Source organism: Monodelphis domestica, chromosome 2, assembly GCF_027887165.1.
Source record: "Monodelphis domestica isolate mMonDom1 chromosome 2, mMonDom1.pri, whole genome shotgun sequence".
Classification (NCBI taxonomy): Eukaryota; Metazoa; Chordata; class Mammalia; order Didelphimorphia; family Didelphidae; genus Monodelphis; species Monodelphis domestica.
Window position 1 is genome coordinate 507704260 of NC_077228.1, and position 144179 is coordinate 507848438.

The following is a 144179-nucleotide window of genomic DNA, read 5'->3' on the forward strand; positions in this document are numbered from 1 at the left end:
CCTTGGAACCAATACACAGAATTGATTCCAAGATGGAAGGTGAGGGTTTGAAAAAAAGAAGGAAGAAAGGAGGAGGAGGAGGAGGAGGAGGAGGAGGAGGAGGAGGAGGAGGAGGAGGAGGAGGAGGAGGAGGAGGAGGAGAGAAGAAGAAGAAGAAGAAGAAGAAGAAGAAGAAGAAGAAGAAGAAGAAGAAGAAGAAGAAGAGGAAGAGGAAGAGGAAGAGGAAGAGGAAGAGGAAGAGGAAGAGGAAGAAGAAGAAGAAGAAGAAGAAGAAGAAGAGGAAGGAGGAAGGAGGAGGAGGAAAAAGGAGGAAGAAGGAGGAGGAAAAAGGAGGAAGAAGGAGGAGGAAAAAGGAGGAAGTAGGAGGAAAAAGAAGGAGGAAGAGGAGAACAAGGAGAACTGATTCCAAGATGAAAGGTGAAGGATTTAAAAACAGAAGGAAGAAAGGAAGAAGAAGAAGGAAAACGAAGGAAGAAGAAGGAGGTGGAAAAAGAAGGAGAAAGAGGAGGATGAGGAGAATTGATTCCAAGATGGAAGGTGAGGGATTTTAAAAAAAGAAGGAAAAAAGGAAGAAGAAGGGAAAAGAAGGAAGAAGGAGGAGGAAAAAGAAAGAGGAAGAAGAGGAGGAGGAAGAGGAGAAGGATGACGACAAAGAGAATTGATACTAGGATAGAAGGTAAGGGTTTAAAAAAAAAAGGAAAAATCCCTGGCCCCTAGGTTCCTCATTTGTAAACTGAGGGGGGTGGGATGAAAAGACCTTCAAGGTTCCACCCAGCTCTAAGTTTCTGACCCTCCATCACTTGATCTTCCTGGAACTCTCAGTTTTCTCATCTGCAAAATAAGAGGTTTAGACCAGATGCCTCGAAGGCCCCTCCAGATCTATGAAGCTGATCTCCAAAGGAATGAATGAAATATCAGCTTCTGTTCTTGCCTTTAGGGTGTCACAAGTTATAGGACTTGGGTATCTAGAGAAGAATCTGAAGAAATATGTCCTCCTCTTAGGGACACCAATTCATCGCCATAACCCCTACACAGAGGGATAGGAAAAGATATAAAAGGATCTTGCTTGACTTCTTTCCAGCAACCAAAAGAAAAAACCAGCAACAGTCTATTAGGCTCTTTCCCAAATATGCATGTGTGTCTGTCTGTGCCTATATCTGTGTGTGTGTTTGTTTTGGGGTTCTGGTGCTTCCTTTCCCCCTTCCCAGCCAAAGCTCTCTACCCCTCCAGGAGCATCTGGCCCCCTCTCACTGCCTTTATCCCACAATAGAGGCCTGAGATCCTGAGAAGAAGGAAAGAGAAGAAGAAAGGCAAGTTCCCACAGCTGAAAGAAACAGCAAACAGCTGGGGGTAGGAGGCAGTGTGGTGGGAAGGGTCGCGTCCTCCATAAACAGGATCCTGGAAAACTCACATCCTTTTCCCTCTTCCCCATGACCAGCACCTAAATATATATTTCAGGAGCAAAGAAGTCATCGGGGGCCAGAATGGGGCTCCCACCAGCTTGAGGGAGAAGAAAGGGGAGAGGAGGGAAGGGAGAGAAGCCCAAAGATGGGGAAAGCCCAGGGGTGACTATTTCCCTCTTTCTACCTAGAAGGCAATGAGAAACAGGTCACATTGCTCCACTAGAAATCAAATTGCAGTTCTTTTCTCTCCCTCCCCATCAATGCCATCCCTGAGGTACTATAAACCACCCACGTGATTGCTTGAGCCTTGGAGACCTTCCCCTTCATCCCTTGAGGCAGACCAAGAGAAACAGCCATCCAGGGATCCAGCTTTCAGACTGGCTGTGCCAGGGCGCTCGTCTATACTTGGTTGAGGTCCCTTTTCTCACCATCTGTCTCCCACTCTACCCTATAACGGGGACCATTGGAGCTAATTTCATCCTCTAGGGGAGTCAGGAGGTCAATGCCAGTTGTGGAGTCCTGGGGTGGATGGCCCTCCTTCCTCTATCCTCATCATTTCTCCCTGGGGTTTCCTCACCTATTACAAGTCTGTTGCCCTTTCTTCATCATCACCATCCCCCTGAATTTCAGCCAGTTACAAAAAAGTCAATCATTTCGTCCCCCTGTAAATTAGTTCCCTGAGCACAAAACATAAAAATATGTAAGGGAGGTAGCTAGGTGGCTCAGTGGACTGGAAGCCAGGCTCAGAGACAAGAGATTCTAGATTTCAATCTGGCCTCAGATGCTTCCTAGCTGTGTGATCCTGGACAAGTCACTTAACTCCCATTGCCTAGCCCTTACTGCTCTTCTGCCTTGGAACCAATACATGGTATTGATTCTAAAAATGGAAGGTATTTAAATTTTTAATTTTGAAATAATTTAAAATTAGAATTAAAATTTTTTAATTGAAAAAAAATTTTAATGACAAGATAGCAACTTGTCCTAGGACCATACCCAACTGAGTTCCAGCCAACACAGAGACAAGAATAAAACGGCAAAAAAGATTAAGGAGACAAGTGATAACAATAATATCTGCCCTTTGTAGAGTGCTTCAAGGTTTGCAAAGCCCTTTCCATCCACCATCAAATTCAACTCTCATATCAACCCTGTAAGATGGGTGCTACCAATAGCCCCAATTTACAGATGAGGAAACTGAGTCAGGAGGAGTAATCCAGCTAGTAAGCCGCAGAGGTGGCGTCCACTGCATTCCAAGTCCAACAGTCTCTACCTTCTCAGGGACCAAGGAGAAGGTGGAAAGGTCTGTCAGTTCAGAAACTCTAGAAATTCAGATCAGGATCCTTGAGTACATTCCTGAGGAATAGCTCCCTGGGTTATATTGGGATGTTGGCTAAATCCTTGCCCTTGACCTCCAGCTTCCCTTCCTTCCTGGTGCTGTCCAAAGCCTTGAACCTTTGATAGAGCGAGAACACTAATCTGGGAGTCAAAAGACCTGGGTTCAAAATCTACTGGGTAGCCTTGGGCAAAGTCCCTTAATCTCAGTGTCCAAGACATTCATCCCCATCATTATAGTCTGTAAAGCCACATTCTCTTGAGCCAAGCCTGGTTCAGATGCCAGGCAAGTATCTCAGACCTCCCTCTCCCACAACAACAAAAAATAATGACTAGAGGACTGGAGGGAGCCCTGTGAGTTCCTTCATCCTCCCGTCCCCTGGAAGCACTAATGACTGCCCCAACTTCCAAGATAGTTTACTGCATTCCAAAGGGTTTTTTCTTGAGTGGAAAGAGCAGCAGAAGGTGTGGACTCTTGCCCTGGAAACACCACTGGCTGAGTAATCTTGGGAGAGTCCCTCTGCCTCAATTTCCTTTTCTGTCAAAGGATGGGGTTGGACAAGATGATCTCTAAGGGCCCTTCCAGCTCCAAAATCCCATGTTTCCTAGTTTCCTTTGAACAGAAAAAGGGCACTTACTCACCCATTTGTCACCAAAGGCGCCACCCTCAGATCTCATGCCATTTGCTAAGCCTGGGAGAGCTGGGAGAAGTCTAATTCTGTTTCCACAACCCAGAGCCAACACCTCTTTTCCAGGATGTCTTAAGACCTCATCCACACCCATATCTGTTCTTCAGCCACCTCCCTGGTTTAAACCTTGGGATCTCTCTGATCTAGGTGCTAAAGCAACAACCACCACCACAGAGCCTCAGCTTTTGTTGGCCCAGGAAACTCCCAGCGTGGAGCACCCACAGAGGACCACCCATCTACCACTCGGGAGATGGTCTGAGGATGCAGAGAGGACAGAAGTCAAACTTCCTTCCCAAGTCCTGGCTGCCCTGATCTGTTAGAATGTAGATTCCCCAAGGATGGGGACTGCCTCACTTCTGTGTGTGGAACCCTGGTGCCTGGGGAAGGGGAAAGGAGAGAGAATAAGCATTTCTACAGTGCCTACTAGGTCCCAGGCACTGTGCTAATGAAGTGCTTTAAAATAGGATCTTGTAAAAAATAAAATAAAATAAAAAACAAAAACAAAAACATCAATAAAACTTTTTTAAAGTTTAAAAAATAAAGAATGCTAAGCCAAAAAAAAAAAAATAGGATCTTGTAATACGGGTATAACCCAGTGGAATTGCTCGTCAACTCCAGGAGCAGGGAGGGAGACAACACGAATCATATAACTTTGGAAAACTTATGTGGAAATTTGTTATTGGAATGAAATGAAGATAAAAAATTTTTTAAATAAATAAAATAAAAATACAATCTCGTTCAGTTCTTGCAATGGGCAGATCCTGTTACTACCTTCATTTTACAGTTGAGGAAACTGAGTCAGGTTTAAACAAGGTTTAAAAACTTGTCCAGGGTCCCTTAGGAAGTCTCTGAGGCTGGAATTAAATTCTAGCTTTTCCAACTCTAGGCATAGTGCAGCAGAGTCTGGTACACAGTAGGTGCCTAATAAATGCATTTTCATTCACTCATTTATGATGCTGACTCGCATCTCAGAGCTGGTACAGATCTTAGCAGCCACCTAGATTCCATACCCCAAAACCATCTCTACCACAAGCCATCTGTTGATAAGGCTGGAGTAAGGAAGAGGACTCATCCCCTTTATTTTTTTTCTGCCTTAGAATTGATACTAAATATTGATTCTAAGGCAGAAGAGCAGTAAGGGTTAGGCAGTTGGGTTAAGTGGCTTGCCCAGGGTCACCCAGTGAGGAAGTATCTGGGGCCAGATTTGAGCCCAGGACCTCCTAACTCCAAACCTGGCACTCCATCCACTGTGCTACCTTGCTGCCCCTCTCATCGCCTCTTAAGGCAACTATATTCCACTTTTGGACCCGTCTAATTAGTCAAGTTTTTCCTGACCTCAAGCCTAAAGTATCTACTTTGCTGTTTCCACCCATCCTTCCTGTTTCTGTTCTCTTCAGCCAAATGGAACAAGTTGAAGCCTCCTTCCACACAGAGGCCCCTCAGGTATCCCGTCTCTCCTGGCCCCTCCAGTCTTCTCTTCTCCAGGATAAAAAGAGCCTCATTCCTTCCACTCATCCTCTTATTGGGGAACAGCCACCAGGCCCCTGGCCATCTGGCCGAGACTCTGCCCTGCTGACCCACTCGTTTCCCAGAGTCTCCCCAGCACCATGGTGGGGAAAGGCCGTGGAGCTGGGGAGGAGGGGGCCGGCTTGGGAATTCCCTTCCTTTTTGGACATAAAGAAGAGTTCCATCTCGTCTCCTTTGCTCTGTGATCTCCTTCAAACTTTCCCAGCCTCTCAGGGCTAACGAATCACAGAATCCTAGCCCACAGCAGCTGGAAAGAAGCTCAGGGCTCCTCTGGACCAAGAAGCTGACTCTTCAGCAACAAGAAGCCCACCCTGAGGGAGGCCCACTACTAAATGAATGTCACACGGAAGCGGGGCTCCCAAGAGTCCAGGGAGAGAGTTTCCATAATGAGAGGAATCTGGGAAGAAGGAAAAGAAAGAAGAGTAACCCAGAGAGCCAGCAGAGGAAACCCAAAGTGGATGGGGAAAAGGCTGAGGAAGCCATCATCATCCCATCCACATCTGCATCATCCCATCCACATCTGCATTATCCTATCCACATCTGCATCATCCCATCCACATCTGCATCATCCCATCCACATCTGCATTATCCTATCCACATCTGCATCATCCCATCCACATCTGCATTATCCTATCCACATCTGCATTATCCTATCCACATCTGCATCATCCTATCCACATCTGCATCATCCCATCCACATCTGCATCATCCCATCCACATCTGCATTATCCTATCCACATCTGCATCATCCCATCCACATCTGCATCATCCCATCCACATCTGCATCATCCCATCCACATCTGCATTATCCCATCCACATCTGCATCATCCCATCCATATCTGCATCATCCCATCCACATCTGCATTATCCTATCCACATCTGCATCATCCCATCCACATCTGCATTATCCTATCCACATCTGCATTATCCTATCCACATCTGCATCATCCTATCCACATCTGCATCATCCCATCCACATCTGCATCATCCCATCCACATCTGCATCATCCCATCCACATCTGCATCATCCCATCCACATCTGCATTATCCTATTCACATCTGCATCATCCCATCCACATCTGCATCATCCCATCCACATCTGCATCATCCCATCCACATCTGCATTATCCTATCCACATCTGCATCATCCCATCCACATCTGCATCATCCCATCCACATCTGCATTATCCTATCCACATCTGCATCATCCCATCCACATCTGCATCATCCCATCCACATCTGCATTATCCTATTCACATCTGCATCATCCCATCCACATCTGCATCATCCCATCCACATCTGCATCATCCCATTCAGTAAGGCTTTCTGTAGGTCTCCAAGAGGAGAGCTTACAGTCCAATAGCCTCATTTTTCTGCTCAGTGGAGAGAGAGAGTCAGGCCTGGAGACAGGAGGTCCTGGGTTCTAATCTGACCTCAGGCACTTCCTAGCAGTGTGACCCTGGGCAAGTCACTTGACCCCCATTGCCCAGCTCTTGCTGCAATTCTGTCTCAGAATTGATACTGAGACAGCCAAATTCCAAATCCAGCGTCCCATCCTCTGTAACAGGCTGCCTACTTGTGCTATGTTAAATGGGGACAGATTTAAATGGGTCACCCTACTTTTGGGGTTTGGGACACTCCAGGGACAGATGAGGAGCACCTGAAAGCTCCCAAGAGGAATGGAGAATGCGAGAACCATCCTTGGCGTCCCCTCCCCTCTCCATCTCTGTCCAGGCCTGACTCATAAATAAAAACAAAGGAAATGCTTTGCTCTGGGAGGACAAGCCTTCCTTCCCCGGCCTCTGACCCCTCAGAGAGGCCATTTCCTCCAGCTCGGGGGCCTTTTATCCCACACAAGGACCCCTCCACCAAGCTGCAGACAGAGAGGAGTCCCGGCCCATCGCCCAGCCTAGCTCAGGGAGTGGGGTGAGAAGGGGCCCAACACCCTTCCTGGGCCTGTTCTGCTGAGCTCGCAGCCTGCCCGCCCGCCTTCTCTGACTCACCACCCAGTCACAGGGTGCTTATCCGGCTCCAGGTGTAGCCCAAGCCTACTGCACACATCTGGCGTGACATCGGGGGCACCGCTGCCCCACGGGGCGCCCCGTGCCGGGGCAGCCACTCCCAGGAACCCGCCAGCCCTGTGGACACTCCCCAGGGAGAGTCTCCCATAAAATGCCAGGATCTCACCAGTTAACCCTTTGGGCGTCTTTGCTGTCTCTTTGCCCAAATGGCCTAACCAGGAGGAAATCGCTCCTAGCAGAAGCTCTGCCTAAACCCAGGAACTCTGACCACGTCCATTGCAGTCCCAGGCCCTCCTCTGTTTCCTCTCTGTAAAATAGGAAGAGCTGAGAAAAATAGATGGTAGAGGGAGGCAGGGAGAGACAGCAAAGGAGAGGGACTGGCCCAAGGTGCTACGACCCCAAAATGGCCTGATTCCACTCTTTCTGGACTTAATTATCTCTAAGCTCCATCCAGCTCTTTGACCTACGGCCTCTGGAAGGTTCGACTCTACCAGGAACTGTTTTCCGAGGCTTAAAGCAGCTTTATCTAAAAGAATTCTCTTTGATTATTAACCAGGACACACGGAGCACCTCCCTAGAAAGCTCAGATTTGGGCTAGAGTCGTCGTGTGAACCTCAGAGCTGGAAAAGACTGCAGGATTCGAATGGAGGTCCTCTGACACCTGGGCCCTCGGAAGTCATCTTGTCTCACCCTCTTCTTTGACAGATGAAGAACGTAAGGCCCAGGGAAGACAAGTGACTTGTCCAAGGTCACACAGACAAGAAGTATCAGAAAAAAGGATCTGAACTCGGGTCCTCTAAAGTCCAGGTCTCAAATGAGGGCATCCCCATTTGCCTCTTCCTCTCTCAATTTGCTGCATGACCTTGATCAGGCTCTAAATACCAGGTAGCTCATAAAGAATCTTGTTTTTAAAGTCTGCACAATCCGCGGCAGAGAAAAAGTCCTTGAAAACCTTCACCACTGACTGAATAGGGGCTGTAGGAAGTGTCCGGGGAACATGGATAATTTACAAGGCTCCCGATGCCTACCTCTATTTTATTTTCGGGTCCTTTTTCAGTTTATTTATTTAATTAATTAATTTAGAGTATTTTTCCATGGTAACATGAATTGATTCCTACCTCTAGACACAGAACAGTCCAAAAAGAGGGGGGCTGCGAAGGAGAGGAAAGGGCCCTAGTCCAGTCTAGGCTCCCTCTGAACCCCAATATGGTCTGTTGGCCCCCCAGCGATGTTCTAGCCCCCCCCCTAAAAAAAACTGCCCACCCGCCCTAGCCTAAGTTTTCTCCTCATACTGTCTAGAAACAGGGGAATAGGAGGATAAATTCAGATCTGGAAGACAACTCAGGGCTGGAACTGAGAAGCTCCACCAAGACCCCCATCCCAGACCCTCCCTATGGACAGCCCCCGTCTAAGCCAGGAAAAAGGGGTCTGAGCAGCTCTGCTGCCTCAGACTCGTCCAGCAGACAAGTCTCCTTCTCCTTACTCACCACGCCTACGTGATCACTCCCTCCCCTGGGGGGACCAAGGCACCCCAAGAGTCCAGGGAGCCCCTAGGGCCCCAGGACCCAACTGCCAGCCGCTTGGAATCTGGCCAGCAGGTCAGGCAAGCAGATCAGTTGGAGGCCTCCATCGGTTTCTGCCACTGAGCTCTCCGGTCTCCAGATGGACTGTGTCTGGCTGCAGACAGCCCTCCACTCTGGGAAGGAGCAAAGAAATCACCACCCCCAGGCCAGAGAGCCCACCCCGACACGGCCAGGACGCAGTCAGTCTTCCCGAGCCTGGGCAAATAGAGTTGGCACTCCACCCCCAGCAGGGTGGCTCTCTGGGCCAGGCCCCGGCCTCCTGGCTGCTCTGCTCCACCCAGAACTCCCCTGGAGGGACCTGTGGGCCTTCTGTGGGAAGAGCCTGGCCCAGACCCCCGGGGGAGGCCCCTGATGCTGCCCGCCAGAGCAAAGGACGAGGTGCCACCCGAAGACTAAAACGGAGTCTCTGGAGGTGAGGAGGTGGCGTCCGGAGGAGGCACCACCCCAAGGTCAGGGAGCCAGGACTTCAAAGGGGAGGAAACAAGGGGCGGCGGCGCCTGGCACACAGTGGGCACTTAGGAAATGTGTATTGATCCACGGGGATGGAGGAGGACCAGAATCCACGCATGACATCTCCAGCTTCCTCCATGGCACCCTTTAGCCCCATCTCACCCTTTCCTGATCCTCTCCATCAATCCGAATGTATTAAATACCTACTATGCGCCGGGGCAATTGTCAGTGCTTGGGAAGAGGGCGTGAAGGGGCAGCCGGGCCCTTTGCCCTAAGCTGGGGGGTCATGATGGGCCAGAGTAAACAAACCATTGGGCAAGAAGGTAACTTAGCCAGGGGACCAGGCCGCCAACAGTTCAAAGTTCAGTCCTTCCACGAGGAAGTTTACACGCCAGAACACCCACACTGCTCCTGGCACTGAGGCACCACCAAACCATCTTCTCTCAATTCCACAGGCTCTACCTCCTGAGGCACTCTCCACTGTCCCGGTCAGTGGTCAGTCCTAGAACCTCTACTTCCACCCAAAACGGAGACGTCAATAGACGGCAAACCTCCACCCAGTGCTATATTTAACTGGTGATGACCTGAATGGGGAGGATGTTTCCTGGAAAGCCTGAGATTGGGAACAAAGGAGCCAGAGGGGAAGCTCAGGAGGCAGACACTAGGGAGGAAGCCCTGGCCACTGGAGAAGCCAGCCAAGGGCTGGCCGGAAGCCCCACACTCCCAAACAGGGCCAAAATTATCCTTTTTTTTTCTTCCTTAAACCCTTACCTTCTGTCTCAGTATCTTGAGAGAAGAGTGGCAAGGACAAGACAATCAGGATAAAGTGACTTGCCCAGGGTCACACAGCTAGGAAGTATCTGAGGCCAGATTTGAACCCATATTCTCCCAATTCCAAGGCTGATACTCTATCTGCTATGCCACCCAGCTGTCCCTCAGCATTGTTATTTTCAACACCCCCAAAGAGAAATTGGTCCCCAACCCAACAAAAATGGTGGAAGCACCGAGGCAAAGCCCACTAACATGGCGACGGGTCTGTTCACTGCTTGGTCCAGAGGAAAGAGTGAACTTAGAGAATCCAGAAAGAGAAAACCTAGAGGGTTTGAGTTCAAGTCTGCTGTGATTTTGGACAAGTCACTTCACTTGTCATGTCTCTGGTAAAATGATTGGGTTAACCCCTGAGGTCCCTTTAGTTCTAAAACTAAAATATGATGTGACTCTGCCCAATAAAATGCCCAGAGGATGGAGCCCCAAAGAGATGTCAGCCAGTAACGTGGGCCTTGGGACCCTGTCTCGGGATCTCTTATTGGGTCTTGTTTCATCCTCTGGCCCCTCTTCTCCAACTCCCCCAATCTCCATATTCCAGGCAGTCACCTGGGCAGCAAATTGGCCTCAGGGTCCTGGATCTGGTGTCCACAGGAATAGGAAGGGGCAGCTCAATTCCCATTCCTTGGAGAATGGGTTAGGAGCAGGGTCCTGAGTAGACGGGATCCCACAGAAGGCCCCCCCCCATACCCCTCCAAGAAGCAGTGTCAGGACCTTTCCGCCAGCCCCACACGCTCCCCTAAGGGTTTCTGCCTTCCTGAATCATCGGCAGGGAGCACATGCCCATGGGGCCCCGCCCCCTTCTCCCCATCCCACTCCAACAAAGCAGCCCTATCTCCTTCTGCCCAAGAACATGACCACTCCTCGCCGGGCTCAGGACGGCAGAGAACCGCCCCAGGGAACCCCGGGAGGGGCACAGAACCCCCACGCCTGTCACCCAACTAACTGGCACGACAGGTTAGGGGGGTGGGACAGTCCAGGCCTGTCTCTCACTCCTGCCTCGGGCTAGCTGGCTTCCCTTCCTCGCTCCCCCTCCTCCCTACCCGCTTTGAAAAGGTGAATAGAGAAAGAGGATCCAGAATCCCCAAAGGCCCGAGGATTCCCCCAGACTAGTTCAATTAGTCCCCAGCCATCTTTGGCTCCGGCGGGAGCAGGAGGAAGGGGGGCAGCGGGCATCGGGGAACCAGGGTCGCCTTTACTCCATTGTTTTGCCAGCTGTCTGGCAGCTGCTCCGGGGAGGGAGAGAGGGAGGGAGCAAGGGCTGCGGCACCGTTTTGGCAGTGAAAGGGTGAGGGCCGCGGAAGAGGATAATGGACTCCAATCTTGATCGCTTTCCCCCTCCCCTTAAGGCTGTCAGGAGAGCTTGGGCCTAAGGCAGCGGTGCAGCCCCCTACTCCCAAGTCCCAGGCTCCCACCCCCCCCCCCCCCGCCAGCCCAGCAGGGGCCACAGAGGGGAGGAGGCAAAGCCACCCACCGCCAGCCCACTCCCACGCACAGACCATCCTGCCACTACAATGCAAGCCCCCCGGGCTCCCTCCGGAATAAAGGGCACCCCCCAGCGGAGGAGGAAGGGGGCTGGAGGCCCTGGCCCCAGACCTCCCTGCAGGACAGCGCCAGCCTCCTCCCTGCACCCCCTGGGTCCGAGGGCGTCCGCAACCCGGTCCATGCTCGGGCCCGGGCAAGGACGGGCCGGTGTCTTCTCTCGCACCCCCAGCGCCCGAGCAAGGCTGGGGGGAAAGCCGGAGCCCGGGGGCTTCCCGGGAGGAGGAGGAGAAGGAGGAGGAGGAGGAGGAAGAGGGGAAGGAGGGGAAGGAGGAGGAGGAGCAGCAGTCTGCCCCTCCCGGACCAGCCCGGAGCCCGCCCCGCCACCCGGGCCACCCCTGGCTCTGGCTCTCCGGCTCCCCTCCCGCCTCGGGCCCGGCCCGCACTCACCGGCCGCCGGAGACCGCCGGACTGGCGGCCAGGCAGGAGACACAGGGACGCGGCATGCACCGGCTCGGGCTCGGGCCCGGCCCCGGCCCGGCCCCGCTCCAGCGCCGGCTCCCAGTCCCAACTGCAGCACACCCCAGCGGAAGCCAGCAGAGGCGCGCCGAACCGAGAGAGCGAGCGAGCGAGCGAGCTAGCGAGGTAGCGCAACCTAGCCGAGCCCCCGAGCCGCGCGGCGCCGCCCCCAGACCGCCCGAGCCCAGCCCAGCCCAGCCCAGCCCTGCCCAGCCCCGGCAGCCTAGCCCGACCCCGCGCGGCGCAGCGCAGCGCTGTCGGGCCCAGCGAGGCGCAGCGAAGCCGGGCCAGCCCAGCCCAGCCCAACCCAGCCCAGCCCCGAGCAGGGCAGCGCAGCCCAGTCACCCAGCCAAGCCCAGCGAGGAGGAGAGAGCGCCCTGCTGGCGGCGCCTGGGATAGACAGCCCAGCCGGCCCCCAGCTCCGCGCGTCCCGATGGGCACCAGGACCCTGCTGGCCACCCCCGAGATGGCAGGGTCCGAGGCCGCCCCGACCCTGCCCCCAAGGAGCCACTAGACATTCGCTGCTGCCCCGGGCCGGCCGGCACCGTATCCCTGCCAGCGCTGCCTGAAACGGGCATGGACTCCGCGGGACCGAGGGAGGGGCGTCAGCCTCCTGCCACCGCGACCCTTTCAGTGGATCTCCCTGCTGAGGGATCGACTGATCAAAGCACTCCTGTTGGGGGCGCGGGGGGGGGGGGGCGCCTTCAGGCCCTCCTTTGTGTACTTCTGTCCGGGAAAGGGGGAAGGAAGCCCACTCGCTCCCCCAGGCAGGTGAAGGGCTGAGCCCCGAGGCTGACGCGTTTGCCTTCGTAGCCAGAAGGAAAGAACCTGGAGCTCCTGCGGGGTGAGCCAGTGCTGCAGGCCAGGGCTGGGTAGCGCCTCTTGGAGCTGGACCAGGGGGTTTTCCAGGCTGGACTAGCCCCATCTTGACGAAGAGGGACTATTAGTGAAAAGAGACCGGGGAAGGGAGGAGAGAGCCTTCCAGCTGCTTTTGTTAGTTTGGTAAATGGCCTTTTTTTTCCAAACCTCAACCTACTTTTAGGCCGTTTGTCCTGCGTTCCCTCCAATCATGTCATTCTCTTCTAGTACTCCAGTGGGTTAGCCGAGACAGTCCCTCTGCTTGCACCCTGGGTCCTGCCTCCTCCTTCTTGAATCAGACCCTCCTGACATAATCTTCACTTTCTCCATATCTGCTGTCTCCTCTGCTGCCTACAAACATGCCCAAGTCTTCCCTCATCCTTCACGTGACCCTCATGTCCCCTGGAGCTCTCACCCTTTATCTCTCTTCTCCTTCCCTGCCAAAAAACAAAACAAAACAAAACCTGGCCGCACTCTGCCCTTCTCCCTTCTCAGTCCCTTGCAATCTGGCTCCCCGTCTCATGGCGGGACTGAAACTGCCCTCTACAAAGTTTCCAAGAGCTCTTTAATCACCAAATCTGATGACCTTTTTTCTCAGACTTCATCCTTCTTGATTTCACCGCAGCATTCGACACCATTGATCACCCTCTCCTGATACTCCCTCATCTCTGGGCTTTCATGACCCTGTTCTCCTTTGCTTGGCCTTCTTCCTGCCCAGCCACTCTTCTGTCTCCTTTGCTGGATCACCCATCCTCCATGTCCCACCTGTCCCTAGTGCATCCCAAGGCTCTGTCCTCCCTCTGCTCTTCATTCTCTAGACTCTCTCTTTGATCTCATTGGCTCCCAGAGGTTGGAGAGGATTCCCAGATCCATGTAGCTCTTCCTTACCTCCTCCCTGACCTCCAGTCTTGCATCCTTTATCACCCAGAAACCTTTTGGACATTTCCAATTGGATGCCATTTAGACATCTTAAATCCAGCAGGTCCAAAACAGGACTCATTAGCTTTCCTTCAAAACCCCATCTCTTCCCAACTCCTCTATTTCTGTCAAGGGCATCACCATTTTTCCAGCCAGTCAGCTATCAAGTCTTGACTACAGTCTCTACCAAGGCAACTGCCTCTTGCATTTAATTCCCTCCTCTCCACTCAGACACTGGCCATCATAGTTCATGCTCTTATTGTTTCTCATCTAGACATAATAGCCTTCCCAATAGTCTCTCTCTTTCTCTCTTTCTCTCTCTCTCTCTGTCTCTCTCTCCCCCATCTCTCTATTTCTCTCCCCCACCTCTCTCTTTCCCTCTCTATTTCTCTCTCTGTGTCTCCCTCCCTCTGTCTCCCTCCCTCCCTCTCTCTGTCCCTCTCTGTCTCTGTCTCTCTCTTTCTCTCTCCCCCATCTCTCTATTTCTCTCTCCCTCTCTCTCTTTCTCTATTTCTCTCTCTGTCTCCTTCCCTCTCTCTCTGTCTCTCTCTCTCCCTCTCTCCTTCTCTCCCTCTCTATTTCTCTCTCCCTCCCTCCCTTTCTCTCTCTTTTTCTCTCTCTCTGTCTCTCTCCCTCTCTGTCTCCCTCCCTCTCTCTCTGTCTCTCTCCCTCTCTCTCTGTCTCTCTCCCTCTCTCTCTGTCTCTCTCTCCCCATCTCTCTATTTATCTCTCTCCCTCTCTCTCTCTTTCTCTCTCTCTGTCTCCCTCCCTCTCTGTCTCCCTCCCTCTCTCTGTTTCTCTCTCCCTCTTCCCTCTCTCTTTCTCTCTCTCTTTCCCTCTCTATCTATTTCTCTCTGTCTCCCTCCCTCCCTCCCTTCCTCTCTTTCTCTCTCTCTCTCTCTCTCTCTCTCTCTCTCTCTCTCTCTCTCTCTCTCTCTCTCTCTCTCTCTCTCTCTCTCTCTCTCCTTTACCTTCTTTCTGTCTTTGAATTAATACTGCAAATTGGTTTCAAGGCAGAAGAGCAGTAAGGGCTAGGCAATGGAGGTAAGATGACTTTACTTTAGGATCACACAGCTAGGAAGCATCTGAGTTCAGAATTGAACTCAGAACCTCCAGTCTTCAGCCCTGGTTCTCTAGCTGTCCTCACGTTAATATTCTTAAAGCACAGGTTTGACTGCATCACTGCCCTACTCAAGAAGTTCCAGTGACTCCCGATTCCACCTAGAATGAAATTTAAAGCTCTTCCAGCCTGGCTCCATCCTACCTCTCCTTCATGCTCTCTAATTCTAGCCAAATTTGCCTGCTGGCCATGCTCTTCATCACATACCATCTGCTGCCATTCCCTTGCACAATCTGTCCCCTGAGCCTGGAATGTACTCCCTCCTTGCCTCTACCTCTTAGGATTCCTATCTCCTTCAGCTCCAGTGCCATGCCCTGTAGGGCCCCCTCCCCCTAGCTTTTAGTGCCCTCTTCTTCCAGAGATTATTCTGTCTACACAGGATGTCCCCAAAGTCTTAGTGCAGTTTAAAGTTTTTGTTTGTTTTGCTTTTTAAACCCTTTCCTTCCACCTTAGAAGCAATAACGAAGTATTAGTTCTGAGGCAGAAGAACAGTAAGGGCTAGGCTGGAGTCAAGGGACCAGTGTCAAGTTTTAATAGCTTAAGATCTGCCAAGATTTTTGGAAAACCCTGAATTTTATAGTTGTTATATGAGGATGTGTGGTTTCCCCTTTCCTTCTCTTCTGCTCCATCAGTATATAAGCTCTCTGACGTCAGGAACGGTTTGGTTTTTGTCTTCGTATCTCTAATGCTTAGCAGAGTGTCCGGTATATCTTCGGTGCTTAATAAAAGCCTGTTGATGGGTTTGCTTATTTTATTTTATTTTATTTTTTCCACTGTCTTTTGTTTTTTCTTTTCCCATGGTTACATGATTCTTGTGGTCTTCCTCCCTCTTCCTGCTCCCCCTCCCAGAGTTGACAGTTTGCTCATTTTAGCCACAGATTGGCCATTTGGGGGCAGCATACACTTTCCCCAAAGCCCCCTCTTGCCGGGGTCCCAGGACCCATTTAAGGTTCCTCCAGAACTCCTGAGAATGGTATTAGAAAACAAGTCAGGGGCAGCTAGGTGACTTAGTAGAGCAAGTAAGCATCAACAAGCAGTCCCTACTTCAGAAAAATCCCATGGAACACTGGAGACATAGTTAATTAGATGATTGTTCACAGACAAACCTTTTTCCTGCTGCCCCCATTAAAGAAATGTAAAGTATATAAAGACATTTACAGATATTTGATATAATAAAGGGGGCCTTAGTCCACTATCTAATCCAGAGCCTGACCCTACTGGACAGATGGGGAAACTGAGGCAAGGAGCAGGTAAGTAACCTAGAAAAGCCTACATGTACTCACTGCCTTTACCTTCTCTCCTCCATCTAACCTCTGAAGCCCTCAGAACCTGGCCTTCAACAGCATCACTGCTGAAACCTGCTCTTTACAAATCACCAGCATCTCTTATTTGCCAAATGTGCTAGTCTTTCCTCAGGCTTATTCTTTCCAGCCTTACTGCCAGGAGGCAGAACTAGTACAGTCAAAAATGTACTGGATTTAGAGTCCAAGGTCCTGGGTTCAAATCCTTTGTCCTGCTAATTACTACCTGTGCAACCTCAGGCAAGTCATTTATTATTCTTTGGGTCTCTGTTTCCTCAACTGGAAAATGAGGCAGGGGATGGATTAATGACCTCCAAGATCCTTCCAGCTCTAAGGGATCCAGCTCTAAATCAATGGATCTATCATCACCAACAACCTATTAAACAAGGTCTTCGGATAGCCTATGGTCATCTTTTTTTTTTGTCAATTTCAAACATTATTCCTTGGTTACAATTGGTCGTCTTTTTTTAAATTGTGGTTCGATGGGCATATGATCAGGGATGTGGACTCTAAATGATCACTCTAGTGCAAATAATCAATATATGGAAATAGGTCTTGATCAATGGTACATGTAAAATGCAGTGAGATTGCTCATTGGCTATTGGACGGGGCTGAAGGAGGGGAGGGGAAAAAAAAAAAGATGAATCACGTACCCCCCCACCCCCCCCCCCCCCATGGGAAAATATTCTAAATTAATCATTAAATAAATGATTTTTTTTAAAGAAAGAGTTTGTTCTTTGTCTCAAGGGCCCTGGGGAACTTCTGAAGTCTTGTAGCAGAGCAGTGATCCAGGGCTGTCTGACCTTTTCTCCCTCACTCTAAGCTTGTGTTTGAAGATGAAGGAAGGGCAGGAAGTCAGGAAAATGAAGGGTAAAGAAGGGAATGTGAAAATATTTCATCATATCCCTGCTTCAAGGACGTGTTACCACCCAGAATTAAAGGCTCCTCCTTTCTTGGCAAACTCCTGGAATTTTCAGATAACTGAATAGACCCAGGAAAGGACACAGAGATAGAGTATCCAGCTGACTTTTGCAATAGTACCTTTATTTACTTACTGGTCATTAATTCCTTCACAGAGAGGTTCCTTGGGGTGTTTATGTTGGAGGAAAAAGGGAAGGAATGTCAATTGCGAAATCATAAGCTTTTCTACAGAATCCTTTTCACCTGCACTAATTCAGACATCTGAGAGGCTTCAGGGGAGGACCAGAGGGGATGGGAGTGAGGGCACAATTAGATTAAGCAAACCTTTATTAAGGGCAACTAGGTGGGTCAGTGGAAAGGAGCCAGGAAGACCTGTTTGAGACCCTGGCTTTGTGACTCTGGACATTTGTCTCCTGGGTGCCCCAGGCAATTCTTTTTTTTTTTTTTTTATGAAAACCTTTACCTTCCTTCAATAGTAAGTATTGGTTCTAAGGCAGAAGAGTGGTAAGAGCTAGGCAAATGGGGTTTAAGTGACTTGCCAGGATCACATAGCTAGGAAGTGTCAGAGGTCAGATTTGAAACTCTGACCCCACTCTCTAGGCCTGACTCTCAATCCACTGAGTCACCCAGCTACCCCCCCACCTCCATCCCATGGCAACTCTTAAGACTATAAGCAGTGAGTGTCTTACAGAAAGTAAGGAAAGAAGAAAGAAAGAAAGAAAGAAAGAAAGAAAGAAAGAAAGAAAGAAAGAAGAAGAAAGAAAGAAAGAAAGAAGAGAAAGAAAAGAAAGAAAGAAAGAAAGAAAGAAAGAAAGAAAGAAGAAAAGAAAGAAAGAAAGGAAAGAAAGAAAGAAAGAGAAAGAAGGAAGGAAGGAAGGAGGAAGGAAGGAAGGAAGGAGGAAGGAAGGAAGGAAGGAAGGAAGGAAGGAAGGAAGGAAGGAAAGATCTTTTCTGTCCTAAAATTTTGTGTTCATTTGTTTCAGTCATGACCAACTCTTTGTGATACCTTTTGGGGTTTTCTTGGCATTGACTCTAGAGTGGCTTGTCATTCACTTCTCTAGTTTATTTTACACATGAAGAAATTGAGGCAAACAGGGTTAAATGACTTGCCCAGGGTCATACAGCTTAGTAGGTGTCTGAAACTGGATTTGAACTCAGAAGATGAGTTTTCCTCACTCTAGGCCTGACTCTCTGTGCACTATGGTGCTCTCCTCATGGCCAGATCTAAATTTTAGGCTCCCATAAAATCCTGGTGTTACGGCCCTGGCCTGGCCCTCAGGTCCTTTGGGTCATGCTATCTACCAGCTCATCAGGCCCCACACACCAGCCACCTGGGGCCAAGAGTGAGCTACTAGACAGGATGAAAAATATGAAAAAAAGTATCTGTGGAGGTTGGGAAATGCTGACATGACTTATGAAAAGAAATCTTTATGGAAGGTTTCAGCCCAGCACCCCCCACTTTAGAAGAGGAAACTGAGATGACTAGAGGCTACAAAATAGTTGTAGATTAGAAATCTCCTGCAGATCTTTCCAATATGCAAATACCAAAGTTAAGTTAAATGAGCAAATCTTTATTTATAACAGCAAACATTTATAGAGCACCTACTATGTGCCAGGCACAGTGCAAAGCACTTTACAAATTTCTCATTTAATCCTCCAACAATCCTTCAAAGAAGGTCCTGTTATTGTCCCATTTTACAGATGAGGAAACTGAGGCAGGCTGAAGTCACATTTGAACTTGGTTCTTTCTGACTCGAGATCCTGTTCTCTATCCCCTGGGTCCCCTATAAGAAAGAAAGAAAGAAAGAAAGAAAGAAAGAAGAAGAAAGAAAGAAAGAAAGAAAGAAAGAGAAAGAAAGAAAGAAAGGAAGGAAGGAAGGAAGGAAGGAAGGAAGGAAGGAGGAAGGAAGGAAGAAGGAAGGAAGGAAGGAAGGAAGGAAGGAAGGAAGGAAGAAAGAAAGAAAGAAAGAAAGAAAGAAAGAAAGAAAGAAAGAAAGAAAGAAAGAAGAAAGAAGGAAAGAAAGAGAGAGAGAAAGAGAGAAAGAGGGAGGAAGGGAGAGAGGAAGGAAGGAAGGAAGGAAGGGGGATCGGAAAAGTTTAATAAGATCCAGTCCCTGCCCTGGATAAGCTTATAACTTAAGTGGGGAGACAAGATTGTAAAGAGATGCAAAGTTAAATACCAGCAACAATAAACGATATAAATAAAAGGTCTAAACTATAGTAGGAGATGCCACAGGGCTATAAATTAATTATACAGAAAATCAGGGTGATAGGAATTGAGAAGAAGAAAAGAAGAAAAGAAGGCGTTCGCTGGGGTAGTCAAGAAGGCTTCACAGAATCGGTGGAATCAGAGCTGGACCTTGAAGGATGGGTAGGAATTAGATGTCAAGAAGATGCTGGATGGAACCACCGCTACATTCTGGTCATCAATCTCAGGAGAACAAAATGCCCTCTCCGACCACTACAAACCCTAAATAATTCCTCCCTATTAGAACAATGCCTGGCACACAGAAGACATTTAATAAATCCTTATTGACTCAGTAGTTCAGAGAGGTAGAAAGGAGGGAGAAGGACATTACAGCTCAGTGGGACAGAATGAGCAAAAGCTTGGAGGCAGGAAAATACACTGGAACACAAGGAATAAACCCATCTAGACCAAGGAAAAGATTCACGTTGCACACCCACCCACCCCCCCCTGGTTTTCCTCCTTGACCCACTTCATCCATTGGGAGGGTACAAGCAAGATGAACCCTCTGGTCTTCCCAGTCTTACAAATCCTTTAAAATCCAACTGAAATGCTAACCCCTCCCTGAAGCCCTCCAGAACGTGCCCCTGTTGCCAACGGGGACAACTTTCCCTGGACTTTGAGCTTCTCCTATTTCTGCTCAGTCCCCCACACTCACCCCATTGGGGACAGCCTCAGCTGCTCACTCTCACGCTCACCAACCCCACATAGCCAGTCAGCCACCTAATGTCACTGCTGCCTCCTTAACTTTCTCTTGCCCATCCCCTCCTCACCACTCACTACTCCAGGTCCTCATCGCTGCCCGCCTCCTGTCTCCCTCTCTGATCTGCCAGAACCCAGGAAGGTCATCGATTCCCCCACTCAATAAATAAACTCCAATGACTCCCAGGCACTTCTTTTTTTTTTTTTAATCCTCACCTTCCAACTTAGAATCAATACTGTGTATTGCTTCCAAGGCAGAAGAGCGGTAAGAGCTAGGCAATGGGGGTGAAGTGACTTGTCCAGGATCACATAGCTGGGATGTGTCTGAGGCTAAATTTGAACCCAGGACTCCCTAGGTCTGGCTCTCCATCCATTGAGCTATCCAGCTGTCCTACCTCCCACTTACTTTTTCTTTCTTAAAACCTTTCTTTCCATCTTAGAATCAATACTGTGTATTGGTTCCAAAGCAGACGAGTGGTACAGACTGGGCAATGGGGGTTAAGAGACTTGTCCAGGGTCACACAACTGGGACCTATCTGAGGTCAGATCTGAATCCAGGACTCCCTGGGTCTGGTTCTCTACCCATTGAGCCATCCAGCTGTCCTACCTCCCACTTACTTTTTATTTCTTAAAACCCTTCTTTCCATCTTAGAATCAATATTGTATATTGGTTCCAAGGCAGAAGAATGGTCATGCCAATTATTTTTAAGATAAAACATTATCTAGTAGAGATTCAATAACACCTGGACTCTCTAACCTTACACATCAGTCCCATTCACATACACTGTGCTCCTACCAAATGGACTTTCGTACTGCTCCTTGTACGTGATGCTTCATTTAGCCTGTCTGTGTGCCTGTGTCCTGACTGTGCCCCTCGCCTGGAATGCCCTTCTTTCTTTCTCACATCTACCTCCTAGACTCTCTTGTTTTCTTCTAGTCTCAGCTGAAGTGGTACCTTCTACGAGAACCCTTTCCCGTCTTCCTAGCAGCCAGGGTCCCCTCTCCCTCTTTTTCCAAAACACCCTACCATTTATTTTTTTTTAATTTTTTAAAATTTTATTTTATTTGGTCACCTACCATTTTTTTGAATTTTATTTAATTTCATTTTATTTGGTCACCTACCACTTATTTTTATTTTATTTTATTTTATTTGGTCACCTACCACTTATTTTTTTTATTTAATTTAATTTAATTTTATTTGGTCACCTACCATTTATTTTTAATAAATCCTCTATATACAAAGCATGCAAGCTTCTCCAGGGCAGGGACTGTTTCACTTCTTTCTTTGTAGCCTGGGTGCCTAGTCCTATTTCTTATTCAAGAAATAAATGTGTGTTGATTCATGGATTGAGTGCACTTGTCATGTATAATCATATAAGTTTGAGGGCAAGAACTATATCATTTTAAAAAATTTATACCTCCAGGCTTAGCACCAAATAGCACAAAAATTAATAAATATTTGTTGAGAGGTGTATTCTATTTCCTTCTTTCTCGGGATCGTGGCTTGAGTTAGTTCCTTTTTAACTCTAGCTTTTATTTTAATTAATTTTATAAACATAATACTTGAGTTATTGTATATTAATTTTAACTCTCATAGGGGCAACTAGGTAGTACAATGGATGAAGTGCCGGGTCCGGGGTTGGGATATCCTGGGTTCGAATCTGGCTTTAGACATGTCTTAGCCGTGTGACCCTGGGCAAGTTACTTAACCCCCATTGCCTAGCCTAGCAGTAAGCACTCTTCCACCTTGGAACCAATGAGTCTAAGACAAGGTAAGGGTTTAAAAAAAAGTGACTGAGGGGTAGGACACGTAGGTGACTTAGTACACAGTATTAGTTCTAAGACAGAGGGAAAGGAGTAAAAAAAGAAAATTGATTGATGCTAGGACAGAAGGTAAGGATTTTCAAAAAAACAAATAAGTATTTGTTGAATTAGAAACTTCAATTCAAAGGCATAAATGTGTCTGTGTTCTAGTTATCTGTACGTGTCTTATCCTCCTACAAGACTGGAATCTCCATGAGGCCATGACTTCCCTAGCAGCTAGCACAAGATTTTTATACAGTGGAGGTATTTAAAGAAAATTCTTTGAAATATTGAAATATTCTTTGAAAAAATAGAGAAAAATTCTTTGAAATACTGAAATATTCTTTGAAAAAATAAAGAATATTCTTTGAAATAGTCTTTTAAAAATAAAGAATATTCTTTGAAATACTGAAATATTCTTTGAAAAAATAGAGAAAATATTCTTTGAAATACTGAAATATTCTTTGAAAAAAGAAAGAAAATATTCTTTGAAATACTGAAATATTCTTTGAAAAAATAAAGAATATTCTTTGAAATAGTCTTTTAAAAATAAAGAATATTCTTTGAAATACTGAAATATTCTTTGAAAAAAGAAAGAAAATATTCTTTGAAATACTGAAATATTCTTTGAAAAAAGAAAGAAAATATTCTTTGAAATACTGAAATATTCTTTGAAAAAAGAAAGAATATTCTTTAAAAATAAAGAATAATCTTTGAAATATTGAAATATTCTTTGAAAAAAGAAAGAAAGAATATTCTTTGAAATATTGAAATAGTCTTTAAAAAATAAAAAATATTCTTTGGAAAAAAAACAGAAAGAAAGAATATTCTTTGATCCATTGACATAAGTCAAATGGAATGGGCAGAACTGTATTTTCAGAAGATTCATCTGGCTTCTGGCATGTGGGATAGATTGTGGAGGCTCTTTACAATAATTTCAATAATTTCAGTGATTTCAATAGTACAGGCAAAAGCTGGCAGGAACCTGAGGGCTTCGTGGCCCAGGAGCCATAAGAATGAAATTCAGCAAACATTTATCTGGATGCAGAAAAGGAGATAGACACGGACAATGACAGGGGAGAGAGAGAAAGAGAAGGAGGAACCAAAGCTGACTTGAATTCCATGAATCTAGGCAGGAAACTAAACAAAGAGGCCTGTGGGGATCCGTTATTCTAATTTGTGAAGATTATTCTTCTGGATGCACATCTGGACCATTTTCTAGACTGGCCACTAATGTAGCCACTCTCCTCCATCTGTATCCTAGGCTAGATTACTCAGAGCTGGAGGTGATCAGAGCCAAGATTTCTTGCTGGGGGGCATCCTGGAGGACTTTTCCTGTTGAGATTTGTGGTCCAAAGTGGCCTGGGCTGCATCGATTGTCAGAGGTATCACAGTGTGCTGGGCCCTGAGATGCCCTGACCCCCACGCAGGCAGCAAGGAGGCCTCCAGAAGGATCCTCTCCTGACTTGAGTCCAGAAGAGGCAGCAGTCGGGACCTGTGGGATGGGGGGGCTTTGCCTAGATATTGGCAGCAATTGACACAAGCCTTGAAGAGCATCCGGAAGGTAAAGAGCCATCCCAGGTAGTGCAATTCTGCCAAGTTCAGAAGAAAACAGCCAAGCCCAACGCCGAACATAAAATTCAGAAAGATCATTTTCTCTGTCGCCCTGGAGACAAAGCAGTCCGTCTTGGTGGGACATGGGTAGGTTTCACAGCGATACAAATGAGGCACATCAAACCCAAACAGGTAGTATTGCCCCACTAGGAATCCCAACTCCAGGAAGGCCCTCAGCACCACGTGGGCGATGTAAATGATCAATGCCCGGTTGGCCAGGTAGATGGGGTCCTGAGAGGTGGACTGGAGGTGCTTTGGAAGGACCTCCTCCTCATCCAGACTGTGGCCTTCAAAGGAGCTAGAGGGCACTAGGACCCCAGACCCCACTCCAGGAAGGACTTCCCCAGTGGCTGGCACCAGTCTTCGCCACAGCTCCAGCAGACGGTCCCTCTCCACATCCATCCTCTCCTCCAAGGCCACCTGATGCAACACACACACGATGTAGAAAATGGATGGTGTGGCCACCAGAACAATCTGGAAGATCCAGAAGCGAAGGTGGGAGATAGGAGCAAAACTATTGTAGCAGACGTTGGTGCAGCCCGGCTGGAGGGTGTTACAGGTGAACTTAGACTGCTCATCTCCGTAGATGGCATCGCCCACCAATGTGACCAGGAGAATCCGAAAGATGAGGAGGGCGGTGAGCCAGATCTTACCGATGACAGTGGAATGGTTCTGGACTTCATTCAGAAGCCGGCCCAGAAATGACCAGTCACCCATCTGAAAGCGCAGAATGGATCACAGAATTAATTTGCTTTTGCATTTAGCAATGTCTTTTTTTAAAAACCCAACAAACAGAAAACTCCACGGCCAGGTCCCAGTATCTTTCTCCTACCAAACCTTCCCTTGAATCAGAGAAAACCAGTGAAGTAGTACCAGTTTACTCTACATCTGTTTTTTTTTTAATATATCATTAAATTAAAATGGGGTAGCTGGGTGGCTCAGTGGATTGAGAGCCAGGTCTAGAGATGGGAGGTCCTGGGTTCAATTCTGGCCTCAGACACTTCCTAGCTGTGTGACCCTGGGCAAGTCACTTAACCCCCATTGTCTAGCTCTTACCACTCTTCTGCCTTGGAACCAATATACAGTATTTATTCTAAGATGGAAGATAAGGGCTTTAAAAAAATGAAAAAATTTAATTACATGTAGAAGCAGTCTTTGACAATTGTTTTCTGACATTTTGCAATTCAAATTCCCTCCCTCCCTCCCCTACTCTCTGCTTTCAAGCAAAACATAGTTCTCTATTCCCCAGGTCATGACTGAAGACACATATTATACATACAGTCAAAAACTCATGAAGGAAATAAAGCGAAAGATGACATGCTTTGATGTGCAATCAGGCTCCACCAGTTCCTTCTTTGGCTTAGATAGCGGAGGTTTTGTTGGGGTTTTTATCATGAGGCCCTTGTGGTTGGTTATCTTGGAGACTTGCTTTGCTGATAACGGCTTAGTTCTTCCCAGTTGACCCCTGCATAATGTCTATTACTGTATCCACTCTTCTCCTGGTTCACTTTGTATCAATTCCTCTAAGTCTTTCCACTGACCTGGCAATTGGGTTGGACAGGGCATATAACGATCTATATCCTAGTCCCCCCCTCTACCAAAAGGAGAGAAATGTGCAAAGTCATAGAACTTAGAACAAGAAGGGAACTTAGAAGTCAAAGGACCATAGAGTTCAAACTGGAAGGGATCCTCAGGCTATCTAGCACACTTCTTTCATTTTATTGGAGCTAGCTAGGTTAATAGAGCACACAGCCTAGATTCAGGAAGACTCTAGTCTAGTCTAGGAAGACTCAAATCTAGTCTCAGAAACTTACCAGCTGTGTGACCCTGGATAAGTCTCTTTAGCTCAGTCTCCTTGACTATCAAATAGGAATAATAATAATAATAATACCTACCTCTCCAAGTCATCATGAGCATATGAGATAATATTTGTAAAGTTCTTGGCACAATGCCTGGCACACAGCAAATACTATATAAACTCTTACTCCCTTCCCATTATAGAAGAAAAAACCGAGGACCATGGAGTTTCACTGACTTGTCCAAGGTCTCACAGGGTAAAAGAAAGGGAACCAGGATTTTCACTCAATTCTTGTGATTCCCTGTCCATGCTATTGTCTCCAGAGAATGAGCATATACATAGGAGAAATGAACACTTCTAGGTTTCCAGTTTCTATGATTTTGTAGAGTGTGAGCTCCTTGAGGGCTGAGACTGTCTTTTGCCTTTCTTTTTATCCCCAACCCTTAGCACAGGGCCTGAGACATAATATTCCCTTAACAAGTCTTTATTTTATTTTATCGCTAAACCCTTATCTTCTGTTTTAGAATCAACACGAAGTATTATTTCCAAGGCAGAAGAGCAGTAAGGACTTGGCAATGGTGGGGAAGGGGGTCCTAATCATCCTGTATAACTTTCATCCCTCACCTGTCCATTTCAGAACATTACTACTTCTCTAGCCTCAGGAGAGATGGAAAACAAATTGGTCACCCCTCACTCCCCCCACTCCCGATCACACACAATTAGATTTCTTCAAGTTTTTTATTTTTAGATCAGACCTTTCATTCATTAGAATAGGGAATTTCCAATGAGGAAACCCCTCTGCCAGTGCAGATCGGCAACTATTGGACATTTTAGAGTCTTAGAGTGCTGGTTCTATCATTGCGAAGTTAAGTGACAAAGCCAGCCTACCCTGTGGCTAATGCAATAGGCTTCATTTTATAATCTTGGTGCCTCTGGTGAGGAAGGAAGTTTAGTACAAAAAAATACAACACAATTGGATTTATTGGCAATTACTAAATTAGCCATCATGGCTAAATATGTCAGGCCTAGAGTTAAGATGACCTGAGTTCAAATGTGACTTCAGACACTTATTAGCTGTATCTCCTTGACCAAGACACTTAACTCTATTTACCTCAGTTTCCTCGTCTGTCAAACGAGCCAAAGAAGGAAAAAGCAAACCATTCCAGTGTCTTTGCCAAGAAAACTCCAAATGAGGTCATGAAGAATCTGAAATAACTAAACAACAAAAAATCCCTCCATAGGCTGACAAGGACAAGGAGAACCAACTTTACCCAGGAAAGAAGGAAAAAAAAATTCTCTGAGGGAGTTGTAAGGAAACCTAAAATTAACTGGAGTGACTTTGACTTTTACTCTAGAATTAGGTTTCTGATGTGGTGCTATTATTAAAACAGTTTTCTCTTCTTTCCAATTGCCCTGGGCATCAGATCTCTTACATGGTGCCAGCCCAGGCTTCCCTAGAAGATGGGAAACTCACCCTTCATCCCTTAGCAAGTCTATTTCTATTAGGCTCAGGAGCAATGGAAGACTTTAGTGATCTGGGAAGAATGAGGTGGATGGGCAGGTGTCCAACCTCCTTGTCAAAGCCCCCTTTTAGAGGAGGAAGATAGGAGGTGGGGAGATGAGGCAGGAGTGGATTTGTGATTTTATTAGTGGAAAGAATTCCCAGATGAGGAAACTTCTACAGTGAAACTTAGCATCTACTCTTTAACTTACCTACCAGGGGCACTAAGTGATAGATTAATAATAATAATAATGGTTGATTAATTAACAATAATAGTAATAATTAGTATATATGTATATAACTAATACTATATATGCAAATCTTAAATATATATATACATATGTATATACATAGTTAAATATGTATATACATATACATAAATCTATATATGCACAGATATATACACATATATAAGTATGTGTCAAAGGCAAGATTCAAACTCAGGTTTTCCTGCCTTCCAGGGTGACCCTCTTCACTCTCCAATACTTGTCTCTGTCCAGGTCCTTTGAATCCAATAAACTGCTCAAGTTGCTGGCATCCATAGGTCTAGCTGCCACCCATTCAGTTCTGGGACTCATAATAATGTTAGTTACTAATATGCAGGGGCATGTAGGTAGCATAGTGTATAGAACACCAGGCCTGGAATCTATAGGACTTGAGTTCAAATCTAGCCTCAGACAGCTGTGTGACCCCAGGCAAGTCACTTAACCACAGCTGCCTACCCCTTACTGTTCTTCAGAAGACACAAGGTAAGGGTTTGGGGGGAAAAACATCATGCAGTGTAATTGGATTTACTGGCAATTACAAAGTTAGGCATCAAGCTAAGAAAAAAATAGTCTAATCTCCCTTTATCCTCATTCTTTTCTCATCCCCATCCCCACAATTCCCTTTTCTACTTCCCAGATTTCTCTCTTATCTTTCCATTTCTACCATCTCCCTCTTTTTCTTTGAACTCTCCAGGAAACAAGTTGATAAGGAACCTAGGGTTAGAACTAAAGGATCCACCTCCAGACCAGGAAGCTGTCATTTCCAAATGGCTTCTTTCCCAAGGCTTGTTCCCAGAGCATAGGAGGAGGGGCCTCCCCAGAATTAGCCAGGGAGGCCAAGATACCTGATAACTTCCTTGTCTCACTAAGCAAAGGCAGCCAGCAGGGAGCAAGAATATAAAAGAAAGCCTATTACATTAGTCACCAGGTAGGCTGGGCAAGTCACTTAACTTTTCAGTGATAGAAACTGTTTTCTAAGACTAAATTGTCCAACAGCCATTGATCTGCATTGGTAGAGGAACTTCCTAGTTGGAAATTCTCTATTCTAAAGAATGAAAGGTCCAGTCTAAAAACAAAAAACTTAATTGAAGTAATCTACTTGTGTGATCAGAGGAAGGTGACCAATGGTTTTCTATCTGTCCTGAGGCTAGAGAAGTGGTAATATTCTGAAATTTCAGGTGAGGGATGAAAGTTAGACAGCAAGAAGAGCTTTCCAATTCACAGGGCTGCAAGATATAAGGAGTGATGATGGAACCAAGAAAACTTGGAAAATGTGATACGTGTCTGTCTAGGCAAGCCTCTGGCCTAGCTTGCTTGCAGGTAGGAGAGTGGATAAATTTACCATTAGGGGTGTCATATCAACCCAAGGATTCCCCCTCATAAGAGTAGAACCTCCTTGAGAGAAGGACTTGGGTTTCTCCTTTTTCTTTTTTATCCCCATTATCTGGGCATAGTGGAATTACAGGAAATAGCTCTGAATTGTCTTCCAGTTCTAAGAATATGTGAAATGTTTATTGAATTGAAGGCGTCTCAGGGTAAACAATGAAGACTCCAGAAGGGCTGAGCAGGGCCAGGTAGGATGCTGACATCAGTCCAGGACAACTAAAGGATTTGTCACCTTCCTCTCTGCAAAGCTTCCTTAGAGCCTATCCTTTAGAGACCACTTAACATAGTGAAGAGAGCACTAGACTTGAGTCAGAAAGATGAGAGATTTCAAATCTCATCTGAGACATTAGTTATACAACCCTAGATATGTCATTTAGTCTCTGGAAGCCTCAGTTTCCTCATCTATAAAAAAGGGATAATAATAGAATCTACTGCACACTATTGCTTTCAGAATGAGATAGCAGCAAAACAGAAATAGAAATGCCAGCTATTATTATCATTATCTTAACACCATCCGGCACAGGGAGAGAGAAGCAGAGATTATTGCTTTTGTTTTATAGGAAACCAAGAGGGACAAAAACTATTAAATGATTTGCCTATGGTTACATAACAGGTCATTGGCAAAGACAAAATTGGTTTTGGAGTCACAGAACATGTGTTTCAATTCCCTCCTGAGACTTAGTGTCTGTGGGATTTGGGGCAAGTCACTTGGGTCCCTTTGGGTCTCATATAAACTCTTCAGATGCTCATTATTCTTAAATTAAATAGTTTATATTTAACTTTAATAATTAATATTGAAATCATTAATTTTAAAATAGAAGGTCCTTGGCCATACTTTCCACATCTGTAAAATGAGGGTATTGGGTGAAGAGATCCCTGAGATCCCTCCCAGCTCTAGAATTATGATCTTATAAATTCTTTAGTCTCCCTGGGCCTCAGTTTCCTCATCTATAAAATGTAAGTGTTAGATTAAATGTCCTCCAAATTTGGTTCCAGCTTTACATCTCAGATCCTGTAAGTCACTTAGTTAAATTACTAACTGGCTATGTCATCTCAGACAAGACACTCTTCCTCCCTGGACCACAGTTTTCTGATCTGTAAAATGAAGTAGGTAAACCAGATATCATTGAAGTCTTTTACATTTAGGTCAATGCTCCTACTTGGCCTCAGTTTCCTCATCTGTGAAATAAAGGAGTCAGACTAGATGGTCTCTAAGGCCTCTTCTAGCTCTAAATCTATGAAAATCTTTGATCCAAGGAGGTCTAGATTCTAAACTAGAAATCCCAAGATAAAATGAAATAATATTTGTAACATGTTTCACAAACTTTAAAACTCTGTATAAATCCTACCTATCATTATTATAGCATGGTGGATAGACTGCAGGGTCTAGAATCAGAAAGAGACATCTTCCTGAGTTCAAATCTGGCCTTAGACATTTACTAGCTTTGTGACCTTAGACAAGTCACTTAATCTTGTTGGCCTCAGTTTCCTCATCTATGAAATAAAGGAGTCAGACTAGATGGTCTCTAAGGCCTCTTCTAGCTCTAAATTTATGAAAATCTTTGACCCAAGGAGGTCTAGATTCTAAACTAGAAATCCCAAGATAAAATGAAATAATATTTGTAACATGTTTCACAAACTTTAAAACTCTGTATAAATCCTACCTATTATTATTATAGCACGGTGGATAGACTACAGGGTCTGGAATCAGAAAGACACATCTTCCTGAGTTCAAATCTGGCCTTAGACATTTACTAGCTATGTGACCTTAGGCAAGTCACTTAATTTTGTTGGCCTCAGTTTCCTTATCTGTGCATATCTCTGCCAAGAAAACCCCAAAGGAGGCAACAAAGATTGGACATGACTGAACACAACTACAACAAAAATAAGAAATAATAGGATAAATACAGAGAATATGTAGGAAGACAAGCTGCAGAATGAAAGTAGCAGGACCAGGAAAACAACACACAGTGAGTGACTGTAAAAGACTGGCTGCTGGGTAATTATAATGGGAAATGGACCTCCCCTTTCTTTGCCAGGGTGGGGGATTGTGGATCTCCAATGTTGCATACACTGTCAGACTGAGCTGATGGGTTGCTTTGTTTTGCTGAACCATTTTTGAAATTCTTTTTTCATTCTTTGTTCCAAGGGGAAAGCTACCCTTGGAAGTAAAGGGTACTTTGAAATGGAAAAATATTAAGACAATCTAAAAAATTACCCAGAGAAGGGACAAAGAGACTAGAAACTCTATTCCTTCACTTAAATCTGGGTTTAAATTCCACCTTTGATGTTCCCTGTGTGACCATGGACAAATCACTTAACCTTGCCTGGGCTTCAATTTCCGAACGTATAAAATGAGGTGGTTAGATTTGGATGGCCTCGATGGTCCCTTCCAGTTTTCAGAATACATAGGGAGTGTGACTTGCCCAAGGTCTCATTATCAGAAGGTGGTAGAACCAAGCAGCATTGAAACTCATGTGCTCTAATTCTAAACCCAGAGTTTAACTGAATATATAATATAACTCAATACTAAATTTGTACCTCATATCCCTCCCACTGTACTCATATCAGCAATGTGGAAGGGGAAGAAGAGAACCAGTTTGGAAACCAAAGGACTTGGGTTCAAATCTTGCCTCCTTTTCCCTAATAGAGGGCCATGAATAAAGGACAGGATGGAGACAGAGCTAGACTCAGAGTCAAAGGAATCTGGATTTTTGCTCCCAAATGTACTTGGGGATATGACTCCTAGCACCCACCCACCCCCAGATAACTAGCTCTCCAAGACTCTGTTAGAAATCAGGCATTAAAACCTATCGTAAAGGGAGTTTAGTCATTGGGAATTCTTTAAGTGAAAGCCCAGGTCCAATCAGAACAAGAACTGTTGTTTGGACAGCACCCCATCCCCCCCATCGTAGACCACCATTTCTTGGGTAAGTCCAGGCCAAGGATGGAAGCGGAGGGAAGACCTCACCTGAAAGACAGTGGTTGTCCCTAGAAGCTGGAAGCCGAATGTTTCAGCTACATGACGAGGGTCTCTCTCTGTGCTGGGAAAGCAGAACGAGTCAGAACTCAGCTGTTTATCTCAAAGCCGGGGGGCCTCACCAGAGGGCAACCTGAAAAAAATAGGTCCCCAGACAAAGAGTAGCCAACACAAAGGCTGACCCTCATGTTGTGTGTGGTGATCATGCCCACTCGGCACAACGGACGTGCCCAGAACAAAGCCAGCCAATCCGCTGGGCAGGATGGGGAGCCCCGCAGCAGCTCAGGAGTAGAGGACTGAGGTCTGGAATCCTCAGGGATGCTCATGGAGCATTGACTTAGAGGTGGAAGAAACCTAGGAGTCATAGAAGTCAATCCTCCCACTTTACAGAGAGGGAAACTGAGGTCCGCTGATGTTTAAGAGACTGGTCCAAGGTCTGGTAGGTAAAAAGCATCAGAAAGAGGTAGGATCTGAATTCAGAACCTTTGATTCCCATGATTCCTCCCAAAGAGGCATTGAAAGTAGTTCCAGGTGTCCCACTTCTGGCCTTGGAGAGGTGAGAGAGTCAGGTAGGCAAACAAGAAGATGGTTTCGGACTTGGAATCAAGAAGACCTGAGTTCAAATTCAGACTCAGATATTTCCCAACTGTGTGACTTTGAGCAAATCTTTCCCACTGAATCAACTCAGTTTCTATCTGTAAAAAGAAGGGGTTGGTTCAGATGCTCTCGAAGGTTTGTTACAGGACTAAATCTCATGATTTTATTCAACTTATTCCGTTTCTTTTGGCAGGATCACAGAATTTGGGGGCAGCTGGGTGGCTCAGTGGATTGAGAGCCAGAGCAAGAAATTGGAGGTCCTGGGTTCAAATATGACCTCAGATACTTCCTAGGTGTGTGACCCTGGGCAAGTCAATTAACCTCATTTGCCTAGCCCTTACCACTCTTCTGTCTTAGAGTTATTAATAGGACAGAAAGTGAGGGTCAAAAAAAATTCATGGAACTCAGGTTAAAGATCCTTATTTTAAATAAAGCATGGAACTTAGCCTCTAGCACATAGATAATATACACAATTTTACATGACAAACAAATGCAAAAGAGATTTAAGAAAACTGTGTGTGTGTGTGTGTGAGAGAGAGAGAGAGAGAGAGAGAGAGAGAGAGAGAGAGAGAGAGAGAGAGAGAGAGAGAGGGAGAGAGAGAGAATGTGCAGGGGGGAGAGAATGTGGTGAGAAAGAGACAGAGACAAACGGACAGACAGACAGAGAGAAGGAAGGAAGGAGAGAGATACAGACAGAGAGAGAGACAGAGACAGACAGATAGAGAAAGAGACAAACATACAGACAGACAGAAGGGAGGAAGGAGAGAGAGAAAGAGAGACAGACAGACAGACAGACAGACAGACAGAGACAGAAAGAGAGAGAGAGGAGGGAAGGAGAGAGAGAAAGAGAGACAGACAGACAGACAGACAGAGACAGAAAAAGAAAGAGAGAGGAGGGAAGGAGAGAGAGAAAGAGAGACACAGAGAGACACAAAGAGAGAGACAGAGACAAACAGACAGACAGACAGAGAGAAGGGAGGAAGGAGAGAGAAAAATAGAGACAGACAGACAGACAGACAGAGACAGAAAGAGAGAGAGAGAGAGGAGGGAAGGAGAGAGAGAAAGAGAGACAGACAGACAGACAGAGACAGAAAAAGAGAGAGAGAGGAGGGAAGGAGAGAGAGAAAGAGAGACACAGAGAGACACAAAGAGAGAGACAGAGACAAACAGACAGACAGACAGACAGAGAGAAGGGAGGAAGGAGAGAGAGAAAGAGAGACAGACAGACAGACAGACAGAGACAGAAAGAGAGAGAGAGGAGGGAAGGAGAGAAAGAGAGACAGACAGACAGACAGAGACAGAAAAAGAGAGAGAGAGGAGGGAAGGAGAGAGAGAAAGAGAGACACAGAGAGACACAAAGAGAGAGACAGAGACAAACAGACAGACAGACAGACAGACAGACAGACAGAAGGGAGGAAGGAGAGAGAAAAATAGAGACAGACAGACAGACAGACAGACAGAGACAGAAAGAGAGAGAGAGGAGGGAAGGAGAGAGAGAAAGAGAGACACAGAGAGACACAAAGAGAGAGACAGAGACAAACAGACAGACAGACAGACAGACAGACAGAGAGAAGGGAGGAAGGAGAGAGAGAAATAGAGACAGACAGACAGACAGAGACAGAAAGAGAGAGAGAGAGGAGGGAAGGAGAGAGAGAAAGAGAGACACAGAGAGAGAGAGAGCTGAGAATGTTACCAACATAGGAGATCAGGAAAAGCTTCTTGGAAAAGAAAGCATTGGAAGTGGGTTTTAAAGGAGGGGAAGAGATGAGGAGACGGCTTTAATGTTGTTGATGTTAAATTGTGCCTCCTCATGTCTCTATTTGGGATTTTCTTGGCAGAGATACTGGAGAGGTTTGTCATTTCCTCCTCCAGCTCATTTGACATATGAGGAAACTGAGGTAAACAGGGTGAAGTGACTTGGCCAGGGTCACATAGTCAGTAAGTGTCTGAGGCCAGATTTGAACTCAGGAAGAGGAGTCATCTTGACTCTAAACCCATCTATCCACTGTACCACCCATCTGTCCAAGGGTATTAGAGACTCAGAGACAGAATAGTTAACATTTGTATTGTACCTTAAGGTTTTCATGTCCATACTGTTTATATTTTGATCCCCACCACTGGCAGGTGCTATTATTATCCCTCTTTTACTAATGAGAAATCTGAAAGAGGGAGAAAGAAATGGCATGACTTGCCCAGGATTACAAAGCTCTTCGTGTCTAAGGTTGAATTTGAACTCAGGTCTAACCAGGACTCAAAGCCTAGCTCCTTATCCACTGCGCCGCCTAGTGGTCTGTAGAGCAAAGTATGCAAAAGTACCGAGTTATTGTAGTGTGTTTGCTGGAATAGAAAAGGTAGTCCTGGACAAGACACTTCATTACTGTTCTGAGTCTCAGCTTTCTCACCTGTAAAATGGGGAAAATAATAGTACCCATCTCACAGGGCAGTGATGAAGATCAAATGAGACAGGTGGCACAGTGGATAGAGCACCAGGCCTGGACTCAGGCAGCCCTGCCTGAGTTCAAATCCAACCTCAAATACTTACTGACTGTGTGGCCTTGGGCAAGTCAGGTCACTCCACTTGCCTCAGTTTCCTCATCTGTCAAATGAGCTAAAGAAGGAAATGGCAAACCACTCCAGTATCTTTACCAAGAAAACTCCAAATGGGTTACAAAGAGTCAAACATGAAAGAAGTGACTAGATAACAACAAAAATGTTAAGAACATACCTTAAGTACTATATTTTTATCTAATATAATAATAATATTTGTTATTATTATATTATTAAAATAGAAACATATCAGCTAAACTCTCTGGGAAAGCCCACAGCATCAGGTTCTCCACTTCCTCTCCTCTCACTTCAAAACCATTTAGATGGGCTTCCAATCTCATCATTCACCAGAAACGGCACTCTCTCATGCTCAATGGCCTCTTCCAGTAGCCTTTTCTTATTCCTTGTCCTTCTGGACCCTTCTGAAGCCTCTGACATGGTCCATCACCCTCTCCTCATAGTTTCAGGATGCTACTCTCTCCCGATCGTCTACCTTGGACCAAACTCTCCTCCATCTCACTGGATTTCCATCCATGTCATGCTCAGATTCCCCCAAAGGCTCTACGCTTGGTCCTCTTCTCTCCTCTCTCCCATCTACACTATCCAGCAACCCTCTTATGCTCAGTTATCATCTCTGTGCAAATGACTCCAAGATCTAGATAGCTAGACCTCATCTCTGTCCCAGGTCATCAATTGCACATCAAATATACTGAACTGGACGTCCCATAGGCATCTCTAATGGCCCAAATCCCAAATGAGACTCATCATTCCTCTGATGGAGCCCTCCCCTCCTTCCAACGTCCTTCTGCCATGGTGGAGGGTTCCGCCATCTTCCCAATCATTTGACATTCAAAACATCCTCACTCATCCCACATGCCTGTTGTCAAATCTTGTGGCTTCTAATCTACCACATCTCTTGTGTTCTCTTTTTCTCTCTCTTCTCTCTGTTTATGCAGCTGCCATCTTTGTATGGTGTCTCATCATCTCACACCTGGATGATCATCCCTTCTGGTTGGTCTCCCTACTTCAAGGCTCTGTCTTGTCTCCAATTCATTCTCTACTCAGCTGCCATATTGGTTTTCCTAAAGTATACGTCTGCCCATGTCAGCCCCCTACTCAATAAACTCCAGTGGCTCCCAATTACCCACAAGGTCAAATATAATTTCCTGGGTTTGACATTCAAAGCTCATCCCAACCTGGCCCCTTCCCACCTTTTTAGTCTTTTTACACTTACTTTACTTGGAGTATATAGAGTGTGAGAGAGTAAAGCTGATAAATGTATGCCACTACCTTACTTCAGTAACTTTCACATCAAGGTATCACCGATGACAGTGGAACAGAATAGATATACAACAAACAGTAATAAAAGCTTATAATAAACTTGTATTTGACAAAAATATAGATCTAATTGGATTGAATTAAATTGATTGATTTCTTTCGATTGATTCTTTTAAAAAGAATTTAGAAGCCCTTACCTTCTGTCTTGGAACCAATATTGTGTTCCAAAACAGAAGAATAGTAATGGCTGGGCAATGAGGGTTAAGTGACTTGCCCAGGGTCACACAGCTAGGAAGTATCCTAAGGCTAGAACGCAGGTCCTCCAGTCTCCTCTCAATCCGCTGAGCCACCCAGCTGCCGCCCACTTCCCCCAATTGATTCTTATCATTGGATAAGAAACCACTATTTGATAAAAATTTCTGGGACAATTGGAAAGTAGTTTGGCAGAAATTCGATATAGATCAACATCATAAACCATTCACTAAGATAAGTTCAAAATGGACACATGATCTAGACAAAAAAGGAGATTTCATTAGCAAATTAGAAGAACAGGGAACGCATTACCTACCAGATTTTTGGACTAGGGAGAAATTTATGAGCAAAAGAGTTGGAGAGCACTGGGGGATGTAAAATGGATAATTTTGAGTATGTGAAATTGAAAAGCTTTTGTACAAATATTGCCCAGATTAAAAGGGAAGCAGAAAATTGGGGGAAATTTTTCTCATAGTCTCTTGGATAGAAGTCTCATTGAAAATGTATAGAGAACTTGGTCAAATTGATGAGAATAAGGCCCATCCTCCAATTGATAAATAGGCAAAAGATAGGAACAGACAGTTTTCTGATAAAGAAATCAAAGCCATATATAGGTACACGAAAAAATGCTCTGAATCACTACTAAGAAGGGAAATGCAAACCAAAACAATTCTGAGATATCATCTCGTACCTACTAAAATAGGCTAAAATGACAAAAGAGCAAAATGACAAATGTTGTAGGGAATGTGGGAAAAGTGGGAACATTAATATACTGTTGGGATATTAGTGAACTGTGAACTAATCCAACCGTTTTGGGGGAAAAATGGAATTATGCCTGGAAAGCTATAAAGTTGTGTATACTCTTGGACCCAGAAATTATGTTTCTAAAAGAGAACAGGAAAAATGGAAAAGAACCCCTATGTTCCAAAATATTTATAGTAGTACTCTGTGATGTCAAAGAGCTGGAAATCTAGGGATGTCCATCAATTGGGGAATGACTGAACAAATTCTGATATATGATTGTGCTGGAATACTACTGTGCTGTACGAAATGATGCTTAACTTGAAAAGAACTACATGAAATACTGAAGAGTGAAACAATCAGAACCAATAGAACAATTATTTAATAATTGAACAATTTGTGAATGTTCGCCTCCAGAGAATGAACTGAGAAGCATAAACATGAAAGGCAATATATATTTTTTGCCAAGTGATGCCTTGTGGTGTGGGGAGAAAAAGAAGGGACTAAATAAAAAATTATAAGACAAAAAAAAACAAACAAACGAAGGATGAACAACAACTTTACTCTCCTCTACACACTATGATCCAGCTACAGTAGCGTTATTGGTCAATCCTATCATAAAGCACTCTCTCTCCTCATTCAGTCAGTCAACAAAGATTTTAATTAGCATTATTCTGTATCTGGCACCACACTGAACTACTGGAGGACACAAAGGAAGATAAAAACCTGATGGCAAACAACCACGTACATATTTGATGTATAAATTGGGAGTTGATCTTAGAGGAAAGGCACTAATGCTAAGAGGGATTGAGAAAGGTTTCTTGTAGAAAGTGGCATTTGAGATATGTTTTGAAGAAAGCCAGGAAATCTAGGAGGAGGAAGTGAAGAAGGAGAGAATTCTGGGCATGAGGAACATTAGTGCAAAGAGTTGGGAGAGTGTCACAAGATAGAGTACAGGATGGAAAAATCCACAAAAAGGTAAGTAAGTGTTTTTGGATCTTAGAAAAAGAAAAGGAAATTGTTTTTTCCCAGGCTGAACCTACAATGTTCTCCTTCCCCATCTCTATGTTGATAGCTTTCCTAGCTGACTTCAAAATTCAGCCCAACAGAATCAGGAGACTATTATATATAGAAATAACAAGATTGTAGGATGATCAATGGTGAATGACAGCTATTTTCAGCAATACAAGGATCCAGGACAATTCCAAAGGACTCAGGAAGAAAAATGCCACCCACCTTCAGAGACAAAACTGATGGAACCTGAATACAGACTGAAGCATGCTTTTTAAAACTATCTTTCATTTTCTGGAATTTCTGGAGGGGGCAGGGTCTGTTTTCTTTCACAATGGGGCAAATATGGAAATATGTCTTGTGTGACGGCACATGTATAATCTATAGCAAATGGCTTGCCTTCTCAAGGAGGGAGAAAAATTAGAACTCAGAATTTTTAAGAAACGAATGTTAAAAAATAGTTTTTTATATGTAATTGGAAATATATGTAATTTTAAAAAAATTCAGCTCAAATCCACCTTTTCTAGGACCACCTTCCCCACCCATCCTTTGAAGTCCATCTTCCAACCCTTCCAAATATATTGCATATGTACATAGTAATTGACCTATCTTCTTTTCCCATTAGACAGAGAGCTCCCAGAGGGCTCCGAATGCACATTTTCTTTTCTTTTTGTTTGAGGGCTCCCCCACTGACGTTTCAACAAAAGTCTGGGGAAGTTTAAAAAACTGAAATTGAAAGGTAAATCAGAAAGCCTTCTGATGCAAGATTGACACTTCCCATCCCTACTAGGGTGAGAGGCTTGAGTACCTCAATTACATATGAAGAAGCCAGCAGGGCAATACACTGACTTCCTTCATTGGCTGCTCTCAGATCTTTGTTCTTAGCTACTCATCTACATAAGATTCCCAAGGGAGTATTAGAAGGGGAAAATAGCTCAACTAAAACTAATTGCCAGAAGATCAGGGTTCGAGTCCTGGACCTGGTGCAGAATAATATTTTTAAATAATTGAAAGAAGTATTGAATTTCAGTTAGAAGTTAGTGAAAATGAAAATGTAATTTTTTTCCCATCCAAGTTCACTGACCTCCTGAAATCTATCCATAGACCCTTTAGATGAAGCGGTCCACGTATCCCATGCTAAGGGAACACAAACTGGATTATAAAGGGGGGGAGGCATTGAAAACAGGAAGAATTTGTCCATAGAAGAGGCAAGTTTTCTCCTATCTCTTGCCTAAAATGATAACTTCAGAGTTGAGGCTCTGAGAGACTGCCCTGGCTAAAGAGCTTGGTAACATTCCAGCTAAAGAAAAGCTTGCTAACACTCCAGCAGCAGATGGCACAGAATTATCAATAATGTGGAAGTAGGTCTTGATCAATGATACATGTAAAACCCACTGGAATTGCTCATTGGATAAGGGGGTGGGAGGAGGGGAGGGAAAGAACATGAATCATGGAACCATGGAAAAATATTTTTCTAAATTAATTTTTAAATTAAATTAAATTAATTTTCTAAAATAATTAATTAAAGATTTTCAGTGAAAAAAATATGGCACAGAATCCCTCTGCATTGGTTGGTGAACAAGAGTGGGAAAAGATCACAGCTGCCAGTTGAAAGAATCCAGGGGTTCAGCAAAGATGCTGTAACTTGGGAAGAGCCCAATGCCCAAGCAAGCAGCAGATTCTGAGTGGCAGAGTGGCCTGGCCAACTTTAATCAGAAACCACTGCCCAGCCATTGAACAACTAACCAGGATTATCCAGAACCAAGGGCCAGTGGCTGCCCAGTCCTGTCTAGCAGCAATGGATCCAGGGAAAGATTCAAGGCAGCAGGGCCAGGGAGTGTTCTGTCTGACCCAGACCAACAGCAGACTTGTCCATCCAGCTATGATACCACATCTTGGGAGGAGCAACCCCACTTAAGCCACTGGTCCAGCAGAGACACTGAAGTACCCAGCATGCCTTTGAAAGAGCCTTGGGGCAGCTAGATTGTTCAGCAGATAGAGCACCAGGTCTGAATATGGGAGGTCCTGGTTTCAAATCTGACCTCAGATGCTTCCTAGCTGTGTGACTCTGAACAAGTCACTTAACCCCACTTGCCTGGACCTTGCCCTTCTGTCCTAGCATTGTTACTAAGACAGAAAGTAAAGGGTTTAAAAAAAAAGAAAGAGGGGGCAGCTGGGTAGCTCAGTGAATTGAGAGCCAGACCTAGAGATGGGAGGTCCTAGGTTCAAATCTAGCCTCAGACACTTCCCACCTGTGTGACCCTGGGCAAGTCACTTGACCCCCATTGTCTAGCCCTTACCACTCTTCTGCCTTGGAGCCAATACACAGTATTGACTCCAAGACGGAAGGTAAGGGTTTAAAAAAAAAGAAAAAAGAAAGAAAAAGAATTCTCTGGTGCTGGATCATGACTTGTCTTGGCCATGTAGATATGTATGCATCCTACAATTGCACTTTAAGTTCATGCTCACTCTTTACTTTCTTTTCCTTCTTTCCCACTCCCTGAGTCTAAGTACTTTGTAATTACAACTGACCCAGCACTTTCCTATTATCCTAAAGAACCAGAAAAGGACCATTGTTTGGGCAATTGTTGAACAAACAAATCTTGCCATACAAAGGAAAGGGAATAGTGAGGAATTGTAAGACTAAACAGATAGGAAGAATTCAAAGAAGCTTGGAATGACTTCTATGAACTGATGCAAAGTGAGCTAAGTAGAACCAGGGGGAACAATTTATATAACTCAAGAGAGGACTTGAGATTAACATATCTTCAGAAGAGTGAGGGAGAAGGAAGCGTGCCTCCCATCTCTTGGCAAGAGGGAAGTGAGCAAGAGAAACAGAATGAGCCACACATCATCAGACAAAGTCAACGTATCAATGGTTCCTTTTGCTTGACTATATTTTTATTTATTACACTCTTTCATGTGGATATATTCTCCATTAGTCCTGATCACAACCCATCCATGCCCAATTCTCTTCCACGCCCTCCCATTCAATATTCTAGATGGACTTTTAACATTGTGGGGATGTGAGGGGTAGCAACTGGGCTGACCATCTGTGATCTCTAGCTCATGATTTGTAACCAGACCCTCTCTTTGTCCACTCATTCATTTCCTAGATAATATCTCTTTTATAGCTTTTTCTTTGTCTTCTTTATTTTTTAACATTCCTATTTCTTCTTTTTTTCCAGTTATATGTTAATGTTTTTTTCTATAGCTTCTTCTTTGTCTTCTTTATTTTTTAACATTCCTATTTCTTCTTTTTTTCCAGTTATACGTAAAAATAATTAATGTCTCTTCTATAGCTTCTTCTTTGTCTTCTTTAATTTTTTAACATTCCTATTTCTTCTTTTTTTCCAGTTATATGTAGAAATAACTAACATCTCTTCTATAGTTTCTTCTTTGTCTTCTTTATTTTTTTTAACATTCCTATTTCTTCTTTTTTTCCAGTTATATGTAGAAATAATTTTTAACTGTTTTCTGACGTGTTGAGATTGGGATTTGCTCCCTCCTTTCACCCTGCAATAAATAGTTTTATATACATTATACCAGTGCTTTCATGCAATATATATTTCCATATTCCCCATGCCATGACTGAAGACACATATCTCACACACACACACACACACACAATGAAAAACTCATGAAGGAAAAAAAGTGGTAAATAGCATGTTTTGATCTATAATCAGATTCTAATAGTTCTTTCTTTGGTTGTGGAGAGTACTTTTTACAATGAGTCTCTTGGGGTTATCTTGGAACCTTGTTTTACTGATAATAGTTCAGTCCTTCACAGGTGATCATCGTATACCATTTATTCACACATATACTGTTCTCCTGGTTCTGCTCACTTCACTTTGCATTCGTTCATATAAGTTTTTCCAAGTTTTTCTGAATTCATCTTATTAGTCATATCTTATAGTATAATAGTATTCCATGGCAAACGTATTTAAGGAAATAATAATGCCTCATTTTTAGATTTGCAAAATAGTAGATAGACATTGTTTCATTTGATTCTCACAACTCTGTAAAGTAAGTACTATTATTTTCATGCCCATTTTAATCAGATTAGAAAATGGAGGCTGAGATTTTAGTGTTGCCCAGAGTCACATGGCTAATGAATGTGAGAGTAGGCAAGATTTGAACTCAGGTCTTCCTGACTCAATCTATCACTTCCCACTAGGTCAACTACCTGCCTAGTAAGCAGAAGCCTAAAGACTATGACCATGCATGTCTCTGTTGTCTTTTGGGTCAACCACCATTTCAGAATTCTTGCAGAAAGACTAGGAAAGTATTGGCATTTTTTAAAAGAGGGATGTGTGTGTGTATGTGTGTGTGTGTGTGTTTGAGAGAGAGAGAGAGAGAGAGAGAGAGAGAGAGAGAGAGAGAGAGAGAAATAGAGAGAGAAAAAGAGAGAGACCGAGAGAAGAGAGAGACAGAGAGAGGGAGGGAGAGAGAAATAGAGAGAGGGAAGGAGGGAGGGAGGGAGAAAGGGAGGGAGAGAGAGGGAGAGAGAGGGAGAGAGAGACAGACAGACAGAGAGACAGAGAGAGAGGACGAACAGACTGGGATTGTTCAAGGCACTGCATAATTTCCCAAATGTAATCTAATCTGCTCTCTCACCCTTTTTCAATTCTGGATCCAACTCTTGGAGCATGTTCATTCAAAGGCTGTCCTAGATATTGAGAGTCAGTGTGGTAGTAGTTCAAGTATTGGTCCTGGAGTCAGGAAGACCTAAATTTAAGTCCTACTTCTGACACTTAAGTAGTGGTGTGATCCTGGGCAAGTCACTTAATCCCCTTCCAGTTGTCTCCTATATAAAATGAAACAACTGTACTACATGATCTCTAAGGTCCCTTCTTCCATTTGCCCTGTTATACTAGGAGTTATACTAGGGCTGTCATTTGAGAGATCTCAGGAAGCTCTTCTCATTTCCCATCTGTCTACTCTCCCAGATTTCATCTTCTGCCTCCTGTTAGCTTTTTTTTTTATGTGTTTTCTTTTCCTGATTAGAATGTAAGCTTCTTGAAGATAGGGACTGTCTTATACCTTTTTTTTTTGTCTCCCTGGAGATTAGCACAGTGACTGACCAGCTCATTTTCTGTCTGGAAAATGGGCATATTTTTTATCCATTTAGTTTTTCCTATCTGGATTGTTTGACTGATCTCTTTTGAGTAACCATGAACCAAAAAATAAAGAATAACCATGGACTTCAGTGATAAAACCCTGTGATATTTAGCATGGTATTGCAAATAAGAATGTCTGAGGGACCTCAAGGACTATAGAGAATCCCTCTTCCATTTGAATCTTGCTATGAAAAGTCTTTGACAAGCCAAGGGACCCTTTCTCAGAATCACGTATTTAAACATAAAACATGTAGGATTACAAAGGAAAGCAATTATATTGAAATATAGTTATCAAAATTTAAATATCAAGTTCAAAATTATCTAAGCTAATAAAAATTAGACAAATTCAAATTCAAACAAACCTGAGGTACCACTTTACATCCATCAGATTAGCTAAAATGGCAAAAAAGGAAAATGAAAAATGCTGGTGGGAATATGGGAAAATAGGCACATTCATGCATTGTGGAGTTGTAAACTCTGAAGAATGTTTTGGTTCTGGAGAATAATTTGAACTATGCTCCAAGAGTTATTAAACTGTGTATATCGTTTGACCCCAAATACTGCCATTAGGTGTATATCCCAAAGAGATCAAATAAAGAAGAAAAAGGATCCATATGTACAAAAATATTTGTACCAGCTTTTTTTTTATAGGGGCAAAGAATTGGAACCAGGGAAATTAAGGAATGGCTGAACAAGTTATGTCCTATGAATATTATAGAAGTGCTGTAGGAAATAATAAAGTGGATAGTTTCAGAGAAACCTGGGAAGATATGCATAAACGAATGCAAAGCAAAGTGAACAGAACCAAAAGAACTGTTTATGCAATAACAGCAACACTGTGAAGATAATCAACTATAAATGACTTGGGAACTCTGTTCAACAAAATATCCCACCACAATTCCAAAGGACTCATGATGAAACATTCTGCCCATCTCCAGAAAGAGAGCTGATGGAATCAGAGTTCAAACTGAAGCATATATTCTCTCTTTCTTTGTCTTATAACTTTTTTGTGAACAGGAGGGGAGGGGGTGGGAGTATGGCTAATACAGATATTTATTTTGCATGATTATACATATTTGTAAGGGGTTTGTTTTTCTTGTCTTCTCAATGGGAAGAAAAGGAGAGGGTAGAGGGTGAGAGAGAGTTTGGAACATAAAAGAAAATTAAATTGAATTAAAATTTTTTTTTAATTTAAAAAACAGGTTCATGGAGACCAAATTAAGAATCCTTTTCTTAGAGCATTATCTGACACCCTAAAATGGTAAATGTCTAATCTAATGTCACATAACCACTCCATTTTGTCATTGTTTTAAATAAAGTTTTTTCAATGAATAAAAATTAGTTTCTTCTTTCCTTCCTTCTCCATCACTGAAATAAGAAAAACAATACCTATTTTTAAAACAATTATGTGTAGTAAAATAAAATTAATTCCCCCATTGACCATGACCCAAAAAAATGTCTCATTCTTTACCCTAACTATACCACTTCAGGTCAGAAGATGAGAAGCATATTTTATTTTGTTTTGCTTTGTTTTTTTGCTTAGCCAACTTTATTTATTTTTAAAATGAATTTATTTAGTCAATTTAGAACATTATTCCTTGGTTGCAAGAATCATATTATTTCCCTCCCTCCCTTCCCTCCACTTTCCCGTAGCTGGCGTGCAATTCCACTGGGTATTACATGTGTCCTTGATTAAAATCTATTTCCATGTTGTTGGTGTTTGCATTAGGATGATCATCTATGTCCCCAATCATATCCCCTCGACCCATGTAATCAAGCAGTTGTTTTTCTTCTGTATTTCTACTCCTACAGTTTTTCCTCTGAATGTGAATAGTGTTCTTTCTCATAGATCCCTCCAAGTTGTTCAGGATCACTGCATTGCCACTAATGAAGAAGTTCATTACATTCAATTGTACCACCGTGTGTCAGTCTCTGTGTACATTGTTCTCCTGGTTCTGCTCCTCTCACTCTGCGTCAGTTGCTGGAGGTGGTTCCAATTCCCATGGAATCCCTCCAATTTATTATTCCTTTGAGTGCAATAGTGTTCCATCACCAACAGATACCACAATTTGTTCAGCCATTCCACAATCAAAGGGCATCCCCTCATTTTCCAATTTTTTGCCACAAAGAGCGCAGCTCTGAATATTCTTGTACATGTCTTTTTCCTTATTATCTCTTTGGGGTACAAACCCAGCATTGCTATGACTGGATCAAAGGGCAGACAGTCTTTTAGCACTCTTTGGGCATAGTTCCAAATTGCCCTCCAGAATGGTTGGATCAATTCACAACTCCACCAGCAATGCATTAATGTCCCAATTTTGCCACATCCCCTCCAGCATTCATTACTTTCCATTGTTGTCATGTTAGCCAATCTGCTAGGTGTGAGGTGATAGCTCAGACTTGTTTTGATTTGTATCTCTCTGATTATAAGAGAGTTAGAACATTTTTTCATGTACTTATTAATAGTTTTGATTTCTTTAACTGAAAATTGCCTATTCATGTCCCTTGTCCATTTATCAGTTGCATAATGGCTTGATTTTTTTTTTTGTACAATTGACTTAGCTCTTTATAAATTTGAGTAATTAGACCTTTGTCAGAGGTTTTGTTATGAAGATTGTTTCCCAACTTGTTGCTTCCCTTCTAATTTTGGTTGCATTGGTTTTGTTTGTACAAAAACTTTTTAATTTGATGTAATCAAAATTATTTATTTTACATTTTGTGATTTTTTCTAGCTCTTCCTTGGTTTTAAAGTCTTTCCTTTCCTAAAGATCTGACATGCATACTATTCTGTGTTCACCTAATTTGCCTATAGTTTCCTTCTTTATGTTCAAGTCACTCACCCATTCTGAGTTTATCTTGGTGTAGGGTGTGAGATGTTGATCCAAACCTGATCACTCCCAAACTGTCTTCCAATTTTCCCAGCAGTTTTTATCAAATAGTGGATTTTGGTCCCAAAATGTGGGTCTTTCTGAGGTCACTTACCCCAAGTCTATTCCACTGATCCTCCTTTCTGTCTCTTAGCCAGTACCAAATTGTTTTGATGACCACTGCTTTATAGTATAGTTTGAGATGTGGGACTGCAAGGCCTCCTTCCTTTACATTTTTTCCCATGATTTCCCTGGATATCCTTGATCTTCTGTTCTTCCAAATGAACTTTGTTATTGTTTTTTTTTCTAATTCAGTAAAAAAGTTTTTTTTTGGTAGTTCAGTGTGTTTGACCCAGTTCTGTTTTCCCAAATTAGGAGGCACACCAGATAATGTAAAAGCAAGAGGTACTGCTTTATTACAAGCTCAAGCTTGGGTCCCACCACCTCCAAGGCAGATGGGGCCCTGAACAAAGGGGGGGGGGGGGAGAAGCATTATATAGGGTAGGTTTGAGTTGCAGAAGAGAATATCTTATCAGAACACTGGGTAGGGTTAGGTCCTTAGGGTTAAGGGTCATTATCAGTTCCTGGAAGAGGGTGGGGTGTGACAGGAGCCCCTGGGTTTGGAGTCCTTATCAGTTACTAGCACATTCTAGGGTATGGTAACTGGGTCTTCGTTATGCTTCATTATGCTCTAGGGGCAAGGGGGTCAGGGAAAAAATACTTCCCAGGGCTGGTCCTTCAAATGGGTATGTCACTAAATAAGTAAATTAATTTGGGTAGGATTGTCATTTTTATTATGTTAGCTCATCCTATCCATGAGCAATCGATGTTTTTCCAATTGTTTAGATCTAGTTTTAATTGTATGGAGAGTGTTTGAGAAGCATGTTTTATCATCATCCTCAGAAGTCAATTATCTTGCAAACAACAACAACAACAACAATAATAACTAGCAAATCTCCATTTTGTGACTCAGGGCGTTTTCACTGGCTGTCTCCCATTCATGGAATTCTCTGCCTCCTCATCTCTACCTTCTGGCACGCCTGCCTTAGAGCAGGTATTCTTTCAAGTCTCAACTAAAACTCCACTTTCTAGAGAAAGACTTTCCTGATACCCCCTTGATGTTAGTGTCTTCCTTTCATTTATTATTTATGATTTATCCTGTCTAGTTATCTATCCCAATTCACTGATCTGCTCATTTTCTATTTTATTGATGTAAGCATTTAGAGATATAAAATTTCCCCTAAACATAGCGTTGACTACATCCCATAAATTTTGGTATATTGTCTCCTCATTGCCATTTTCTTTAGTGAAATTGTTGATTATTTCTATGATTTGTTCTTTGATCCATTTGTTTCTTGTGACAAGATTATTTAGTTTCCAATTAACTTTTAGTCTTTTTTTCTACTGCCCCATGTTGAATGTAATTTTTATTGCATTGTGGTCTGAAAAGCATGCATTTAATATTTGTGTTTTTCTACATTTGGTTGTGAAGTTTTTTGGTCCAGTTATATGGTCAATATTTGTGAAAGTGTCATGTACTACTGAAAAAAATGGTGTATTCCTTTCTATTTCCATTCAATTTTCTTTAGAGGTCTATCATATCAAACTTTTCTAAATTCCCATTTATCTCTTTTATTCACAGATGTTATCAATCTATATATTTAACTCTCTAGTTCATACTTGTTTTGCACATTGTTTTCCCCTTTAGACTGTGAGCTCCTTGCAAGCAGAGGTTGTCCTTTGGCTTTCTTTGAATCCCTAGCACTATGCAAAGTGCCTGGCCAACAGTAGCACTTAATAAATTATTATTGAAGGGGAAGTTGGGCAGCACAGTAGATAGAGCACCCTGTCTGGTGTCAAGAAGACCTGGGTTCAAATTTGACTTTAAATACTTACTAGCTATGTGATGCCGGGCAAGTCACTTAGACCCAGTTGCCTAACCTTTCCCATTCTTCTGCCTTAGAATAGATAATAAATAAATATTTGTTGACTGCCTGAATATATTTCAAAGTTTGCAAAATGCTTTATAAGTATGATCTCATTTGATCCTAATGACAACCCTGAGGAGGTGGGTGCTAGCATTGGTTCATATAATAGATGCAGAAACTGAAACAGAGGTAAACTAAATGCCCAAAATTACATAGCTAGTGACTGAGGTCAGATTTGAATCCAAGTCTTCTTGACTCAAGGTTCAGCCTTTATCCACCTAGCTGTCTTCTTAAGAATATAATCTGTCTTCTTAAGAATATGCCTTCTTACAGCCTATCTCCAAACCTTCTTGAGTTGGAATCCATTACCCCCAAGAAACAAACAGCCCCAGTCACATCCTCAGAGAAGCTGAAGACACAAGAGCTTCCATGGTGAACAAAAGAAAGCACAGGCATGTCATGTTTTCCTTCCATGTGTCTCCCTTTCCTATTTCTAAGTATTTCTATGGTTTCCCCATTTTCCCATTGTTGAAGTGGAATTCCTTGTGGGGTCAGATCTATTCTAATTTACTGAAGCTACTACTGAATCCAAACTCTTATTCATCCTAGAAAAGAAATCTATCCCAACCTTGGATCAATCAGTCAGCACATGTTGATTAAGAGTCTTAAGAGACAACAATGGATAGAGTCCTGGGTTCAGAATCAAGAAGATCTGAGTTCAAATGTAGCCTCAGAAACTGAGCTGTGTGACCTTGGGCAAGTCACTTGCCCTCTGTTTGGCAAGGATCAATGATCCACTAAAGAAGGAAATGACAAACCACACCAACATCTTTGCCAAGAAAATCCAACAGACAGAGGTCCATGGGGCCACAGAGACTTGGACCAGTCTGAACAACTAAACAAGAGACAACCTAGTGCTGTGTGGCCCTTAGAAATATGGAGATGGGTCTAGGGAACAAGGAAACAATTGAAATAATAATGTCCAGAGAGAATTTTAGCAACATTGACTATTATTTTATTATCATTCGTGCTAGGGGGTTAGTCTGCCCCCTGGTGGTCAGAGACACTGGCCACCATTCTCCATCATCTTTCAGCACACAGAACACAGAGACTTGGAAGAGCCATAACTAGACCTGGCACTCAGAGCACCTGCAGGGCAGAAACAAGAGAATTTAACACCTAACAAGAGGGTTTGGGAAGCAGCCCTGTAATTTCACTAGTGTGAATGAACTCTGAATAAGGAAGCTTTCTACCAGCACAAATCTGACCTGCTCAGCAGCTTAAGGTTTTACAGAGTCGCCTGGGTTCTTTTAGACTTGATCTGTTCTAGAGAGCTCCCTGGGAGAAAAGTCCCTCCTCCAATGCCAATCAGCTCTGCAACTTATTGTCTCAGGAAGTTTTCTGGAGGCACTCAATCACATTACCAGGATATGAGAGAGAGAGAGAGACAAAGAGAGAGACAGACAGAGACAGAGAGACAGAGAGAGAGAGAGAGAGAGAGAGACAGACAGACAGACAGACAGACAGACAGACAGAGAGAGAGAGAGAGAGAGAGAGAGAGAGAGAGAGAGAGAGAGAGAAAGGGAGGGAGGGAGGACTTGAACTCAGGTCTTCCTGACATGAAGATTGGTTCTCCATCCACCATATCATGATGCTTTTCTACTAATAAGAACAACTCCTTAAAGTAGGGGAGCTATAGAGGCAGCTAGGTTACTCAGTGGATAGAGTACTAGACCTAGCAACTGGATGACCTAGGCTCAAATCTGGCCTCAAGCACTTCCATGATCATCAATTACTCTTTTTGCCTGGCTATTGCTGCTCTTCTTACCGAGACAGAAAGTAAGGGATTAAAAAAAAATAAAGTAGATAGCTACAAAATCCTGAATTGGGTATGCTCCTCCCCATCCCCAGGCCAAACAACTAGGAAGTATTTGAGGTCATATTTGAACCCAGGACCTCCTGTCTCTAGGCTTGATCTTTTTAAATAGCATTTTATTTTTTCCCCATTTACATGTAAAAATAATTTCATCCATGAACATTTTTTATGAACTTTTCCTCCCTCTTCCTCCTTCTCTTTCTATCACTAGCCTTAGTGTCCATGTTTTCCATTCACAAAATGGCAGTATCCTGTTCCTCTACTGTCTTTAAATAAGTGTGTCTAGTTGTGGCTCTGGAGCATTACCACGATATGCCCTTTTCTAGAGTGCTTTGGACATTTATAAGGCATTATCCTCCAAACAACCTCCTAAAATAGTCAATGCAAGTATTACTATTCCCCTTTTATCACCTGTATGACTTTGGGTGAGCCATTTAAACTCCTTGAACCTCAGTTTCCTCATCTTTAAAACAAGACAGTTGGACTAGATGCTTTCTGAGTCCCTTCCAGCTCTATGATCTTATGTGTGACTTGGGGGAAAATCGCTTCACCCCTCTCTTGATCTCAGTTTCCTTATCTATCAAATGAAGGAGTAGGATTAGATAGCCTCTGAGGTCCCTTCCAGCTCTGGATTTTAAATCCTACCATCCATGGACTCTATCTTTTTTTTTTTAACCCTTACCTTCTGTCTTTGGTTCTAAGGCAGAAGAGCAGTAAGGGGGGGGTAAGTGAATTGTCCAGGGTCACATAGCTAGGAAGTATTTGAGGTCAAATTTGAACTCAGGACCTCCTGCCTCTAAGCTTGACCTTTTTAAATAGTATTCCCCCCCTCCATTTACATGTAAAAATAATTTCACCCATAAGCTTTTTAAAAATTAAGTTTAATTAATTTAGAACATTTTTCCATGGTTATAAGATTCATGTTCTTTCCCTCCCCTCCCCTAGCCCCCTCCAGTAGCCAACACACAATTCCACTGGGTTTTACATGTGTCATTGATCAAGACCTATTTCCATATTATTAATAATTGCACTAGGGTGATCATTCAGAGTCTACATCCCCGGTCATATCCCCTTGACCCATTTGATCAAGCAGTTGTTTTTCTTCTGTGTTTCTACTCCCACAGTTCTTTTTCTGGATGTCCATGAACTCTTAAACTGAAAAAGAATACAAACTGGTCCCCAGTTCAATGCATCTCCTTATAATCTACAGAGATGATGGGAAAACAGTGGAAAATGGACAGAGGATGCTAAGTATAACAACAATTGTAGACTGGGTCAGTCAAGTAAATTTAGGGAGTACTTCAAGGATAAGCAGGTGAACATACTCATTGAATATGAATATATTCATCTCATATCAACCTTCTCAACATTCTCTATAAAAGAGCCCAGAAAACAAAAGAAAGTTGTATTTAGAAATATTCCATTTAAATAACACAGATAGGGGACAGCTGGGTGGCTCAGTGGATTGAGAGCCAGTCCTAGAGATGGGAGATCCTAGGTTCAAATCTGACCTCAGACACTTCCCAGCTGTGTGACCTTGGGCAAGTCACTTAACCCCCAGCCCTTACCGCTCTTTTGCCAATACACAGTATTGACTTCAAGATGGAAGGTAAGGTTTTAAAAATAAATAAATAAAAATAACACAGAAATAATAAAATACTTGGGAGTATATCTTCCAAACAAACACAGAAACTATATAAACATAATTATAAAACACTTTTTACACAAATAAAGTCAGATCTAAATAATTGGGGAAATATTGTTTGTGGATGAGCAGTGCTAATATGATTTAAATGATAATCCTACCTAAACTAATCTGCTTCTTCAATGTCATTCCAATTAAATTACAAAACAATTATTTTATCAAGTTAGGAAAAAATAACAAAATTTATTTGGAAGAGCTAAAGATCAAAAATATCAGAGAAATTAATGGAAAAAAGTAAAGGAAGAAGGTCTAGCAATTCTAGATTTTAAATTGCATTATAAAGCAGTAATTATCAAAACTGTCTGATACTGGCTAAGAAATAAAAAGGTAGATCAGTGGAACAGAAGAGACATACAACGAAAGATTATGATAATCTTGTATATGACAAAATCAAAGATTTGGGAATAAAAAATCACTGTTTGGTAAAAATGCTGTGATAACTAGAAACTAGTTTGGCAGAAACTAGGTATAGACCAGTATCTTACACCATTCACTAAGATAAGATCAAAAGGATACATGATCTAGACATAGAAGGAGATACCATAAGCAAATCAGAAGTACAGGGAACATACTATATCAGATTTGTGTATAGGAGAGGAATTTATGAGTCAACAAGAGAAGGAAAGCATTGTGAAATGTAAAATGGATGATTTTAAGTATATTTAATTGAAAAGTTTTTGAACAAATAAAATAAATGCTGCCAAGATTAGAAGGAGAGCAGAAAATTGGAGGGGAGGGTGCATTTTATAGACAGCCTCTCAAATAGAGATCTACTATCTAAAATATATAGAGAACTCTGACAAATTTGTAAGCATAAGAACCATTTCCAGTTGATAAATGGGCAAAAGATATGAATAGACAATTCTTGGATAAAGAAACCAAAGCCATATATAGGTATATGAAAAATGCTCTAAATTATTACTGACTAGAGAAATGCAAACCAAAACAACTCTGAGATATCACCCCAAACATCAGATTGGCTAAAATGACAAATATTAGAGGGGATGTGCAAAAATGGGAACACTAGTGTATTGTTAGTGGAACTGTGAACTGATCCAAAGTTTTAGAAGAGCATTGTGCCCAGAGTTACAAAGCTATGTATACCCTTAGACCCAACAATATCGTTGCTTAGTATGTTTCCCAAGGAGATCAGTGAAAGGGGAAAACCCCCCATATATTCCCAAAATATTTACAGCAGTTCTCATTGGGGTGAAAAAGAATTGGAAACTGAGGGGATACCCATAAATTATGGAATGGCTGAACAAATTATAGTATCTGATGGTGATGGAATATTATTGTGCTCAAAGGAATAATGAACTGGAGGAATTCCATGTAAACTAGAAAAACCTCCAGGAATTGATGCAGAGTGAAAGGAGCAAAACCAGGAGAACACTGTACACAGAGACTGATACATTGTGGCACAATTGTACGTAATGGATTTTTCTACTAGCAGAGATGCAATGATCCAGGACAATTCTGAGGGATTTATGAGAAAGAACACTATCCACATGCAGAGGAAGAACTGTGGGAGTAGAAACACAGAAGAAAAACAACTGCTTGATCACATGGGTTGATGGGGATATGATTGGGGATGTAGACTTTAAATGATCACCCTAGAGCAAATATCAATAATATGGAAATAGGTCTTGATCAATGACACCTGTAAAACCCAGAGGAATTGTGCATCAGCTATGAGAGGGGGATTAGGGCATGAATCTTGTAACCATAGAAAAATATTCTCAATTAATTAATTAAATTGTCCAAAACAAAAAACAAGTTTCATTTAACAAAAATAATGATGATTGGTAAGATGGCAGAATAGATGTTTTCCCCATAGCACAGTGCTGGTTATCTAGTAGGCACTTTAAAAAATGCTTGTTGGGGACAACTGTGTGGCTCAGAGGATTGAGAGCCAGGCCTAGAGATGTGGAGGTCCTGTGTCCAAAACTGTCCTCAGATACTTCCTAACTGTGTGACCCTGGGCAAGTCACTTAATCCCTATTGCCTAGCCTTTACTGCTCTTGCTCCTCTGCCTTAGAATAGATACTTAGTATTGATTCTAAGACAGAAGGAAAAGGTTCAAAAAGAAGAAGAAATCAGATGGTGAGAGCAGTTAGTCAGATATGAGGATTGGCAAGTGGATATGGCAAGAGCCTGAAGGATTCTAAGCTCACACCTAATGAAATATTAAAACAGCAAGTTATGGAGTCATGGCTACAGGTAGAAGAAAATGAGCAATTGGGAATGGAGTAGTGCTAGAATAATTCTTGGCATACAGAAGGAGCTTAATAAATTGTTGTTGGTTGTAGGCAGCAGCTAGGTGGTGTAAACCTTAAAATTTCTTAGACTTATAAATGTTGGAAATTTCACCATTGGGAAATTTCATACTTGAAAAATTTCCTACTGATAGTCTATTGGAATGTGAACTCCCCCCCCCCTTGGCATGGGAGGGTTCTTCTCCTCCCTACTTAAGATTACTTTAAGACAGAAACCTTTTGCTGAACAATGGAAAGGGCTTTGACCTATGCTTAAGCATAGAACAGGAAGTTCTTTGAGTCATGATTGATTTTAGAATTGATACAATAGAGATATTTGGAATGACAGAACCAGGTCTTGGAACTTACAATCTCCACCCTACTCAGTCTAACAGGATTTAGGAAGGGCTGCAGCAAAGGATCAAGATTTAATTATTTGAGAATATGACCTTCAACAGACATGTGCAAAGCCAGAGACCTCTGGGCGGTCCTGGGTTAAGCTAGAGCCACCATTGGCACAGGGAAGACATGGACAGTGATTGGTAGATGTGAGAACTGAGGGGAGGGAACTTGGATGGTTTCCTTTAAGATAGCGGGGTCTGAGGACTGAGAGGTGGTTGGAGAGGTTTTGCTCTGAGAGGTTGTGCTCTGAGAAGCTTGCTCTGAAGGAAGCTGGAGGTGGAGGCCCCTGAGACTGTTTCTCCATTTTGGTCACATGAGTGATAGGGACTGGTCTTTTTTCTTTGCCTCAGCTATCTAAGGGCTTGGGCCTTTTGGCCCAGCCTAAACAGAGGGGGTATTTAAGCCCTATTCCCTTCTCTCCCCTTCTCTCTCTCTCTCTCTCTCTCTCTCTCTCTCTCTCTCTCTCTCTCTCTCTCTCTCTCTCTCTCTCTAATACCTTTCTTCCTCCTGTTTGTAATTAAAAACTCCATAAAAGGTTGACTGCTAACTTGAGTTTTCATTTAGGAATTACATAGCTGAATTCCTTGGCGACCTTAAATTAATATATATCAGTCTTTTAAAGTGATTTCCTTGTCACAGTGGTTCAGTGTATAGATAGCCAGGCCTAGAGATGAGAGGTCCTGGGTTCAAATCTGGATTCAGAAACTTCCTAGCTGTGTGACTGTGGGCAAGTCCCTTAATCCTCATTGCTTAGCCCTCACTGCTCTTCTGCTTTGAAACCAATACTTAGCATTAATTCCAAGATGGAAGGGTTTAAGAAAAGAAATTTTTAAAAATAAATTGTTGTCAGTTGATTAATTAACAAAGAGAAATAGGATGAGTTGAGGCACCAAAGATTGTAATAAGGTCAAAGAATAAGTAGATTTAGTGTGTGAGAAAGAGTAGGAAAAGTGGGAGAATTGGAAGTTTGGGTCAGAAAAGAGAATGCCAAACTTTTGTTATTACAATGTCAAGACATAATGAGGTAGAAAATGTGGCAGCCAATGAGTGCCTGAAGTGGGGTTGAGAAGATTACTGGAGCTGAGGAGGTTAATAAATTGATAGGTTAAGCTATTAAAGAATATTCAATCATTCAACAAGCATTTATTAACTGAAGTCAGGAAAAAAATTCAAATCTGGTTTCAGACACTTAGTAGCTGTGTGACCTTAGGCAAGTCACTGAACTTCTGTTTGCCTCAGTTTCCTCAACTATAAAATGAGGGTAATAATAGTACCTACCTCCCAAAGACTAATGAGTATTTAATGAGATAATATTTGTAAAGCACTTAGCACAGTACCTGGCACATAGTAGGTACCAAATAAATGTTAGTTATTAATGCTATTATTATTAAGTACCTATTGTGTGCAAGGAATTCTAAGCACAACTCTCTATTCTCCTTTTCTATACTTAAAAAAAAACTCTTACCTTCTGTCCTAGTAACAGTTCTAAGACAGAAGGGCAAGAGCTAGACAATGGGGGTTAAGTGACTTGCCCAGAGTCGCACAGCTAGAAAGTGCCTAAGGTTAGATTTGAACCCAGATCCTCCAAACTCCAGGACTGGTGTTCTATCCACTGTGGCTCCTAGATGCCTCTCAGTACTTTTCATTAGCTGTTTTTTGTGACTAGATGCTCTCCCTCTTCACTTCCTCCTGGCTTCCTTCAAAACCCAGTTCAAATCCCACCTTCTGAGTTCTTCCCTATTCCTCCCCATCTGTACTCCAAATTTACCTTCCACTCACACTGCATATATTTATATAAATATGTATATATGTATATATATATATGTATATATATATATATATGTAATGCATGCTATCTCCTCTGTTAGAATGTGAGTCTCTTGAGGGCAGGGACTATGCTTTTGCCTTTATTCTATATCATTAGCACAATGCCTGGAACAGAGAAAGGGGGCTTAAGAATCCACATAGTTCATGTAGGGAAGTAACATTAGATCATTCTGAAAAAATAGGCTAAAGCCTTATAACAAAGGGCTCTAGATGCCAGATGGAGGGAGTAGCATTTTATTCTGTGAAATGGGAGCCCTTGAAGCTTCTTGAGCTATGGAATTCTGTTTTGGACTTTGGGAATATCAGTGTGGCAACTGTGTGAAGGTTAGGTAGGGGAGGAGGGAGACTGCAATAGTCTAAATAAAAGGTGATGAGGGCCTCACCTAGATGACTGAACATGAGGAGGAGAAGAAAAACCTCTCCGACTAAATGCTGAGTGACTCTGATACCTGCTATGTGTAAAGCACTGGGGTACAAGGACAAAAAATGAAAATCTCTGTCCTCAAATTTATATTCTATTAAGAGGGAGAGGGGGTTCATGACATCCATGGAAACAAATGTTTGCAAAAATATATGCAAAGTAATTCCAAGAGGGAAAGAGTACTAACTAGGGCAACAGGAAAGGTGCTTTGAAGAAAATCTAGACTCTAAGAGGTGAGGAGTGAGTGGATTCAAGGCATAAGTTCTATTCTAGGCAGAGTGGTCTAAAAGAAGAAAACTACAAGGGATTGAGTGTCCTCAGTGAGTCAGATATAGGTTACAGTGAAGAGGTGGAAGAAACATTAGTTGGAAAGTGGGAAGATGTAGGGGAAGATGAGAATAGAGTAGGAGTTCCAGAAGGACCAATGGCAAAAGCTAGGAGATGGGACACACAATAATAATAGCATTTATCTAACACTTACTATGTACCGGGCACCAGGCTAAGCATTTTATAAATATTATTTCTTTTGATTCTCACAACAATCCTGAAAAGTAGCTGCTATTATTATTTCCATTTTATATTTGAAGAAACTGAGGCAAACAGGGTTAAGTAACTTGCCCTGAGTCACATAGCTAGTATGAGTCTGAGGCTGGATTTGAACTGAGATCTTACTCTATGCCCTAGCACTCTATCCATTGCACTACCTAGATGCCTAAAATGTATACTTATATGTAACACAAACACATTAGTATAAATATAAAGACCTTGTGAGGAGTAGGTAGAAGAAGCAATAGAAATGATTAGAGTAGGAATGAGTATTCAGGCTGTAACAGTGTGAGCATTTAAAGTTTAAAATGGAGAGAAAAAAGAATAAGCATTAGGTGCTGGAGGCCATCATACCCTGACTGACTGACAAGGTCACGGTCTGGGGAAATGGGGTCTGCAAAGCAGCCCCCCAGAGAATGAGGCCCCCACTGATCTCTCTCTGTGACTTTTCTCTCCCTAACTTCCCCTACTAATGGGCTTGCTATGATTACTAATCTCTCTCCAATACAGGAGAAATAATATGAAAGCAAATACTTATAGGATCAATAAATATATACCCCACGTTATCCATATAATGGCAAGCAGTCCAAGAGCATTAGTTGCTTGGTTTTTGTTGGGGGAGGGGGGGTTGGACTGCTCATATTCAGTTTGTGGTCCACTAAAACCCTCAGGCCCTTTTCACACAAACTACTCTTGGGCCATATTTCCCCCATATGATAGTCATACAATTAATTTTTTTAATATAAGTGAAGGCTTTTACAATACTTCGTCAGCTTGGTAATTTCACTGATGTGACAATACTCTCAAGTGGGGCACATCAGAACACAGCCAAGCTTTTTAAATCTGTGCAACTCTGATCTACATGTAAGTGTCAGGGAGACAATGTAGTGATTAGAGTTCTTCAGCCACTCTCATTTACCCCTCACGCTACTACTGTTGTCATAGACATATTTCTAGGCATAAATATTCCTCTGTTCTAGGAAGTGATATGAAAAGATCCATCGTTCTCTTTCTCTTTCTGTCAGCTCTAGAACCCCACCCAGAGATGCTACTTCAGGCAAAACCCCTCAGTGTCAAATGGATCCATCCTATCTCTTCTCTGGGGATGTTTCCTCCTTAGCTGCCTCCTCCCAACTGTATTCCCAATGGGCATCCTGGCAAACAGTAGTTATAAAGACAAAACAAACACGTAGAACAACAAAAAAGGTAAATCGACTTTCTTTGTGGATAAAGGTCCCCAAGAAGGAGCTCCAGGAGAAAAAGAAGACATCGGATTGTTGTTTGGGGTCTGTAATGGGGAGAGGGATGGAGTTCTCCGCCATAGCTTCTGTCTCCACTTTCTTGTGACTTCCCTCTCAGAGCTCTGGTCCCTTGCTGGTCATGAACATTGTCTTTGCCCCTTCTTTTGCTTTCCCAGGTCTACAAGTCATCCTACAACTTCCCTTTCTCCAGCTCTAGTAACAATAGCAATAATAACAAGTGACATTGAATAGCACTTACTATGCGCTAAGTACTTTAGAATTATTATCTCATAACAGCCCTGAGGTGGGTGCTATTACTAGCCTCCTTCCACAGATGAGGAAAATGGAAGCAAATAGTGGTAAGTGGCTTTTCAGGGTCACATAGCTGAGGCTGGATTTGAACTCAGGTCTTTCTGACTCCAGGACAACACTCTATCTGCTGTGCCACTTAGCTATCATGTATCTTCTAGCTGGGAACATCAGGAACTGGGTTCCTCTTCTGGTCTGTCTCCTGGACTCAGTGAACTGACTTAAAGATCAATATAGGCATGGCTTATAGTTAGTGAATAGAGTGCAGTTCTAGTTAGGTATATCTAAGTTTGAGTGCTGCCTTAGACACTTAGTAGCTGTGTGAACCCAGGCAAGTCATCACACTTCTGTCTGCCTCAGTTTCTTCTTTTGTAAAATGGTGATAATCATAGCATCTAGCTCCCAGAGTTATTGTGAGGACAAAATGAGATCATCTACTAGAGAGCTTTTACAAGCCTTTAAGTGCTATATAAATCTTAGCTATTATTGTCCTATCATACTGCTTCCTTTTTGATTTGCTCACGGGACTAATTTGTACCTCATAAAGGGAGCATCTGCAATGGCTGCATTTTTACAGGTAATTTAACACCTCATTATCTGGTCCCTTTTCTGTGATTAGGTCTGGCAAAGACCAACTCGCCTGCACACATATTCCTGGAAATTGTCCTAGAGAGGGGTCTGCCCAACATGCCAGGGACCTTCCTCTCTCCTTCTTGGCATTCCACTGACACAAGTATATTATGCGGATGCGGTTTATCCATTGATTACCCTTCTAATATGCTTTGGGTTGGTCCACCTCTTTCTTTCCTGTCCTGTATTTTTCTGATGATGCCTCCTCAACTCATTCTCTAGACTTCCTCACCACTCCTTTACTAACCATCTTGCCACCAGGGAGAAACTGTGCCCTGAGGTCCCAGTCTCCTGAGTGATGGCTCCCAAACTCAGACTGCCATTTTGGGAGAGAACCCAGCCATTCCCACTCTACAGATTTCATTTCCTTGACAGCCACATTGCCTCTGTGGATTTACTCTCTCCCCACACATTCCAGATCCCCTTTATGTGCTATCTTTTTTTTAAGCCCTTCCCTTCTGTCTTAGAATCAATACTGTATATTCATTCCAGTGCAGTGCAGAAAGAATGGTAAGGACTAGGCAATGGGGGTGAAGTGACTTGCCCAGGATCACACAGCTAGGAAGTGTCTGAGGTCAAATTTGAACCTAGGATCTCTTGTCTCTAGACCTGGTTCTCAATCCACTGAGCCACCCAGCTGCCCCCTATGTGCTATCTTTATTCAATGGAATATAAATTAATTAAGAGTATATGCTCGTTTGCTTTTACTTCTATCCTTAGCTGCTTGGCACAGTGTCTGGCACATAGTCAGCATTTAATAAATACTCTATCTGACATATCTCTATCCATCTATTTTCCCATCATCTATCCATCCATCAATATTCCTATCTATCTCTCTATCCATCTGTCTGTATTCCTATGCATATATCTATTTTCTTATCTGTCACTTCTCTCTCTCTATCATCCATCCATCCATCCATCCATCCATCCATTCATCCATCCATCCATCCATCCATCCATCCATCCATCCATCCATTCATATTCTTCTTGATCATCTATCTCTATTCTCTCTCTACCCATCTATCTGTTTAAATTGCTACCCATCCTTCTAGCCGTGTACTTATAATCCTATCATCTATCCATCTATCACATCTATCTGTCACATTCCTATCTATCCATCTTTCCACCACACCTAACATACCTCTCTGCCCATCTATCTACATTCCCTGTCATCTAGCCAGCCAGCCAGCCAGCTGTATTCCTACCATCTCTCTCCCTGTGGCATTTCTATCTCTGGCTCATCTTCTTCTCCGTCTTTCTAGATATCTGTCCATCTGGCTAGCTATCTCTATCTTGCTTAGCCTGTGACATCCTTCTTTGCTAACATATTGCAACTTGCTCATAGTCACCATGAGCCTGCCCAGTGCCCTTTGAGTGACCTTTAGGTTAAGGACCTTAAGTGGCTTACTTGAGCAACACAGAGTGTAGTGCAAGGTGAAATGTGAGCTAGCACTTGTCGTTTGCAAAATGCTTTACAAAAATGATCTCATTTTATCCCCACAGTCAGCTTCCATTTTACAGTTGAAGAAACTGAGACAGGTAGCCCAGGGTCACATATCGAGTCAGTATCTAAAGCTGGATTGGAACTCAGGTCTTCCTGATTCTAGGTTCAGTGTTCTCTTATCCACTGCTCCATTGGGACCTAACAAGGGCAGAAACCCAGCCAGTGGGGGCTCAAGCTGATGGAAATAAGGAAGCAATAACCCCATAAACCTCTTTGGTTACTCTAGAATCCTGAGGGGAAATGCAGCAGCCTGGAAACAGTCAGAACATTCTCACTATCACTTCCTTTTTGGGGGGGGAGGGGCACAGTGCCTTCAGAATGAAGACTACAATTTGTCAGCTGCAGTCCCACGCTGTTGGTTCAAGCTGACTTAGCAGACCTTGAAAATTCCCAGGAATTTTTTTATGTACCTCTGTCAAGCCACATTCCCCCCATTTTTGATTTTGCAATTAACTTTTTGAATCCAAGGCCAGGTCTTTCCATTTGTACCCAAAACATTTTATGTTATTAGATTCAGCCCTCAGTTTCCTTCTGGTGGCACAGTGGATAAAGTACCTGTCCTGGAATCAGAAAGATCTGTGTTCAAATCTGACCTCAGACACTTATTAGTTCTGTGACCTTGGGCAAGTCACTTACTCTATTGGCCTCAATTTCCTCATCTGTAAAATGAGCTGGAAAAGGAAATGACAAGCCACATCTTTGTCAAGAAGACCCCAAATGCATGGGAAAATATTCTAAATTAATTAATTAAATAAAAATGTTCAAATAAAAAAAGAAGACCCCAAATGGGATCACAAAGAGTGGATTAAGGGGGTCAGCTGTATGGCTCAGCAAATTGAGAACCAGGTCCAGAGATGGGAGGCCCTGGGTTCAAATTTGACCTCAGACACTTCCTAGCTGTGTGACCCTGGGCAAGTCACTTAGCCCCCATTGCCTAGCCCTTACCACTCTTCTGCCTTGGAACCAAATACACAGTATTGATTCCAAGATGGAAGGTGAGGGTTTAAAAAAAAGAGTGGACTGAAAAGACTGAAGGAGAACAATTCCATCTTTGGCTTCTGATTCTACCATCTAGTATAAATGAATAGATGAATGAATAAGCATTTACTATGTGTCAAGCACTGGGCAAAATGTTAAAGATCCAAATAGAAAATTGAGGAAGTCCCTTCTGTTGTAGATTTCTTATACTAACTGGGGGAGGCAGCACATATAGAAGAGTTCCAGCTGCCAAGCCGATGGCAAGGTCCAAAGGTTCTTGAGGTATAGATCAGCAGGTAAGATGGCAATCCTTGGAGGTCCAGAGAAAATGGCGGAAGGGCAGATGGTAAGGTCCATCTTGCTCATCCCAGTGGCAGGAGCAGCCATGTCAACCCTGCCTCTGGGGGAGAAAGGGAGGGAGGATTAGAAGAGCCAAGCCTATGGCAGGTTGGAATACAGAAATGGTTCTGAGAGTTAGAGTGGAGCAGGGATGGGGATAGAAAATCAACATACAAGCAGGAGAGGGAAAGGAGATGAGGATACTAGTAGAAAGGTGGGGGAAAGGTCTGTCCCTGGCATCCGCTCTTCTAGATCCTCTAGAACTAACACCAACATATTAGCTATTCCTTCCAGCTGTTGTCACCTGGAGACTTGGTGAGCATGTTCTCCTCCTCCTCCTTGTTAATCTTTGTTAGAGTGGGTGGATTGTCTACTGGGTCATCCCCATCTTACTCAGGCCACTCCATTCCCACCACACATGACCTAGTGAGATTCACGTTAATCTAAAACTTCCGCATTCGTTGCCCCAGTTTTTAGTTTAAAAGCTGATCTCATTTCCTCCCCATGTGACTCTCCCCATAAATATTTAAACTTGGCCCTTTTTTTATTCAGGCTTTCCAATCTGTCCACTGGTGGAAGAGGAGGGACCATGGATGGAGAATGAGGGAACTTGGGCAATAGGAGGCAAGATGGAGGACCAATACTAAGCTTGGAAAGAAGGCACAATGGGGACATTCAGAGGTCAAAGGCAAAGCAGGTAAAGACTGAGTCTTAGCCTCTAGATTAGGGAAGTGTGAACAATGATTAGGCGATCATTGACATCTAAGCAGCAGGTCCAAGACAGCAAGGATGAGGAAGTATTGTTTAAGTGAATTGTCTATGGTTAATAAGTATGGAGTGTGGGGAGCAGCTAGGTGATTCAGTGGATTGAGAGCTGGGCACAGAGAAAGGAGGACCTGGGTTCAATTCTAACCTTAGAGATACTTCTTAGCTGTGTGACCCTGGGCAAGTCACTTCACCCCCATTGCCAAGCCCTTACCACTCTTCTGCCTTGGAACCAATGCATAGTATTGATTCTAAGATGGAAGGTGGGTTTTTTTAAATAATAACAATAAATGTAGCAGGAAGATTCCAATCTCCCCATCTCCCAGCTTTAAGTTCAGGGCATAGTCTATTGATCCCACGTTGTCTTACACACAGATGTATTTTTAAGATGGATCAACCCCTCCTTGGAGTATAAATCCTTCCCCAAAAGTTACACCTAATTCAAGGAATTCGGTGAGTGGGTCCACACCCACCAAAAACATTAACTTCAACCAAAAATTTACTTTTATTAGTCAATAAAGGACTCAATTCGTCCAAAGCATGGCCATGGTCAATGAATTAGCAGAGAAGGACCTATACATAGGGAACACATGGCCAAGGAAAAGACATGGAGAGCACACATATGTGTAGAAGAGCACATGTAGCTAACACAAATGGCCTGAGTGCAAATCTCACCCATTGGAAGCTCATGGGCTGAGGTTATGCATATAGAAGGGCAATCATTGACCTCTAATGATGTCACTTCACTGCTCTTATTGGTCGGCTTCCCTCTGATTTCCTATGGCAAGAAGCCCCTGCCAGGCTGGCTGCTACTAGGTCAAGTTCTCAAGCTAATAAGCATTTCCCCATTGGTCTTATGGTTGCAGAGTTTCTCGCTGCAACTAGCTTCTGGTTTTAGCTAGAGTCCTCAAATAAGATACTGCATCTTTTTCACATAAAAGGAGGAGATGCTGAGTGTTTTTTCAGTCACATCCAAGTCTTTGTGACCCCATTTGAAGTTTTCTTGGCAAAGAAACTGGAATGGTTTTCCATTACCTTTTCCAGCTCACTTTACAGGTGGCAAAACTGAGGCAAACAGGTTAAGTGACTTGCCTAAGGATACACAACTAGTAAGTGTCTGAGACTCAATTTGAACTCAGGAATCTTTCTAACTCTGGACCCATCGTTCTATCCACTGTACTATCTTTCTGCCAAAAATGAAGAGTAGGTTCTGGCATCTTTTAGCTTGGTGCCCAGACCCTTTAGACTTGGTTCTATTATTAGAGAGGCAAACCTTCCATATCCAGTATTGGATTAAAGAACATCTCTTAGCAATTTTTTCTCTACAAGGAAGGAAATTTTTCAGTTCCTAAATCTTAGCTATAAGTGGCTTTTCTCTCTTAGGGGAGAGTTTTCACCTCAAGGAACCAGGCCCTTTTAGATGCCAGAATTGTCAGTCATTGAAGTAGCGTCCACAGGGTTTGATTCACTGTGTCTGTGCCTGGATTGCATCCCATTGTTCCAGACAATTATCTGACTTACAGTTAGAAAATCTTTGAAACTTTTCATCATCACTTTATGGGAATCCTGGGGTCTTCAAATACATTCAGGGGAGCTTCATCAAAGGAAAAAGAACCATATGGATCCGAGGCACTTCAATTTCCCTCAGCCCAAGATCCTTTGGGAGTGAGCAGGAAGCCCAAACAAAACAAGCCAGCAGGTATACTTACAACTATGATGTCCTGAAAGGAGCAGAACCAGGAGAACATTATACACAGAGATGGATACCCTGTGGTACAATCAAATGTAATGGACTTCTCTACTAGTAGCAATGTAGTGATCCAGAACTATTTGGAGGGACTTATGAGAAGAACACTATCCACACCCAGAGGAAGAACTGTGGGAGCGGAAACACAGAAGAAGAACAACTGCTTCATCACATGGGTCGATGGGGATGTGATTGGGGATGTAGACTCTAAACGATCACCCTAGTGCAAATATTATTAAGATGGAAATAGGTCTTGATCAATGACACATGTAAAACCCAGAAGAATTGGGCATGGGCTATGGGAGGGGGTGGGTGAAGGGGAGGGAAAGAATATGATTCATGTAATAGTCTAAATTAATTAATGCAAAAATATTCTTAATTAATTAATTAAATAAATAAACCTAAAACAAAACAAAAAACCAATTGTGACGTCCTCTACCTCAATCCTTTGTTCTCAGTTCCTACCATAATCATGTATGTGTAGCAAGAAATAAGTCAGCCAGGTGTTAAGTGCTCTAGATTGGCTCTTGGCCGACCCTTGGTCAAACAGTAGGCATTGATGTATGTCTGTGTGTGTGAGCATAAGAAAAAAGTGAGATTAGAAAGTTTTGATACAGATGGCGGAGATCATGTTGCCTATGAGCACATGTACAGAGGCGAGGAAGGCCAGCTTGCTTGGGAAATGCTGGGTAGCCAGGTTTGACACGCGAGGGGAGTGATGGGAGCTAAGGCTGGACATGTCTGCAGCTAGATCGTGGAAAACACTGAGTGGCAGCCTGATGAGGCTCTACTTTATTCAGCAGTCAATGGGGACAAGTGGAAGAGTTTGGAGCAGGGAATAAGCAAGACCAGGGCTGTGCCATTAAAAAAGAAGATTAATCGGCAATTCTATATGATGCTTCCTCTGAAATTAAGCGACTTGTGGAATGGATCAGCGACAGGAGAGACAGAAGGAAGACAAGGACCAAGTAGGAGCGGATGAAAATGAGGCTCCTAGTGACAGCGATAGCAGTGGGAATGGAAAAGACAGGGTAGACAGAGGAGATCCTGGAGAGGGAAACGACCTAGGAAAGATCCTCCCAGCCCTTTCTTGGATTTTGTGGTTTGGGAAGTCAAGAAATTCCACTCTTTTTCCCACTCAGTGGGAAAAATATATGAAAAGCCTAGACTCACTCCATAGATTTAGAGCTAGAAGGGACCTTGGAGGTGATTCACTCCAACCCCCTCATTTTACAGATGAGAAAACTGAGGGCTGGAGAAATCAAGAGAATCTCCTGAGGTCCCCAACTTAAGTGATGGAGGCAGGATTAGAACCAGAGTTAGAGTTCTATCCATTTTATATCATATATCCCCCCCCCCCCGGCAATATGGTACAGGGGAAAGAGTGATGGATTAAGAATTAGAGAACCTGAGTTCAAATCCCAGCTCAGGCTCTTACCACCTCTGTGTGACCTTGGGCAAGTCATTTCTCCTCCTCTGAACCTCAGTTTCCTTACTTGTAAAACAAAAGGGCTGCACTGTAAGATCTGTAAGATCCCTTCCAGCTCTAAAACCATCATTGCCATAAGTCTTTGCCCCATTTTTCTCAGTGATGTTCCGTGTGTGCCCTTGGATGGTTACTGGGTCTCTCTCCTGTTGGAGATGGAGGGACAGGCAGAGGGTCACCCAGCCTGAGGGCCACAAAAGACCCTAGGAAGGTGCCACCAACTGGAAAGGGGGGAAGAGGGGAAGCGATAGCTGACAAAACATTTTGCTTTGTCCTCATCACGCTTGGTATAGCAGGCGACAAAGGAGTGAGTGAGACACAGTCCAGCCCTTTGTGTTTGGGCCACAAAGTGCTGAGTCCAGGGCCCAGAGTGGCCCCATGACTTTCCTCCTCTGTGTGACCTTCCTCCACCTCATTCCCAATGGACACCCAGAACCTTCTGGACCCCCTAAGTTGGGTCACTGGTTCTACGTGGTAGAATTTTGAGCAGGGAATTGACAAGACCAAGGCTGTGCCATAAGAAGATCAGCCCATAATTCTGTATTATGCTTCCTCTGAAATCAAGCAATTTGTGAATGAATCCGAGAGAAGAGAGGCAGCCAAAAGACCTGGGACCAAGTAGGGGGCATCACAATAGTCCATCTGGGAAGAGATGAGAATGCACTCCAGTACTACAGTGAGGCCCCTTTTCATTAGACCACCAAGCACCTACCATGACCTTAGTATAATCATCTGTAAAATGGGAAACAAATGGGGGATACAGGAATAAGTTTGACTGCCCTTCCTCCACTAAAGTCCTCCTCTGGGGTCTCATCATGATGCAGAGGGACCTCTGAGTTCTCCATAACTATAGAGTGAGTCAGTGCCGCCATTTTTTCATGGTGTTTGACTCTTTGGGACCCAAATTGGATTTTCTTGGTAAAGATACTGGAGTGGTTTGCCATTTCCTTCTTGAGCTCATGTGACAGATGGGGAAACTGAGATAAACAGGGTAAGTGACTTGCCCACAGTCACACAGCTGTAAGTATTTAGAGTTTTCTTGGCAAAGATACTGGAGTGGTTTGCCATTTCCTTCTTGAGCTCATTTGACAGATGAGGAAACTAAGATAAACAGGGTAAGTGACTTGCCCAGGGTCACACAGCTGTAAGTATTTAGAGTTTTCTTGGCAAAGATACTGGAGTGGTTTGCCATTTCCTTCTCTAAGCTCGTTTTACAAATGAGGAAACTGAGGACAGAGGTTAAGTGACTTGTCCTGGGACACATAGCTAGTAAGTGTCTGAGGCTGGATTTGAACTCAAGCCTTCCAGAGTCCAGGCCTAGCACTCTATCCACTGCATCACCTATCTGCCCTAGTAGGACTTAGTAGGACTTCAAAAATAGTTTCGACCTCATAGACCACCTGAGAGGGCGATCTCAGACCCCAGACCAAACTTGGAGCACTATTGACCTAAACCACTGAGATAAGTGCCACACATTCAGCACGCATGAGAGACAGTACTCGAACCCAGGACTTTCTTCCTGGGGGCCAACTCTCTCTCCACTAGGCTACCCATGATTTGTTCTAATAAATAGAATAACAATGGAACTTTTTTTTATTTTTCATTTTTAATAAAAAAAAAAGTATCTATTTATTTCTCCAGGGCCATGTCAAGAGCAAGGGAGGTAGGGTCACGGTCGTCAGTGTGGGGGGACTGGGGAGAGGCTTAACACTGTGGGAGGACAAATACAGAAGATGTATTAAAGTAGTGTGTGCAGTAACAGACTCTAGAAGAGCTCCTTGATCTAATCATCCCTAAAGAACTGGAAATCCTCGTGAAACTCCCCCAGTTCTAATGAGAAAGAGGGAGGCAGGAGGGAAAGCAAAGACCCCTGGATGGGCTCCTAATATTTTCACTGAATAAATTTTAAACGACATCAGTCTTTATTATATTAACAAGCCCCATGTGACTTCAAGCCCCCCAATAAAAGCACAAGTAAAGCTGGCCTCGAAAAATGCTGCCATTTTTCTCCCCTGAAGATCCCTGGTGGAGACAGTCTCTGCTCTCATCCCTGCTCATCATCTCATCTCATCTCATCCCTGCTCATCATCCCATCTCATCATCTGCTCTCATCGACTTTAAAATGGGAAAGGATCTTTGGAGATCATTTAGGTCGGGGAGTCTTATCCTTTTGGGGGGTCTCGGATCCCTGGCCAAACCTGTGAACCCCTTCTCAGAAGTGTGTGTGGTTTCTTTAAACCCATATCTTCAGTCTTTGTATTGGTTCCAAAGCAGAAAATATTGGTAAAGGCTAGGCAATGGGAGTTAAGTGACTTGCTCAAGGTCACACAATTAGGAAATATCTGAGACCAGATTAGAACCATGTTTTTAATTTTTTAAATTTCTGGTAGGAGTTTGTTTTCTATTTTAAAAATTATTTTTAAATTATTATTTTTAAAATTAATTAATTTAGAATATTTTCCCAAGGTGACATGATTTGTGTTCTTTCCCTCTCCCTGTTTTATTTTTTTTTAAACCCTTACCTTCCTGCTTGGAGTCAATACTAGGTATAGGTTCTAAGGCAGAAGAGTGGTAAGGGCTAGGCAATGGGGGTTAAGTGACTTGCCCAGGGTCATACAACTAGGAAATCGATGAAATCAGATCAGAATCATGTTTTTACTTTTCTGGTATGAGTTTATTTTCTATTTTAAAATATAATTCTATATAATAAAATATAATTAAAATATAAAAATTAAAAATTAAATATAAAATTTTATTTTTAAAATTATTTTTAAATTATTACTTTTTAAATTAATTAACTTAGAATATTTTCCCAAGGTGACATGATTCATGTTCTTTCCCTCTCCCAGAATCCTGTTTTTAAAGAACGGAAGGGCATGGAAATTTTCAGTCAGAAGTTAGGGGAAATAGAGATGAGATGTTTTTTATCCCCTTCCAAGTTCACAAACCCCTTGAAATTTAACCTTTGACCCCTTGAGGATGCCTAGACCCCAAGTTAAAGCCCCCTGATCTAGTCCAACCTCTTAATTTTACAGATGAAGCAGTTGAGGCAGAGCAAAGTCAAGGGTCCAATTTCATGGGGGTCTATGAACTTGGGTGGGGAAAAAAACCTCACATCATTGCTTTCCCCAACGTTGGGCTTCCCTTATAATCTTCATTTTATTTTGTATACTTGGAACATTATTCTGAGAAGAAACATTCTACTTCAATGGGCTGCCAAAGAGTTAGAGAATAGGCTTCGGAATTCACCAGTGCCTGCAGTGCTGAAGGAGTTCAAGATGAACCCCTGATCTAGTCCAGCTCCCTCATTTGAGGAGAAGGAAACTACCAAGATGGGGTGGGGTGTTTGGGGGAAAGGAAGGGACTAATCTGAAGCCTCGGAGCCTCATAGGGGTCAAGAGTGAAGCACAGCTCTCTTCTAATGCCCTGCCTTCTAGAAGTTTACAGTCTAATTGGAGATAAGGTAGGGTGTGTGTCCTCCAAACTGAATGTATGCAGAATCTGGGGAGAAAGGATTCTAGAACTATATGCCTAAGAGCTGGAAGGGACCTTAGAGATGACTGAGTCATGGGATTGTAAACCTAAGCTATGGAGGGAACCTTAAAAGTTATTGAGGGGGCACTTGGGTGGCTCAGTGGATAGAGTCAGACCTAGAGATGGGAGGTCCTGGGTTCAAATTTAGCCTCAGATACTTCCTAGCAGGTCTCTTAACCTCCATTGCCTAGCCTTGCTGCTCTTCTGCCTTGGATAATTCTAAGATGGAAGGGGAGGGTTTAAAAAAAGCCATTGAGTATAACTCTCCCATTTTGTAGATGAGAAATCTGAGACCCACAGAAATGGCATGACAATCAATGTCACATAGATGATAGGTGTCAGAGATGGGATTTGAACTCAGGGCTTCTGACTCCAGAGCCAGAGCTCTTTCCACTCTGGCTGGCCTGTGTTCCTTGGTAAAGGAGGAGGAATGACAAGAATGACAAACAATCTTAGATATTTTCCCCAGTGTGCTGAGGAGACACCGATGACTCCCAGGTGAGAGTAGAGCATCCCAAGGAGAGCAGAGTCAGAGCTGCTGGTCCTTCATGGGAAGTTAGAGGAAGGGAAGGCAGAGAAGGAGAGTGTCTGGCTGAAGAGAGGAGCAACTCCTGAAAAAAAGATGCCACTGCTACAAGGGAGGGACACAGTTGGGAAGAAAAAGGGAAATCAGACCAGATTGCACAGGTCTGGGTGGGAGTCTAGTTGCACCACTTCCTTGCTTGTGTGACTGGGCAGAAAACTGCCTCTTGGTGGCCCGGGGCTCCTCAACCAAAAAAGGAGGGGAATGGGCCAGCTGCCCCTCAGGTCCCTTTCACCTCAGATAAGTCTATGATCTGTTATATTAAGCAGCCTTTCTTTGGGGCTTTAAGATATCAGTAGAATGTCGTCCTTGTGAGGTCAGGGGCTGTTTGATTTTGTCTGTGATCCCAACCTTAGCACAGGAGGGAAAGAAGGGAAGAGATAGAGGGGTGGGAGGAGGAAAAGAGACAGAGACAGAGAAAGAAAGGGAGAGAGAAGAGAAAGATGAGAAAGAGAGGTTCTTCTAGGGAGTGGCAGGGACAGACATAGAGAAACAAAGATGGAGAGAAAAAGGGACAGAGATAGAAAGAGACAGTCAGAGAGAGAGAAAGAGACAGAAAGTGAAATAGAGAGGAGAGAAAGAGGGAGAGGGAGAAGTTGTTCTAGGGGGGAAGAGGGAGAGGGAGACAGAGAGACAGAGAGATAGAGAAGGGGAGGGAGAAAGAGGAGGATGAGTTCTAGGGAGGGAGAGAGAGGGGAAAAAGAATGGAAACCAGAAATCTGGAGATTGAGGGTTCAAGTTGTACCTGTGACATATACTAGAGGTGGCAGAGAAAGTGGAGCTCCACACCGGCAGAAAGAGCTCCTCCTTTTTCTCTCTGCTGGCTCCCAGGCTTTTGATCCCTCGGGGACGCATCCACTGACCAAGCAGCATGGACTAAGCTCCCCTTAGATGAGGTGTTGGGCAATGATGGAGAAAAGAAGACAAGAACGAGGCAGTCCCTGCCTTTGCCCCCACCCATCGCCCCAGAGCTGGCATTCCTTGAGGAGACAGGATGCAGAGGGCTAGGCGAAGGGCTGGGAATAGGCTCCCAGAATTCAGCAGCCCCGGAGCCCCTGTTCCCTCCGCTCTGTGCAGAGGGTGCCAGCACAGACGCTGCTCTCTGGGGCTCCTCTCACCCACCACCCGGACCACAGAACCCGCCTGGGCTGGGCATGGAGGCCCTAAAGAGGAAGCCGACGTGGGCATCAGAACATGCCAGGGAGGGGTCTCCCTTTGGTCTCCTTATTCCCATACCTGGTCCTCTCCCACACCAGTCCTCTCATTCACTAAAGGAATTTCCCCTGAGACAAAAACCGTTGTCTGGGCCCCTTGGGCTGTAGGTGGAGGGGCTGGGGATAGGGATGGGGATGGCGGCCGGGGTCCTGGACCTTCGGAGGACTGGGGGTCGTGGGGGGTGCGGAGGGATTCCCTAGGGAGGGCGGAGAGCTTCGATCAGTCAAGGCAGCTGCTCAGGGAAACAGGGCAACTGCCGTCTGGAATCAGGAGGAAGGACCTTCAGTTATCCAAACTCTAAGCAGGTAGATGAGGCACCTGGGGCGCCGTACCTCCTCCCATCGGCCCCTGAAGTTAAGGCGCGGGCGGAAGAGAGAGCCCCAACCCCCACTAAAAGGTCCCCCGTCCAGCAGACCCGTGGCCACAGACAGCCGCGGTGGCCAGGAATGTCTAATTCCCTTTAAACAAAAACCCAGACGGTCGTGGCCCAGGCGCTGAGCTGCCCAAAGCTCCGGGGATCATGGAGAGATCAAGGCAGAGAAAGCATTGTGCTGACGAGCTAGGGAGGCTGCTGGCCGCTGGGGCCCTTATATAAAGGGTGCTTGGGACTGGAGCGGGCACCAGATGGAGACCCAGGCTGTCCAGAGGGAGCTCGGTGAGTGGGGCGAGCTGGGCCCCTCTTACCCATTCCTACCCCCAGCTCTCCGGGCTTGGGGCTGTCGCTACCTGCTTATTGGGGGGACGTTGGAGTCCTAAACATTGGGGGGGTCCTCAGGGGCCCTGGAAGGAGGGGGTCCCAGCTACTGCCCGAATAGCCCCCAGAGACCTGGAGAAATCTTCCCAAAGCGTGGAGCGGGGATTGTGGACGCTTGGGGGCAACAGCGGGGGAGCAGGAGTGGCTACCAGAATATTTGGTGCGGCCGCTCCAGGCTTCGAGTTTGGGGTTCCCTGGGTCAATGCGTTTCTCTGTATGTAATCTGCTCCTTCGAGCCTCGTAGCGCTAGCCTTGCCTAGCCCTTGCCGCTCTTCTGCCTTGGAACCAATCCATGATATTGATTCTAAGAGGGAAGGGAAGGGTTTTGAAAAATAAAAATAAATAAAACGCAGAGCCCCACAAAGCAAGCAAATGGGGGGCTGCAGGCTTCGTAGGGAAGGTGTCCCCTTCTGAGGCTCCCCCTCCCTTCATCCTAGCACGGGCTCAGCTGGTCAGCTTGGGTCACTGGTAGGAGGCAGCCGCTCCCTTGGGCCACACCTGGCCTCTCCGGGCTAGGCTTCACTGCCCTGGGCAGCTCTGCCCTGGGGGCGAGAGGATTCTTTCTCTCCCCCCCCCCTTCAGTTGAGCCCAAACCGGAAAGTTTCAAAAGGAAATTTACCTGGAAACTACCCTAAAAAAACACCCAGAAAAAATTAGCCACCTCAGGGAGCTCTTAACTCCAGGGGGACCTAGCGGAAATGCTTTACCGGTCAGTCGGTCAACAAACGTTTGTTAACTGCCCACTCTGTGCCGGGCTGTGAGGAGCCAAAGGAAGACCCTAGGGTCCCTGTCCTCAAGGAGCTCCCTGTCGAATGGCCGGAAGGGGGGGAGGGGGAGGAGGGAGGGGGGAGGGAGGGACATCGTGCAAACCGAGAGATTACTCTGTAGACAGAAAAATGGGAAGGGAATCTCAGAGGGAGGGTCCTAGCAGTAAGATGGCCCTAGAACAGAAGCCATGGAGGGGTGAGACAGGTGAGCATTCCAGGGATGGGGGAACAGCCAGGGCAAAAACATGGAGGTGGGAGATGAGTGGGAAGGCACTACATGGGCAAGTTCATGGTGTATGGATCAGCCAACCCCAATGACTACTTCTAAAATGGCAGCATGGGCGATTCCAGATTTAGAGTCAGGAGAAACTAGGTTGAAAATCCTGGCTTTGACAATTATTATCTGTGTGGCTTCAGCTAAGTTACTTAACCTTTTTGAAACTTCAGTTTCCTCCTCTGCAAATGAAGGATTTGGACTGGGTGGTTGTGAAGTTCCTTCCAATTCTAAATTATTGAATGCAGTATTATTATCTACTATTTAGATTATTCTCTTCTCTGGGCCTCAGTTTCCTTTTCTGCAAATCCAGAGTCCTTCCCAATATGCAGCCCAACCTGAAGTCTAGCAAGGAGGCTAGAGTCACTGTCTTCAAGAGCAGGTGTCAAATTATGTTTTCTGTATTAGCCAGTATCTCCAAATAGAGAGAGCAATGGAGTCAAAGTCAAGGAAACCTAAATTATTGAATATAGTATTATTATCTACTATTTAGATTATTCTCTTCTCTGAGCCTCAGTTTCCTTTTCTGCAAATCCAGGAGCTTGCAGTAGATGATCTAGAAGGTCCTTCCCAAAATGCAGCCCAATCTGAAGTCTAGCAAGTCTGAGACCAGATCTGAACCCAGGACTTCCCATCCCTAGGTCTGGCTCTACCCACTGAGCCATCCAGCTGCCCCCCCCCCCCTTAATGGTAATATTATCTTCATCCTACAGATGTGGGAAGCAGGCCCAGAGAAGTGAATTGAGCCCAGGTTCCTCCAGACACCAAGTCCAGCACTCTTACTCCTTGGGCACGCTGCCTCTAGAGTAGACAGGGCACTGGGCTCTACCTGCAGCCATCCATCCCTTCATCCTTAAAATGAGTGGGCTGGAGCACCTCTCTTAGCTCTCAGTTTTGTATGTCGGACTCTCCTGTTTCATCTGAGGCTGAGAATGTAACCGTAGGAAGTCTGTCTCTGCTCATAGAGACTTTTGTCTTCTTTGGGGAGAGATTTGGGAGATGGAGAAACAGAGACCCACTTGAATGGCTGATGGAGCTATGGGCTTCCAAGGGAGGACCCCACTTGTCTTGTGGCAGGACCCCAGAAGTGACATTTTCTTTCTCTTGCAGAAACTGTGCCAGCTGCTAGGATGGCTCAGACAAACCCTATGCCTGGGCCCCTAGGGCCATGGAAGGTAAGCCTGTCAGATGGAAAACCAGGGCATGGATCCTTGACCACTTGGGAGAAAGGACATGATGGGAGGCGAGTCTCAGAGGGATTAGGGTGCCAGGTGCCAGGGCCCAGAGTGAATCAGTTAATGCCGCTGAGCTGTTACAACTGATAAGATTTTTAAATTTAATTTTGTAATTTTTTAAAACAACTGATAAATTTTTAAAAATTTACTTTTAAAATTTTTACTTAATTAATTAAGAATATTTTTCCATGGTTACATGATTCATGTTCTTTCCCTCCCCACTTCCCTCCCCCCTCCCATATCCAACATGCAATTCAACTGGGTTTTACAAGTATCATTGATCAAGACCTATTTCCATAGTATTAATATTTGCAATAGAGTGATCATTAAATTTTTTTAAACAACTGATACAAAATTTTTAAATTTTACTTTATTTTTAAATTTGTTTTTTAAAACAACTGATAATTTAAAAATTTTTACTTTTTAAAAATTTGTTTTTTAAAACAACTGATAATTTTTTAAATTTTACTTTATTTTTAAATTTTATTTTTAAAACAACTGATAATTTTAAAAATTTTACTTTTTAAAAATTTGTTTTTAAAACAACTGATAATTTTTTAAATTTTAATTTATTTTTAAATTATAAAAATCTTTAATTAATTAATTTAGAATTTTTTTCATGGTTTCATGATTCATTTTCTTTCCATTCCCTCCTCTTTCTCCTCTTCCATAGCTAACTCAAGATCCCACTGGGTTTTACAAGTATCATTGATCAAGACCTATTTCCATAGTATTAATATTTGCAATAGAGTGATCATTAAATTTTTTTAAACAACTGATACAAAATTTTTAAATTTTACTTTATTTTTAAATTTGTTTTTTAAAACAACTGATAATTTTTAAAATTTTTCTTTATTTTTAAATTTTATTTTTAAAACAACTGATAATTTTTTTAAATTTTACTTTTTTAAATTTGTTTTTCAAAACAACTGATAATTTTTTTAAATTTTACTTTATTTTTAAATTATAAAAAATCTTTAATTAATTAATTTAGAATTTTTTTCATGGTTTCATGATTCATTTTCTTTCCATTCCCTCCTCCTTCTCCTCTTCCATAGCTAACTCAATATTCCACTGGGTTTTACAAGTATCATTGATCAAGACCTATTTCCATAGTATTAATATTTGCCATCGCATAATCATTAAATTTTTTAAAAACTGATACAATTTTTTAAAATTTTACTTTATTTTTTAAATTTATTTTTTAATGATAAAATTTGATTGTCAACCATAGAGCTAAAAAAAATTTGTGTACCCCAAGCAAAGCTTTAACCCTCAGGTTGACCCCAGTTGCTATCTTTTGGACCTTCTGTGAAATTCAGAGGATTTATAACAAAATAAATCCATCCATGCCAAGGAGAGTTTCCCGGCTTTCAAGGGGATGTGTTTTTTAGAGAGTAACATTAAAGAATGTCTCTCCTTGGGCCACTCTGGCTGGTTCCTTACCCTATCAACAGCTAATTCTATCAGAGCTGTCCCAATGTCAGCCCATGGATGTGTGTGAGGCAAGAGGGAGGAGAAAGGGGAGGAATTTTCTGCTGATTTCAAAAGGAAAAGACATCCATGAGAGAATCATGAAGGGTGGAGGGGGATGACGTGTTGGTACAGCATTGGGATGAGTTATCTTAGAAAAGAAAATATACTGAAAACAACACCAATCAGAGCCCCCATGGAGGTTTTTATCCAAACCAGATTGGGAAGAGCTATACTTAAATTAATTGAACTTCTGGGACATTTTCCCTCCAAACTGTTAAAATCAACTTCAATGCAATTCAGAGATGACATTGATGTCCACAGCATCATAGATCCAGAGCTGGAGGGGTCTTGAGAAGTCATGAAGTCCAACAGAAAAGCTCACACTAATAAGTGTCTGTGGCAGGATTTGAATCCAGGTTTGATTCCAAGGCCATAGTTCTATATACTATATTATGTGCAAATTATTCAATTATGCCATATTATTACTGATATTATATTATTATGACTGAAATGAACAAAATCTATACAGGAGAAATAAGAAAGAATGAACAGACGAAAGGCACTGGGGTTAAGAGAGGTTGGGGAAGGCTTCCTGTAGGAGGCAGGATTTTAGGAACCACTTGTTGGCTTTGGGAGTGAGGGAGGGAAAGGGAAGGGAAAGAAAATAAATCATGGAAACATGGAAAAATATTTAAGAAATAAATTAAAAAAAAAAAAAGAATTTTAGTTGGGGCTTAAAGGGAGTTGGGAAGTCATAGACAAGGTAATATAAGGAAGGAACCAGCACCAACAACCAAAATGATTAGAGAATGCTTTGCCTAGGGGGTAGTTGAGTGGTTCAATGGATTGAGAGCCAGGCCTAGAGATGGAAGGTCCTGGGTTCAAATCTGACCTCAGTCACTTCCTAGCAAGTCACTTCATCCTTTACTGCTCTTCTGCCTTGGAACCAATACACAGTATTGATTCTAAGATGGAAAGTAAGAGTTAAAAAAAAAAGATGAGGAATTTTTAAATCATATTTTCATTTATTTCATCCAATGGACAATAGAGAGCTACAGAAGATTTTTGAGTAGGGAAGAGTGTAGAGGTGAAGTTGTAAAGGCACTGATTTCCAAGACTTCAATAACTAGGCTGACACTGGAGAGAGTCCACATAGTTGGCCCAGAAATGGGTTAAGAATCTCATCTCTCCCTTCCCAAGTTGCTTTCCTTCTAATTGAGTCTCTGCTCTTATTGCCACTGATGTCAGTGAGCATCTCCACTTTAAATACTCTCTCTAAGTCTATCAAGGAATCTGGCTGCATGACCCACTTGCCAGGGAGTGTTTTTTCAAACCATGTCCTTGTTCATCAGGGAACCATCACTCGATAAAAATAAAGGCGTCTAAAACTTTCTGAACTCCCATGGGGTATGTCTATACTTGGTTAAAAATCAAACAAACCAACAAAAAAAAAACCCAACCTGACCACCAAAATCTTTCCTCATGGTGCCTGGGAGCACAAGGTCAAAGAAAGAGAGCCAGGACAAACTCTTGGCCTCTGCTCCCTCTCTTGCTTCGTTTCCCCCTTGATGGATGTCCTCCTTCCCATCCCCACTCCATTCTGTCACAGGTAACCATCTATGACCAGGAGAACTTCCAAGGCAAGAGGATGGAGTTCACGGGCCCCTGCCCCAATGTCTCCGAGTGCAGCTTTGACAACGTGAGGTCCCTGAAGGTGGAATGTGGCGCGTGAGTATCCAGAAGCCCCCCTGCCAAATGGCTTCCTGAATGGATCCAGAGCCATAACCAACCCAAACGGCACTCTCTCTAGACAAATCTAATGGAGTAGAGCAATGGAGGGGCCGATGGTACCATTACTTTGTGGGAAGGGGCTCTCCATCTCTTTGACAATCTCGTTATCAAGGTTGCACCCCCAGGATAGCACCTCCCTTCCAGGATTGGTATGGGGATCAGATGAGATATTCTTTGTAAAAGGCTCAGCACAGTACCTGGCACATAGTAGATGCTTAATGAATACTTTGGTTTCTAGTAGGTCGAGTTTTGGACTCTGAGTCAGGAAGTCCTGCATTCAAATACATTAGTAGCCAAGTGACCTATTTAATTTCTCTGGATCTCAGTTTCCTCATCTGTAAAATGAAGGGACTGAACTTGGCTAATCTCTTATTTTTTATTAATTATTTTATTTAGAATATTTTTCCATGGCTACATGATTCATGTTCTTTCCCCCCACCCTTCCTGAGGTGACAAACAATTCCACTGGGTTATACATGCATCATAGTTCAAAACTTATTTCCATATTATTATTGATTGATCTTTTAGATCCCTTCTAATTTTTTAATGCAATGAGAGAGAGAGACAGAGAGAGAGTGAAAGAGAGAGAGAGAGAGAGAGAGAGAGAGAGAGAGAGAGAGAGAGAGAGAGAGAGAGGACAGACAGACAGAGAGAGAGGGAGGGAGGGAGACAGAGACAGAGAGACAGAAAGGGGGAGAGAGAAAGAGGGAGGAAGAGAGATAGAGGGAGAGAGAAACAGGGAGAGAAAGATAGAGACAGAGGGAAGGAGGGAGAGAGAAAGGAAGAGAAAGAGGGAGAGAGATGGAGAGTGAAAAAAGAGGGAGGGAGAGAAAAATAAGGAGGGAGGGAGGGAGAGACAGAGACAGAGAGACAGAGAGAGAGACAGACAGAGACAGAGACAGAGAGACAGAAAGGGAGAGAGAGAGAAAGAGGGAAGAAGAGAGATAGAGAGAGGGAGAGAAAAACAGGGAGAGAAAGACAGAGACAGAGGGAAGGAGGGAGAGAGAAAGGAAGAGAAAGAGGGAGAGAGATGGAGAGTGAAAAAAGAGGGAGGGAGAGAAAAATAAGGAGGGAGGGAAAGGAAGGGAGGGAGGGAGGGAGAGAGACAGAGACAGAGACAGAGACAGAGACAGAGAGACAGAGAGAGACAGAGACAGAGAGATAAAGAAAGATGTGGGGCACTGTCCCAAGCCATTGACCCAAGACAGACTGCCCCTCTTCTAGTTTTAAATCTATGATCCATCCTTCCAGAAAACTGGAGATGAGGTGTGAGGAACAACAGATCCTGAAAGAGTTAAGCGACTTGCCCAGGGTGCTACAACTATTAAGTGTCTGAGGTAGTAGAATTTAAATTCAGGTCTATCCTGATTCCAAGTCCAGAGAGCTCCATCCATGCTGTGTCACCTAGATAACAATTAAGTTGGTGAACCTTTTCTCAATTCCAGTGCCCAGAGGGTAAATTCAAGTTGTTTGTGAGCCCCTGGATTACTGGAGAGAGTTGAGGGAGAAAGTGCTGGACAGAGGGGCAGGGCATGCAAAAATTGTTCTTGGGTGCTGGGAAGAGGGGGAACAGAGCAACTCCCCCAGTGCTGGCCCTGTACATGTGCCATGTCTTCACCAATGCTGATCTATGATAACCACCGCAGGGAGGCAGTGTAGAAGCATATACTCTCTAGGAAGAAGTTCATCCCTCTGGATGTTGTTGCCCTGAGCCAAAGCCCTATTTTTCTCCTCCTAGTTTTGTCTCCAGGTGAGGTCCTTCAAGAGGAGTGCCAACCTAGAGAGAAAAGGAAGTGTGGTTTCCACCAAGAAATGTCAACTTTCAGGTCTTAGTAGGGTAATCTGGGCTCATATAGGGGGAGAGGCAGGACAAAGCCCCTTAGCATCTACTGATCCATTGATTTTAAAACACTGGCCTTAAGCAAAAGTCCTCTTCGGATGTCTCACCATGGTGTGGAAGTGATCCTGGGTTCAAGAAGGCTTGACCAGTGAGAAACAACACAACTCTAGCATCAATTAGACCGCCAGTTACGAGTGATGGACCGAAGAATCATCACCAGGTTGACTATTGGGTGGAGATTTTTTGTGTTGGCCTCTAACCAGATTAGCTGTCAGAGACCAACCCTGAGCTAGAGGAGGTTGGCAGAATGTTTATCAGGTCCGCTTAATGCCAGGGACATGAAAGAGCCAAGGGTACCACCTAAGGCTGGGGACACTGCCACCGGACTCGATGGATTACCAAGATGGAGCTCTGTCTGTTGAACCTCTTCTACCTCTCACCCCACAGGTTAGACTCTGTCCTGGGTCCAAAAGCCATCCTACCAGGTCTGAGCTCTTTGTCAAGCCTCCTTCTTGTTGGGAGGTCATAAGCATCCCTAATCCTCTGCCTCAGATCATTCATTCCTGGTTTTCTCCTGGAGACAACTGGCAAAAAGAGACCCTCTACTCTCCCAAGCCAGATAATAACAATAATGAGAATATCTCACATTCGCATAACATTTTAAGGTCTATACAGCAGCATATGTATACACTGTCCTCATGTGATCTTCATGACAACCCTGCAAGGTAAGTGCTATTATTTTACTCATTTTACAGAGGAGAAAACTGAGGCTCAGACACTTAATGAAAGGCCCAGGGTTCCACAGTTTATAAGTGTCTACAGAAGGATTTGAACCCAGATCTTCCTGATTCTAGGTTCTATCCACAACAGCACACTGCAAAAGCAGAACCTCTTTCCCCTGAAAGTCCTCCCATTAATCCAGCCTTACTCATGGGTGAATGTGCCATTTCTGCTCGGGTTTCTAGGGCAGAGAACTTGAGTGCCTCCCCATCCTCTCAAATCTGTTGGTCCAGAAAACCCATTCTTGTTGCCCAAGTCAGAGAAAGCTGGCTGACTTTTCCTGGGCACAGCCTCCACGCCTCAGAACCGTCCACATTAAAATCCCAGATAATCTTCCAGGGCCCTCTTGTGGATAGTCAATCGTTCTGTCCAGACCAGAAAGCACCCTTTTCTTCTATCCTGTCTCCATGCTCTTGGGTGGACAAAAATCATAATCCACTTTGTCATCACACTAGAAAGACTGATAGCCCAGGAAAGGTTGTTGATTGGCTCACCGATTGATGCCAGAATAAGGGAAGCAGGATGGGATGGAAGAGAAAGGAAACAGAGTGTGAGGATAATTAATAATAATAATAATTAACATTTAGATTGCATTGACTATGTGCCAGGAACTATTAGGCTAAATATTTCATTTGATCCTCACAACAATCCTTCAAGGAAGGGGTTGTTATCACCCACATTTTGTAGATGAGGAAACTGAGGCAACCAGAAGTTCCATCACACAGTGTTAGAAGTCAACTCTGAACTTAACTCTTCCTGACTTTGAACCTCGTGCTCTAACCTCATTGGTCATAGAAGCTCAGATATGCGGATCCACTGAGTGGAGAAAAGCCCCAAATTCTTATTGGTTTCCACTAGAGCTCTTGATCTGGGTGATCCAAGGAAATAAGAGCCTGATAACACCTAGAATCTTACTTAGCTCTTCAGACAACTATAGTAATCACCCTGTTTTATGCCATCCTCTACTTTATTAAAGAAAAACAAAATTAGTGACAGCAAAGGGAGGGTGATGGATCCAGATCACAGACAAAGCTGCCAAATTGTGGAACTATGGAGTTCTACATATGAAGTATGGAATTGGAATAAGGAAAAAACTTTAAGATGGATTCTCTTGTTAGATAGTCGATAGACTCTTAGGTATCTGAAATAGCATTAAATTTGGGGTCAAAGGAGTTGAGTTTGACTTCCAACTCAACAACCTACTAGCTATGTGATCTTGGTCATCTTCCTCATGACATTAAACCAAGAGGTCTCCATTTCTTCATCTATTAAAAAAAGAGGGGGCTGGACTAGATGACCTTCAACATCTCTTCCAGATTTAAATCTATGATCTAAATTCTGATCAGATGAAGACCAGCTTTCCAATGAACTCTCAACCCCTTCTCTGAAGAGGGCAGCAACATAAACCCAAAATGGCACCCATTACTCTCCCCATTTGGGTCCTGGTACCATCATGGTGAAGTTGTTACTTAGATCAATCTCAGCTAATGTAGTTTTATATAGACATATATACATAGCACCCATGATGGCAACTACATTCTTAGATGGATAAATTATTGCTTATTCTATGAGGCTCAATATCCAATGGGCACTGCATCCTGGATGGTCCCCTTCGGGGCAATCCTGTAGTGAAGTGAATATCTGTTGCTTTAGTCTCTATGGGCTCTCCACAGGTGGGTTGGTTATGAACACACGAGCTTCTGTGGGCAGCAGTTTGTCCTGGAGAGGGGAGAGTACCCACGTTGGGAAGCCTGGAGTGGCAGCAATGCCTACCACGTTGAGCGTCTCATGTCCTTTCGCCCCATCTGCTCCGCGGTGAGTAGCTTGGAGATTGTGGTCCAAGTGTGAACAAGGGTTGGTGTCGCCATTGTTTCTTTTAGACTTTTCATACAGTGATGGTCCAAGGGAATGGAGGGAGTTTGTGGCTCCTTCTGCTATCATTTATCTTTGCTCTATTAGTGATTTTTCTCAAGGTAGGCTAAGAAAAACAAGTGTAAATGATAGCCAAGCAGATTCCTCGAGAGCACCTTTCACCTTAAATGTTTAAGAACAGATGGCTGAGCTCACTCCGTGGTAAGGAAAAGAGGATGTTCCTCAGACAAATGATTCTCCTTTGCTACCTGTAAAAAAAACATAAAAAAAACAACCTGTACCTTCATCTTGGAACTGATGCCACCCAACTGCCCTCAAGGACCAATCTTGGAGTCGGAAATACCCAAGTTTAGTTCCTGCTTCTAGCGGTCATTTTGAGCAGGTCATCATTTCTCAGTGTTTCTGCTTATCTGAATCAGGAGAGGGAGGGTTTTCCTTACACCAATGAAATCAAAGGATTAGGCTATTCTTAAATAAAATGTTCATTTAAGGATCCATGAAGAACAAATGAAGCCTTCTCTGCTCCCAAATCACATCATTTTAATCAATGAAAGTCTTTTCCAGGCTTATATGTATTTTGACTAGTTTGGGGTTTTTTTTTACAACAAATTGAGGAAAGCAAGACTAGTTTGGGAGCAACTCTCAAGTTCTCCTATTTATGGGTTACAGAACCATAAGGAATCCAAGATTATGATCTTTGAGAAGGAAAACTTTATTGGACGCCAGTGGGAGATCTGCGATGACTACCCTTCCTTGCAGGCCATGGGCTGGTGCAACAATGAAGTTGGTTCCATGAAGATACAGTGTGGAGCGTAAGTGAGAAACGGCATTCAGGGAATGTCACCCTTTGCATTGGGCATCAATAGACATGTCCATGAGGGAGCTCTTTTTTTTAAATTAATTTATCATTTGTGTTTGTTAGGAAATCTTAACTGTATTTGGAAAGGGTGATAGACTAGGTGGGAGTCAAAGGTCTTGGGTTTTAATCCTACCCAGTCCTGACCCTTAAGAACCTTTGTGACCGTTGGACAAATCACTCAAATTTCCTGGGTTTCGGCTTTGTAAGCTAGCAAAATAAAGTTAAATGAGATGATCTTGGAGGCTTTTTACCATTCTCACATCCTCTGAGCCTCAGTCACAAAAGACCTTGATGGGGTTACATTATATTTATATACATTTTTAGCATTAAAGATATCTAAAAATACCTTCAAAAAATCTCTGCCCGAGCACAGAAACACTAAATGTTTTTAATAGTACAGACGTCCTCCCTCCCTGATCAAACCTAAGTTTTAACTTATTAATGGGACTTTTTTGTTGTCATTGAGCTCCCTTCCACATATCATAAACATCTGAGGAGTTTCTAGTCCACATTCTAGCCCCAATACAGAAAAGCATTTTTCTGAAACTATAGGAAGAACGGACACCAAAGTACCCTGAATTGAGAGTGGACTCTGCCGCATGAATTAATTCCACAAAACCAGCTATATTTCACAAATAGGGCTCTACTGGGGTTTCTATTTTATTCTCCGAGTGTTAGATTTATCAGTAACAAGGGGACTGTTTGGGCTTTTCTAGGTGGGTTTGCTACCAATATCCTGGATACCGTGGGTACCAGTACATCTTGGAGTGTGACCATCATGGAGGAGACTATAAGCACTGGAGAGAATGGGGCTCTCACGCCCAGACCTTCCAGATTCAGTCAATCCGCCGTATCCAGCAGTAGATTCTCTGAGACGAGGGAAGCCGCCAGCAGTTTAAACCCATTCTATTACTTACTAGTTTTGAAAAGAATAATGGGTTTCCTTGTACTGCTCCCAAGTCATCACTTTTGATGGCAAACAATGGCTAAAATTCTCAATAAATGTTATTAAAAGAAAAAACAAACACCACGTTGCAGGGCTCAAGCGTTGTAAATGAGCATCAAGGGTGTGTTTCTAAGAAGCAACTAAATTGGTAGGTCAATTGCTGCCTCCACAGGCAAAAGTACCCACGGAAATGGGTCCTACTGCCTCAAGGGGACCCAGGGCAAAGTTTTGGTCGTTAACACCTCTGCAGTGACTCCCAAATGACAGACTGGGCTTCATCCCGATCAGGCTCAAGCACTATCCCTTGACTGCTTTCAAAGCATTTGGAAAACCAAGGTTGAAACACCACCGAAGGATGACCATTACGTCGTAGCAGCATGTTTGAGGAGCATTTTGATTAAAAAAAAAAAAAGGTACTAAGGGAGGCAGATTTTTGTCTCTGGAGTATTTACAGGCCATGGCCAAAATCTGGATTTTGTTCTCAAAAAAATCTGAATGGGCAAGGATAAGTGATGCATTCCTCTTGTGTCTCGTGTGAAAGGATAAAGGAAATGATTTCTTTCCTGGGTTGTTTTTTATAAACCCTTATTAGACTTGTCTTAGAATACTGGATCCAAGTATCAGTTCTAAGGTAGAAGAGTAGTGAGGACTAGGCAATTGGGGCGAAGTGATTTGTCCAAAATCATTCAGCTAGGAAGTATCTGAGGCCAGATTTGAACCCAGTTCTGGGGCGCCATCCACTGGGCTACCTAGCGGCCCCCTCTTCCCTGTATCCTTTAACAGACTCGACCTATGTTCCTGCAGTGACCAAAGTCGCGTATTTTTAGACTAGAATGTTTCTCAGTGCCAGAATGCTCAGGAGAGGGGAATGGTCCACAACCACTGGGGCTGCGGTGCCTTCATCCTAATCTATTGCACATCCAGCATCGTCTCCATCCTCAGAGGAATTGCACACATTTTCTACATAGGGGCACGGTGGAGATGACAAAAATCACATCATCATCCAAGCATCCAAAGCTTCTCTCTCACTGCTATCCCAGTTAACGGTTAAAGCCCAGTAGGGTTAGCTTTTATCCAGATGAACTTGGTAAGACTACAGAAGGGAAGAAGGGAGGAAGATGGAGCCAGGCTGAGCCTTGAGGGCACTTTATGCTTTTACCTTGAAAACGCCTCCCAGTTCAATCAATAACACAACCATTACCCCTACTGCTCTCGCAAAGCTCTCAGGGCTAACCCAGGCTAGCAAACAGAAAAAGGTCAGAGAATACACAAACACCTCGTAAACTTTAAAACTTTTATTCAACAATTTACATTACTTCGTTTGATCTACAAATTTTGTGGGTTGTTTTTTTTTTTTCTGGATAAAATAAGTAAATCTAGGTACGGTTGCAGAGCTATCGTTGGGTCAGCAGAGTAAATGAAAATTCACGCGGCTTTTTCTTTTTTTTTCTAAACACTGGATGTGGACATCAGCAAAGATGAGATTATGTCACGTGACTGACATAGTCCCTCCTTGGGTTCTCTGATGTCAGATATAGCTACAGCAAATGCCTAAGCAATTAGCTAAAAGGTTCATTTCTGGTCACTGCTCTCAGATAGGGAGAATGCCTGGCTTTTGGACTGGGTGACGCATTGGAAGCCTCTGCGAAATCCCTTGGAGGCAGGAGAGAAAAGGGAGAACTTTAGTACGGATGCCGAGGCGTCCCGCCCTCCCCTCAAACTAAAGAGGTACAAACAGCTTCTCTCCCCCTCCCCACCGCTGGGCTCTAGGGTTACCCAGCACACATGAGAACTAGGGGCAGATGCTTCAGGAGCCGCCCTCCCGCAGGTGGGACTTCTGCCTCTAAAGCCATGCACGAGTGCATCTTTGAGTGTGGAGAACTTAACTGCCTCTAACACGGACGATACAGAAAAGAGGTGGGGCGGAGGGGGTGAGAGTGTGTGGAGGGGGGGCGGGGGGGTCTATCTGCCTGGTGTTTTTAGTCAACACACATTAAGGACCTCCAGGTTGGTTCCAAAGCCACTGAAGGCGCAGAAGCACACATGTGATGACTGAAAAATAGCCCTCTTCTGTACACTGGGAAAGCTGTCAAATGAGGAAGGGTTTCTGCTGGATCTAAGAGGATAGGAGGAAAAACTGTTAAGTGATCTCTTTACCACAAGGTTCGCCTTTCCTAAACAAAGGCCCTAAGCTACATTACACCGTAACCCCCGCCCCCCCAAGAGAAATCTTTAAAGAATGGTTGAACTAAACCAGTTTAGGACATTTATACATTTTTTAAAGCAAACACACACAAAGTAAAGCTATTGAGTGCATGCAAATTGCAGCAACTTAACTGGCCCCATATTCCTAGACTAAGTAACCAGGGCAATTGTCAGGGGACCAGTTTCCCTGGACAAGTTTTGTGCTTCGTCCTCAAACACCCAAAGAACATTTTAGGTGAGCGTAGCAGCTACACGATCCTCTCAAAGCCCACTTCCTCTTTTGGAACACTTGACCCAAACGATGTTAAAAGAGTGTCAAAGTAACCCAATCCTACCTTTAAACTTGCTCAAGACATTAAACTGGCCAAAGCCTCCCAGGAGTGTCCTTAGTCTACATCCCTCCTTCCATCAAAACAATGAGCGGCCATTTCTGACTAACAGCAGCAACAGCATGGCGGTGGAACGTGAGTCCGTCTCCCCAACAAAACGACACTTACTGTTTCTAAGCCACGCTCCCCTTGCCAAATTAGGTCTGCTACTAGAAGTGCTCTCTCTCTTCCTGTTTCTGTCGTCTCCCACTAGACCAGAGCGGTGGCCTTGGGTTAGAGCCTCGACATGGCAAAAACGAAGTAGCTTACAGGAGAGCAAGAGGCAAAGATGAAGTCTCTTCTGGCAAGGAGACGCAAAACTTTGAAAACGTGTGCATAGCTTTATTCGGCTGCTCAGAACTAACCTTTCACGGAGCTTCAGCAAAACCCAGGTGTGCAAAATGCGTTTCTAAGAAGTAATGCAAGCAAAGCATTCACATTCAGACTGGCACAAGTACAGAGGCTACCAAGTGACACTAGGGACAGCGAGTCTGGAGGCGGAATGGGAAATGGAACAAATGAGAATTGCACAGTTCATTATTTCCAGACAATGGTTGCAGACAAGCATTTTTCTTTATTTTTTTATTTAATAATAAGCAAGGTGCTGTATTTTAATTAAAAAAAAAAAACCTTTTAAATTGGAAAGAGCCGATACCGCTCTAGCAGCTTCCACAGAATTCCAGAGCAAAGCTGGCTCCATTCCTCCCAGGGTTTTGTAAACAAAGCCTTTTAGAACCCCTTTGATTAAAGGGTCAGGGAGAACAGCGAAATGGACCACAAGAAATGCCATCACATGACTCAAGGAAGGTGCTATAGCCAGCAGGGATGGGGAAGGACCAGAAGAGAGGACTCTCGTGACTCTCCTCACAACCTACAGAACAGCCACTAACACATTTAAGAGTAAAATATAAATTGCCCCAGTTCTAAAGCAGTTCCAGTTTGTGACAGGACTGATAACCACAGAGACCAAAGAGTGAGCTCATCATTCAGCATGAAATGGCAAGAACGTGGACCTCAGAAACTACTAAAAGATCTAATTCTTTTTTTAAAAAATACACATGCAAGGCACATTGATATAAAAATATAAAACTCTGGCTAAAGAAAACGTACTGAATAAGCAGGCAGATTTTGTCTCTGTCGTATTTACATACCATGGGCAAAATTTGTTTTGTTCTCAAAAAATCTGACTAGATAAGGCTAGGCTACACATTTCTCATATCCTCACTTTAGGGATAAAGGAAATGATTTCTTACCCTATTTGGTGTTTTCTTCCCTGTATTCTTTAACAATTTCCTTTAAGATCCTTTATATGCTTAAAAACTTCCCTTTCTTCTTGCCAAGTACCACTTTATCTGTTTATACCTGGGCTTATCTTTGGTCCAAGTCAACAGATATAGTGGAAAGTCAGTCTAGACTCTAAATAAGAGAGCTCTGAAGCATGCATTACTGGTGCCCCTTTACAGGCCAAGGTTTTCTTGATAGGGATGAATCTCCATTTACTCTAAAAGAATCCACATGTGCTCACTCACTACCTTCTTTGCAAACTGACTATGGAATGATGCAGTACTGGGGGAACTGTCTTTGCAGGAGAGCACCTGTGTACTCCCCATTCCCAAGACTACCACAGACAATTCACCTGGTTCACCTGGTCATCTGAATATCAAAAACCAAAAAAATAAAATTTCTTTAAAATAGAGAACTCACACATACAAGGCTATTAAGACTCTGAGACTGATGATAGCACTTAAAACTACCGATTTTCCCATCTATATATTCACATAAAGAAAAGTTTTACCCAGGTTAAAAGGGTTTTTTCCAGAAAGTCGTATTTCCTTTGACCTTAAGAATTCATTTCCCCCCTTCTGTCCCTACTTCCTGACACAAGAGGAAGGCTACATATTGAGGGGATTAATTTTTGACAGTGGAAAAGGGAACTTTTTTTTTTTAAGGCCAAAAAGCTTTATAGTAATGGGCTCGTACGTTATTGTCCTTCATAGGTATCATGGAAAGCTACCTCCACTGATATTCTCCCCCTCTCCTCTCCTCTCCAAAATTCTCCTATTCACTCTTAAAGAGTTAGTGGCTGTGCTGAAGATAAGGGACCAGAGCAACCTACGAAGAATCATGGTATATTGTTCATGTAAAAAGTGCATCACATTCTTGATTTTCAGTTATTCATAGCAGCAGTAGTAGCATTAACCCAAGACAACATGAACACAGTTTTAATTTCATTCTTAAATGCAGCAACACAATGAAATGTCTTCAAGGTCAAAAGAGGTTCCTTGATAAAGAATAAACAACAAACTTAGATTTTTAACAACGAGGGTCAAATTAAAGAGGCATAATTCATATTTACATATTAAAACAAACCACTTGTTAAAATACTTAATCTTTACAATACCTAGCCAAAACAAAAACTCAAGAATAAAGCAGAAATTCCTAAAAGCAGTACAGTATCCACTTTTGGAACCCTTATTTATTTAGCACCTGAGGAAAGACTGTAATGGAAAGCCAACAGTTTCAGCGGCAAACTGTAAGTTTTACATTAGTTTACAGTTGGTAATGTTTGCCCTGTACAATTTTCATACCAAAGAGATGCAAATGGGACATAACTTTTTAAAAGTTTCGATTGTTGTTAATAAGGCTGTAGAAAAGGGATACTAGGATGTTACAAAATGGCTTTAGAACTCTGAACAAAAACAAAGATTTAGGATGAAGTGTAAAAGAGGAAAGAGATCTTCCAATCCCAGAACCCTCGGGGATCCATGTTCCCCAAGGATTAGCCATATGCTCCTAGGAATGCAGGAGCTGCTCCACTACAAGATTCACCAGCAGTTTGCAAGGATGCATGTCCATACACCCCACCAACCCTATCTATACTACCTGCCTCAGGAATTCAGCTTGTGAACTACCAACAAGCCACCTGCGTCACGGTGACTAAACTGCAAAGGGCAATTACAAAGCTCGGTTAATGCAGTGCACGAGTAGTCACTTGGTTTGTTTTTTCGCTTTCTCTTCAGTACAGGTTCATGGCTCTCACTTATGTGCATGGCTTCCCACACCCACCAACAATCCTGGTGCTTCACTGTTTAATAATCCTGGTGTCAAGGATGAGGACACTCATTGTGCAAACTCTTAATGGAAGTTGTTTCATGCTTCTAGTCTTGCTCCCTACTATTCCCTTTTAAAAAGCTTCTAGAAAACCAAGGTGTAAAGCATCCTTCCCAAATTCCATGGAAAAGTTATAAGGATGAGCTTAAAGAACTAGCACTAGCAGACTTTGTCCCTCCTTGAGAGGCATCCTCAGCCTGACCTGATAAGATAACCCCTGTCCCCTGAAAAAAGATTGGCCACATACATCATCCTGTCAAGCACATGGTAAATAAAGGCTTCTGCTGCTATCTTCAGCAGTTTACAGTGAAGGTACACATGTGTCATCTGAGGAAATGAACACGTGGTCAAGCCAGAATCCCTGTAGGAGCCAGCTCTCCTCTTGGAAGGAGTCGTGGGGTGGGGAGACCTAAAGAACAGACCACCCCCACCCTCACATTTAGCTGTGCCTAATTCAGCCAGTCTTCTGTCCAAGTGGGGCCATTCAGTGCGCGATACGTTAATTCACACCAAATGCCTTTTCTGTATTTTTTTTTAAAGTTCACAGCAATTAAAATGAGAGAAGCTACTGAAGAATTTCATGTGGGTTAGTAACAACTACTACAGTGGAACCACGAGCCTATCTTGGCTGTCTGTGGGCATGCTTCCCCCTGGAACTTCATTGAGGTTGGTTGTGTCTGTCACTCCATGCAAGGTTGTTTTTTAAATGGCAGCTTTTATAAAAAGACAAAGTTTTTGAAGATTCTTATTGAGTAGTGACTAGCTAAGCTCTACAAACAGAAAGGAGATAATAGCTTTTAGGCCATCTATCTTACAGAAAGATCGAATCTCCACAAGTCAGTTGGGCATTCCTTCCCAGGAAACAAAGAACTAAGATGACCCAACGTACCAATATCCCTTATGTGAAACTTGCCACTAGGAAAGGCTTTGGGAAGTGAGGCTCTGTGTGATTAACTGCTGCAGGGCTGGGGGAGGAAACAGACACAGATAAACACACCCTGTCCTTTAAGGGGGGATGGATGGGTGGGAATAAGGGGGAGGGAGGGCAGAATTTACTGAAGACACTTACAGAGGAGCCTACAATCAAGACAGATTTTTAAAGAATTTTCACCCTTAATTAGAATCTTCATAGCTATTAAAAAAATAGGTCATGAGCTCATTCTTAGTGCCATATTTCAAATACTACCTTTTTTTAAAAAAGATTAAAACCACCTGACTTTACTCTGTATAATGAAAACAAATGGCACGAAATAAATACAAGTTTGTTCTCTGAATACTAATGTTTTCCACACATTCGTTTACTTCCAAGTCTTCAATGTCATTTCCCTCCTTCTCCTTACATGCGGACACACATACACACACAAACACTCTTTTCAGTCTTTAGAATATAGGGATACTGTAATCCCTCAGACTGTATTTGGTTTTATGCTACAGTACTAATACTCTGAGTAGAAGGAAAATTCATTATATACCCAATAGTAACACATTATCATTATTTAAATGTGCTAAATCAATCACAGCTGATTTCTTTAAAAAAGTTTACACAAAATAATCAGAAAACAGATTAACTCTTAAGATTTCTTTTTAATAAGTGCTCTGGAAGGAGTTGTGTGAGGACCTAAGGAGAAACTCCACAGACAAGTAGAGAGTTAAGTTTTACAAGACCAGCATAAAGGAGGTTTAGCCCAACGTCCTGCTTGTCCCTAGGCAAAAACATCCATTAACCCAATGCCCAGAAATACTGACTTAATGTGGTTGGGGCACTAGGGTTCCCAGAAAAACCAAAGTTTCAAACTACAGAAATCTAACCATACAATCCAGCTAAACTTCAATGGAGAAAACAAAAGTGAAATGTTACATCTACAAGTACAACTCTCCACCACCTGTGCAGAGAAGGGAGGCAGGCCTCTCCTCGCCCCTCCCCAAAGGGGAGGGGTCCAGGGAGGAAAGCAAGGAAGACAGGGGCCAATAGTTTTCTTATTCTCTTTTGACAATTTATTTGAAAGTCCTTAAGCTAAGTAGTGTTTCCTCAATACTCAGTAAGTTTTGCTTCTACATAGAGAAGGTCAGATTCAAGCTAGTTGGGCGATTTTGTTGCTTAAACAAAAATATGTATAGAGGAAATTTCCATTTTACTTCTGAACCTCACTAACCCCAGAAAAGCTGTTGAAGGATGTGGATGAGGATGGGGATGGGGATGGGGATGAGGATGAGGATGAGGATGGGGATGGGGATGGGGATGGGGATGCAGATGGGGCATCATGGGCCAGAAGACTTGAAAATTGCAGGTGAGCAAAACAGACTTGGGAGAGGAAAAAAATGAAATCTGGCCCTAAGGCGGCAAGTGGTTTACACAAGGCAATTGAACACACAGCAGAACTTTAAAACCAGTAAAACAAACTGGAGCCTTTTTTTTTTAAAAAGCAACCTTATAATAATGTTTTGATTTTTTTTTACTTTTAAAAATTTTTATTAAAAAAAAAAAACACAAACACAGACTTCTTCCACCTCAGTATTATGCTGCATTTTCCAGTTTGTTCAATGCTTTAAAGCTCAAGGATGCCTCTGCTCGGAACTATCCGAGAGCCTGAAACATCCTAGCTTTTGGCAAGCAGGCAGAAGACTCAACAGAATTAAAATAGGACACAGGCAGACTAGATGCAGGGCACGTCTGTAAACATATTATACATTTGAAAATTACAACATTTGAAAAGGTGATACAGTTTACAGGTGAAATGAAACTATTCTGGAACTGGCCAACCACAAGTTTCTGAACCTGGACTGATACAATAAGTTATTATTTTTTCTTTATATATATATATATATATATATTATGTATAAAAAGCTTGTTTACATAAAATGGAGTTGGCAATCCATGCTTATACTTTTAAAATCTAAGCAGGGCAGAAACCAGCAGACTTAAAGATATTTAGTTTCTCTATCCTATGTTGAATCCAACAGCTTCATTCAGGAACTACCTTAATAAAAGCCTTAAATAATTAACAAAACCAGACAACCCATCAATGCTACAATCTCAAAACATTGGACACACCCAAACAAAAGGGGTTCTGCAAAACAAGTTACTTTATCCCCTAATGCCCCATAGGATCCAATCTAATCTTTTTAGAAGATAACCTTTCCAGCTAAAATGCCCAGCTATTTAACCTGTATCTTAAGTGTGGGTGCCTTTTTTTTTTCTTTTTTAAAAAGTCTGGTACCTGTGATGGTGAAACAGGCCAGAGAATTTATTTTGTCTCTAACAACTGGTTGGTCTTATATTGGACCCTTGATTTTGCATCCCACCCCCACCCCCCACCCTAGGCAAAACAAAAAACAAACAAAAAAACAAACAACAATAAAACCGTTTTAGTGTGCCACACACAAGCTGCAGCGCACAGGACGGTTGTGATAGGGAGCCAGGGCTTATGCTCTCTCTGCCATAAAGGTCTTCCCAGATTTTCACATTCCATTCCTTTAAAAAAGAAATTTGCTCTAGTAATAAAATATATTTAATAGAGATAAAATTAGAAGCAAATAGCTCAGAAGTACACAGATTGCAAAAAAATAGAAAGGGTACCTTCTAGGGGCAGGGTTTATTTCTTCCTCACTGGCTAGAAACAAACAAGGAAACATTTTCATTCTCATAGGCTTTTCCCTTTTTCTTTAAATAACTTAAGAAAAAAAATAATCGAGTGGTAAGGAATTTGTGGAAAAGGAACACAAAACATGTTTTTCTTAAGATTTTTGATGAAAAACAAGGAAAACCCCCAGCACATTTAGTGTTAGTGAGACAGAGCAAGTCTGGAGCACCTACAATTGAAAAGCAGGGTATATTTTTGTTCCCACTTACATTAGATAAAAATGTGGGAACAATCTTTTTGTATATTAAATGACTAAACCAATTGCTTGTTCTGCAACTTGTCTTAAAATGACACTCCTATGAATGCTTCAGTTGTAAAAGTCCAATGTGTCACTGAAGCCAAGTCAACTGTGCACCAACTACTATTCCAGAATTGTAGGATTTCCATCCCTTCCCACCCCCCCAAAGATGACAATTTTCCCAGCATCCCACAGGCTGTTTTACCCCGGGCAAGACATGCAAACCATTCTCTGGAAAAGGCAACCCTGCAAACTTCAAGGCGTTTCTATTCAGCATTCTCATAGGTTCAAAGTAAAACCTTTACAGGAGTGGGAAAAAATGTTGTATCATTCTGGGATCTCTGTGATTAGCATCTCACTAGTCACAGACCAAGAAACTGAGACCTTTCAAAGCGGAATTGCCTCTCCAGTGGGTCATTTGTTGCCCAAGTTGATGACAGCAGGAACTTTGGAACCACGCTTGTGTATTGAGTCTGTATTCATTAATCACTTGCATTCACTCTTTAAAACAAAACAAAAACTAACAAAAAGAAAAAAAATCTACTCGGTACCGGAGATTAAATAACCATGTGTAGTCTCTTGAAATAAATTTTCTGATTCCTTAAGAAGTCTAATTACTTTCAGTTGCCTCTTTTTTTTTTAAATAACTATATATATATTTGTATATATTATCCTGTGATTCTACTTATGGTTCCTCTGCTGCACTGAAGATCTAGAAGGAGCATCAAAGCCTTGTGTCCCCATGAGCGGCTCTAATGCTGCAGAAAGGTGACAAACAGGCAGCTGGTCTGCCTGCCTGTATGTCTGTCTGTCTGTCCTGCTGCCTTCATTGATCTGGACCATCCATGGCTTCATCATAAGTGATTATCCTTTGGGGATCTGTGGGAGGGAAAAAAAGGTGAATTGGCACCCTGTACACAGCTTGCTTTTGGGATCCCCAATCCATCTGTGGACCAGACTCCCACAAGAAACGGCACCACCCACCACTTCATTGCTGCTGAAAACTCTCCCATGGAAACTATCCCCATTCAGGTCTTTGCAATAGCCTTTTGCATTTGACTATTTCCTTGTATTCCAAGGGAACTGCCAATAGTATATACAAGAGACCATATAGATCAGTGCAAATGAAATTTAATTCAATCACTGTGGGTACACCTACACCAAGAGGTATAGAGATATAGATACATATACATGTATGTGTATTTAGAAATAAATTTGTTAGAACTTTTAATTCTAATTACATATTGTATCTGTTCCCTCTTAATCTATGGCAGCATAAAAAAAAATCCCATATATTGTTTTTTGGGTTGGAAACATGTAATAACAGACACAGACACACTGCATGTATGTTTATCCAGACATGAGGCATTCTTGTTTTAGATAAAAGAGCTAATCTTTTCCACCTGTTTTTAAAAGCTTCTGTTCACGTCTTGCACTAGTCTCCGGAGCACCTTCCTAATTGAACAAACATGCATGTTCCAATTGTCCTACCTTTTATGAATTGTTATTTTAGAAACTTATCTGGTAGGGCAGGACATCATCAGTCAAAAATCCCTAACTAATGATGGAAAAACAACCTATGAGAATCCATATCATTCCAGACTCAATATTTGGGACTAGTCTAGAAATAGTTGAGAAGAAAACCTGAGGTTCCTAGGAATGTATAAGTTGTGAACATGTTTGACTAATAACAAGCTTTTTCCAATGAAACCAATTTCCCCAAATCATCTGGCAAACATACTTGGCTAAACTGCAAGGAAAATTATCACCTGCTTAAGAGAAATGATTTGATTTTTTCTAAGGAAAAAATCTACAGAGTATAACTTCATACCCATCTTAACTTTTTAAAAAAGTTACGGGACAGTAATAACAGCAGAAATGAGGATGAACGAACAAAGGAAATTCTATAGGCCAATATAGTAGTCTCTAGAAGTATCTCATAAAGTATTTGTGGTGCTTATGAACTAGAGAGACCACTGAGGAATGAGCCCTTGCAACTTCTCTCACTGGCACTTTCTTTAAATACAAAGAAATTTGCAAATTAGCTAATATTTATCAGGGAAGGCAGAGGAGAGGCTAGTCTTGATATAAAGTATGGGACAGAAAGATGCTAAGTCAGGTATAGGGAGAAGAGAAGTAAGAGAAGAAAGAATAAGCCCAGGAAAGAGAGTAGGGGAAGTCTTTTATAATACTGGCCACATGAACTCTGGGTGGTAGCAGCAAGGATATTGAGAGCTCACAGCCCAACTCCTGCTTGTATATTTTTGGCTAAAAAAACCCCACACATATGCATTTAATGAGTTCTAACATTTCTAACCCTGGTTTTCTAGGGAGAACACTGGACTAAAAAAATACTTGGATTTTAGTCCTCATTCTGTTACCCCTGTGGTAGATGCCCTCAGACAAAACCACTTAACACCTATGGATCTTGGCCATCTCACCTGTAAATAAGGAAGTTGGATTAGGTGATTCCTAAAGTCTTTTGCAGTATGTCTAAATGAAGGTATTTTAGAGATTGTTCTTATGCTATCTCCAAGATTATTTTAGTGTGTTTGGATGAGGCATGGATTCTCATAGAGTAAACTTTACTTTCGAGATAGTTCATACAATTCACTATATTTTGAAAAGAAGGCACACAAAAATAAAAAGGGCCTCAGTGTACACCAAGTTACTGGGCCCAAGAAGAAAAACTAGATTGTCACTAAATAAATAAATAAATAAAAAACCTTTATTCTCAGAACCTATAATCAAGAAATTCTACTTTTACAAACAGTTTTCAATCAAGAACTAAGAGTCTAAGCTTTTGGATAATAGAGACCTCTGCCCTTCTGCCTACTTTTTTGGCTATTTAAGGACTTAGCATTTCTTCCCATAGACATGCAAAAGGGGGAAAAAAGTGCTAGAAAAAGCACTACTTGATTGTGTCCCTTGATTCTTTAATTGGTCTGAAGCTAAAAGATAAAAACAAGGTTTTGCTAATAATTTTTAGAGCTGTAAACTTCAGTTACTGAGGTTAGGGTTTTCCTGGATCTATATGTAGCCACACTTCTAAATTCCCCATGCCACCCTCCTAGAGAGAGAATACTGTATCTGATGTACACTCCACACTCCCAAGATTTGCTAGGCCCTGAATCACCCCTAATACTGTTGATATTGGTCATTGCCAGCCAACATAAACCTTAGTACTTACCTTGCTTCTGCAAATTCCAAATAGATTCCATTTCTGCAAAAATAACAAGAAGATAATATTACTGAATGAGTTTATGATTTAGAACAGCAATGCTTCTGATTTTAATGCTAAGCCCTTGGACTATCAATTTTTAAACCAGATGATGCAAATAATCTTTTTTAGACAATCTAGAAAACTCTGTGAAGCAGGAGAAGGAAGAAGTCCTGAAGCCTAGAATGTGCTATTGGGGGGCGGGGGGGCCGCGCAGCAGGGGCAGTGGTGGTTTACTGGCTATTTTTCATTTGAAACTGGAACTAGAGGCAGGAATCATTGCCTTAAGAACTTCTAAGCATTAATCATAGGAAGCAGTTATAACTGAAATTAAAAAGGACTGGAATAAGATTTTTCATTGTTTATATTCAGGATCTGACAAAGCATATTGTCTATGATTGGTTTGGCCATCACAGCTCATCACTGAAAAACTCCAGGTATTCATATTAGCCCAGCAGCACAACATAGCACAAGAACAGAACGTGCATCATTTCAAATAAGCACACTGTTATGTAATCAAAGCAGCAACAGCCATTTGATAAGTACTGCAAGAGTTTATCAAAGAAGTCACTCTTCTCAAATAAACATCTGATTGAAATAAGAATCAAGATAATCAAATGATTTTATGAAAAAGGTATAACTTTGCTTAAGCAAAAATAATTAGGAAAACAATAAATACACACAATGCCAACAATGTGAACAGAAAGAGAATGAAGAGTGTAACTTAAAATGACTACACTTGGATTTGGGGAAACCCTTTCCTTTTGCTTTTTTTGGCCAGGAAATGAGGGGCCATGGGATGGGTATAGCACACTGTGTAAAAGCCAGGTGAGCTCAGTGTTTTGGTTGGTTTTATGGAACTATTCCCCTCCTCAAAATATTTAATATAAGAGAAGACTAGGGAGTTGGGTAAAATTTTCAGAAATCAATCTGATGGAAAAACAAAAGGTATTGCAAAAAATTAGAAAGTAAACATTCTCTTTAATCAAACGCTTTATATAACCTAATTTTTTTTGAGGAGCAAATTGTTTAGAATGATTCTGCTAAAGTCTGTTATAAACAAATGATATTAATCACTAGCATTACAAAAACGTGTATCTGATAAATAAGCAGGACAGGAAAAAGGTACACTGATTTGTAATATGGGTGTTTTATTGTAGGGCAGTTAAAGCTATGTTTTTCTTAACGTGGACTATACAACCCCTCCACTTCCTAATAACCTGTTTTCTAAAATAATATGCTTAGTCTACAAAGCCTCAAGTTAGTGAAGTGATATTTATTAAATATAGGGTAATCCAATATATTTATCTATCATGAATTTTATTCCACAGAATTTTAGAGCTAGAGGAAGCATGAAAGGAAGCCCTGTAGAAAATGCTACAAAAATAAATTGTAACACGCTGTCCAGCTGCTAAGGGCAGAATAAAAAGTATTCAAAAATTAAGCCAGCAATTGGTGCTGACAGAATGAAGTGCTCTTTTTCTTGGGGAGATTTCATGAAAAGCTCTAACCAGCCAATTAGCTTCAAGACAATACAATAATCCTAACTAGATATACACAACAGTTTCAGGGTAGGACAGGAGGATTATCTGCACAGAATTTCATCAGTTTTGTAAGAAATTACAATTGAGGAGGAAAAGCAGAATTCATTAAGAGGAAATACATCATGTCACAATTTACAGTGCCTATCCCTCAAAATAAAATACTGATGTGAGATTATCCAAGTAATTCAGTAGAAAAACCCTTCATATGAAACACTATTGTGTGTTAATGAAATGAGGAGGGGGAGGATTCTATATAACCTGGTAGACCTATATGAACTGATGCAGAATGAAGCGAGTAGAACCAGGAGATTGCTGTACACAGTTAACAACATTGTAATGATGATCAGCTGTGAAAGGCTTAGCTACTCTGATTAAGACAATGAACCATGACAATGCCAAAGGACCATGATGAAAATGCCGATATGATGAAAAAATCAGAGAACCGATGAAGTGCAACTGAAGCATAATTTTTCCCTTTTCTTTTTCTTGCCTGCAAACTAGCTAATATGGAAATCTATTTTGCATGATTTCACATTTGTAATGGGTATCCTATTATTTGCTTTCTCAATGAATGGGGGAGGGGTGGGAGAAAGAATTTGGAACTCATAAAAAAATGTTTTTAAGACTTATAAATTGTGATGTGCAGAGCCAAAATGGTGGAGAAGGTACAGGGATGCATCTGATTTCTACCAAACTACCCTCCAAAAAGCAGTAAAAGAAGGCCTCAAAATGAATTCTAAAGCAGCATAACTGACAAAAAGACAATGGGAAGTAATTTTTCAGCACAAGGGATTCTAATGCATCAGAGTGGAGGTGGAGTGCACCATGCCAGGGCAAGTCCTACTAAAACAACAGACCTTGGGCACAAATGAAGCAACAGCCAAGGTTTCCTGAACTCTCAGCCACAGATAGTAAGGGGAGGTTTAGACAACTGCTCAGGAGATTACAGGGGTCCCTTTACCAACTCTGAATTCAAGACTCACATTGCCACATTGCCCATAAACAGAACCAGGTTGCAGTCCTAGGGGACAGTCCCAAGGTGAGGAGCATCAGCATACACTTGCAGCCACAGTGGATCAGGGGACCCTAGTCATAGTTCCAAGGGGTAAAAGATTCCCTAGGGTGACCAGAGCACAGGTCCAAAGATTATTAAACACACCTCTCCTTATACCACCTTAGAAGAAATGAAAGCAAATAGATCCCAGTGCCAACTCTGAAGGCAACTGCACAAATAACTTGAAGCTTGGAATAGGGCTCCCTTTGCACAGAGTCCAATAGTTTTTTGCTTTTCTTTAATTAAAAGAAAGGAAAAAGGCAGGAAAATGAGAAAACAACAACAAACTCAACTTAGTTATTCTGGTGACATGGTAGACTCAAACTCAGAAGAAGACAACCAAGTCAATGCTACTGCTTTCAAAGCCTCCAAGAAATATTAATTGCTCTCAAGACCAAAAAGAAGTAATGGAGAAGCTTGAAAAGGATTTTAAAAATCAAATGAGATAGAAGAAAAATTGGGAAAAGAAATGAGAATGATACAGGAAAATCATGAAAAAAGAGCAAAGAGCTTGGTAAAGGAGGTATAAAAATCCAAGAAGAGAAGAATACCTTAAAAAACAGAATTGGCCAAATGGAAAATATATATACAAAATTGGGCTGAGAAAAATTTCTTGAAAGCCAAAAGTGGTCCTTTGGAAAAGGAGGTACAAAAATTTACTAAGGAAAAGAACTCTTTACAAAGCAGAAATGGCCAAATGGAAAAGAATACAAAATCTCATTCAAGAAAATCATGCCTTAAAAATTAGAATTGGACAAGTAGAAGACATCAAGAAACAATCAATGACAAAAAAAAATTAAAGAAAATGTTTAATTTCTCATGGGAAAAACAACTGACCTGGAAAATAAATTCCATAGAGATCATTTAAGAATTACTAGACTAGGGGCAGCTGGGTAGCTCAGTGAATTGAGAGTCAGCCTAGAGATGGGAGTGTCTGACCTCAGACACTTGCCAGCTGTGTGACCCTGGGCAAGTCACTTGACCCTAGCCTTTACCAGTCTTCTGCCTTGGAGCCAATACACAGGTGGAAGGTGAGGGAGGGAGGGAGAGAGAGAGAGAGAGAGAGAGAGAAAGGCAGGAAGGCGGGAAGAAAGGCAGGAAGGAAGGAGGGAAGGAGGGATGGAAGGAAGAAAGAAATCATCAAGGAAAACTTCTCTGATATTCTACGACCAGAGGACAAAATAGAAATCGAAAGAATTTACTGATCACCTCCTGAAAGATATCCCAAAAGAAAAACTTGCAGAAATATGATAACCAAATTCTAGAACTTCTAGATCAAGTAGAAAATATTGCAAGTAGCCGAAAAGAAACAACTTAAATATCACGGAGCCACAGTCAAGGTATCATAATAAGACTTAGCATCTTCTTCATTAAAGGACAGGAGGGCAAGGAATATTCCAGAGGGCATAGTTGCTAGGACTTCAACCAGAAATCACTTACCCTGCAAAAATGAGCATAATCCTTCAAGGAAAAAAAATGGGTATTCAATGAAATAGAGGACTTTCAAATATTCCTGATTAAAGGACCAGAGCTGCATGGAAAGTTTGACTATCAAATACATGACTAAAGAGAATAATAATAAAAAGATAAACAGGGAAGAGGATCAAGACATTCAATATGATTAAACTGTGTATGTCCTTACAAAGGAAGATGATTCTTGTAACACCAAAGAACAGTGTCATTATTAGAGCAATTAGAAGGAGTATATACAGTGATCGAGGGTAAGGATATGATTGAATTTGATAGGGTGATATAAAAAAGTAAACTAAAATTAAGACATAAGAAAAATGTATTGGAAAGGGAAGGGGAAAAAAAGAATGCAGTAAATTATTGCACATAAGAGGCATGAAAGAACATTCACAGTGGAGAGGAAAGATGGAGGAAGAGGGGAAGAGAGCATGAGAACCTCACCCTCATCAGAACTGGCTCGTTAAGAGAAGAACACACACAGCCAATTTTGCTATAGAAAGCTATCTTATCCTACAGGAAATTGGAGGGGAAGGGGATAAGGGGGGGAGGGGGATAGAAAAGAGGACAAATTGGGGGACATGGAGGCCAGAAACTAAACAGGGAGAAATAGAATGTAAAGTAATACACGGTAATCATAATAGTGTAATTTTTTTCCTAAGTCTCTTGAATAAAGGCCTCATTTCTCAAATACATTAGAGAAATGAGGTGAATATATAATACAAGTCATTTCCCAATTAATAAATGGTCAAAGGATATGAACAGGCAATTCTCAAAGCAATTAAAACGCTGTATATAATTCTCTGTATCAGAGAAATGCAAATTAAAACAACTCTGAGATACCATCCCACACCTATCATATTGACTATTAGGACAGAAAAGGAAAATGACAAAACTTGGAGGGGATGTGGGGTAAATCTGGGACATAATGCATTGTTGGAAAGAGTTGTAACCTGATTCAATTATTCAGGACAGCACTTTAGACCATGAACAAGGGCAATAAAACAGTACACATCCTTTGTCCCAGCAATACCATTACTATGTTTGTATCCCAGAGATTTAAAAAAAAGGAGGGGGTGGGGAGAGAAGCACCTATATGTACAAAATTTTAAAGCAGCTCTTTTTAGGGAGCAAATATTTGGAAAGTGAGGGGATACCATCAACTGGGGAATGGCTGAATAAGTAATAGTATATGATTGCAATGGAATACTAGTGTGGTATAAGAAATGACAAGCAGGAGGAGCTCAGAAAAATCGGAGAAGAGGCTTACACCAACTGAAGCAGAGTGAAGTAAGCAGAACCAGGAGATTATTGTACAGTGACAGGAATACTTTACAATGAATAACTGTGAATAACAGCTATTTTCAGCAACTCAATAATCCAAAACTATCCCAAAGGACTCATGATAAACAAAATACCATTTACTTCCTGAGAAAAAGAACTGAGTTCTGAATCCAGACCAAAGCAAACTTTTAAAAACTTTAATTTTTTCCCTATTTGGGTTTCTTTCCACAAAAGAATTAATATGGAAAATATTTTACATGACTGCGCATAGAAAATCTATGAGATTGCTTACCATCTTAAAGGGGCTGGGGAAATAAATGGGGTAGGAGGGAGGGAGAGCATGCAAGACTCAATATTCTTTGAAAAATGTTAGAAACTGTTTTTACATGTTTTTTTTTAAATTGGGAAATAAAGTAAAAAGAATGTTATAAATAATACATTTTTAAAAAGAAAAAACTCATGTCTTAGGGGACAGCTAGGTAGCTCAGTGGATTGAGAGCCAGGCCTAGATGGGAAGTCCTAGGTTCAAATCTGACCTCAGACACTTGCCAGCTGTGTGACCCTGGGCAAGTCACTTGACTCCCATTGCCCAGCCCTTACCACTCTTCTGCTTTGGAGCCAATACACAGTATTGGTAAGTTTAAAACAAAACAAACAAACAAAAAACCAACACCACAAAACTCATGTCTTGACAAAGATTTTTGTCTAAGATTATTCAAACAGTCCTTGATGCCAAGGCCAACAATCTCTGCTTGGTCTGTTTAGGAAGCTCCACTCAGGGGCTTGTTTCATCCTTAAAAAAAAAAAAAAAACAATCCTACCCAAATAAATTTATTCAGTGCCATACCTATCACACCACCAAGAAACTTTTTTACTGAATTAGAAAAAATAAATCTTCACTTGACTCATACACTCCATCTATTCCCTTTCATAACCAAACTCCTAGAAACGGACATAAACAAATCAATACATCCAATTTCTTTACCTATCACACATTCCTTAATCCCTTTGCAATCTGGTTTCTCATCTCCATCACTGCTCTAACATTTATCTAAAATCTCTTAATAGCTAAATCCAAAGGTCTCTCTTGGTGGACTTAAGTCCTATTGGTGACCATAAGATTCCACAGGTTAAATGAACTCTGCAGAGAACTCCTATATTTACAAATTCAATCTTAATCTCTCCTGAATTTTAGTTTCATATCATCAGCATTACCAGATGCCAGACATTTTCACCTACAGAATCCCATGGACATCTCCAACTCCACAAAACCCACCTCACCACTCTTCAATCGCCCAACATCACAGGCCTGACAATTGTTTGATCCTCTTTCTTTTCTTTCACCCTCATATCCAATAAGCTGTCAAGTCTTGTCAATTCTACCTTGACCTTTCGCACTCATACCCAGCCCCTTTGCCATAGCCATGCCCTACTTCAGATCCTCAGAGCCTAGTTGGAAGCACTGGCCCCTTGATTCCAACCTCTTTCTTCTCTGATCCATTGGCCACATTGCTGCCAAACTAAAATGTAGGTTTAACATGTAGGTCTGATCAGACTAGTCAAAAATCTTCATTGGGTCTCTACTGTCTCTTAAAATAGCACAGCTGGCTTCTAAAAGCTCTCCACAACCTGGCTCCCACCTATCTTTACAGATGCTCCCTCCCACCATCTGTCTCAGAATCTCTCAATTTCTTTCCTGATTCTCTTAACTTTTTATACTCTCTCCCTGTTAAAGTTCCTTCATTTGCTAACCTGTGTACAAGGTAACGTAAACGAAGTGTACCCCTTTTTCTCCCTTACAATGCAAGAGGTTTCATTTTTGTCTTCTGACCCCAGGATCTATAGTAGGCACTTAATAAAAGGTTAGCTGAATTGAAATGCACTAGATAATGGATTCTATTACATATTTATAGGACATCTAAGAATTCAAAATTCTTATTTCAATAAATAGCATCAAATTCACTGGGGGGAAAAGTTGGTCAAAACTCTCAAAAGAAACTGAGGGAGAGTTTTTAGAATAGGAGCCCTGCCACAAGCATAGGATAGGTCAGGGCTGGGCCACTGTGAAAGATCCCATTCCTCAGAATTACAAGGCTTGGAGAGTAAAGATGCTGACTTGTTACTTGCATGTAGTCTCTGGATAAAGACTCCTTCCCAGAGGCAGGAGCAACCACAGACTGATTGCCTCACTTGGAAGGAGTAAGAGTATATATTGATATGAGCACCCCACTACAAAGACTGGTAAAATGTGTGAAAAGGTGTTTGCTGGACATCTTCATTAACATAATCAGTACTATTTCTTTATGACATGGGATAGTCAATAGTTCTAGGTCAAGAGATAGCTTTAGGTGACCTCAATTCAGGTATTATCCTATACAACTATTTCTCTCATTCTAGCTCATGTCACTCTCACTTTTTTCAGTAAAAACATGTTCCTGAATGGATTGCACAGTTCAAATTATAATCTAAATCTGTCCTCTATACACTTCATTTTGATATACCAGCTTCTGCTTAAAGCAGAAATATATTTCTGTGGTATGGTGGTAGGGAATTCTTAGCAAATCTTTTCCTTTCAAGTTAGCTGTATCACCCTTTAACTTCTCTCATGTGTTCTCTGCAGATACTCCAAAACAGAAAAAAGGGGAAAAAAGAATCCCCTAAATTTCCAAGACACTCACCAAAAAGACAACCACAGAAAGAAACCCAAGTATTTACAAGTAGTATTATGTGTATCTTTCATCTTTCAACAATCAGTAAGTTTAGCAGGCAGATTTCTTCTTCTTGTATAACAAAATCCAACTATAACCAAACTTGGTCCTTGAGTTAGTTAAAATGAGGATTTTCCTTGTATGTCTTCTGAGGAAAAAGTACAGGACCAGCTAAATCCTGCTACATGCAATTAAATTACCAGTAAGAAAGTAAGCATGGTCTATAATTTCTATTCTGGAATACTAATGAAGGTCCCAGATCTGACAGCCTCCAGCTAAGAAATTAACTCAGTGCCAGTCCAACTTTTAGCCCAGCAATAAATCAGTATTAACTGAAATAGGACACTAATTAATGAGATTCTCCTCTCTTGTCACTGTAGTTTCTGTGACTGGTAACTTGTTTCCCAATCAGCAGCTTACGGAATTCTTCCCAGTGCCACTCACAGACCAGCTGCAATTTACAGCTCAATGTGTTAATCTATACATGTGCATTCATTAAATCATTCAAAATGGACTTCTAGAAACCTTATACTACTCAATCATGTGGGGGAAAATGGTTATCATAAACTATTTTTGCTTGAATGCTCACAACAGGAAATTAAATATTTCTCTTGGTTTAACCTTTATTTCTTAAAATAAACTAAATAAACTCTTTTGAAAAGGATTTTTTTTTTTAATCTTGGGTTGAGAAGGCAGATCTCCCTCCCCCCTTCTTCTCATGTACCATTCAATGGTTAAATGGCTTATCTCTGTAGCACCAGCCTCCTTGAACAACGAAATGAAGCACAGTCATGTCTACCTTACCTTCCTAAGGCTTAAAAGGCCCAACTCCACTGACAGGATAGTACTGGGAAAGAATGACATTCTTTCAAATTGTACCCTTTAATTTCTGGGTTGATTTCACTCCCTCAAGGATTTTTACTTTAAATTAGTGCTCATTAATCCAGACTCCACTAATCTGTAATGTTATTCAGAATCACGGAATGTTCCTAAGACTGCCTTTTCCCTTTAAAAAAGAAAAAAAAAGTGATGTTCTACTGCAACTAAATTCTTGCAGGGGAAACTTTTGAAAAAAAAAAAAAGCTCTGAGGGCAGAGATTCTGGATCTCTAATAATGCTGTACACAGATATGGTGGAGAGGGGACAAATATTTGTTGAATTAAGGAGAACTCTGCCCTCTGCACCAGAGTAGATCTACCTTTCATATGCTGTCTCCCTGTAGGAAGCAATTAAGAGTAGTCAACTTTAAATAATCCAAAATTCTTGTGCCTACTGGATTAAGACCATAGTGAGGCCATATTCCACGTAGATGGAAAAGATCTGCCATAAAGAAGCAAATGTTCCAGTTTATCTTAGTCAAATATGCAATAAAGTACTTCCAACAAAGTTTCCGGTAAGCTGCCTTAGCTACATTTTTAAGAGTTCATTTATCCCTAACCTCAACAACGTAGTTAAGAAACCTATTATGTTTATTTTAAGCAATTCTAACAGTTCTCTAATAGACATCAGGTTTCCTAGGTCTCAAAAGATTGAAGACAACAAACTTGCCTGACAAATTACAGAAGTCAGCAAGAAGTTAAAAGCCTGTCAGTGTGGGAGTAGACAGAAAAAGTACAAAAAACAGATACAATACTTGTAAAGCACTACTGCAGGTAGTAGCCATTTAGTTTAGAGACAGTTTTTAAAGCTTTAGTAGCCCCCTATTCCCAAAGCCGACTTTTAGTCATCAAGAAAAGGTTAAATAATATTCAGAGTATTCTTATTTAACAGTTAAAATAAAAATAATGGTGCTGACAGGAACAAGTCTCCAAAACCTGGAATTCACTAATGAAATATACTGCACAATGACATTTGACAAATATGCTATTAAATTGGGGGGGGGGGGTCCTAAATACATTCACGCCAAAGTAACTTGCATAATAACTTAATTAAACCAATTTGTACACAGTGAAGACAAATACTTTGGGGCCTATTCCGAAACTAAAATAACTCACCAGCAGATCTTCCCATTAACTCTCCACAAGCCCCAAAGAAAGAAGGATCAATAGTGTCAAGATCAAGTAAAAGCTCTGATCCAGACACCCAGAAACAGACCCCCAAACTTGGAATAAGGACCCAAGTCAGAGACAAGAAGTTTATTTCCAACACCAAAAGATGACATTGTCCCAGTATGGAAAAGAAAAAAAATGCCTAAATTAAGAATACACCTGAAAAATGGCTTCTTCAGAGGACAAAAAAAAAAGGCAGAAAAACAATCAATTTGTTTTCCTAGTTCATTCAACAACCATTAAAAGCCTATCACAATTCTTAGGTTTTAAGGCCTAAAAACACAAAAATGAATGAAAAAAATTTTTTTTCTTCCATTTTCCACATTAAGCCTGAAAGAATTAAGAGATCTGAGCAGGGGACTGGCACTCCCCACTCTTCCAGTCCAGATTTCTCAATCTCTTCTGTCTTAAGGAACTGAAAGCATCTTGTACACTTTAAGTGAAGACACAGTGGTGAAAGGAGACTGTTGACAAAGGACAAAGCAATACTTCATGGAGAAACCAAAAAGACACAAAACTGGCCACTGACCAACTCTGGGCCACCTCTGTCCTTTCTCTATTATCCAATGTCCAGAAATCTCTTTTTTTTTTCACCTACAACTCATCAGAAAACAGTCTCATGGGGCTCATTGGGATCAGCTCTGAGAAACTCAGTGGAAACCCTCTGCTTTTAGGAGATGTGTGATGTTTTTATTTTCATTTGCTGGTCTTCCCACGGTCTATTGTGCAAGGGTATTTTACAACTTACTGAACCCACTTGATAATGAAAATGGCCAAAAACAAGAACCTTAATGAATGAAATTCCCCTTTTATTCCTCCTTCACTGGTAAAAAAGCAACCTGTTAAGGATACCCAAGGAAAACTACAAGCAGATTCTACTTCAAAGAAAATGATATCTAGTCAAAAGTTTTCCCTCAAATCATGCAAGTGAAAGATACTAAGAATCAGTATGACAAACTGAAGGAAACTAAGACACTGAAAAGTTTTGATAAATTAATCGGTTAACTTGGCATAATGACATTCAAAGAGCAAACCTACAAAATGTGTGGCAAACTTTGAATGAAATCCCAAACCAACTTTGTTTATTGAGTAATGAGAAAAGATCAGAATCACTGCAGATGTAGGTTTCCATTAGTGAAACTTCTGCTATGAATCAGTTGATCAGTATGGAAAGGGATATAAAAATGCAATTTTAGCACCATCTACTAAACACCAAGCATCTTGTACCTGGCTAGACACCTCAGACCACCTGCAAAATCAGACCCAGTTCTAAGGTCATCTCCTTTATGGATCCCTTCCCAGATCTCCCTTCTCTAAATCCTTGAAGTACTTTACAGAATCTCCTTGAGGAGAGGATGGATCATTTTATCTTTTTGGTCTTTACATTACAGCACCCAGCAAAGTGTCTCAAACACAGTAGATTCTTAAGAAATGCCAACTGACTTATATTCCTTAAGGCAACTAGAAAACTTCTAAAACTATCTAGAACCATAATGATTTATATTTCAATTATTATTAAGAATGTACGGGGGCAGCAGCTAGCTAACAAGGTGGTCAGAACACCAGACCCAGAGTTGGGAGGATGGACTTGGATTCAAATCTAGCCTTAGGTACTCTTCCTAGCTGTGTGATCCTGGGCAAGACAGTTAATTTCCAATTGCCTACCCCTTGCCACTCTTCTGTCTTACAAATGATACTAAGACAGAAGGGTTTAAGAAAAAAATGTATAGAACCAGGTAAGGATCTGAGAGAAGATAGTTGTCCTCAAGAAGCTTAAGATCAGAGCTTCAGAATTTATTTCTATATCTTCTATAATGCCTCAGTCCAGTATTTATCAAATCCCAGTATTTATCGAATGAATAAAAGCAGTAATAGATTTCCTTTGATTAAGGTTGCAAATAACAAATATAGACCCTGGACCACTAACTAATCTCATTAATTATAGTGTACATTGGTGAGCTGAGCACTACAAAAATGTAGGGGGAGGTTGCACGGGGACAGGAAAAGTTGTTCAAGAAGACTGGAGTGGGGTCAGGATTAAGGACAAGAGAAACAAAAAAGGGAGGCTATAAAGAAGGGCAGAAGATGTGAAGGGGCCAAGAAAGAAAGTATCCAGATATGCTGATTTATATCCTACTCATGGCAGGCAATAGGAATTATTAATAGTAAACTAACAACACTATGCTTAAGTGTTGGAATTTGTACATATGCATAGTGGTCATGCAGTCATCCCTGTGAGGCTAGATGTTAAATTCATTTATAAACTATGCCAAACAAAAAAAGTCAAATAACTTTTCAGCATTGGATATAAGAACTTGCCACCAATGACCATTCCTATTTGTCAGACTACTTGAAGACTTTTGGCCATCCCCAACATACAGCAATACTGAGCCTAACAACATCTTCAAGGTGGCAGCTATTAAATTGCCAGAAGAACCTTCTTATAACATTGCTTCCTAAAAGTCAATGCATCAAAATCCTGTTCATTCCACAATGAGCTTGTTTCTTTGTTTGGTGTCCTTTAGGGTCCACTCAAAAGGTCAAGGAGGTGCTTGCCGTGGGAGATTCTGCACCTCAGACAGCCCTATGTAAATCCAGAACAGTATGGAACCCACAAACCTATAAGATAGGAGGATCCAGCCTCAGAATAAAAAACAATGTTAATTACAATTAAATACAATCTAAGCCTTTGGAGAGAATCAAAACCTATCCAGTTCAATACTTGTAACCAACATTACATCACCTTTAATTCATCTGTTGCTGCCTTCTGAAGAACATTACAAGCACCCTCTAATTAAAAGTCTCTGAGGATATCTTGTAAATGTTCCCCAAAAGGGGCAGGATAATATGTCCAATCTCCTTTGCACCAGTGAACTATGTATTATTAGTAATGAGCATGGGTGCCCATAGCAAGAATGCATTTTGAACAAGTTAAAAATATTTCTTGTTCCTAAATACCGAGAAATATTTTCAGCCAAGAACTGACATATCGAATGGGCCCTTTTCTTCCAAACAGGGTAGGTTAATCGCATTTGCCCATCCTATTCCCTGTTATCTTACTTCCATGACAGCTCAGTGGAGGAACATTAAGGACAATTAATTCTGCCAGTTCTGGTTCTAAATTTTCACAAGAATTATACTTTCTTCTATCTCAACTCCTTCTTCTAATAGGCTACTGAGAAAAAGGGCAACTTGTACAATTTTCTCCTATTCCTAGATTGTGGATAGGAAACCTAGGACTCCCAACAGTTTGGGACATGCTGATAGTAAATAATGCCAATTAAGTACCAGAAGTTCACAATAATAATTACTATGAAGTGTATTTCAACTAGGGGATATAGTCTGTGACCTCTAACAACAGTTTTCATGTCCAAAAGACCCAAAGTTAAAATGCAGACAACTTGAGACATAAAGATGGGCTCAGAACCAAGCTCTAGACTTTTCCTATTTAGCATAGGACAAAACTTGCTTTCTTGGTGAAAGAGTCCAAGATTTTAAGAGCAGCAGTAAACTGTCCTACCATTTTAGGAAAAGTAAAGATGACCTGACCTCTAACCCCTCCCCAAAATCCCTCCAATTTCCTAGACTGTTTTCAACACCACCAACTCTTTTGTTACTGAGAAAAATATGTGGAATTGGCTAAAACAGACATATCATCCTTGGGATTCAATACCTCAAAATAGTAACTAATTTTTAGCTGTATTAAAGAGACATTGTCAAAACTGATTCAAAGAAATGAATGTTACATAGAATAAAATCATGAAGGAAATTTTGCTAATACAAGACAGAAAATACCATTATCCTGATAGTGAAAACAATTTCTTGAAATGTACAGCTCTGTCCTAATTGAACTAGTTATTTTTCCTTTTGTCCTTTGAATTCTTTAGTCTGTCTAAAAAGAGGTCTCATCAGTTAAACAGTTTTAATTAAGTTGGCCAGATGACAATTTCAGGGGTCTGCCATAGAAGATATGAATGCATTTGTACATCTTAGAAGAGGGGAGAAAAGCAGAGTCTTAACTATTTTTATTTTTCAAAGACTCAAAATTGCAAATAAATTTAAGAAAAGCAATTTGCTCCCTAGGTTGGAAAAATGCTCACCAATAGTCTTTCATCTCTTCACACATGCCTTGACAAAACAGAATTCAGTGTGAGATGTTTTGGTATTAAAAAATGTGTATTTGTAAAAAGTACTATCCACATGTCCTACCTATTTTGACCTAAACCTCACACTCCAAGGACTACCTATCCAACTAGGACTACCTATCCAACTATATTTTGGCCCCAAATGCTAGCAGGAATCATGGTCTTTATGACATGAGTTGCTTAATCAAAAAAAAGTTCTAAAGTACTTTTAAAAGGGGACTTCTTAATTGCTATACAAACAGAACAATCAGAAAATCTTAAATTCATGAATAAGAAAGAGCAAGGTATTTTATAAGACAAATGAGTTACCTTTAGTGTGATATACAATAGCAGCCCTCAGGTCAAAAGAACCCCAGCTAGATTTCCTTTCTAGGCCTCTCTGGTACCCCTGTTCTTTGGCGGAGGCTAACACAGTGTTCGTAGGAGAGGCCAGAGGATTTTCTATCTCGTAGTCCTTTGAGAGAAACACTAGAGCACCTTGACTACTGATGTCTGCTTTTTGCAGGTCACTCGTGAGACTGGGCTCCAAGGTTAAGGGTACCCCCTCACTAGCAGTCCCAGGCCTTATAATGCTACCCAGAACTTGAGGACTAGTCCGTTTATCCAACTCATAAGCCTTGGGAAACACCGGATGCTCAGTTCCTGAGGGAATTATTTCAGCACCCTGTGAAACCAAAGTAGCAGGATATTCCCCTTGAAATGTCACTTCCATCACTTTGTGATCTGTTGATTTCCCAATAACAGTCTCAGGGCCAGCACTAGGCTCATTAATAAATGATAAACCCCACTGATTCTGGAAGATATCCCCCAGGTTTTGCTGATCTGTCTGGGAGGGCAGATCTACCTGTGCTGCACCCAAAAGCACAGTTTGCATATTTGAAGGGTAGATAAAAAGGCTAGGCTTAATTTGTTCAACGGCTGCTGAAGTTATACTCATGTCCTGGAGTATTGCCTCGGTCCCAGAAGAGGTGGGGGTTACAGTACTAGCAGCAGTGGTGAGCAGTGGCTGATTCCCTGGAGAATACAGACTTCCATCAGTCCCTGCCAAAACAGGACCATTAGAAAAGTTGGCAGAAGTAACAGATTTCATAGCAGACATGGGGACTTGGGACAGTCGACTTGATGTTTGGGCCTGGGTTTCCCCAGTGGATGGTGAAGATGATGACAGCGACAATGGAGATACGGAAGGGTTCTGAGCTGCTTTGTTGAGGTTTTCTTTAACTTTGCTTGCATAACTTATTTTAGGAACGATTTTAGCACTGCTATTGTCCACTGGGAAAACCGGGGGAGGTTTAAATAGGGTCCAGGAATCCTCTTTCGAGGCCACAGCTGTCGCATGCTTCATCTTGGGCCGATCATCAAACTTTTTGCTGCTTCCGCCAGGCTTTGCATCCAAGTTTTTCCGCTGCATGTCCCCAATTCCAGGCTTCCCCCGACCCACTCCTCCAGACCCTGCCTCATACTTCCAAATGGGCTTAGAACCATCCCCTCTGTTTCCTTTTTGTTCACTATAATCGGGTTTGAAATTGTCAAGTCCCTGCTTGAAGCTGGGGGTGCTGGACTCTTGCTGCATTATCTTATCTTGCACTAGATTCAGATTCTCGCAGCCCTTGGCACTGTTGCGTCTGGCTTTCCGTTTCTTAGGGGTGGTATAGCCACTCTCAGAGCCACTGCCATCATTGTCCGCCCCTCTGCCTACATAGCCATTAGTGATGTAACCAGAATTATTTGTTACAACACCGTTTGGAATAGATACTGCATCGGCCTTGTCTAAAGATTGGTTGTCTCTAGGCTTGCTTTCATAAGATTTCTCATTCTTTTTGTCCATACTGTTTTTCTGAATGAAATTCTTGGTTTTAATTCCTGCTTTCCCAAAGGTACTGGTTTTCACAGTCGGCTTCGGATTTACGTTAGTGTCTATAGCTTGCTGGTTGCCATTGAGTACCCTCGAAATGGGGTTGGTGGCTTCATCAGAGCCCAAGCTTTTTAATGATATTTCTCTTTCTCCAGCATTACCATTTAGTTCACCATAGCCTAAAAAAAAAAGGGGGGGGAAGGTTATTTTAATTTCAATGACATAGAAATATGGCAATCCTATTTTTAAAAAATCAATTTTATTTGTTTTAATTGAAAGGAATTTGCTCTGGTGAATATAACATCCTAATAAAAAAAAATCCAGAAAGTAAGGACTATGGCATTTTACCTAGTGATTATAAACATTATAGTAAAAAAAGCTATCAAAGACTAGGTTTCAACAAACCACAATTGACTGGTTCCTCTCTTCTGCAATTTTTATTGTGTCTTTGACATTCTATATAATTTATTATTATAAACTCTTCTACTATTCTTTCAAGCACTTCAGTACCTTATGGAACTCTCCCAATTGGACTTCCAAGTTGGACTACAGAGATGAAAATAAAACTGAGTAATTCTACAAAAATCTCAATTTTATGTCAAGGACACCTACATAACACAAGGAACTGTCCATTGTCCAGACTAAAATGAAAGTTCCATTATATTATAATTGTCCTAAGTTGGTTCTCAAACTTTATTAAAGGGTTTTAATATAGTTTCGTGAGAAATAGCTAACCTTGGTAAACTCCTGACAGTCAAGTTTAAGTACTTCCAGGGATCACTAAATGCTGAGCAGTAAACTTGGAACAACTGCTCATTATTTTAACTTTTGTATAAGAAGTAAATAATGATAATATGCTTTATAAAGCATTCCAAGATCTTACCATTTAAGTTATACAGGCCAAGAGATATTTTAGAATCAGTTTAAGAGCATCAGAAATAGGAACAAAAAGCCTGGAAGAAAAAACCTCCAGGACAAAGCTACTGCATGAATTTGACCTCTATTGCTAGACTGGAAAGGATGGTGGTGGGAGGCATTCAGAAGATGCATTGGGGGTAGGGGTGGGGGTGCAGCTGGGTAGCTCAGTGGATTGAGAGCCAGGACTAGAGATGGTAGGTCCTAGGTTCAAATCTGGCCTCAGACACTTCCCAGCTGTGTGACCCTGGGCAAGTCACTTGACCCCCATTGCCTAGCCCTTACCACTCTTCTGCCTTAGAGCCAATACACAGTATTGACTCCAAGACAGAAGGTAAGGGTTTAAAAAAAAAAAAAAAGAAGATGCATAGGAAGTTTGGATTCCTCAATCTACTTTCTAATCCATAACTTTTAACAAAAATCCTCAAACATTAACTTTGAGAATGCTACTAGTTTAAAAGTAGTTTCCAAAAAAGGATCATAAATAAGGCCCCACTCCCCTAAAATGGCCTTGGGTGAAATCAAACTACACTGGGCCCTGGTTATCTGTGAAATGGGGAAATGGGTGGAGACTTGAACTCAAGGAAGTCAACCCTTTCCAGCTCCCCATCTATAGTAGATCCCAAGAATTTGTGGTCAAATTATATACACACATTAGAATAGGACCAGAAACTTTATGGGATTATTTTTGCTGTTACATTCCTACTGCTGCAAAACTTTAAAAGGGGCAAACAAGGTCCTTCTGGGTCCAACTTTCTAAGAAAAATATCTTCATCTTATTAAAAAAGAGTTTGCTGCTTAAGAGAAACTTTATTTCTATGTTTCAAAGATTTGTTGTTTTTTAAATTGGCATGCAAACTTTGAAAAGTCTCTCAGAAGCACTCAGATGTTCAACAGCTGTAACTACTCTAGTCTTGTGCAATTCTGAACCAAGGACAAAAAACTTTACAGAGCTCAGCATGAAAAGGGAGTAGAGATAAAACTTTGTACTTTTTTAGATCAATTAAAAGTAATCAATAGATCATGTGTATCTCAAGATGAAGGGACACAGCAAAATACACAATCCAAGATAAGAAAAATTTCTCCTAGAATGGGGATGTACATGTAGAACTTGGAAGCTAGAAGGGGCCTTGCTTGGAGTTGTAACTAGTTTAACTAAATAGACCAGTCTTTTTCACAGAAGACCTAGAGATGAGGTGATTTGCCCAAGGTCACACACAGAGTAGAAGGAGGACTTTTACCAAAGTTTCCCTGACTTGATCTACCCCCTTTTCTGTTTCTGTATATATCAAATGGACCCCTAAGGTAAAATAAACACACAAGTTCATTAGGCAAATTCAAAAAAGCCCAACAATTGTCTAATTGTATGGCTATTTACAGTTCATTGACATCTTTCCTATGCCAAGACCCAGCATGCTAAAAACAATGAACTTTTTTTAAAGCTTTGTTTAAAAAAAGAAAAACCTTAAAAGTTAAAGAATGAGGAAAAAATAACTGATTAAGAGTGAATTACAAAATACTGTCGGAGTTTTTGGAGGCCTAGTAGGTATTAAAACACAAAATTCCATTTTAAAAGGACTTGAGCCTATTTGGTTCTGGAAAGGGCTGTGGCCTTTGGATACAGTATTTCCGAAACTCAAGTGATTAATCTAAGTCACCTTCTCTTGCTCCCTCTACTGGATAGTTGCACAAGAACTGTTTATCCTTTCGGGTTTGGGGGCCAAGCTTCCTCAAAGTCCTCGTCAACGTGCAACCAACCACCCTCTCTCAAAGTTTCCCCACTAGCACTGCAGCCACGAGAGCCAAGCCAGCGTTTGGCGAGAAAGGCTCGGTGCAATGGGCCCATGGTCCTCCGAACCGGCTGACCTCTGGAGCTCTCAGCAAGCAACAGCCGGCTCTTTCTGGCTGGGCTTTCAGAAATGCCACCTGAGGACATAAACTTATTGGTCTAGTCTGTACAGCGCTGCTCCACGGAAAAGTCTAGTGAGAGCCTGGATCCACGGGATCAGGGTCAGCATAAGCTCCCCTCCGCCCGTCTGGGACCCTTTTCCTTTAGCCCAATTCTAACCAGAACAATGACAGTTTCTCTAAGCGGTTCTAAAGAGCTATTTCTCATAGGTTGCTGCCAAGGATTAGAGGTGAGGAGTATAAGAACCTAGTTATCACTCGTAGTTCTGACCTTCAAGACTAAAGACCCCGCAGTACCTAAAAGGAAAACCAGCCCATTCATTGTTATGCACATCGAGCCTCCCCTTCTAGATCCCAGGTCTAAAGAACAATTTCAGCCCCCCAGGGCCACCTGGGACACAGAAAAGCTGGTAAAGCTGCCCGTGGTGGCAAGTCTGACTTTTGGCTTAAACATCCGGAAAAAGTTGCCTCCCCCACCCAAGACCTACAACCAACCTTGAGGACCGTGTTTAAGAGGTTCAGAGATTTCAAACCAAAAAGCCTCCCCTCCACCCCTAAATGGATGGTTCCCCCAATTCATGCTAGAGCAGCAGCTTTGGCCAGAGTTCGGCGGGGGAGGGGGGGGCCCGAGGGTTGAGGAAATAACGCCTCCAAACTGCTCTTCTTGGGGAGAAGGCCAGAGCCTCCTCTCCCACGCGGCCGACACGCCGGGGACCAACTTCCCAGCGCAGGCCTCGGGGCGGGGGTGGGGGGAGGAAGAGGAGGAGGAAGAAGTGGCTCACGCCGGCCCCCGCCCAGGCCATCAGAGTCGGTGGCGGGGACACGGCCACAGCCACACGCTACGGCCTCTTCTTTCCTCACAGGGGTTCTTAACAGCCGGCGCTGGCCCGACCCCCGGTCCCTGCGCGACCCCTCACTGCGGGGAGCGGCGTGGCGTGGCCGGTCCCCCAGCGGCCGCCGCCCCTCCCGGGCCGCCGGCCTGGCTTACCTCCCCCTCCCGCCGGCCCGGCCAACCACCGCCCCTGGCGAACGGGCGCCGCCGGGGAGGAGAGCCCAGCCCGCCCGGAGGGAGGCCGCGGGACACGCCGCGGGCGGAGCCGGGCAGGGCAGGGCAGGAGGCCGCGCGGCCGCCGCTCCCCGCGTGGCCCGACCCCCAACCGCCCCCGCCCCTCGGCCGCGGGAGCCGCCGCCTCTGCCGCCGCCGGGTCCCGAGGCCGGGCCGGGCCGGGGGCTCGGAGAGAGGTGGCGGGGGGAGGGGGGCGGGGCACGCGCTGGGCTCGCGGACCCCCCCCCGCCTCCCCCCGCGGGGCCCGGGGCCTGTGACAGGAATCGGCTCCCAACATGGCGGACAGGAAGCGGCCCCGCGACGAGCGGAGAACATTCCAGCCGCGCCGGCTCCGGCTCGGCCCGGCCCGGTCCACCAGGGTAGAGGGCGGACTGGCGGCCCGAGGCGGAGCGGGGCTGCTGCAGGGCCCAGCCTTGGGTCCTGGCGCCCCCGGCCCCGGCCGCCCCGGGCTCCAGCCCCGCCAGGTCCACAGGTGGGCCGGAGACGGGGCCGGGCGGCGCCGGGACCGCGGGGGAGGGGAGGCCCTGCCCGGCCCGGCTCGACCGCTCCCGGGCCGCGTGGAAGGGCAGCTGGCGGGGCGGGGGCCCAGGAAGGTCACGCCGGCCGGCAGCGGGCGGAAGCAGGGGCGGGCGGCGCGGCGTGTGTCCCCAGCCCCGTGACCCCGGCCTTGCACCCCAGGACCCCCTCTCCGGACCTGCTTTCTTCCTGGGCGCTTCCTGGGACGGCTGCAGGGCGTGCTTGGGCTCATGCCTGGGCGGCTTGGGCTGGGCCTTGGGGCTGCCGCCGTCGGGCCCGTGCTGCAGGTACTGGTGCGGCTGCTGGTGGTGCTGGTGCTGGTGGTGGTGGTGGTGGTGGTTGTGGTTGTAGTAGTAATAATGGTGGTGGTGGTGGTGGTGCGGCGCCGGTGGGACTGCCTGCGGCTGCTGCTGGGGGTGGTGGTGGTGCGGCGGCTGGGGGTGCTGGCTGGGACTGCTGCTGCTGCTGCTACTACTGCTGCTGCTGCTGCTGCTGCTGCTGCTACTACTGCTGTGGTGGGGCGGCTGCTGCAGCGGCGGCTGCTGCGGCGGCGGCTGGGGCTGGCCGGGCTTCTCCTCCATTGAAAGCGGCGGGGACTCCCTGGCTATTGGGGTTGCGGGCTGCTGCACCGTCTCCACACAGTCTCGGGCTGCTCTCCGGGCACACACAGTACATCTGAGTGGCTCTCACCAGGGCACCGGCTGACTGGGGGATTCGGAGAGATTGGCAGCGGCCCTCCAGCAATCAGGGGGCCGGCCCGGGCCGTAGGCCCCGCCCCCGGGTGGGGCCCGCCCCTTCCTCCGCCCCTTCGGTGGGCCCTCCCCGGTCGAGCGCCACTTACCCGGCGCAACCTCACAGGGCTGGGCTTCCAACGTCAGCACTATGGCTCTCTCCGACGTCTATCCCTCAGCCCGGGGCTCGGCGCGGTCTGCCAACAGCACTTTCCACACGCCTCCGCCTGCAGCTAGCTCGCGTCCGGAGCGGCAGATTCCATGGGCCGCCGCGGGGTTACCCGCCCGCCCTCCTGCCCCTTTGGGGCAGCCCCAGGGCGGGAGCTTGGCTCGCGGCCCGCCGCCTAGCCGAACCAGCGGGCCCGGGACCCTCTTGCACGGGACCCCGAAACAACCTCAACCAGTTTTTTTTAAAACGCATCCCTGCGTTTCCGGAGCCCGCGGGCTGCTGGGGGTCCCCGGCTCCTTCCGCCCTCGGGGCACGTGCCGCGCCTGGGCTCCGCATTCCAGGGACGGGAGAGCCCCCCAACGGGGGCTGAGGGAGAAGGGCAGGCAGGCGATCGGACCCCGCAAACTTAGAAAGTCCCCTGGGGGGGGGGCGAGATCGACGAGGAAGCGGGGGGGGGGGGGGGGGGGCGTTCTCCAAGGGAGTTAGGCTGGTCAGCCGGGGGCGGGAAAGGGGGCGAGTAGGGCCCAGAAACTGACCCTCGCTGAAAACTAGGTCACTTTGGGTGAGTTCTGCTTCTCACCCTTTAAAAAAAAGGGGGTGGGGGCTAAATAAAAGGATTGTGCCTGGTCCTATAGTGTCAATTAAAATAATCCCGTGTTTATTACATAACAACATGTGATTATAGAAGCAAATGTGATGTCAGCCCTGTAATTCCCTTTTATGAGTTCTCTGCGGGATTAAATTAGAGGAGCTCCCCGGTCAGAAAGCAACAAGTTCTTGTTTACAGGCAAGTCGTCCTGAAATTAACCAGAAGAGGAACCAAACAGAGACTCAAAAGTCAGGGTTTTGGCATATTGTGAAAATAAGGGGAAAACAGCAATGTGTAAAGCTGCCGCTGTCCCAGCACATGATGACACATGAATCAGTCATTTCCCCACATTCCCTGTCCAGCAATGGAAAAAGAGAAGTAGATTTAGTGCTCAGGGTTAGGCTTTTCCCGCTTTTAGTTCTTTGCTTTTAGTTCTTTGACTCGTGGCTGAAAGACAAGAATTCCTTGGGCTCTACCTTGTGCTTCCATGTTACTTCTCCTGGGGCTTTGGAGAAACTCACTTTTGTATGCTACCCTTTCCATGCCCTCCAAAGGCTCAGTTATTTCACTTACAATTAATTACCTGGATTTAAGGAAGAATATATTCTTCTCTCCTCTGCTTTTTCAACATGCAGTGACCAAAGTAAAAAAAGCCAATTGTACATCCTACATATTCAGTATTTTGTTTCCTGGGTTCTTCGGAAGTAGTTTCAGATCAAGTTTACTTGACATTTTAAATACATAGGACATTTTCAGGTCAAGTTCTATAACATCAAAAACAACTAAATGATTTATTTCTAAGACCCATTTGTTTACAAGGAGATCAAGCCTCCTGATTTTGCCCAATACATGTTATGACTAAAGAATAAATAGCTAGCATTCATAGAGGACTTTAAGATTTGTAGATGCTCTACAGATTATATCATTTGATTCTCAAAACAATTCATCTTCATTTTACAGGTGGGGAAACTGAGGCACAAAGGTTAAATGATTTGCCCAGTCACACAGCTAGTAAGTGTCTGAGGTTGGATTTGAACTTAAGTCCTGCCCTGATTCTAGGATCAGTGCTCAACAGAGTTCTTGTGAATTGATTAACTATGTGATTGACCAGTAATACACATATAGCAAACGAGCTTCCATGAAAAGGTCAGGAAACTGATGGTTCTTTCCTTACTTTACCACTCATAATAGATAAATAATTAATTACCAGGATATCTGAAGTCCATCCTGTCTGAAAACTGTCCTGAATGGAAGAGCAGTGTCTCTTGTAATAATTTCTCTATATTCTTGGCTTCCCAAATAAAAATTAATATATTCCCCTCTCTTAATATGCTTTGCCCTGAAGCTGCCTATAAATGAGGAATGTTCAACTGATAATGATGTCATGTCTGGTTGCTGCTCTTTGAGAAGGGGGAAAAAAGGCAGGGAAAGCGGGTGGAATTTGATATTCCAACAAATTAGTAAACAAAAAACTCCAAGCATAGTCTTTCTATACCCCAGCCTGCCATCACACATGCCCTCTCCTGCCCAAGCTGCCAATCATTCTGACTTTTGTGGTTCCTTTATTAAAATTGGAGCAGCATGCTTTATTAAAGGGCATCTCAAATACTGCGATTCCATCTATCCCAGTGAGCTCAAAGCTGCCAACTTTTTCCTAAATCTGTATTCTATCTTGATTTAAGAGGTTAAAAAAAATCAAAATTTCATTCAGAGATCCTTTCAGATATTTAAAAGCAGTTTTATTAATAGATGAGTATAGCTTTCAGATGTTAATTTACCTTGCGGTTTCTAAAATCTGGCAAGCAATATAACACACTAAAATTGAGATTTCCTGCTTAACTAAAAAACAAAACAAAACAAAAAATTCTTTTTCTATTTTCTAGAGGCCAAGGATGAGGTGTAACACTTTTTTTTTTTTGGTCTCTTGCTGTGAATATCTGTTGCCTTAAGACAGATCATCTTCTGTTACTCCTGAACATCAAAATAACTACAGCTTATAAGTGGTCTCAACAAAATAAGAAAAGAAAATGACTAATGCTTTGCTAAGAGAAAATTTCAGTATTGTTCATGATGATACTAACATTTCATGAAATCTTTAAAATTCACACAAGCTCAGTGATCCCAAAACATACCTTAAAATTTCTTAGTTATAAAATTAAAATAATTTTTCACACATCTACCCTGCACTTATATTCTCTGATTCAGTCTTAAAAGATATTGGAGAAACTGCTACATCTAATGAGAAATGTCATTTATTTGGCAAATCATTTCCCCTCCCAGGATCCCTGTTTCCTCAATTGTAAAATGATGATCTATAAGGTCCACTCAGCTCTAACAGTCAGGAAGTAATCATCTTTCATCTCAAAGCTTACTGTCCTCATTGTGAAATCATATAACATCAGAGGAGTTGGCAATGCAGAGTCCAGTTTTATAGCTATAATTATTAACTTTCACTTTATACAAACTATAATCTGAGGGGGAAAGCCTTGTACAAATGTATGAATGTGGAAAGTTAGAACAACCTCAGGTGTTGATTTCAACTTTAAAATGAAGCAATTCACCAAGTACCCAGAATCAGAATCTCTAATATGAAATATCCAGTGTTATATTTCATTATGGAAAAAATTTCATTTTTTTTTCTTTTTTGATCTCAGAATTTTTACCTGGAGATACAAACTTCAAAAAGGCTTTTGGAGGGACCAGATTGAGATAAGGAGAGCTCAGATTAGTGACTTTCTAGATATGCAAGGTTTCCATTTAGGCATTTTGCCTTTTGAGCATCATCTTGTCAATAACAAAAAGATAAAATGGCTTCCATTGAGTTCACTCAAGAGTGAACTTATCAGATGTAAGTAACAAACAGTATATTCCAGGGGCACAAATTGTGACCCATACTCAATGAACTCTTTAAATTCAAGAGTTCTGTTAAACAAAGTTGCTCTATATCATTCTCTCAAAGGTACTGGGACCTCCATCCAGATATCTGTAGGTATCTGACCTCCCATTTTTGGCAGTTGTCAATAAGATGTCTTCAAAGCCTCCTTCAATTCATGTTGAAAAAACATTAAACAACAGAATGAAAAGACTAATCATGAAGTGGTCTGGATTTCACAGCCCTTTGTTAGGTGCTAAAGAGAAATAGAAGGGATCAGTTTAGCCTCAGAGATAGAAATTAACCTCTATTTTGAAAGATCTGAGTTAAAGTCTTGCCTCTGATCTATACTGGCAGTATGACTATGAACAAATCATTTAACCTCTTTGTAACTCTAAGATTAAGCTGCAAAGATAGTGGAGATCTGCATTGGGAAGACGATGTTTCCTTACTGGGAACCCCCTAAACCCCCAAAATCATAAGATTAGATTGGAAAGATAGAGAACCAGAAGTTTAGAGCAAGAAAGAACCTTCTAGGGGCAGCTAGGTAGAACAGTGAATAGAATACCAAGTCTAGAGTTGGAAAGACCTGGGTTCAAATTTGACCTTAGACACTTCCTAGTTTTGTGACTCTGGGCAAGTCATTTTAACCCTGTTTGCTTAGACTTTGTTGCTCTTGTCTCTTAGGATCAATACTAAGAAAGTGAAGGTTTAAAAAAAAAAAAGGAACCTTTGAGGTTATTTAATCCAATATCTTCATTTTAGAAGAAGGCAGCTGAGGTACAGAGAAATGAAATAATTTCCCCAAAGTCACACAGGATGGCAGTGAGCATTTGGACCCTTGCCTACTCTAAATCCACTACTTGTTCTGCTATTCTGTGGATCCTCCTTTTCCCTCTGAGGCTTTTTATTTTAATCCTCCCAAACTATACAGATGTGGTTATACTACTAGTGTGTAGCATCCAATACAAAAGTTATATCCTACTGCATAAGAAAACTAATTTTCAAGGTCAAAGACGTGGCTGCATGCTCAATGGAGAAATTCAGACTGGCAGTGTGAAGCCCTTTGATTAAAATCCTATGATCCTCCCATTGAATAATTCCTTTATCTGGTGACTTCCCTTCCTCAGGCCGGAGAGGTTATCTTTGAGAATTCAGAATGAACATGGTTGATTCTACCTTTGGCTATATCACTTTACTTCAGTCCATATTTCAGTTTCTGCATCCACAGAATGGTCAGCACCAAAATGCTATGAAAATGAATGAGGTAGTGGCCATGAAGTGACCTGGAGGAAGAATAGAGCTCTCACCCTAAGGACAAGGTGTCCTTGTTGAACTTCCCATTCATGCCACCAGACTTTGTCTCTCTCCAAAGGACAGATCTCCAATTCCTAGTGTAGAAGAATATGGATCAAGAAAGTTCCCACTGCATCTAATCTTCCTGCCTAGGGGACCCATTCCATAGTAGAGAGTCTTAGAGTAACTTGCAGATGGCTGCTTGGAAAGATGATTTACATCAAATCAATCTCTTCTTTAGGGGGCTGGTTAACTAGAAAGAATAGGAGCTTTTAACTTCAGTTCATTCTGTGAACCCCATTAGCCTCCCTTAAGGGGCTACCAAGAGGGTAAACTTTTCCCAACATGGTACAAAAGGAAGAAGAATCTTATGATTCTTTATGATTTCCTACCTGTGGCCAAAGGAGAACTAGCCTCTAGTCTCCAACTGGGAGATAGCACTGGTGCTTCCTTGTGGGTAGTGTTTATCTTTATATCACCATCTTTCAGAAAGAGCTACTACTCCTAGATCTGAAGAAAAAAGATCTTTTCACCCTTAGTAAATCTCCACTCCAAAAAACAAACAAACACACACACAAAAAAACGGAGAGAAATCCAGTATGGAGAAGGAATCATGTGGACTGACAACCACCACCACCACCACCCTCGATATCAGCAATGGGTTCAGTCTTATGATGATAAGGTCATAAGAGCATCCATAGGCTTAGAACCAGAAGGCATCTGAGAAAGGTCATCAAAGCCAATCCCTTCCTTTTACAGAGAAGAAAACCAAGGCTTATGGGGAAACCACCTCCATACTAGTAGCAGAGCTTACTGCCCAGGTCCTCTGACACCACTTCTTGTGCACTCTCTACTACACCACACTGCCTCTCCTGTCGTTCTCTTAGCTTGTTCTGGGAGATCTATAAGGAGGCTGCTTTTTGCACTCAAATTCAGATGATCCCACAGAGATAGACAACATCTGCTACCTACTCCTGCCAGAAATATGAAACTTGTTTACTAAAGCACCAGCAAGTAATCCAGAGGCCTTCACTTCCATGCAAAAAGCAGTCAAGTTCACCTCCAAACAACCAGAGATAAAGTGGTTTGGCCTGGATTTCAGGGGACTGGAGCTATGTTTCTCCTTATTTTGGTGCTTTACACAGAATTATCTGTATTGACAAGAACCTCCCTTTCAGCCTGAAAACTTCATTTTTTTCCCCTCTCAGGACCAGAGGGCAGGCTCCAGCTCAGCTAAAGCCAGATCCCATTTCCTGTCCCGTATATTAACATGGAAGTGTTATTATCATCATCATTGTCATCATTCCCATTCTAATAAAGCCACCAATTTCTTTTTTCAGTGTGTGCCTGATTTAGGGGCTTCCATTTCTCTTCTCATGGGCCCTCTCCATAGGTCTATGGGCTAGAAAAGCTAAATCATTATCCTTGTTTTGAAGGAGAAACTGAAAAAGAAATCCTCTACAGATCCTCTAAGACAATACAACAAATAAGTTCTTTAGCCTCATAACATCGGTGCTTTCTGGACTCATTGATTCAGACTCCAGATCTCAGTCTCCTTACTCCTCGAAGTACATCATTTTGCAGATTAAGAAACTAAGTCTCAGGGAAACAAAATGACTTGTCTGAGATCACACAGGAAGTTGGCACCAAAGATAAGATTTGAATGGGGAGGGGGGGGGCAGCTGGGTAGCTCAGTAGATTGAGATCCAGGCCTAGAGATCCTAGGTTCAAATGCGGCCTCAGACACTTCCTAGCTGTGTGACCCTGGGCAAGTCACTTGACCCCCATTGCCTAGCCCAGACCACTCTTCTGCTTTGGAGCCAATACACAGTATTGACTCCAAGACGGAAGGTTAGGGTTTAAAAAAAAAAAAAAAGATTTGAATTTGGGTCCTCTAATTCCAGAGTTGTGAACTGGAATTTTTTAAATTTTAACTTAATCAATCAAGTACTTGGAGTGCTCCACCCTTTTAACTTATCCAGGAAGTCAATTCTTTTGATAAAAGTTCACACCCTCAGAAATCACATTTTATTATGAATCTTTAGGCTTTCAAGGAACCATCAACACTTAAAAAAGGAAATGAGCTCCTGTTTTTTGCCATTTGAAAAAAATACTTATTATTGAACACCTGGAGGGTACAAGGCAATCCATAAATACAACGGTAAATTCCATCAGGCTCTGTTTTATCCAGAAAGACAGTTTCCTAGAATGCATTGAGTCAGCCTGCTGAAATCAGAGATTCCCCACTGTCCATGGCATGCTGGGATCTGTAGGCTCTTCAAGCCACCACATTGGACTAAAATATCAACCTAACATTTAGAAAACCCGGACTATTTACAAAATAGTACATGTGTTATTTGGTTTGATGCAACATCATCTTTTGGTTTCATTTAATGTCGATTACACTAAATGGATTCCTTCAGCAAATCATCAAGCATCTTCCTTGTGAAAAACAACAGACTTCCCTAGAAAAGAATTTCTACACCATCACCAACTCTGAGGAAAAGAGACTACTGAGCATGAGTAGAAGCCCAGTCAGTATTTTTTTAGAATATCTTTGTTATCATTGGTTGGTTTTTATCTGAGTGAAATTGGTTCATCTCACCAAGTCATCCTCTTGAATGTCTTGGGAATGTTCCATTGCCACGTTGGTGAGCAGGCGTGCTGGAGTGTGCCAGAGGGGATCCTGCACACCTCTTGTAAAGGCATGGTGAGGGCAGAAATCCTTTAGGACCTGGAGTGAGCCTCTATCCCTGACCCATTTGTGTTTCCCTATACCAGGCCTCTGGCGTTCTGCTCGTCAGACCAGCACCAACTTCTCCCCTTGAGTGTGCCTAGAATGTAGGTGCCCCCCACAACATTACCAATGATTGAATGCACCAACGCAACAGGCATTTATTAGGCTAGTGCTTTGTCCCCCATGCCACGCCTTGTGGTGGGGATAGTAGGATAGAAATGAAACAATCCCTGTCCTCATCCTATCAGTCTTGTTTGTGTTCTCTCTTCAGTTACTCAATCAAGCATTTCCTTTACCCTTCATGCATTTCAGGCCCTCCGCTATGTGCTGGAGACTCAAAAACAGAAGGAAAACGGTCCTTGCCATCGAGTGCATCACTGAAGCTGCCTTGGCCTCTCAGTGAGAGGCTCCTCATCCCTCTGAAAGGACCGGTGCTAGACAGTCCCCCAACCCGCCAGATTGGACGCAGCTTTGGTCTGGGTCACCCAGAGTCCTATGGGCCGGTTCTTACACGCTTCCTCTACCTGCTCCATCAGTTCAGAGTAGTTGTAGAGAGTGAGGACAGGCTGGATGAGGATAGTCCTGCTACGAATGCAGTTGTGGTCCCACTAATAGCAGCCCCACTGCACACCTGTCCTGCTTGGCTTGTAGAGGGAAAAATCTAGATCACCGATGTAAAATCATAAGGAGGCATATTTCAGCTCAATAGAAAGGATAACTTCCTCCTATTTGGGCTGTTAAAAACTGGAATAGACTGATTCTTGTGAACCCAGTCACTTGGGGAGTTAGTGGAGAGTCTAGTAGATAGAAAAAAGATCTACGCAAACAGGTGGAATACAAAATAATACACAGCAGGCATGCCAGGTGACATGCAAATCAAGTGTTTTGTGAGGTGTGCCACCCAAGGCAAAGTTATTATCAGCTGCAAGGATCAAGGAGGACAAGGACGTAATAGAAGTGGTAGTTGTTGACTTCGGGTTTTAAGACTAGGCAGGGGGGGCAGCTAGTTGGCTCAGTGGGTTAAGAACCAGGCCTAGAGAGGGGAGGTCCTGGGTTCAAATTTGTCTTTAGACATTTCCTAGCCGTGTGACCCTGGGCAAGTCACTTAACCCCCCTTGCCTAGCCCTTACTGCTCTTCTGCCTTAGAACCAATACAGAGTATAAATTCTAAGATGGAAGGTGAGGGTTTAAAAAAAAAAAGCAGGATTCAGCAGATAGTTGAACAGGATTATTCTAGGCAGAAGGAGCAAAGGTATAGAGTTTGAAAAGTGTGGGAGAATTTAAGGGAACAATAAATAGTCTAGTTTGACCAGAGCACAAAAGACAGTTAGTAGGAGCACAGTGGAAAGATAGAGTGGGCTCAGATAGTGGAGGGGCCTGGAAGCCAGACTGAACTCAGCACAAATGATAGTAAGGAATTACTTAAGGATTTTGAGCAAAAGAGTAGCATCGATGAAAGCTATGGCTCAGAACCAAAGAAACTATTTTTTCATGGATCATGTTCAATCTTGAGAACCTTATTTCACCTGTATCTAAGCCCAGGATTTCCCCTGGAAACATCAGAATTTAGTTCATGCCTTGTTCTACACACACACACACACACACACACACACACACACACACACACACACACACGACGAGAGAGAGAGAGAGAGAGAGAGAGAGAGAGAGAGAGAGAGAGAGAGAGAGAGAGAGAGAGAGAGAGAGAGAGGGAGAGAGAGAGGGAGAGAGAGAGGGAGAGGGAGAGGGAGAGGGAGAGGGAGAGGGAGAGGGAGAGGGAGAGAGATTTCAGCTCCCTGTCAAATGCTTAGGCTAACAGTACATCAAACAACATATGCTTTTATTTCTTTTTAAAATTCAACTTTTTTTCCCATGTCTTTCATTCTCTTCCTCTCCCCATCAACTAAGAAAGCAATGAAAACAAAACCTATTACAAACATGTAGAGTCAAGCAAAACAAATCCCCAAATTGGCTTTGGAGAGAGGCAGACAGAGAGAAGGATGGATGGATGGATTCATACATACATACATACATACATACATACATACATATCTCATTATGTATGCTATCATGAGGTAGATAGTTTCATCAAGTAACATCAGCTCTCTATCTGCAGGTAGATTATATGTTTCTTTGTGAGTCCTCTGGAATTGTGGGCAATCATTGTGTTGATCAGAGTTCCTAAGTTTTTCAAGGTTGTCTTTACAATATTGCTGTTATTGGATTAATTGTTCTCTTGGTTCTGCTCACTTCACTCTGCATCAGTTCATACAAGGTTTACCGGGTTTCTCTGAAACTAACCCCTTCCTAATGTCTTACAGCTCTGATCTCTTTGAGCTAAAACCCTTGTAGTGGTATCATTGGTTCAAAGGGTATCCTCAGTTAAATAGCTTTTGGGGCATATTTCTAAATTACTTTTCAGAATGGTTAGACTAATTCATAGTTCCTCCAACAGTGCACGAATGTACCCATTTTCCACATCCCCTCCAGCATTTGTCATTTTCTTTTTTTGTCAACTTTTCCAATACCTCAGAGGTGTTCAAATTTGTATTTCTCTAAATATTAGCTAGAGCATTTCTTTAATATGACTAGATAGCTTGGATTTCTTTCTTGGATAACTTATAGACTTATTTCACTGAACCGAAAAAATTCAAAGGACTCACACCTGACTCCCAAAACAGTCAAAACAGTTCTCTATCCCTCTCAGGAAACTATGTAATCTTTTGGATGTGAAATATTTCCATGGGATAAGCCTTCCCCAAGAGACAGTCAAGCAATTGACTCACTCATACAATCCTTCTCCAAGGATCTGTACCATCCCCTAGACTTAGGAGTTCTTACCTAGGATGGAGCTCACCACCACCAATAAGAGTAAACACTGAGATTAGTAAAGAGCTAAAAAAAACCCTTTCACCCATGAGGCCACCCCACCCCCCACTTTCCATACACACACTTGTATAATCCTTTCAATTTATAGTACTACCCCAAAGTGGAAGCAAGGGGAAAGCATTTGGGGTTGCTAAGGAATAGACCTTTCCCCCAGCCCAGCAGGGGCCACACTCATACAACTGGTAACGGTGAGGTCAAAGTTATTTTCTCTGCATCACGACTCTGTTCCTTGATGCTCCATGGGGTTTTTTTTTGGTTCAGAAACTTCTCTTTATTCTCCAAAATCTCCTCTGTCACTCCACAGCCCTCATTCCATTGCTGCTCTTCCTTCAGTTGTGGGCTTGCCCCAGCAACTCTTCCCTATTCTACCCCTGGTATCTCTGGGCCACATTGCTCTTCCCTTTTCTGGACTCATGTGGCTCCTAGAAGCACATGGCACACTGGAGTACTCACGCACTGTAAAGGCTTCTGTTAAAGGAGTTGGAGCTCAGGCAGCAATTCCCAGAGAGACATGGGTGCCACAGCCACAATTAGGGACGACACTGAAAAGACCTCTTACTGCCAAGTCCTTGGTGCTGTCAGATGCTTTAACTTCAGAAACTGATAGGATCTTATCAATAGAAATGACATTAAAGAAGAGACATTCCTGTCTGTTTTGTCACTCTGCCCTAAGGACTCAGGGACTCTTCTTATTTTCAACTGAAATCTTTCCAAAATTGTTAACCCCATTATAATGGGAGCTTCTTGAAAACAAATGTTTTCCTTTTCCATTTATATTACTGTCGTGTAGTATTTTGTCCACAGTAACTGTTTAATACTTTCATTCATTTATTCATTCATTCATCTGACTGGTTTCTCTGTGGTCATCTCAACCCTCCCTCTCTGTCTCCAGCCCTCTAGGCTCCCTTTTAAAAGCCAGGCCCAAGGGCAGAGACTAGGTTTATGATTAGCCATGACTCAATCAGTCATCCTTAATGTTTAGGGAAAGGGAAAGGGGCATACTTAGGGCCAGGCAAGCTCACATTTTGTCAGAGGGATTCTGTCACTTCAGTAAGCCAATAGCAGGGCTTTAGGAGAGCCTCATTAGGTTATTTCTGGGCACACCCTCTATAAAAGGTGAATCAGAAAATTTTATGAATGATAAATTTGGAGAGAGAAAGAGGAAATCAGAAAACATGTTGCCTTGGTACAGATGAGCATTATTGAAGATTTGTATCAGGGTAGTGGCAGTGGGAATCAAGAAATGAAGAATGTAAGAGATATTATGGAGTATGTTTAATCAGTAGATTAGTGACTACCAATGACTATGAAAGGAGTGAGAAGATAATGGCAAAGTTTTAAAGCAACTGGATGAATGTTGTTATCACGAGACAGAAATAGTGAAATCAAAAGAAAGAGTAGGTCTTAGATAAAAAAAGATAACAAGCTAGGTTTCAGACATATTCACTTTGAGGTGCCAATAGGTTGCCTGTTTAGACATAACCTGTGAAGTGCCTACTTAGTACTAGGTGCTTTGCTAGGGGTTAAGGCTATAAATTTTGTCGTGGTTGTTCAGTTGCTTCCAGTTATATCCAACTTTTCATGACCCAACTTGGGGTTTTCTTGGCAGAGATATACTGGAATGGCTTGCCATTTTCTTCTTCAGCTTGACAGATGAAGAAACTGAGGCAAATAGGGTTAAATGACTTGCACAGAATCACACAGTTAGTGTCTGAGAGTGAATTTGAACTCAGGAAGATGAGACTTCCTGACTCCAGGCCTAGTCCACCATCCACTGTGTCACCTAGCTGCCTAGGGCTATAAATACAACAAACGAAACAATTCTTACTTCCAAATTCTAATGGAGTAGGCAACAAGGACATATGGTATATACAGAATAAATATAGAGAAGGTAAATACAAGGTAGTTTGAGAGGGAAGGAAGCTATGTGAGTGGAGAGCAGGCGTATAGGAGGTATATTGTTGGGGTAGAAAAGACAGTTATCTGGGGTGAGGGAGAGAAAAGAATTGAGGTTAAGGCCAAGGCTAAAAACCTGGAACTATGGACTTAATGTTGGAGGGTTCTAACTAGTATCTCCCCCTCCATTGGTGGTAGCCCCTTTGACAGAAATTGAGAAGTTTGAAAGGCTGGTGTGTTGGAGTTCTGTCTTGGACATATATTAAGTCTGAGATAACTTTAGGAAATATAGTTTAACAAATTGACAATAGATCATTGCTGATGGATCCTGAAGCTCAGGAGAGAATCTGGGACTAGATTTACAGATCTAGGAGTCATCAGCCCAGCAATGCCAATGAGATCACTGAGTATGTGCAGAGAGAAGAGGATGGAGAGCCAGAAGAGAACTCTGGGGACAACCAGACAAGGTCAAGAAAAGAGTTACTGATTTGGGAATCATCTGTACAAAGGTGATAGTTGAAGCCATGGGCATAGACGAGATGACCAAGATAGTGAGAGAAGAGGGCTAAGCCTAGATGACATGGCCCTCCTTTGCCTCAAACCCTTAACTGGCTCCCCACTGTCTACAGAGCAAAGTTCATCCAGGAATTCAAGGCCTGCCATTATCTGACTCCACCCCGTCCTTCCAACTTTATCTCCTACTTCTCTCTTCTAGGTATAATTCTCCTTGCAGTCAGACTAGGATACAGGAGGACCCAGGAGATAGCACCTGCCTGCCTTTCTAGCTTTGTTCTGTACTGTTCCACATGCCTAGAATTCCCCCTTCCTCCCCAGCCCTCTTATCTGTTGAATTCTTGCCTATTCTTAGGAGATAAGGGATAATGGTTGGACCTATGATTGAATTGTAGAGGGAATGTCCTTTTCCAAGGCAGCTGAGTACCTTCAAAGAACTAGTTAGTATCCAGTCAGTCAGCCAACAAGTTAATTATTGGTTTCCAGGTACTAAAAGGTGAAAACATAGCCCCTGTCCTCAGGGAGCTCACCTTCCAGAGGAAGAGACAACACAAATTTACTAGGTACTATTTTGGTTTTTAACCCTTACCCTCTGCCTTAGTATCAATTCCTTTTTCCCTTACCTTCTGTCTTTGAATCAATACCGGGTAGAGTTTCCATGTCCTTTTGATTGGGGGGAGTGGGACATTTCTTATTGTGAATTCAGGGAATTGAACCTGTTTGCTTTTCCCATCCAAGCTTGGAAAACCCCTAATACTGCAGATTCATTCCAAGGCAAAAGAGTGGTAAAGGTAGTCAATTAGGGGTCAAGTGACTTGCCCAGGGTCCCACAGCTAGGAAGTGTCTGAGGTCACATTTGAACCCAGGACCTCCCATCTCCAGACCTGGTACTCTATCTACTATGCTACCTAACTGCCTCAAACTATGTACTTTCAAGATATATCAATATAAATGGAAGTTAATATCAGAGGGAAGACTCTTGGTAGTGAGGAACCTGAGGGGATCAGAATAGCAAGTGATTCATTTTGAGAATTCAGTGAACCACACTGACTCCATTTTGTGACTCAATTCTGAAGCTTGCTAAGATCCCTTTCTATTCAATTATGGGCCTAATCCAATTTCGATCTTGTGAGAAAACTTTATTTAATTGTGGGAGTTGGGAGAAAACCTTATTGCATTGTTTGAACCTAGCTGACTTGCTAAGAAACTAGACCACTTGTACCTACTTAACTAAGTGCATAAGTTATATTGACCAGAAACCCAGCCAGACCCAAAGATTGAAGCAAGAAGTTTTCTCACAATTGCGTATCTCAAGTAACTCATGTCTTATCCAAAACCTGGCCCGTTTCTGATCAATATTATTTCCATGTTCCTTTGATGGGGGGGGGGGGGGGAGTGAATATCTTTTTCTAAATTAAGGGAAAGATGCTTGTTTACTTTGGAAAATCCATAATCTTTCCTTCAATTAGAAATCAGATTACTTAATGTCATATCACTTCCTTTCAATTAGTTGGTTTTATTTAATTAATTTCATTTAATGTATAAGTGTCTTCTCCTCTTTGGGGAGTCTAGCCTTAAGCTGAGGAAAGACCTGGTCCCAATTTGTTGGGTAGTTGGCACGTTTTGCTTAATAAATGGAGATGCTTGGAAGTTTGGACTTTTGTTTCCTCAATCATTTAATTTTTCACTGGCCACAGAGGCAGGGAGGGATAGGATGAGACCAGGAAAGCCTCCTGCAGAAGGTGGGATTTAACCTGAGTCTTGAAGGAAGCTGGGGTGGTGAGGCGAGGAAGGAAGGCGGCATCCCAGAGCATGTTTAGGGAGGTGTCCGACAACTGGAAAGGTAGAAAGGGGTCAAGTAGTGAAGGGCTTTAGCACCTCAACTAACATGCTTGTCATATACTATTTTATTTTGTTATTATATTTTTCCCAGTTGCATGTAGAAAGAATTTTTGAAAATCATTTTTATCATTTTGCAATCCATATTCTCTTCCTCTTTACACTTCCCATCCCTGTAACATGATATAGGTTATGTATGTGCTATCATGCAATACATATTTCTGTGTTCGTTATGTTGGGATAGAAGATACAGATTGCTTACATAAGAAAAAAAACTCATGAAGGAAATAAAGTGAAATATGAATATGGTTTGCTTCTATCTGTATTCAGACTCCATCAGTTCTTTCTATGGTAGTGAATAACCCTTTTCCTTACAAGTCCCTTGGAGTTATCTTGAATCCCTACATTGTCAGCAATAGTTAAGTTATTCACCATTGATCGTTGTACTTTATTGTGGTACTATGGACAACATTCTTGTGGTTCTGCTCACTTCGTTCTGCATCACTTCATATAAGTCTCCAGATTTTTTTGTGTTCATCCTGTTCATCTTTTCTTAAGGCACAATAGTATTCCTACCATTTGTTCAGCCGTTTCCCAACCGAAGGGCATCCCTTCAGTTTCCAATTCTTTGCTACCACAAAAAGAGCTGCTATAAACACTTTGATACAAGTGGGTCTTTTTCTTCTATTGCTGGTATTGCTGTGTCACATACTATTTTATATTGGAGAACACTCACCCCATGTCAGGACAACCATGAAGAGCCAACCATGGACATCCAAGCAATGGGTTGGCAAAGTAAAGAAAAGAACCAGGATAGGGTGTCATGGTCACTGAAGCCAAGGAAGGAAAGAGTATCTGGAAAGCAAGGATAGCCAATTCCATTGAGTATTTCAGAGAGGTCAAGATTAGAAACTAAAAGAAGCAGTTGGTAACACTGGAGGGAACAGTTTCAGTAAGGGCATGGGGACAAAGGCTCAAAGGCAAGGAATGAAGAAAAAGGTGAATTGGGAAGAAATGGAGGAACTAAATAAAAATAACTTTTTCAAGACATTTAGGCATGAAGAGTACCAGATATGAGTCAACAAACAAAACAAGAAAGATGGGCTGGTAGTTGGATGAGGTGGAAGGGTGTTGTTGTTGTTATCTTCATTTAACTATTTAGTTGTGTTTGACTCTTTGTGACCCTGTGGGCCCAACTATCCATGGGTTTTGCTTCTCAAGGATACTGGAATGATTCTGGAGTGGCTTAACATTTCCTTCTCCAGTGGATCCTTTTTGTCAGGCAATCAGAAGTTAGGTGGCTTGGAAGTGATAGAATACTATTGTGCCATAAGAAATGAACAAGTTGATCACACAAAAAACCCTAAAAAGACTTATATGAAGTGAGAAGAATAAGGAGAAGTATCTGAAGACAGGCTAGATTTGAACTCAAGTCTTCCCAACTCTAGGCCCAGTGCTCTTACCCTCTGAGCCACAATTGCCTCTCAGAAGGGTGTAGTAGGCATTTATAAAATGTTCATTGAATTAGAGAGGTTTAAGGGAAGGTTCTTTTTGGGTTGGGACCACTGAAGCATGTTTATGGAAGAAAAAACCAATAGAGATTGAAAAACTGAAGATACAAGAAGTGTCTTTGTTTTGGAGACTCTGCATCAGGGAGCTGGGCGAGTAGCTGGCCTTCCTTTCCTGACTTCTGAAGAGACTGGTTCTGGAGAGGCCTTCCTTTCCTGGAGGAGGCTGCATTGGTGGAACCCTTGCTGAAGACACCACCGGGTCCTCTGGCTGAAGGTTACTGAGCCCTGCCAGATCTGAGCCAGACACTGGAGCAACATTTAGGGGGATAGGCTAGACATTTCTGTACCCTCTTCTTACATTTCTCCACTTTCATTCTTTCCTCCTCTTTGTAAATAAAGCTCCTAAAAGTCATTTTGACTTAAGCTATAATATTTTTAAATCAGAGGCCATAATATTACTTTAGAACTTTCATATTAGCATAAAAATCTAAATTTTCATATTCTTACAACATCCATTCCCTTTTTAGCAGTCCCAGGACTCTATCCTAGTCCAGGCATAGGTCACATCCTACCTGAACTATTGCAGTGATTTCCTGTTGGCCTCCCCATATCCAGTCTCTCCCCTCTTCATCTATTCCTTTACATAATTACCTAAAGCTCAGAGGCTCCACTTCTCAATAAGGTCCTTTTCTAATACCCTTTATACATTGCTCTTCTTGAATTCTCTGTGATCTAATCAAAGGGGCTTCTTGCTCTTCCTCTCATGCTGCCTGTGACCCTCTCGGGATGCAGAGAAGGCAATGATGATCTGCATTCATAGAGGAAAGTTTCTGATATCAATCTTTTCAAGCCTTTGCCCTGACTGTTCCTTTCCCTTGTGCTTCCCTTTCCACTCCACCTGTCCAGATCCTTCACTTCCCCCTATTTTGTAAGACCTTCTCAGGTCCTGCCAGGGAGGCTGCTAATATTTGTACCTCTTCCCATCAAAATAAATTCAGCTATATTTTGTGTCTAGTTGTTTCTGCCCAGTAAAGTGTGAGCTCTCTGAGGGCAGGGACTTTCATTTTTATTTCTATAACTCTAGCACCTAGTATAATAGATGCTTAAGTGTTTTCTGATTCATTGTTTGGTCTGGGACCAGAGGAAAGGAGAGGACAGATGATCATTGAGAGGAGTAGAGGCCTTGGGAAAGTGGCACACAGTAGGCACTTTACATTTATTTATTGATTAGCCTGGAGAAGAAGAGTTGATGGACATTCACAACTTAATGAAGTAAGAGTTCAAGTCATCAGCTTTAATCATGAGGGGTTGGAGAAGAAGACAGATAGGAGCTTAAGGAGAGTGCAGAAGGTCTTGAATAATCACTATGCAGAATGAGATCTGGAGTTCATGAGAAGAGGATAGGAGCCATGCCAAACAGCAACGAAGACCTCTTCATAAAGGTAAAATGGGTGCAATTCAAACAAATTCCCAAAATATTTATTAAGTTCCTACTGTTAACAAGGCATCAGGGGCACAAAGGCAAAAATTAAAGTCCCTACATTTTAGCAGCTCCCATTCTATGGGCTAATTGTCCATAGAAAGTAAATACAAAGGTAAGGTGGCTGAATTAGGGAGAAAGCCCCAACCCCTGGGAGGAATCCTGAAAAGGTGGGATGTGATACCTAAGCTGTGCTTTAGGGGAAGTAAGGAATTCTAAGGGGCAGAGTGGACAAGGGAGGCAGGTGTACCTTATGGCCCTGAGCTCCCCATACTTTCGGTTCTCATGGGTCAGTTTCTATTTCAGGGGCCACCCAAAGAATGACTCGCTCTCCTTGGCTTGTATTGCCCAGCCAGGCCAGAGTTTAGCTTCTGTCTAGGTCTCCACAGATGTGAGTAACGGGTCCCCCCAGATCCCATATAAGGCTTTCAAAGAAACTGTTTTTCACATACAGTACCCCCTTTATTTCACTATATAGCAAACACAGACGACCAGGCCTAGTTCAATAACAAACCAGAAGGCAGGTTAAGGACTCACGATAGAGTGAAAACAAGGAACCCTCAAACATCCCATGCTAAAGAGAGGCCCTCGTTAACCCCACAGGAATTCAAATAGATGGTACTGTACCATATTGCAGTACTCTGGTACTGCCCTGAGGGCTTGTGGAAAGAGATGCTTGTACCCTTCCACCCTGTCCCAATTTTTTGTCTCTTGAACAATTGTCTAGCTATATCTCTTTCATCCTCTGCGTAGCTGGTCTTTTATCCTTATTAAATTTCAGCTTGTTGTAGCCCATTGCCCCTACCTGTCAAGATTTTTTCTATCCCACATTTATCATTCAACCTAGTACCAGTGAGCATCTCTGAATCATGTAATTCTCAAATTCGATAAGACCACTGCCCATCTATGTGTTCATTGCATGTATTAACAAAAATATTGAGCAGAACGGATTTGAGGACACAGTCTACCACTAGGGACAACCCTCTGAGTTGACAATCCATTAAACAGTACTCTTTGGATCTAGTCATGCATTTAATCACATCTATTCATTTTGGGCATGAGGCCATTTTAAGAGGACTTGTCAAAGACCTAAGAGTTGGTTTTATTTCCCAGTAGGGCCAGTGTAGGGTAATGAGCTAGTGTGTGCAGATACTCAGATGTTATACTTGTCTAAAGTCGAGCCCAGGGCTCAAAGGGAAATCCACTCTCATCTGAGTGTGTTATTAGTGGCACTTAATGCCATTCCCCCCTTCCCCACTTAGTAGAGAACAATATGGTAGCCAGCATCTGCCAGGAAATCCTTATCTATTTTCTGCTCTTGTGGCCCCTTTGAGGAACTGAATATTCTGCTGCGACACTGAGTCTGTGGATCCTGAGTCAGCTAATGGAGGAACAACCTGCATAAGTGTTTTTTGTTTTTTTGTTCTTAGCCCCAGTTTCTTACTTTGATGGATCTATGATTTTGTCTGTGTGGATACTCCCTCTACTGGTGCCAATCTCAACCCCTGCAGTCCTCATCCTATACAGTTCTTGTACATATTTTCCCATAATTCCTCCATAGCCAACCCACCCAATATTCACGGAAGACCTTCCTCTGGTCCTTTGGCACTTAAGCTGACCATCCTTTGTTTATCACATTCTCAGTGTGTGACTGATGTTAACTGCCTTTTCCCCAACATAAATGCAGTATAATCTAGTTGCATTGCCTATAAAAGAGGGATAGTATTTTTTTACATTCCTCATTTGCAAAGATTTATTAGATTTTATTTATAAAGACTTTGAACTCCCTGTGATCATATTATGTAAATATATACTCTGCATATTAATGAATACAGTATTTGGTTTTTATTATTAAAATGCAGCTGAGGAGAAGGAAGAACTCATTAAGAGTTTCAGAAAGGAAATGAAGGAGAAGTGTATTCATTTCCATTGTCAGCCAATTTCAGGAGGCTTATTATTATCCTAGACACCTGTTTCTGTGAAAGGTAACCTGTCATTTAACAATATGGATGTTACATTAGAAACCTTTTCCTGGTGAATATGGTGCCTTAGCTATCAAGCTTTGATTCAGATAGACTCTTTTTTGAACTATGTAGACCAAAGGCAGTATGCCCTAGAGGCCAGAGAGCTAGCAAAAAATAAAATGTTTTTTAATGAGGAGAGAACAGAAGGAAAGCCAGAAGGAATCACAGATAAGCAGGACAGCTTTGAAAGTTACATGTTCGATTTATTATATGCTTAAACAGAAAAGCAGGCTGGCCAAAACAGAGATTCACAGTTTTATGTGTAATCCTCTCCTGTCCCACAGTGTATATGGAAGTGCTCAGTTTGTTTGTTGTTTAAATTCAGAATTTAAAAATAAGTAAAAGAAAATGGCTACAGTGTGCTGGTCCTAGGCCAGGAGAGCTGGGATCAAATGAATGCTAACGCTGGCACTTGCTATCCGTGTGACCTGAGAAAGTCACCAACCTCTCTGAGTCTTAGATTTTTCATGTGCGAAATCAAATGGATTAATCTATGGAAAGCACTTGACCAACCTTAAAATGTCACATAAATGCTAGCTATTGTTTTAGTGGGCAGCTAGGTAGGGTGGTTTATAGTGCACTGACCGGCCTTGGAGTCAAGAAAACTTGAGTTCAAATCCAGGCTCAGACACTAGCTATGTGACCCTGGCCAAGTCACTTTTCCCTGTTTATCTCAGTTTCCTCATCTGTCAAATGAGCTGGAGAAGGAAATGGCAAACCACCCTTGTATCTCTGCCAAGAAAACCTCAAAGGGGTCAACAGAGAGTCAGACATGACTGAAATGAACATAACATGAATATTAGAGACTCAGCCAACTAACTAACCCAGTCTGAGAACAGTCAGAAGTCCACCTCCTCCCCATCATCCTATCTGCTACTTGGGTCATCCCAAAGATGCTTTCAGTGTGTCTACAGAAGATGAGCCCATATCCCGATAATTTCATTCAATTATAAAACTAATTATTTTCTCCACCCATTCTGTATTTAACAGAACACTAAACTTAAAAGAATAAAAATCAGAAGATCAAGTTGGCCTGGCACTATTTCTAGCTGATCTCTGCTGAAGATAAAGATGGAAAGAACAGAATGGTAAGTAACTGACTGTATAGCCCTGAAAGGCTCTTTATGCATATTATTTCATCTGGGTTTCCGTACAGCACTCTAACTCTCATTTTACAAATGGAGACAAAAAAGGTACCAGTTAGTGACTTGCCCAGGATCTCAGGGTTAACAAGCATCAAAAGTCCAATTGGAACCTGGGCCTTCCTAATGCCAAGCTCAAGACCTATAAAAAGAATCAAGCCAAAGCTAGCTAACCCTTTGCTGTGTATGTTGTAGGAGGAATTTTTATTTAGCTATGGGCTAACTAAATAGCCTTGGGGGTCCCTTCCAACTCTGAAATTCATTAATGAAGACAGAACAGAACCCTTAAATAAATAAATGAATGAACAAACAAACAAACAAATTAATTAAATAAATAAAGGCTGAATGTCCCAAAAGTCTAAGAGTAGTTCAGACACTTGGCACATCTTATAGTTTAGTCCCCTTAAGTCTGATGTCCTTACCTCCCCTGCAGGTATGACATCATGTTAGCCAATTTCCCTGCTTCTATCAGTTGCTAACAGGTACTTCTCATTTTAGCACAGTGAGTAGGGTGCCAGGCCTGGAGCTGGGGGGAACCTGCATTCCGATCTGATTGAGAGCCAGACCCAGAGACAGGACATCCTGGGTTCCAGTATCAGAAACTTCAGAAACTTCCTAGCTGTGTGACCCTGGACAAGTCACTAAATCTTGATTTCCTGTCTCTCGCTGCCTGCTCCTCTACTTTATAACTGACACACCAATAGTACCGAATCCAAGACCGAAGGTAAGGTATATAATAATAATAACAATAATAATGATCACTATAATAATAATAGCCAGCATTTCTGTAGGACAATGAGTTTGTAGAACACTTTACTGACATGATCACATGTTATCTGTACAACAGTTGGGGGTGGGGTAGATGCTGTGATCAGCAGACTGAAGCTTGGACAGATTTGATGACTTGCCCAGACTCAGAGATAGGAAGCATCTGAGGTGAGGTTCAAACCCGGGTCATGCTGATTTTAAGTGTGGCGCGCTGGCCAGTAGGCCCCACATCTTCCACTTCCCTAAGAAGCCTTTTGGTCTTTAATGAATAAGCATCTCTCGAACACTTGGCTACATATTGGCCAAGTGTTCGGTTGTTTGTCCGTGTCATTGTGATGACTTTGGGGGCTGGTATGGCCTATTTCCTTCCTCAAGATGCTGAACAATATACAATCCTCCCACAACTCTACAAAGGCAGGCATGGCTGTAGGGAGGAGGACAATAGTGGGGGTCACCAAGGGGGAGAACCAGATAAGAACGCCGTGCCTATTGTGGAGGGCCTTGCATTGCACGAGGGACCCTCTCCATTCAATGAGACCTGTTTGTTTTTCAGTTATCAGACTTGGGGCATTTTTTCTCAGAGACCTGCCTTTAAACTTGGCTTCTAGACGAAGAAGTGACGCAGGGCAGGACATGACGGGTTTCGGTGCCAATATATCAATGGTTGAAAGATGCTCTATGAGTTTATTTTACAAAATTGCATCATTCTAATGAACAGGGGGGAGGAAGGGGTCCGGATGATGGAGCCCTAGGCTCCAAAGACCCAGTCTGAAAAGCATTTATTAAGGGTCCACCACAGGCAAGGCAGGATCAGCACAAGCAGGCTGTGTCAGAGACAGCCCTTGAACCCTGCCCTTCATGGCTCAGAGGCCCGCTCTGTCTCCCACATCACACTGACTCTCAGTCCATCCTCTATGAGCACTGTGCTATGGGCTAGAGAAGAACTCAATTTGTTTTTTAAAGTCTCTGCCATCAGGAAACTTGCATTCGAATGGGGGACAGGCAGAGAGAACATGGGAAAGGTCAGGAAACACTATGAACTAGGGACACATGGAGAGGCCCACGAGCACTTCTGCCTCCTACCATGGGAACAGAAACATGACATAACTACCGAAGAGCAGCCAAGTAGCTCCCAAGCTTCCCGTGTTCCTGATGTCCACGCAGTAGCCCAGGACTCTCCTAGGGGCTGGGCCTGCTACTCTAAAGACTAGGCCTATATTCATATATGTGTCTATGGATGTCTATACATGTGTGTCTATATGTACATGGATACATCTATTGTGTATATGGGTGTGTTTATATATAGCTTAAAATTTTTTTTATGGTTTCAAGATCCATAAGACTGGCAGAGCATCTCCCCACCCCCTCAGTGCTATTTAGAGTAAGGAAATGGTTTCATTTCTGGGCTAGATTCTTCCCCAGGACCACCCTAACAAGTGCCAAACTGTGATTGCCCAGTGTCAGCATAGCCCAGGGCCATCTCTCAGCAAATATTGAGTATCTGTGAGGGTAAATCAGTAATGAAAGGAAATCTATGCACATATTCAAGATACTTTATTTCAGAAATAGGACCGAAATCTATATTGCAGAAAACATGAACACTTCCTATTTAGACAATGATAGTATATGCATAGACTATCGGGGCTGGACCAGCTTGAGGCAAGGAGATGGAGGAGAGACTGAGGACCATCTCATAATTGTTATAAGGTCAGGAGGTCACAGAATCTCTGGATTGAAATGGACCTCAGAGGTCATCTAAGCTCTTCCCTGCCTGCACAGAAGTGCTCGCTTCAACGTACCAACAAATGGTCATCTAGACTCTGTTCAAACACCTATAGTGAAGGGAGGCCCCTGTCTTCAGTGGCCCTGGCAGACACATGGTGGGCATATCTTTATCACCACAAAGGGCTTATGGGTAACTGTGATTATATGGAAAAGGTATTGAATTCTCATCACTGTTCTTCTAACTTTGGGCAAATCCATTCATTTCTCTGAGCCTCCTTTAGCAAAGTTGCAGGATACAAAATAAACCTACATAAATCATCAGCATTTCTATATATTTCCAACACAACTCAGCAGCAAGAGTTAGAAAGAGAAATTCTCAGAGCCTCAATTTCCTCATCTGTAAGATGAAAGAGTCAAACTAGATGATCGCTAAGGGGCCTCCTAGCCCACACTTTATGAATATGAGGGGATGATTTTACCCAGGGGACCTGGATACCAATCTGCTTTTCTATGTGTATGACCTTGGGCAAGTTGCTTAGCCTCATTGAGTCATGGATTGCTCATATAAAAAAAGATTTATTTACAAATAATTAAATGTTAACGTCCCTTTACACTCTGAATCCTATTAGAGTGAGCAAGAGAGAGAGAGAGAGAGAGAGAGAGAGAGAGAGAGAGAGAGAGAGAGAGAGAGAGAGAGAGAGGAGAGAGAGAGAGAGAGAGAGGAGAGAGAGAGAGAGAGAGAGAGAGAGAGAGAGAGAGAGAGAGAGAGAGAGAGAGAGAGAGAGGAGAGGAGAGGAGAGAGAGAAAGCCATTAATAAGGGTTTACTATGTGTCATAACATGAGCTAGGCACTAGAGATACCAATATAAGTAAATAAGACATTTGCTACCCTTACGGAGCTTACATTCTAATGAGAGTATGGGTTAAATTCTAATCAAAGTATGGGTTAAAAGTTACCTTATTCACTAGGGCTAAGGCTTTCTTTCCCTCTTCTGTGAGGGGGGAGAGGTGGGCAAAGAGTTTCCTTTTAAAATCTCAAACAGAGGCTTGAGATCCGCAGTTGTAATTTTCAAAAAGGATGAATCCAATTAATATCTTCTAGCAGTTTTTGAAAATAATTTAGAGTTTTAAGATGGTCAATCCTTAATTGTAAGTTATGGTGTGAGATCTGATTGGCTTTTCCAATAGTGCGTCCTAAATACCAGATAGGGAGTTCAGTTTGATTTTGTCAGGTGCAACTTTTAACCCATACTTTGATAAAGCCTGAACAGTGCTGGACATAATCTCATTCTGCTTAGCACGGTCAGGGTGAGCCAACAGAATGTCATCCATGTAATGTATAATATATGCATCTGGGAGCTGTATTCTTATAGAGACGTGAGGCAAAAGTTCACTTATTAGACCCTAAAGGTGGAATCCAAGATTTCTGTTGGGAGATGGTGAAGAAGAAGACCAGGGTGGACCAGGTTTGAAGCTGGTGGCCCAGACATGAGGAGTAATTGCTGTTAGAAGTACATTATAAGGTCTTGATCAGTGACACATATAAAACCCAGTGGAATTGTTCATTGGCTACAGGAGGGGGGGAAGGGAAAGAACATGATTCATGTAACCATGGAAAAATATTCTAAATTAATTTATTAATTAATTTAATTTAGAAGTTCATTATAGGTCTTCCAATCATATAATCACAGATTTAGCCCTGGAAAGGACCACAGAAGTCACTAAGCATCAAAGAGCTTTCCCAAATAGTACAAGGAAAGTAACAGAGCTGAGTTTTGAACCCAGATCCTCTAACTTCAAAGGATCTTTTAAAAAAATATTTAATTTTATTTAACTAATTAATTTAGAATATTTTTCTATGGTTACAAGATTCATGTTCTTTCCCTCCCCTCCATCAAATCCTCTCCCGTAGCCGACATGCAATTCCACTGGGTTTTACATGTGTCATTGATCAAAACCTATTTCCATGTTGTTGATGTTTGCACTAGGATGATCACTTAGAGTCTACATCCCCAGTCATTTCCCCATCGATCCATGTGATCAAGCAGTTGTTTTTCTTCTGTGTTTCTACTCCCCCAGTTCTTTCTCTGAATGTGGATAGTGTTCTTTCTCATAAGTCCCCCAGAAATGTCCATTGCTGCTAGTAGAGAAATCCATTACATTCTATTGTGCCACAGTGGATCCATCTCTGTGTACAATGTTCTCCTGGTTCTGCTCCTTTCGCTCTGCATCACTTCCTGGAGGTCGTTCCAGTCTCCATGGAACTCCTCCACTTTATTCCTTTGAGCACAATAGTATTCCATCACCAACATATACCACAATTTGTTCAGCCGTTCCCCAATTGATGGGCAACCCCTCATTTTCCAATTTTTGGCCACCACAAAGAGCTCAGCTATGAATATTCTTGTACAAGTCTTTTCCCTATTATCTCTTTGGGGTACAAACCCAGCAGTGCTATGGCTGGATCAAAGGGCAGACAGTCTTTTATCACCCTTTGGACATAGTTCCAAATTGCCCTCCAGAATGGTTGGATCAATTCACAACTCCACTAGCAATGCATTAGTGTCTCTACTTTGCCACATCCCCTCCAGCATTCATTACTTTCCTTTGCTGTTATGTTAGCCAATCTGCTAGGTGTGAGGTGATACCTCAGAGTTGTTTTGATTTGCATTTCTCTGATTATAAGAGATTTAGAACACTTCTTCATGTGCTTTTGATTTCTTTATCTAAAAATTGCAAAGGCTCTTTTTTATTGTCATGCAAAACACACTTCCATATTGGTCATTGTTATAAGAGCACACTCATACATAACCCCCCCCCAAATAAAACTATAAATATAAACATAAAATATAAAAGAGGACTTCAACAATTCTTTCTCTAGACATGGATAGCATTCCTTTTCAAAAGTCTTTCAGGATTGTCCCAGATCATCGCTTGCTGAGAGTAGCCAAGTTTTCACAGATAATCTTCATACAATATTGCTGTTACTGGATACAATGTTCTCCCATTTCTGCTTATTTTGCTTTGCATCAGTCCTTGCAGATCTTTTCCAGCTTTTTCTGAAATCATCTTACTTAACATTTCTTATAGCTCAATAGTATTCCACATGTACCACAATTTGTTGAGGTATTTCCCAACTGATGGACATCTCAATTTCCAGTTCTT

At 42.6% G+C, this 144179-nt stretch overlaps 4 protein-coding genes across 15 annotated transcripts in view; 1 reads left to right on the plus strand and 3 right to left on the minus strand.

Annotated features, from left to right (window-relative positions):
* MYO18A (myosin XVIIIA) overlaps positions 1-13626 on the minus strand; it is a 157310-nt gene extending 143684 nt beyond the window's left edge. For 4 of the 11 annotated variants that reach the window (XM_056819564.1, XM_056819557.1, XM_056819552.1 and 1 more), the window contains exon 1: positions 11761-11981. The gene's annotated coding sequence lies outside the window, so the exon portion shown is untranslated. Of the gene's footprint in view, positions 1-11760; positions 11994-12865 lie in introns of those variants that run through there. The other 7 variants (XM_056819563.1, XM_056819562.1, XM_056819561.1 and 4 more) reach the window with 4 other exon arrangements.
* On the minus strand, positions 6960-24028 carry LOC100025691 (gap junction gamma-1 protein-like). The gene is made up of 6 exons (XM_001376506.3): positions 23164-24028; positions 12554-12769; positions 12322-12394; positions 11761-11881; positions 11425-11581; positions 6960-7087 (listed from the first exon to the last, which is right to left on the minus strand). The coding sequence occupies exons 1-6, from the start codon at positions 24026-24028 to the stop codon at positions 6960-6962; spliced, it is 1560 nt and encodes a 519-aa protein (XP_001376543.3).
* A 47461-nt stretch (positions 24029-71489) lies between these two features.
* On the plus strand, positions 71490-83624 carry CRYBA1 (crystallin beta A1). Its single transcript, XM_001368792.4, has 6 exons — positions 71490-71601; positions 73852-73916; positions 77062-77180; positions 81537-81678; positions 82405-82547; positions 83311-83624. Exons 1-6 carry the CDS (start codon positions 71571-71573, stop codon positions 83456-83458), a joined length of 648 nt encoding a protein of 215 aa, XP_001368829.2. The 5' UTR covers positions 71490-71570; the 3' UTR covers positions 83459-83624.
* Positions 83625-86434: 2810 nt separating this feature from the next.
* Positions 86435-117606, minus strand: NUFIP2 (nuclear FMR1 interacting protein 2). Of its 2 annotated transcripts, none has more exons than XM_007485632.3 (4): positions 117012-117606; positions 110883-112607; positions 96294-96326; positions 86435-93982 (listed from the first exon to the last, which is right to left on the minus strand). In XM_007485632.3, the coding sequence occupies exons 1-4, from the start codon at positions 117412-117414 to the stop codon at positions 93930-93932; spliced, it is 2214 nt and encodes a 737-aa protein (XP_007485694.1). In that variant the 5' UTR covers positions 117415-117606; the 3' UTR covers positions 86435-93929. The 2 variants fall into 2 exon arrangements, with proteins under 2 accessions (XP_007485694.1, XP_016284749.1); XM_016429263.2 differs by lacking the exon at positions 117012-117606 and adding an exon at positions 115747-116116.
* Between the last annotated feature and the right edge of the window lie 26573 nt (positions 117607-144179).

Coding starts and splice junctions, on each gene's coding strand:
- LOC100025691 (XM_001376506.3), bottom strand. CDS start 24,028: ATGGGTGACTGGTCATTTCTGGGCCGGCTTCTGAATGAAGTCCAGAAC. Junction 12,395..12,553: donor TCCCCCTTTCCCGGACAGAA/GTACACAAAGGA, acceptor TGCCCGTTTCAG/GCAGCGCTGGCAGGGATACG. Junction 7,088..11,424: donor TGGCGCTGTCCTGCAGGGAG/GTCTGGGGCCAG, acceptor GAGTGTCCACAG/GGCTGGCGGGTTCCTGGGAG.
- CRYBA1 (XM_001368792.4), top strand. CDS start 71,571: ATGGAGACCCAGGCTGTCCAGAGGGAGCTCG. Junction 77,181..81,536: donor CTGAAGGTGGAATGTGGCGC/GTGAGTATCCAG, acceptor GGCTCTCCACAG/GTGGGTTGGTTATGAACACA. Junction 82,548..83,310: donor ATGAAGATACAGTGTGGAGC/GTAAGTGAGAAA, acceptor GGGCTTTTCTAG/GTGGGTTTGCTACCAATATC.
- NUFIP2 (XM_007485632.3), bottom strand. CDS start 117,414: ATGGAGGAGAAGCCCGGCCAGCCCCAGCCGCCGCCGCAGCAGCCGCCG. Junction 112,608..117,011: donor AGCGCCCAGGAAGAAAGCAG/GTCCGGAGAGGG, acceptor TTTTTTTTTTAG/GCTATGGTGAACTAAATGGT. Junction 93,983..96,293: donor TTGGAATTTGCAGAAGCAAG/GTAAGTACTAAG, acceptor TCCCTCCCACAG/ATCCCCAAAGGATAATCACT.